This window comes from Pleurodeles waltl, chromosome 2_2 (assembly GCF_031143425.1).
Source record: "Pleurodeles waltl isolate 20211129_DDA chromosome 2_2, aPleWal1.hap1.20221129, whole genome shotgun sequence".
NCBI lineage: Eukaryota > Metazoa > Chordata > Amphibia > Caudata > Salamandridae > Pleurodeles > Pleurodeles waltl.
In genome coordinates, this window is record NC_090439.1 from 844,479,391 (window position 1) to 844,623,569 (window position 144,179).

Here is a 144,179-nt window from a genome sequence, read left to right on the forward strand (position 1 = left end):
GTTAATCGGACCACCATAGGAAGTGACCCACATCATCAGGGTAAAGAACAAAGGACTACAATTGTGCACCAATCACAAAATAGGCCAGCAAATAGCGACACCAATGCACTGGAAGCAGTCGGAGCACTATTGTCAATAAAAAATAAATAAAATAAAGATTGAAAAAAACTGAACGAAGGCAACAAAAGCAGAAGATCACATCTTCTGCATTGGGTAAAGCCAGTTCACAAAAGCCCAAGGGAACAATTGGGCTACCCAGCCTCAACGCCAATTAGGACCCTGAGCCAATTTGAAAAGAAGCCTCTAGGGAGGGTGAGAAAGTCACAGAAAATACATATTACCTCAGGAAACCACAATAGAATAAGAATGGTTCCAACACAAATCGACCCACCAGTCCTCTCAGAACATGCAATCCACATGATTGACAATAGATTGTTAGCCCCAAATAAGCCCACTGTTGGGGCTCAAGCAACGTCAAAACCCCCAGGAGCTGCAGGAGCAGTCGAAACACCTAGTCAGCACAGGGCACAAGGGAGAACAGCACAAGTAAATTGCAACCCCAATAGGAGACATAGGCCAAATGCTATGCAATGGGCAGATCTCTAAGACTGAAACAGACTACAAAATTGTCCTCTGCCAGGAATACGCCTCCTGAGAAAGTGGGATATACTCAACAGAGGAAACATCGTGAATCTATGTGCCAACTTATTAGGCTTGGATGAAATCAGCTCTGCCGACATTGATGGCGTGGTCTTCCTCCCTCCAGAAAGTGGAGAGATAAATGAACGCATCAAAATTACTTCACCAGCTCCACGCCAGTTAATGACCTAAGGAACAATAAGGCATAGTTTGAAAAATGGGGAATAAAGGTGACTAAGGGGGTCATTACGACCCTGGCGGTCATGGACCGCCAGGGCCGGGGACCGCGGATGCACCGCCAACAGGCTGGTGGTGCATCCAGGCCAATTCTGACCGCAGCGGTAAAGCCACGGTCAGAAAAGGGAAACCGGCAGTTTCCCGCCGGTTTTCCCCTGGCCTGAGGAATCCTCCATGGCGGCGCTGCAGGCAGCGCCGCCATGGGGATTCCGACCCCCTTACCGCCAGCCTGGTTCTGGCAGCTTTGACCGCCAGAACCTGGTTGGCGGTAACGGGTGTCGTGGGGCCCCTGGGGGCCCCTGCAGTGCCCATGCCAATGGCATGGGCACTGCAGGGGCCCCCTAACAGGGCCCCACCAAGATTTTCAGTGTCTGCATAGCAGACACTGAAAATCGCGACGGGTGCAACTGCACCCGTCGCACCCTTTCCACTCCGCCGGCTCCATTCGGAGCCGGCATCCTCGTGGAAGGGGGTTTCCCGCTGGGCTGGCAGGCGGCCTTCTGGCGGTCGCCCGCCAGCCCAGCGGGAAACTCAGAATTACGGCGGAGGTCTTTTGACCGCGCAGCGGTATTCTGACGGCGGTACTTTGGTGGGCGGCCTCCGCCGCCCGCCAAGGTCAGAATGAGGCCCTAAATACCCTATTTTCTTTATACAGACAGATGCAAATATCAACAATGTACCAGGTCACAAAAAGGAAGGACAAAGTAGGCAAAAGAACACAAATGACTCAGTAATAAGAGGGAACCACAAGGGGAAGTGGACTTCCGGAATTTTCAGAATGGGAGCTAACAATAACGGCAAGCAGAGTAAGGGGCGGCCGTTGCTGCACAACATGGCAAGTGAACACTAGTGATTGGCCATGGTTTCAAACAGTACTAAGCACCCAGTTTTAGCACTCAGAATTCAGACACTGCAACCAGACAACACAGACCACCTTCAAAATCAGCTTGTGAAACATTAGAGGTCTAACTGATTCTATTATATAAAATGCCACAATTGCAGAGTTGAGAAGACATGACATCATAGTGCTTCAAAAAACATGGGCACTTCACTCATTTCCCTGGCATGACTTCACAGCATATGAAGCTCCAGCTTCACAGCCAGGCGGCATACCTCGGGGGGATGAGAGGGGTATGTCAATCTATGTGAAAAATGAGCTAATGAAAAAAACAGTTGTGCCTAATACAGGGAATGGTTATTGTATTGTCCTTATGGTATGCCTGGACAACAGTGAAAGTGTGAGGCCCAGGCTTTCCCTCATCAAAGGGTGTATCTTTCACCTCACAAAGACAAGAAGGGAGTCTACCATGACAACTTTGCTCCCACTACTCAGAAATTTAACAACATTGCACCCAGATCCAATGTGGGTCATCATGGGAGACTTTAATGCCAACTTAATATGTATAGAACCAAATAATACTCTGAAGAAATATGGGCCATACCGCCAATCAAAATGCAATACCAATGGTCTGACAATCAAGGCAAACCACTAACTGCCACCCTAAACCAGCTAGGTCTCCATATTCTAAACAGTAGATTTGTGTTGGATTCCCAGCTGCCTATGCACACTCCTCATGTTTCAGGATGGCAACCCTAGGCTACATGTGGGTGTCCCTAGCCTACATTTAGCATATAAGTAAATTTGAAGATGTTCCAACTTTGGTGAGCGACTATGCCATCCTCAAATGTGAAACATCAAAATCACACACGGAACTAAACAACTTCCTTAATACAAAAACTGAACAAAGCTCTGAAAAGCCTGAGCCATGAAAAGGGGCAGAATAACTGGCTGTGGAACCAGGTTGCCACTATAAGGCAAAAATACAAGAAACGTCTATCTGCCCAAAAAAGGGAGGAGGAAGCCAAAAGCTTGGCTGAATCACATGTGATAATAAAATATAAAGACCAATGGAAGATCAGGCGATTGCAGTTAATATTGCACCAGCTGAATGGGAATCTGTAGGAAAGTGCCCTCTTTCTTTGGCATGCTCACCCCCATTTTCTGCCTGTTTTCCGTGTGTATGACTGTGTTCACTGGGATCCTGCTAACCAGGACCCCAGTGATTATGCTCTCTCCCCTCCAACTTGGTTGCCAGAACCTTTATCACTCCACTTTTGGGATACTGGTACCATCATGTAAGTCCCTAGTATATGGTACCTAGGTACCCAGGGCATTGGGGTACAAGGGGATCCCTATGGACTGTAGCATGTATTATGCCACCCATAGGGAGCCCATGAAAAGTGTTCTGCATGCCTGCCATTGCAGCCTTCGTGAAAGGGTGCATGCACCCTTTCACTACAGGTCACTGCACGGTTACCTATGGTAGGCCCTCCTAGCCCAGAGGGCAGGGTGCAAGTACCTGTGTGTGAGGGCATCCATGCACTGTCAGAGGTGCCCCACAAACTCCAGCTCCATTTTTCTGGACTTCATGAGTGTGAGGTTGCTATTTTATGCGTGTACTGGACATAGGTCACTAACTATGTCCAGCTACATAATAGTATCTGCGAACCTAGACATGTTTAGTATCAAACATGTCAGAATCATACCCCAATACTTTTGCAAATATTGGTTGTATGATTACATGCACTCTGGGGGGCTCCTTAGAGGACCCCCAGCATTCCTACCATCAGTCTTCCGGGATTTTCAGGGCAGCCCCAGCTTCTGCCACCCCCAGACAGGTTTATGCCCTCCTGCTGTTTCATCTGCTCAAGCCTAGGAAGGCAGAACAAAGGATTTCCTTTGGGAGAGTGGTGGTACACCCTCTCCCTTTGAAAATAGGTGTGACTGGCTTGGAAGAGGTAGCCTCCCCAAACCACTGGTTTTGATTTGAAGGGAACATTTGGTGCCCTTCATGCATAGACCAGTCCACACCAGTTTAGGGCCCCAAGGCCCTGCCCTTGTGTGAAACTGGACAATGGAAGTGGAGTGACCACTTCCCTGTCCATCACCAACCCAGGGGTGGTGCTCAGAGCTCCTCCAGAGCGTCCCTGGGTTCTGCCATCTTGTTTCTAAGGTTGGTAGGGAACTGGGAGCATCTGAGTGGCCAGGCCAGGCAGGTGACATCAGAGCCCCCTCCTGTTAGGTACTTACCTTATTAGGTGGCCGGTCCCCCTTCAAGGCTATTTAGGCTCTCTCTTGGGTGGGTCCTCAGATTTCACTTGCAAAATTCCAGCAGAGCTCTTCCTCAACCTTCACTTCGACTTCTGGTGACCGGAACCACATCTGGACCCTCCAGGAACCGGCAAACCCACAAAGAAGACTCTTCTGCAACAGTTCCCCCACTGTGCATCCTCAGAAGACTGCAACTCCTTAGCCTGCATAAGAAGAAGAAGGAATCTCCCTTGGAGTGAAGGAGTCACTCTCCTGTAACCGCAGGCACCTACAACAAGCGATGACCTCTCCTGCTGAGATGCATGGATCCTGCATCACAGGTGGTGGTCTTGAGTGGTCCTGCTGGTCCTCTCTACCAGCTGTCCAACTTGGGTGGAAGTAAGCCCTTGCCTTCTCACGCAGGACAGTACTCCCTTGCACTGCATCCCTTGCAGCTGCCAAGGCTTGTTTACATCCCCTCCAAGGGATCTTCTGGCGATGTGCAGCTCCAGTCGCCAGCACTCCTTCCTGAAAATCCCAGCCTCCTGCGTGGTTCTCCCGCGGCGTGGGATCCTCTTTGGTAGTGCTGCATGGGCTCCTACTTGCACCTTCTGTGTCCTCCTCCTGTGGGACTCCTGTGGGTGCTGCCTCTGCTCCTGTGGACTCTCTGCGACACTGAGGGTCACCTGTGACTCCCCCTCCTGGGTTGAGTCCTCCTGGGCCTTTCTGGTCCCTGGCAGCGCCTCTTTTCCTCCAACTGCAAATTTGCCTTTGCCAAGGTTTGTTTGTGGAATTCCTGCACTGACACCCATCTGCAATCTTCCTTCCAGCATGGGGCTTCATCTGCATCCATCATAAACTCTTCTCCAGCTCCAGGGCTGCAGTGTTGACCTGTTCTTCCTCCTCGTCGACCAACTCCTGCAAATATGGCTTGGTGGGTATTAACTCCTACTCCTCCTGGACTTCGGTGTGACTCTTGCACTTGGTCCCCTCTCTCCACAGGTCTTAATTTTTGAGGAATCCACCACCTGTCTTCTTGCAGTCTTCTCTGGGTGTCTTCTTTCTTCATTTTCCTCCTTTGGGTGGTTTGGGGAAAATCCAGTGATTTACTCCTTCTTCCTGGTCGCGGGGGGGCTGTTGTGGTACTTACCTCTATGGTTTCCTAGTACTCCCAGCTCCCCTCTACACATCTTGCTTACCGAGGTGGGCGTACCTTGTTCGCATTCCATTTATTTAGCATATGGTTTGTGCTCCCCCTAGGGTCACTATTGTTTTTTGCTATTTGCACTGTTCTCCAACCTTTTCTATGCCTATTTCTGATTACTAGTGTATATATTTAGGCTGTCATTCTGACCCTGGGCGTCATGGACCGCCAGGGCCGGGGACAGCGGGAGCACCGCCAACAGGCTGGCGGTGCTCCAAAGGGCATTCTGACCGCGGCGGTATGGCCGCGGTCAGAAACGGGAAACCGGCGGTCTCCCGCCTGTTTTCCGCTGCCCTGAGGAATCCTCCATGGCGGCGCAGCTTGCTGCGCCGCCATGGGGATTCTGACCCCCTCACCGCCATCCTGTTCTGGCGGTGAGGGGTGTCGTGGGGCCCCTGGAGTGCCCATGCCAATGGCATGGGCACTGCAGGGGCCCCCGTAAGAGGGCCCGTAAAAGATTTTTACGTCGCACCCTTCCCACTCCGCCGGCTCCATTCGGAGCCGGCTTCCTCGTGGGAAGGGGTTTCCCGCTGGGCTGGAGGGCGGCCTTCTGGCGGTCGCCCGCCAGCCCAGCGGGAAACACAGAATAACTGCGGCGGTCTTCTGACCGCGCAGCGGTATTCTGGCGGCTCCCGCCGGCACCGCGGTTAATGCGGCCGGCGGGAGTCAGAATGACCCCCTTAGTGTATTGCTTACCTCCTATTGGAGGGTTGAACTACTAGTAATTTTTGGTGTTGTGTTCCAAAAATAAAGTATCTTTATTTTTGTAAAACTGAGGGGGTCATTCTGACCCCGGCGGTCTCAGACCGCCGGGGCCAGGGTCGGCGGGAGCACCGCCGACAGACCGGCGGTGCCCCGCAGGGCATTCTGACCGCGGCGGTTCGGTCGCGGTCAGACAAGGAAAACCGGCGGTCTCCCGCCGGTTTTCCGCTGCCCTACAGAATCCTCCATGGCTGCGGAGCACGCTCCGCAGCCATGGGGATTCTGACACCCCCTACCGCCATCCTGTTCCTGGCGGGTCTCCCGCCAGGAACAGGATGGCGGTAGGGGGTGCCGCGGGGCCCCTGGGGGCCCCTGCAGTGCCCATGCCCATGGCATGGGCACTGCAGGGGCCCCCGTAAGAGGGCCCCACAAAGTATTTCAGTGTCTGCTATGCAGACACTGAAATACGCGACGGGTGCCACTGCACCCGTCGCACCTTTCCACTACGCCGGCTCAATTCTGAGCCGGCGTCCTCGTGGGAAGGTTGATTTGCCCTGGGCTGGCGGGCGGCCTTTTGGCGGCCGCCCGCCAGCCCAGGGCAAATCCCAAAATACCCTCAGCGGTCTTTAGACCGCGGAGCGGTATTTTGGTGGGGGAACTTCGGCGGGCGGCCTCCGCCGCCCGCCGAAGTTAGAATCAGGGCCTGAGTGTCTTCTTTCATGTGTATAAGTGCTGTGTGAATATAGTGGTATTGCATGAGTTTTGCATGTCTCCTAGATAAGTCTTGGCTGCTCATCCACAGCTTCCTCCAGAGAATCTGGATTCTAGACACTGCCTAGACTATACAAATAGGGGATACCTGGACCTGGTATAAGGTTCTTCAGGTACCCACCACACATCAGGCCAGCTTGCTACATTGGTGGTGCAGTGGTGGGATAAGCACTTGCAATTGCCTTACCACTCTGTCACTTGTTGCTTTCCAGAGGAAAGACCACTTACTAGCTAAGGGACATACACCTAGTGTCAAGACATTGGCCTTCATTATGAACTTGTCGGCAATCACCGCCGACCACCGTGCTGACGGTGAACAAAAGACCGTCAGTGGCGCCGAACTGCACACCGCCATGTAATGATGCCAAAAAGACAAACTTCCAAAAATCTTGCAACCTCTACCCACCGCCAGGGCCAACGACGGCAGAAATGCAGTACACCTTACCCCGCCACGACCATGCAGACAAATCCCCCCCCACCAAATAATGATGCACAAATCAGCTTGGCGGACATTGAATGTCAAACGACCATTGGCAGTACGGACTGCTACGGCCAGCAATGGGACCCGCCAATAACATATGCACACATTCGCAAGTTCAAAAAGCACACACCTGACACTCATCCACAACACTTTAAAACACACACACATACACACCCCACAATCCTTTGCAATGCCAATATCATGACAGATATTGATACCACAACATGCATACACTTGACTAACCATCACGCAAGTCACACACACAAAAACACCACCAAACCTCATACAACACACCTACAACCCACCACCCACAACACACACCATGGCACACCCTAAGCACCCCCGCTTCACCGTCAGGGAGTTAAGGACCATGGTGGAAGAAATACTCAGGGTCAAGCCGCACCTATTCAGGGCACAGGTGCAGCAGACACCCTTGGCCAGGAAGATGGAGCTATGGCAGAGGATAGTCAACAAGGTGAACGCAGTGGGAACCCATCCACGCACAAGGGATGACATTAGGAAGAGATGGAACGGCATGCGGAGGAAGGTGTGTTCCATGGCCTCCAGGCACAACATCTCTGTACAGAAGACGGAGGGTGGTTCCTCCCCCTCCCTCCCTCACCCCTCGAATACACCGACTGGGAGGAGAAGGTCTTGGCTATCCTGCACCCAGAGGGCCTCACTGGACTCACTGGAGAACTGGACTCAGGTAAGTCAACTATAATACTCTAACAGTCACCACACCTGTAATGCATGTATCACCCATCCCTCTCACTACCACCAGGACCCCATCCCCTACCCAATCCACAAGACCCACACACTCATATCCATGTCACCTGCATGCCTTCAATCCCCCATACAAATCACCATCCAGCCCCCTGTGCACAGTCACCAACCCATGCATGTAATCTCAGGAGCACCACAACACCCACAATGCACCACCACCCGTCAATAAATGCATCAAAAAGAACACAAAGGGACCCTACATGCCACTACATGGGAATCCAACCACAAATTACTGCTGACCAGTGCTGCAATTGACAAGAATGTGCAGGACACCCACATCTCAATTCCCTCACACACAGGAACCACCACCCATGCCACCCAGACGGAAATGTTAAGGAGGGCCAGTCCTCCACCTGAAGACGAATGCCCCACTCAGGAGAGTGCAGACGGATGTCTGGACACAGAGGACATCCCTGGCCCATCCCACACCCCTGGACAGTCATCCTCTAGAAGCCCCACCCAGGACACTACTGACACCCCTACCACTCAGCCACCACCATCAGCTCTGGCCCAACGCCCCCACACCAGTGCCCCCAGGCCACGGACTGGCTGCCCACATGTACAGTGGCCCGAGTCCCCACCCACCACCACGCAGGATGATAAAGCGCCCAGTGCAAGTGGGACTGCCAGACCTGTGCAGGGGACACAGGCACAGGGGGCTAGGGCCAGTGTTAGGGTATCAGTGGCCCAGGGGGTGGCCCAAGGAAAGATGCTGCTGCCCAAGAGACCATTTCTGAGGTACTGGGAGCATACCACAATTCCCAGGACAGGATGGGCCAGATCCTGGCCACCTTGGAGGTGAATCAGAGGCTGCAGGTAAAACACCATCAGGAGGCCATGGAGCAATGGAAACAGCTCAATGCTACCATGGCCACCATTGCAGGGGTGCTGCAGCGCCAGACAAACATCCAGCCTGAGTCCTTCACCCACCTGCAGGCCCCTTCCACTAGCCATGACACTATCCTGCCATCTACATCTGCAGCAGCTACTGGACTGGTGGCACTGCCAGAGGACTCACAGGACACCAGCACCCCTTCCCCCGCAGCCCAGCTTCAGCCTCGCAAACATGGCCTCAGACCCAGACAACTCACTGCAACACCAGCCAAGATCAAGACCACCGCCAGGGAGTGACTCTGCCCTGAACTGTCTCCCTTGGTTGCCACTGAGCTACCTTGTTGACTACCACTTCACTATCTTCCAATGGCCCTATGGACTGTGCTCCTGTGCTACTAACAGCTGTGGAAATGTACTTGAGAATGTTGTTCACCATGTGCCCACTCCCTTCCACTGTCCCAACACTCATGGATGTTTTGTCTTGGAATAAATACACCTCTGCATCCTAAATCTCTGTCCTAATTCTTTATGAGCAATCAAATGTGATTGTGTGTGCAATAGCCGGTTACCATCATGATGCCGCTTGCATTGCAGGAGGGGTTCTAACAGACTGTAGTGCATGAAGTATGTCATACTGTACATACCATTGCGTTAACTCACATCTGCACTTCAGTAATGAAGTTGCTTCATCACTGGTAAGGGACACCACGGCACTTACTACATGAGTCACCCTGAAACAATGATGTGAAGCCATCAGAATCATAGGAAATGTACCTGAGATTCACTGGGAGTATAGCCGCAGTAGCTGGGTCCTGGAGTTGATGTCTTCCCCCTCTTCTTCACCATCACTCTCATCCCTCCTCTGAGGTGGCAGGGCTGGTTGGACAGCATCCTCCTCTTCCAGAAGTGGGATAGCTTTCCTCACAGCCAAATTGTGCAGCATGCAGCAGGCCACCACTATCTGACACCCCTTGTCAGGGACATAGCACAGGGATCCTCCAGAGAGATGGAGGCAACAAAATCTTGTCTTCAGGAGTCCTATGGTCCGATCAATCACCTCCTAGTTCAACCATGTGCCTCATTATAATGCCTTTCTGCATTTGTCCTGGGATTTCTCACAGGTGTCAGGAGCCATTGCATGTTTGGGTAGCCAGAATCCCTGCAAAAGTGGGCGAAAGAGGTTTGAAACAAACACTATCTACTTTCATGCAGCCTGCCTGTCAGCTATATAACTGATCCAGTGTCTACACACTAGCCTATGAGCCAAGCTGTGTCCCCCTCTAGTTGTCCCATCATGTGTGGCACACTGCTGTTTCTCAGGACAAATGAATCATGGACTGATCCTGGGAACCTTGCATTGACATGTGAAATGTATTGATCAGCAGTACACACCAATAGGACATTCATGGAGTGATAGTTTTTGCGATTCTGAAACACCTTTTCATTTACTCTTGGGGGTATGAGGGCTATGAGGGTACCATCAATGTTACCTATCACATGGGGGATATTTGCAAAAGCATAGAATCCAGATTTGATGGCGGCGAGATCAGACCTTTGGGGAAACTGGACATAACTTTGCAGGTGTTGCACGAATGCGTTCAGAAAATTAGACAGGATGTGGCTGAACATTGGTTGAGATACCCCGGCAGCCATGCCCACTGTCACTTGGAATATGCCTTTGGCCAAAAAATGTAGCACAGATAGTACCCGCACAGTTGTAGGTATGGCATGGGGATTCCTATTAGCTGGCATCAGAACCGGCTCCATTTCTGCATGGAGTTCCAGGATTGTAGCTTGATTCAGACGGTAATTTATGATGATTTGACATTCCTCCGTAGTGGCCAGATCTACCTGGGGTCTGCAAACAGATGAGGCTCTCCTTCGCCACATGGGTGTGTACCTATGGGGGAGGAAGGAAGACACATTGAGTTGGGACATACAATTGTGTCAAATGGTGACAGAATTCATGTTTTACATGCCACACAAATGTACCTCACACAGACACAAAGAAGGAAGTAATCTTGTCAGGCTAATGTGTGGTGAGGTGTCTCAGTCATAATGGCATCACAGCGTAGACACTTCCCACCATGATTCAATGTGGAGGCCCAGTACTCATGTCAGTACTCAACCAATCATTCCGCTGGCGTTACTCGTCCTGGCAGTAGGCGGTGTTCACTGTTGTGCACTAATCAGTGGATAACATGGTTGTGAATGGGGAATCAGGAACAATCATGATCCCCGCTGGCCCGCTGGTGGTATCTACCGCCATTTTGGCTGCTGTGTCCTGACTCTGGTATCTGAGATGGCACGTGTTACAGGGGAACGGGCCCCGGCCTTCACCGTAGAGGAGCTGGATAAGCTGGTTGGCGGGGTCCTATCCCTGTATGCCAAGCTGTATGGGCGACCAGAGGATCAGGTGAGTTGCTATTTGTCCTCCTTAGATGTGTATGATTGTGGTGGATGCCTACATGTGTTTTTGTTGGCTGTGTGAATGCTCACCCACAGTGTATCTCGCAGTTTTTGGCTTGGAAATCATCCATATGTATGTCTCCATGCGCCATGTCAGATTGAACGGGCATGGCATTTGTGTATGGGACACTCATACTGACGTCTGTTTCTTTACTCTGTGTGTCCCATGCAGGTCAGCGCCCATCAGAAGAGGGGACTGTGGCAAGCCATCACCAAGGAAGAGCGGACCCTGGGAGTCTACAACCGGCAGAGCACCCACTACAGGAAGCAGTGGGAGGACCTGAGGCGCTGGGCCACGAAGCCTTGCGAGTCCCAGCTGGGGAAGGCCTCCCAATGAGGGAGCTGTGCCCGTCGGACCCTGACTCCCCTAATGGCCCGCATTCTGGTGGTTGCCTATCTGGATTTGGATGGGCGCTTGAAGGCAGCACAGCACCACAAGGGGGTGATTACCAACACTGTTGTCATGTCACTATGATGAGTGTAGTTAGGTGTTAAGGGGTGCATGCATAGTAGTGCCAGGCACATAGACAGGTGTGTCCCTTCAGTCCTGCCCCCCTCCACGTCAGTGGAATAGTGTCCTAGATAGTTTTGGCTGGGTCTATAAGCCTGTGAGGGGTCACCTGTTTGGGCCATTGTATTCAAAGTGTTGGCTTGGCATCGTCCCTCATCGGTTCACTTTGCAAAGTGTATCAGAGTAGTGAGGCAGGATGGGAATGTAGTGTACTATGGGGTCATGCCTAACAGTCAGGGGCACATTCATAACAAATGTTGTGACTGCTGAGGATTAGTGCCTGAGCTGGTTGGGAGTGTAGGTGTCCCAACATGTACATAGTTCCTGGAATTGACATACTTCTTTCTTGTTCCCCCACCCCATGTGCTCCTGTGTCCTTGTGTACTTTAACATCATCTGGCGAGGGAGCTGAGGTACCAGCCAGTGGGGATACTGCAGCCCACGGGGTCCATGTGGCAGAGTCCACCGACGCCAAGGGGACCACTGGGTTGGAGGGCAAGGGGAGTACCATGGGGAGGCAACTACCACTGGAGGTAGTGACTCCGATACCTCCTCCGATGGCAGCTCCCTGGTGGTGGCAGACCCTCCTAGGCACACCCATTCTTTGCCATCTTCCACCACCCCCATACCATCACTGCCCTCCCAGTAGCTCCCCACCGAGTTGGCCATGCCCGCTCAACCAGGAGGGTAACTGTCTCTTTTGCCCCAGGCACTTCATCTCCTGCTCCAGTCATCCCTGCTGCCCTCACGGAGGAGGCTATTGACCTCCTGAGAACCATCTCTGTAGGGCAGTTCTTTTTCTTTTTAAGTGTCCAGTGGGTGGAGAGAAGTGACCGGTTGGAAGTCCTGAGGGTTCCGGTGTATGCAGGAGCTGAGGGGATCACGATCGTTTGCGTCATTGGCCACTCTTATGTGTGTCAAGCTGGTAAGCTGTATACAAGAAGTGTGTTTGCATCACACAAATTTCAGGCGTGGTACAGCCTTGGCTTTTACAGTCGTGGAGAGCTCCAGCTTGCCCAGTTGAGGCAGGCGCTGGACACAATGCTGCCACGAGCATACATGCGTCTGGGCACCATCAATCTGTACCTAGGTGATAATGACTTGGTGTCTCTTGGGCGGCTGCAGCTGTTTCAACTGGTGGTTTTGAAAGTCGGTTGGTTGGCAAAGAGATTTCCGCATGCGGTGCTCACTTGGTCAGGTATCATCCCCCGGTTCCAGTGGAGCGGTGGCAAATCGGTTAGCGCTCTGAATGAATCAGTGAGACAGATAAATAATAAGATTACCAACCTTTTCAAGCCACCCAGGTTGACTCTCATTCCATAAGGTTACATAAAAGGGGAATGCTTCTTCTTGCGGGATGGGGTGCACCTGTTATGGGCTGGCAATGACATGCTTTTGGCGAGCTTCTTGGCTTGGTTGGTGCACCACCCAGAGTAGGGGAGCGACTGTGGAGGGCGTTCAAATAGTAGGTCTACTATGCTGGCTGTGGCAGGGTGAGACCATGATTGGTGGGGCAATTTGGCTTACCTTTCTTACTTCAGCAGGACACCAATGTCACAAGACCCTCCAAGTGGGGATGGCAGGGAATCAAAGGGAACATCGACAGGTACGGGGGTTGCGAGCAATCGCTGGTATCTGGTACCTAGAGCCAACCACCTGCACATGTACAGTGGGCACAAAGCTAGTAATAGCCCTTGGAGGGGGTCTGAGGTATGGAGTGGACGTCCAAGGTAAGTATCCAGGCAGGAAGGTGGGCCCCATTCACAATGTTTGCACCCAGAAGGGTTGCTGGGGTGGGGGTCTGCCATATGGAGGGGTCTACCCCTGGTTCACTTAGCCAGAGGGTTGAATCTGGTATTGGGAGTCACCATCAGGACGATTCATGATGTTTCCATCAGCAGTCACTGAAGTTGGTACACAGCAACAGAATTTATGGTCAGATGTATCAAAGTAGTCTGCATTCGCAAACAGTGAGAATTGCAAAATTCCACCCTTTGCAAATGCAAAATGGAACTTTGATACATCTGGCCTAGATGTATCAAAGTTCCATTTTGCATTTCCTAAATAGCAAATTTTAGCTAATTGCTATTTAGGAAATGAACAATGGAATGTAACAAAATAGCGATTCTCTAATAGCGATTCCTACAGAGTTGCAATCACTATTAGAGAATCGCTAATAAGAAATGCGACTCCATTCATTCCTGTGGACCTTCAATGGTTTTACATTTCTTAATTTGCGATTTCTTCTTAGGGAATTGCAAATTAGGAAATGCAAAACCGAGGGTGCCGAGGGCCAAAGGTCCCTTTGATGCACCCCAAAAATGAATTGTTCGCATGTGAAGTGCACACATGCCGTAGGGTCATGTGTGCGCTACATGGCACTTTTAAAAATGCATTTTTAAAAATTGCAGATGGTTACCATCAACTTGTAGTTGATGGTAATAGCATTTCCTAAATGCCGATTTCTCGTTTAGGAAATGCTTGATACATGTGCTTATGAAATCGCAACTAAGTAATCTCTATTTGTGGTTTCACATTCAGGGTATAGCTAATTGCGATTCCCTATTTGGAGTCGAATTTTAGGGAATCCCGAAAAATGTTGATTTCCTAAAATGGGACTGGCAATGCCTTTCATACTTTTAGAAAAGATATTTTGTATTCGCAAACGGTTGGATTTTGCGATTCGCACCATTTGAGAATGCAAAATACTTTGGTACATCTTGTCTCAGATATATTAGCATCTCTGTTAAAGCTAGACATCTACACTTGTAAATTAAGCTCTAAATATGATGGGAGTTAATGCGTATAACTGTTTTAAGTGACGATATATTTTAAATTGCTATTTGTTTGTAAAAATAAAATAAGGCCAGGGGTTTACAACCCCTAACCCAAGAACTGTGTTTTATTGACTAAACTTTGTGATGGGACCTGGGAGAGGGAAACTCCGGGGTTGGCGGGAGTTTTACCTGGCCATAACAGTAATCGAACACATCAAAATCAAGTTAAGGGAGTTATAAAGCGCTTTCATTATGGTCCGCATTTTAATATCATGTTGCGGAATTAATTGAATGAATCACATACAAGGGTATATTTGCAGTGCAGACTTGATTTGACATGCTGCCCATGATAAGGCAACTGACTTTTAGGAACCTCAGCTGATAACAGGAAACTAGTTAACATCTTATCCGCACCCGTGCATATCAACAATGCAATTAAGAAAAAGTTTCTTGAGAATTAGATTCAACTGATAATTAAGGAATTTTATCATGAATTTTAATTTGGAATTACGGAAGTAAATTATTCTGAAAGGCTTTGTTGTCACAGTTTGGGCAGATTGCATTATACATAACTTAGGGAGGCACTTGAATCAACAGCTAAGAGTCTTAGCTGAAAATGCGTGTATGCGTATGGAAATAAAATCCCCAGAAAACTCAGCAGGACTTTATAGCAAAAGCACTTACAAAGGGAAAATCCAATCATCCCTTTCCCACTGAATATTTAGTATCCGTTAATCTGAATCTGAATGTGGTTCATAATAAAAATGGCTTGGCATTTTTATGATGATGCAAAAAATAATGAAACAATTATGTCTTTCCACAGGGAAATTTGGATCAGCTCTCGCTTAAATGAAAGATACTAAGGATAGAAAATTAGAATGTGTGACCTGCAACTACACACTGTGTGTTTCATATACAAAATACTTCCCTTTCTACGTCAGACTATAGAAAAAATAGAGAAAAAGGAAATATACAGGGTTGGTCATTCGGTCAGGCCTTTTGCAGATCAGACTTTTTACAGCAATTCTGCACTTGCCTGGCTAGCAGATTTGTTACTGTAGCTAAGCTTATATTGCAGTGCATGAATGTACTAGTGTCCAAGCAATATTCAATCAATGCAACGTAGGTGTATCATTTTCATGCTTTCTACCCCTTGCCCCAATGTAAACTCTCCCGTGTTGCTGCACGCTGATCGTCCCACGTGCTCCATGCTGTCAAACTACATGAATAACAACAGTGTTTCAGACAAGCTGACTCCACTGTATAAGCCATTTCCTTCACTGCCTTTTACTGCAAGAGGTGCACTGCTAACTTGTCTGTGCTCAGCAGACCTTGGGTCTTTAGTATGCGGTGACATGTTTGGAAAATCTGTCAGAATTATAGTCTTATAGATAGCATCACCTGTAGTTTGTTTCCATAGGTCTGTTCTGCCTGTGAAAGGCTCTCTTCCTCGTCCAAATACTGATCTCTCCGGTGACATCTCTCCTCTCACCATCCTACCCTTGTCCTCTTTTCTATACAATGAATGCCATTATCTAATGATGCACCTCTGCCTCCATTGCCTGCCTTTGACCCAAATCTGGTTTGTCCTCTCAACTAGTACCAGCGGCGGCTCTTTCACAGTGGCAAAGGAGCATCGCCCCACTGGCTCAGAGCCAACAGCTGAAAAATAACATTATATTTCACTTTATTTTTCAGCTGCTGGCTCTGAGCCAGCATGTTCAGGGATGGGCGGGGATGGGCCATGGGAGGCGGGAGGAGGAGTGAGTGCACTTAAGTGCCCATGTCTGTTTGGCCAGCCGTTCTAGGTCAGCCAAACAGACATACGCACTAAGGTTTTTTTAGAGGAGCACAAGGAGCTGGCAGCACCAGGTAAGTTTATTTTTTTTTAATGTTAAAACCCTCCCGCGCCTCCCGCATGTCCTCCTCCCCTGCACACCCCATATGCTCCCTCATGCCCCCTCCACCCGCCCCACCATTTTTAATGTTATTGGCTGCCCCTGCCTTCCACCCTCCTCCACTTAGCCTGCCTGCCACACTCAGAGCACCATGTACCAGTGCCTTCTAGAGGGGAGAGGCATGCCCGAGCCTCCATTACCTACCTTTCACTCAAGCTACTGGCAGGGTGGTTTGTTCCCACTCGTCCTGTGATGTTGTCAGCTGGCTGGCATGCCCAGTGCCATTTGTATGTAGTGAATTATAGGGCAAAACCATCATAAATTGTAATTTGATTCATGCTATTACCTTTGTTTTTGTTTCACATATGTTTGAATGTTTCCTTTTCAAATTCACTTCTCTGCCCACCAGTCATAACCTGTGCTTGGTCCTCAGTTTTTTCACCTTCCTACCATCTTCGAGTGCCTTAGTAAGAGAAGAGACATATCTGTGCCACCATTCACTGCCTATTACGTACGCTACTAGCAAAGCAGTCAACTCCCAGCTTGTGTGGTCAGCAAGCCATTGGGCCTTGGTGTGTGGTGACTCATTTGGAATATCCACCAGTAGTTTCATTTGATAGTATTGCCTGTATTTTGCATATATAGGTATTTGTGTGGTTCTGTGATGAAGGCCTCCCGTCTACTTTATGTGGCCTAAGCTTTGCTCTCTGGCATCTCTCTTCTCGCCCTGCTATCTAACCTGTTAAGGACAAATAGGGCCTATGGCTAGGATGCCTCCTTATTCAGCGTTCTCACACACATCCTACTCTATTCTGTCTCCCTGTTTCACTTATTATCACTAAATAATTATATTTTGTGCACATCATTACCCTCCTAAGAATGCCTTTTATGCAGGGTGCCCTCGGACCAACACTCTTTCTCCAGGGGGTTCCAGGTACCTCCTGTGTAGGCGTTACTCTTTCCTTCATTGGTGGACTCTAGAGAGCATACTCTATAGGGCCTATGGGCCAGATGTACAAAACTTTTTGCACGTCGCAAACAGCAAATTTTGCAGTTTGCGATGTGCAAAAAGCACATCGCGATGCCCAATCCCCGTTTTGCGAATCGGTAACCTGGTTAACGATTCCCAAAACGAGACTGCGTGTCACAATTAGGAAGGGGTGTTCCCCTTCCAAATTGCGAGTCACAGCGCGATGTTGTATTGTTTTGTGACCGCGCAGGCAGTCGCAAAACAATCGCAGTTGCCACCAGTGTCACACTGGTGGTAACCCATTCGCAAAAGGGAATAGAAGGTCCTATAGACCACTGCCTGCTCTGAAAAAATGAAACGGAAATGTTTCATTTTTTAGTTTTGTAATGCATCTCATTTTACTTTAAGGAAAACGGGCTGCATTACAACAACAAAAATTGCTTTATTTAAAAGCAGTCACAGACATGGTGGTCTGCTGTCTCCAGCAGGCCACCATCCCTGTGGGTGCAGCGAGTCTCAAGGGGGTCGCGAATTGCGACCCACCTCATTAATATTAATGAGGTGGGCCTTTGCGACCCCTTTGCGATTCGCAGATGGTGTCAGGGACACCATCCTACATTCTGAATTGCGAGTCGGTCTGACTCACAATTTGCGAGTCGCAATTCAGAATTTTACTACATCTGGCCCTATATCTTTACTGCCTGTAAGCAGTGCACTCTTGTTGGTAGCTCCGTGGTCGCTCATTGAGGAGCTCTATCAACCATGTATTCTGGCTGCCTGTAACAGTGTGTCATTGTAGGTCTGTCCACTGTCACTCATGGGTGGAGTCCATAGAGGATATTTCTTAGCTACCTTCAAGCAGCGCATTCTCTGGGTTGATCCTGTGTCATTCCTGGATGAACTCCAGACAGTTTTCACTTTGGCTGCTTGAGGCTCTTCTTTCACTAGTGCATGGACTCCAGACAGCATATACCTTGGCTGCATGAAACTAGTCCATTTCTGTTCATCGCTCTTGGGAAGACTACATAGTGCATGTACCTTGGGTGCATGTAACCAATACATTCTTGCCAGGCTTTGTCACTCTTTGGTTGGCTCAATAAAGCATTTACCTTGGCTGTCTGTTACTGGTGCATTCCTGTGGATTGCCCATCTGTCCCTTTTAGTTACATCCCGGTCAGTTATGGATGACTCTATGGAGTGTTTACACTGGCTGCCTCAGCAGCCATCACTTTGAAACCTTTCAAAGTGGTGGAACATAATCCTTGGCTCGAGTTCTTGGAGGGTTCACTCACACTCACTTGCATTCAGTCTTGCTCTCTGACTTATTCTCTCTCAGCCTTATTCTCATTCACTTACTCTCATTTGCATTCACTTGTTGTCAGGAACTGTTGGGGGGTGTTGGCTAGACTGGTGGCAGAGAAGATAAAGGAGACAAAATACTGGTAGAGAGCTGCCCAAGATCACCTAGAAAGTCAGAGGAGGGAGTGGATCCAAAACAGAAGCTCTAATCAAGGGAATAAGAGAGATAAGGGTCAGAAAGAACAGGCGTTCAAGAGGCAAGGTGGCACCCAGACTACCTAACACCTCAGGACGAATGTGAAAGACAAATACATATAACAGCATCAACAATAAAGAGAATGGGGGGTACACCACTCAGGAGTTCCACACGGTAGACTGAAGCCCAGTAAGTTCCTCACCCACAATTGCTGTTACAGGTTCTGACTGCAAATACACATACATTGGATATACATTGAAAAGGCAGGGTATGTGGAGCTAGCCCCTATGTCGATGTTATAAAAGTAACTGAAAGACAAAGCTCACAGTGGACAAGAAACACCACCTAGGTTGTAAGCTGAGCCCGTGGATCCTTGTGATCAAACAGGAACATACATGGTGGTAACAGCAAGGGTGTAAAACTAAATACAACCATAACAGACAAGGAGCTAGCAAGGAGGAGTGCTTAACGGGAAAGAAGGGAAAACAAAGGGCACACTTACAGAAATCAATGAACAGCATATAAGGAAACCAGCAGCAAGACAGCAGGAAAACAGCAAACTAGGAACTGGAACAAGAAATACATGAAAGGTAAAGACGGGAAAAAGTGTTGGTGCAAGAATCAAGGAAACCAGGAAACACTGCAAACAGAAACAGTACAAGAAACAAGGAATAGTTGAGGCTCAGGAGTCAAGTTGCACTGTAGGGAGTGCTAGTTCAGGAACAAGGATGTGCTACAGCTAAGGAATAATGAACAATGATAGCTGCAGTCCAGGAACAAGGAAAAACTATGGCCCAGGAACCAGCAGCTAAGAATAACAAAAGCTCAGGAAACAAGGGAGGAATAACTAAGGCACAGGAACAGAAACAGAAACAAGGAATAACTATGGCTCAGAGACTTCAGGAAACAAAGGTCAGTCTCACCAGAAAACAGCCACAATGACCAATACTAGGCTGAAGGGAGCTGAGTCTTAAAAGGGCTCGCAGTAGTCACATGCATCAGGTGTGAGCAGAATAGCAGCAGCCAGCCACAGTTTTGCTGAATTCCTTGATCCATCCTTGGCCTTCACTGGAGCTGAAGCAGTGAGCAAGGAATCCTAGGTACTGCAGTTCCAAGCATGAGCTGACTGGCTTCCACAAAGCTCAGAATGGATGTTAATTGGCAAGTAGAGTCCAAATGGTTGGAAGACAGGATATGCATACAGGGAAGATCTGGAAGCTTATCAGAGCATTGGAAAGTCCCACACTTTGGCCCTCTGCTGATGGACATAAGAATGCGGGGAGTGAAACTTGACACTTGTTCTGACTCACTCACTTTCCCCAACTCACGCAGCCTCACTCCTTCTTTCTTTGTCCCACTCGGTTTCACATATTCTCACTTAGTTTCACTGAGTCCCACCCATTCTCACTCATTCAGAGTCACTCAATCCCACTCAGTCTCACTCAGTCCCACTCAGTCTTGCTCATTCTGACTCACTCAGTCTCACTGTGACTCACTCATTTGCACTCAAACTCATTCATACTCACTATACCTCTGACACACTCGTTCTCACAGATTCACTCAGTCTAGTCATTCTTATTCATTCAATCTGACCTTAATTCTCGCATTCTCACTCAGTCCTACTCATTCTCACTCATTTTGACTGACTTAATCTCACTCAGTCTCATGCAATCTTACCCACTCTCACTCACTCAATCTCAATCTTACTCACTATATCTCACTCAGTCTCTCACATTGTCACTCACTTTGACTCAATCAGTCTCACTAATTCCCACTATGACTCATTCTATCTCACTCATTCTCAGGCTCACTAACACTTATGCAGACTGTGACTCACTCAGTAATATTAAGACTCACTCAGTTTCACACACAGTGTCACTCAGTTATACTCACTGTACTTTTACCTCACTCTCATTTATTCTCATTCATGCATACTCACTCTTTCAATTACTCATTCTCACTCGTCTGACTCACTCCTTCTCTGATTATATCTCGCTTTTACCCACTCGCACACACAAACACCCACAGACATATAGACACTCTCTCTCATGGGCTCACAATGTCACCCAGACACACTTGAGGCCATATACATAAAGGTAAACTTACACTTTTGATGTAAGTTTACTATTTTTTTCTATTAAAAAATTACCTGTAGTTTACATGTAGTATTTTTACAACTGCAGAGACTGTCCTATCTTTTTCAATGCAGAGTTTTCTGCAGTCGTAAATATACTACATGCAAAATTACATTTGTCATTTGTGAATAGCAAAAAATAGTAAACTTACACCAAAAGTGTAACTTTATCTTTGTGAATAAGGCCCACAACATTTAAAAGCTTGTTTTACTTACCTTGCTGACTGAGCAGGTCCAATTTGGACCCCTGCTGATTCTTTCTGCTTCCAGCACTGGAGCATGAAGCTGAAACCTCACATCAGTGCAACCATAGATTCAAGGTGTTGGTCTCTGCAGTCTCTGCAGTTCCCTTTCACCCTTTCCCAACTCTGTAATGAGCTGGGTAAAGGTGGAGTGGCTGGCTCATTAACATATTGCCACAGACACTGATGAGCTTGTGCCTGCTGCACATTTGGCTACCTATAGCTGTGAAGCTTTAACAAGTCATAGACTGGAGAGACACTGATGCATGCCAGGGCCCTGATGCCTGGGTTGGGATTTCACCAGCCCTTGGCAATCTCTCTGAAGACTGGTGCAGTTGTCTTGGTGTGCCTGTGCCAGCCATGAGACAGTGTCCCTAGCTGCCTCAGGCTGTTGCTGGATGGCATTTTATGATTATTCCAAAAGTGAATTGGTATAATAAAAACACACCAAACAAAATGAGGGCATAGCCCTGGAGCCTAGAAGGAAGTGCTACTACTGAACTGCTTGCCACCAGTGCATTTCTGTGGGTTGCTTACCTTTTAATAAAGGTGATACAAGGTCATAGTCCTTTTACATTTATTCGAACTGTATATGATTCTGTAAAGTGTTGCTTTGCCTTCCTATGAACAGAGTATTCCTGTGGGCTGCTCATCTGTTTCTCCTGTTGACCCCGGCATGTATTCTATAAGATATATCCCTGGCAGAATGCAACACATTAATTTCTGTATGTTGGATTTCTGTCGCTCCTTGTGGAATCTACAGAGGGCCACGGCTGCATGTATCCAGTGCATTCCAGTCAGTTCATCTGTTGCTTCTGGGGGACCTCTGCTGCTCCTTGTAGAGTCTATAGGGATTTTATCTCAGCAGCCTGTGACCAGAGTACTTGTGTAGGTTGGTTTGTTGCCTCTACTTGGTGGACTAGCCAGAGCATATGCTCAGCCGCTCTTTCACCAGTGTATTACTATTTTAGTTCTTCTTTCACTTCTGAGTGGACTTCGAGGAGAGTATGCCATGGAAGCCAGTACATTTCTATTGGTTGTTTTTCTCTCACTCAAGAGTAGGCTGTATTTAACATTTATATTTTTTTCTTTGTACAAGTTCATTAATGTGAGTTGTTAGTGGTTGAAATTCTGTCACTTTTGGGTGCACTCTATAGATCATTTACCCATTTACCACTGCATTTCTTTGGGTTGCTATACGGTTGTTACTTGGTAGACCCCATAGGTCATTTACCCTGGGTGGCTGTAAACAATGCTTTTCTGTGGGTTCCTATCTGTCACTTCTGCGTGGACCTTAATATATTATTTACCTTGGCTGTTTGAAACCTATGGATTCTTGTGGGTTGCACTAGAGCTCAACAACAAAAAGCTTCCTACAAAGGCATTCATAACCTACACTAATACAAACAAACACAACAATTAATTAATCTAAAGTTCATTCATGCTATCCCATGCTAATTGTGACTATAGTAAAAATTTAAGCATAGTGATTGATGTCTTCATATAAACCCCCTTCTGGTCAAGAAATAAAACACTAAAATACTTCCTACAAAGGCCACACTGCACTTCAACACTGATCCAACTAAGTATTATTTATGGTATGGCAAGTTACTCACCCACTAATGGGTTCTAGCACCACCTAGGGGGTAAAAGGCACTATGCAAATACAACTACAAAACAGTAAAATGAGACAAGTGCTGACAATAGCAGGTCCTCTGGGATGTGGCGTGGTATTCCATTGATTTACTTTTCCCATGTTGGCCTCTGAGTTTGTCTCCAAAAGGCCTTGCTAAGTATGGCCCTGTCCTCTCAGTTTGAGTTGCTACTGCCAGAGCAGTGTGCATGAGTCAAGCCTTCGGCAGGCACTTCATAGGAAGCAACCTTAGGACTTGCACAGTTCCAAACTACTGCCATTTTATGGAGCTGGAGGCCATAAGGTGAAGACGAATTGTCATATCCACAGATTGCAGTGAGAAGTAAATGACTCTGTAAGACATTCCATGTGATGTAGGAATATGGCCTGAGTGAAGATGTTTATGTGCCAAAGCCTGTGGCTGCCCAGTCAGTGAAGACAGTGAGTGGCAGAGATCACAAGTTGGCCTTCGCATTAAGAATGGGGCTGTTGTTCAGGGAGAAGAGATGAAGCCCAATACAAGAGATGGGCAATGGCTAGGACAGGGCACTGTGGGATTCAAAAAGCCATAAAGGGGGAAGTATGTCTTGTAACTGGGTGCAGACTGCTGGAACACTGGCAGTCCTGCATAAACGTCTGTTAAATGCTTACTCTTTGATTGTTAGGATAATAGAGAAACAGTTTAATGAGATTTTAGAGCTGGACTACCAAGCAGCTTGGGATAGACTGGAAGCCGTTGAGAGTCTACTTGAGAAGAACTTCAAATTCATCATGACTAAAAACCTACATTAGGCAGCAATAGCAAAAACAAATTAATTTATTTTAACAATGAGTGTGAGTTAAAAAAGCAGGAACTTACAAAAATGTTAAGGCCTCAGAATATAAGCCCTGATGGGGAGCAAGCCGTCAACATCCATTGAAAGAATATAAGGATTTTATGAACTTTAAGAATCAGGCGTGCACTGAGAGGCCATGAGGAAAACATTTCATGATAAAGACAGCAGGAGAAATTAGTAACTGGTCTCATAGGCATGCAAGGGCAGAACTTCAGCAATTGTAACTTTGTGTCATGATCTTCCACACATGCTTACCTCTTCAGATTAGTCTTGTACAGAAACACAATACTCAAAATTCCCCAAATGGAAACATGCCTGGAAAGATGTCTTGCATCTCTGATGGACGTTCTATGTGAGATAAATGAATGAAATCAAGGAGGGCTAGATGTCCTCTGGATCCGCAGAACTCTCATGAGACTTGCAAATGGTGATGGACATCGGGAACTCTTAGAGCATAACCTACTCGTGAGCTACAGAGTTGCTGTAACCTAGAACGGATCATGATTTTGAAAATTTGCAGACTGTTGTTATCTTTGGCAGTCTACAAAAGACTGACAATACTCATGTTTAAGGATTTAGAATTTGCATTTGACCTCTGTTTTTCAGGTGTCAGTTTCTAAGGGTTATGATTACTTATATTTGCATGTTGTTGTTTCTATAACAGGAGAGAAAAAGTTCCTCACATTTGCAGAGATGTCAATAACATTTCTTTTGAGACACACATGGTATTAAGGTGTCAACATAAATAGGAAGTGATGGCATGTTGATAGAGGAACTCTATAATACTTAAGTAAATTTAATATGTTGCTGTTTTTGAAACTGTCACATTGAAATCAATTCAAACTGTAGAACATGTTCATGTAACAATGAAGTTAACTGTTTGTAGCAAGAAACACGTAATAGTGTAACGTTCCAGAGCACTCCATTGTCTCCAATCGAGCTCCCAACATTCCAATGTTCTGATAACTCTTACAGACCTTTGTTCATCAGCCCCCAAACTTCCAAATCCCTTCAAATAAAAAGAGAGAGTATTCCTTTCCACTTATATCAACTGCATATGAATATTGCATGAATATTTCCATTTAGACCCATTTTGAGGTTTTGGGGCCAATTCACCAATATATGTAATAGTATGTAAAAGAGTACTAAAGTATTACTAATTTATGTAATTCAAAATGCTCTTGTATGTAAACCCAACAGATTTTAGTTTGAGATGATATTAACATATTGTATGAAAATAAGCACAAATCTGCTTCATGTGAATGTTTTTCAGGTTTGGCCACCACAAGCCTTTGAATTTTCTGGATAGGAATCAGAAGTGAAAGGCATTGCTTTTGCACAGTTTCTTACAGAATTGTTATTGTATTTATGTCAATTTTACTACATCTAGTCACTTTGTGTTCAAAATATTTTATTCAATGTTATAGATATGGAAAACAAGAACACATATAAATAATACCTAATATGAAAAATATATTCAAATAGTGCATTGGTGTTTAAATTATAACTTAATTGAATGAACTATTAATCTGTAAGATAATACCTAAAACAAGCAAGAACATCTTAAGTGGCTTAATATAATGATGACAATAGGTAACCATGAATTCCAATTTATAACATGAAAATATATGAACATAAACTGGTAAAAAAACTGATGTTACGTAACCATATTTTTCTCCATTGCTCTGAGAATGGCTGAATTGAAATTTTAGAATTCCAGGCTTTTCTAATAGTTTTTAATTATTAGGTTTGATTAAAGCTATGTTTGTTATATGCTTTTATAGCTACATGGCTAGTCTATTCACAAATATTAATATTTAATTCCAAATCAGAGATCTTGGCAGATCGGAGAGCATTATTGCATGCATTCAGGATAGAGTTACACAGCAATGCATATTTATGATGTTCTTTTTTAGGAAGATATGTTGTATTTCTAAACAAAAATAAGAACATATTGCCTTGACAAACATCAGGACTACGAAAAATACCAGCATCAAATCATAACCTCAATAAAGATATGTGTTTACTCATTCTGAACAATGCATTGTACCAAAAATAATCTTTTTAGGCATTTTCACATTGGCATGACTTTTAGTATCAAACTGTATTAAGACAAGTGGCACCAATAACCAGTGATACTTTCCTAAATTTGCTATAAGGAATGGTTAGGAAAGCTGGAAAACTGAAAGATTCTACAAAACTCTGTTCTATTAAAGCCCGTTTAGGAAGAGAAAATGGGTTGTCATTTCGAAACCATAATAAATTCTGCAATTAGAAAAGAAGTGTGATATTTCTTAAAATCTCATAGTCCAAGATCTCAAACTTTTTTAGCCATTTGTAGAAAGTTATACTGTATATGAAACAGTTTATTGTTTTAAATGCATTTAGTAATCAATTTATTTAAATTATTCTAAAAGCTAGCTTGGAACATACTGGTAACTCAGATATTATGCATTGTGTTGGTGAGGTGATAACCATTTTAATTGCTTGAAACCAGACCAATTCAGATGAAGTGGTGACCATTTTTCAAATTATTTTTTTGTCTTTGCAATTAAATGTGTACAATATAAATATTTTTCTAATAAATTTAAAGAATGTTATTCAATGATATTTAGGCCTAGACAGATTCCAAACAATACACATATTCAGTTGCATATCTGAAATATAAAAGAAATTTAAGGGAAAACAGTTTTTTAAATATTTAGGGGGTCATTATGACACTGGCGGTAAGTGCCGCTTACCACCATGCTGACTGCTGCCAACATACCGCGACCGCGGAGGTATACTGCTACCTGTATTATGACCCACACATAGAATTCCGTCACTATACAGACACACACACACACGTCCACCAGCCCAAAGGTCAGTGATAAACTGACGGCACCAAAACCCACACCATTACGCCAACAGAACTACGCCCACAACCCTTTACAACTTAAAATTTGTTTACTACTGAGAGAGAGACACCAAGAGCACCCACAGAACCAGAGCCACAGAACACCATCACCCATACACCATCCACGCACCTCACAGCACACACCCCAACACATCACCCCACACACTCTCACACAAATCACTCACACTACGTCCATGGCACCACAAAGACACCCCAGGTTCTCAGAGGAGGAGCTAAGGGTCATGGTGGAGGAAATCATCAGAGTAGAGCCACAGATATTCAGATCACAGGTGCAGCAGACATTCATTGCTATGAAGATGGAGCTATGGTGAAGAATCGTGGACAGAGTCAACGCCGTGAGACAGCACCCAGATCAAGGGATGACATCAGGAAGAGGTGGAATGACCTATGGAGGAAGGTGCGTTCCTTGGCAGCAAGACACCAAATAGCTTTACAGAGGACTGGGGATGGACCCCCCACAACTAACAACATGGGAGGAGCAAATCTTGGCAATACTGCATCCTGAGGGCCTGGCAAGAGTAGCAGGAGGACTGGACTCTGGTATGTCAAATCTCTATCACTGTCACCCCCCTACCTGCATGCCATCACAAACCCCCACCCCTACCCTCACTGCATAACTCCACCACCTCATATATACCCCACCATCACAGCCCACTCATTCCAATGCCAAGCCCTGCATGCACAACCAATGCATGGACACCAATCACAGACCTGCAGGGACAACCATCACCACTGCATGCACACTAGAGACAATCACCTAGCCTGCAAAATAACTACTCACACTAAGGCTAATCTGCCATGGCAATATCAACTATAGAGGGCAACATACCCATGCACAAGATGACACACGCAGAAACTAGAACACTGCATTTACATCCCCACAGGTCCCTCACACAGCGTCACCGGAGAGGAGGTGCCAGCAACATCCAGTCCCCCCCCAGAAGAGGCCCACAGTGATGACAGTAGCTCTGCACGCCTGGATCAGGATAACCAACCTGGCCCATCAGGGTCCTCTGGACAGTCGGTTACCCAGGCACAGTCCCATACCACCACCGACCCAACCCCTTCAGGAAACACCACCACATCATCCACCCAGCTGGCCCATACCACTGTCCCCAGGATACGTCACTCAGCAGTGTGTCTACCACTACAGGGACCCCAGGACACCCCTCAAACACTGAACGAGCAGGGACATGGGGTCAGTGGCAGTTGGCACATGGTTCAGGGGACAGAGGCACAGGACAACAGGGAAGCTGGAAGGACTGCTGTGCGACAGGGGGAGGACAGGCCCATGAAACCGACTCTCCATGAGGCACTTGCAGGGATTCTGGGAGCATACCACCATTCCCAGGAGTTGATGGGCCAGATACTGGCCAAGTTGCAGGAGACCCAGCGGCTGAAAGAGGGACAATACCTGGGGATCAGGGAGGACTTGAAGGACATAGACACCACCCTGGTCACCATTGCAGGGGTGCTGGCTGACATGGCCAACACCATGAGGGAGGCAGTGGCACACCAACGGGCCCCTGACACTAGCCACACCGATAAACAGCCCTCCACCTCTGCCAACGCTAGTGGGCAGAAAGCCCCACCACAGGAACAACAGGCCACCAGCACCTCACCCCCTGCAGAAGAAGAGCCACCACTCAAACGGGCCCTGTGATCCAGGCAGAAGCCAGAGAGTATTGCCAAGACCCCAGCCAGGAAATAAGACTTTCCTGATTGTCTCCTTTGTGTCCCACTCTGTTACCTGTCCACCTCGAACCTCCATTGCTCCCCTTCCTATGGCCCATAGGACAATGCACCTGTGATACCAATAGACTGGACTCTATCCTGGACTTTCCTCCACCATCACCCCATCCCATTGCACATCCCCATTTCCTTCTCAGCACCTAAATAAACACCCTTTGAAAAAAATACAAGTATGGAGTATGTCAAATGATTTAAGGATGTATTAGTTTAACAATATGTAGACATTGCAATTAGACTGTACAGTCATGTATACATAGGTGTGACCTGTAATGTGCTGCAGTCAATACTCCAGGGCCCAGAGTAGGGAACAAATATCTGTGAATAGACATGTCAAAGGGTATAGTAAGTGGCCATAGTAGTGGGAACAGCAGCCTGCCAGAGAAAATTCACTACACAAAACAGCAATGGAAGGTGAAGTTAGTGTCTTACCTGTGTGTCACTGGAAGTACTGGCTAATGATAGTTGTTCTGTTGTCCACATCCTCATCCCCTGCCTCCTCTTGTTCACTATCCATAGGCTGCACCGCTGCCACACGCACATCACCAGCCCCATCCTCCTGTAGAAAAGGCACCTGGCTTCTCAAGGCAAGGTTGTGCAACATGCAACATGCCACGATGATCTGGCACACCTTCTTTGGTGAGTAGCACTGGGATCCACCTGTCAGATGGAGGCACCTGAACCTGGCCTTCAGGAGGCCAAAGGTGCGCTCAATAATTCTTCTTGTTTGCCCATGTGCCCCACTGTAATGTTCCTCTGCCCGTGTCCTGGGGTCAGTAGCCATGAGAGGTTGGGGTAACCAGAGTCACCTGCAAATATCAAGGGATACCTGTTATCCACACACTCACCCTTAGGGCCAAGCCTACACCCACATACCAACATACACTGGGTGGGGACCATGGGCTCACCTAGTAGCCACACCCGGTGCCTCTGGAGTTGAGCCATCACATATGGGATGCTGCTATTCCTCAGGATAAAGGCATCATGCACTGACCCTGGATACTTTGCATTGACATGGGAGATTTACTGGTACGCCAGGCACACTATCTGCACATTCATGGAGTGAAAGCTCTTTCGATTTCTGTACACCTGTTCATTTCTCATGGGGGGACAAAGGCAATATGTGTACCATCAATTGCTCCAATGATGTTGGGGATATGTCCCATTGCATAGAAGTCAGCTTTCACTGTGGCCAAATCCTCCCCTTGGGGGAAAACGATGTAGCTGCACATGTGCTTAATCAGGGCAAACAACACTCTGGTCAGCACATTGAGAACATTGGCTGTGACATCCCTGCCGCCAGGGCCACTGTCATTTGGAAGGAGCCAGATGCCAAGAAATGTCGCACTGATAGCACTTGCACAAGAGGGGGGATCCCAGTGGGCTGACGGATAGCTGAGATCAGGTCTGGCTCCAACTGGGCACACAGCTCTTGGATTGTGGCCCTATCAAGTCTGTAGGTGAGGATAATGTGCCTGTCCTCCATTGTTGCCAAGTCCACCAGGGGCCTGCACATGGGGGATGTCTCCATCTTCTAATCATCCTCAGCGGTTGTAATCTAGAGGGCAAAACGGTGAGCAGCTGGTCATTTTCATAAATATCCTCAGAGTAAAATGCATTGCATGTTGTGACATAAACAGTATGTTTACGTGTAGTCCCTAAATGTGGTTATGTCTGCAGTTATGTGCCATAGCCTGCCCCCCCCTGAAATGGCAGACGCCTATCCTGTGTGGAGGGACAGGTGGAAATTAGGTAATTCCGTTGACGTTGTGCGACTGTAATGTTCCTCTGCCCTTGTCCTGGGGTCAGTAGCCATGAGAGGTTGGGGTAACCAGAGTCACCTGCAAATATCAAGGGATACCTGTTATCCACACACTCACCCTTAGGGCCAAGCCTACACCCATATACCAACATACACTAGGTGGGGACCATGGGCTCACCTAGTAGCCACACCCGGTGCCTCTGGAGTTGAGCCATCACATATGGGATGCTGCTATTCCTCAGGATAAAGGCATCATGCACTGACCCTGGATACTTTGCATTGACATGGGAGATTTACTGGTCCGCCAGGCACACTATCTGCACATTCATGGAGTAAAAGCTCTTTCGATTTCTGTACACCTGTTCATTTCTCCTGTGGGGACAAAGGCAATATGTGTACCATCAATTGCTCCAATGATGTTGGGGATATGTCCCATTGCATAGAAGTCAGCTTTCACTGTGGCCAAATCCTCTCCTTGGGGGAAAACGATGTAGCTGCACATGTGCTTAATCAGGGCAAACAACACTCTGGTCAGCACATTGAGAACATTGGCTGTGACATCCCTGCCGCCAGGGCCACTGTCATTTGGAAGGAGCCAGATGCCAAGAAATGTCGCACTGATAGCACTTGCACAAGAGGGGGGATCCCAGTGGGCTGACGGATAGCTGAGATCAGGTCTGGCTCCAACTGGGCACACAGCTCTTGGATTGTGGCCCTATCAAGTCTGTAGGTGAGGATAATGTGCCTGTCCTCCATTGTTGCCAAGTCCACCAGGGGCCTGTACATGGGGGATGTCTCCATCTTCTAATCATCCTCAGCGGTTGTAATCTAGAGGGCAAAATGGTGAGCAGCTGGTCATTTTCATAAATATCCTCAGAGTAAAATGCATTGCATGTTGTGACATAAACAGTATGTTTACGTGTAGTCCCTAAATGTGGTTATGTCTGCAGTTATGTGCCATAGCCTGCCCCCCCCCTGAAATGGCAGACGCCTATCCTGTGTGGAAGGACAGGTGGAAATTAGGTAATTCCGTTGACGTTGTGCGCCGTTGCGGGAGGCGGTCGAGGACCGCCATACAACTCCTCATTGGTTATCATTGGGCCCTATGGGATACAGTAGCCAATGGTGATGTACGCCAGCGGTGACGGTACGCACCGCCGCAGACGTGACTGCCATTTTCTATCTGTTCACTCACTTGCTACCTGACCTTCAACAGGAGAGGACCTACTTACACTGCAGGTGCTGCTGTGACCTGTGTCTGGAACCGACCATGGCTCGAGTCACTGGGGAAAGGGCCCCTGCCTTCACCGCTGCGGAGTTGGAGAGACTGGTGGATGGGGTCCTACCCCAGTACAGATTGCTTTATAGGCCTCCAGACCAACAGGTGTGTACACTGTGTGCACGATGCATGGGGCATGAATGCATAGAGTGCTGTGTGTGAAGGCCTCATGTAAGGCAGGGTGGTTGAGGGGTCCTAGGCAGAGTGCTGCATGCATGGTGGTCAATGTATGTGCGTAAGGGAATGAGAGGGATATGGTGGGCCATGGGTGTAACAGGCCGGACAGTATGACTGATCCCTTCTTATATGTTCTTTTTTCTGCAGGTCAGAGCCCATCAGAAAAAGGGTATATGGCGTGCCAAGAACGTGCGGACCCTGGGGGTCTACATAAATCAGAGCACCTACTGACGTAAACTGTGGGAGGACCTGAGACGCTGGGCAAGGAAGGTGGCAGAGGCCCCCTGATGTTCCGCATACTGGCGGTGGCCTATCCAGAGTCGGATGGGTGCTCAAGGGCATCACAGCAGCCATAAGGGGGTGAGTACAGTTTCCAATTGTGCTAATTGCGCGTGGTGGGGTGTTCTCTGGGTGGCGGATGTGGTCCTGTGGGTGCACCGAGGCCAGGTCAGACATTGCAGGGTGGGTTCAATTAGGCAGGGTCTGTTGCACTCCACCCCCAAACATGCTAGTAGGCATCTGCTACTGGGCAGGGATCTGTGGGTCTCAGGTATGAAGCTATTGGTGTTAGGCATTATTCTCCATGGCCTGGTGACTAGCATGGTGACTGGTAGTGCATTGCCTAGTGCATAGGGCTGTTCCCTGTGTGCTGTGTACGCCTATGGTGCTGTTGTTGCTGGCATTGACTAAGTGTATCATCAGTCTCTCCCCCCCTTTTTGTTTTGTCACCCTGTCCGTATGTGCATTAGCATCATCTGGTGGAGGAGCAGAGGCACCGGCGACGGAGGGAGCTGCATCCCACATGGCCCATGAGGCCGAATCCTCAGAAGGTGACCTTGGTGGAGACTAGAGGGGACAGTTCTGACAGTGATCCCTCCTCGGATGGAAGCTCCCTGGTGGTGGCAGACACCTCTGTGCCCACCCCAACTACAGGTACAGCCACCACCCCCATACCAGCACGCCCTCTCAGCAGCCCCTCAGCATGTTTCCCGTGCCTGCTTACTCAGGAGGGTGGGCATCTCCTTCCCCCCAGGCACTTCAGGCCCTGCCCCAGTCAACCCTGCTGCCCTGAGTGAGGAGTCTCTTGACCTCCTGAGATCCATCTCTGTTGGGAAGTCAACCATGGTGAATGCCATCCAGGGGCTAGCAGGGCATTTGCAACAAACAAATGCATTCCTGGAGGGCACTCAATCTGGCGCTGCAGCCCAACAGAGATCATTCCATGCTCTGGCCTCCTCCCTGATGGCAGCCAGTGTTCCTGTCTCTAGCCTCCCCCCTCCAACTTCCTCTACCCAGTCCCATTCCCCTCAACCCCAACCTTTTCCTAGCACACCATCAGACCAGCATGCACCCAAGACAATGCACAGGAGTTACTCAGGCAAACACAAGCACCACACATCATTACATAGGTACTTACACAAACACCATCCAGATGCAGACATGCCAACATCCACTGCCTCCACTGTGTCCCCCTCCTCTTCGTCGTCCACCTCCCTCCCAGTAGCATCTTCACTCACACCTGCATGTACTACATCCTCATTCACTACCTCCATCACCAGCACACCTATCAGTCCACACCCCTCACTGGGAGTCACCACCTCCATGCATACGTCCCCTGTGTCCTCTGCCACTGTGTCGGTGCCCTCTCCTCCCAAGGTACCCAAACACAAGCATTCAGACACCCAACAGCCATCCACCTCACAACAGCATCCAGCCCATGCACCTGCACCCAAACACAGCAGACAGACACCAGCAACCACCACTCCCTCTTCATCCACTCCCAAACCTTCACCCTCTTCCCTCCACACTGTCCCTAAGAAGCTTGTCCTCTCCACCCTTGACCTCTTCCCTGCCCCTCCCCCTCATCGTTCACTTCGGGCCAGGGTTGCCAGAACCCAGGCCAGCACATCAGCCACCCAGTCCATGGCCACTGTAGTTTCAGCAGCTACCGCAGGTGTGGGAGGCTCCAAGGAGGCACCCATCAGCACTGCCAGTGTGCCTGCACCAGCTGCCAAGGGCAAGAAGGGACCCCCAGCTGCCAAAGGCAAGGAGGCACCAGCAGCTGCCAAGGGCGAGAAGGGACCACCAGCTGCCAAGGAGGCACCAGCAGCTGCCAAGGGTAAGAAGGGACCACCAGCTGCTAAGGACAAGGACAAAGGGCCGGCCACTGCAAGCAGGAAGGATAGTAGGCCTGATGCTGGAGCAGAATCTGAGCCCACAACACCAACCATGGCACTTCAGCTGTCTGACACTGCAGGGGAAGGGCTGGAGCCCCTACCACTGATAGCACTGCCACCAGAACCGCCACCAGCATCATTGGCAGCAGCAGCCCCAGTGGGCAGCCGTTCAAGGCTGCAGGGGAAGGGCTGGAGCCTCCCCCCACCACTGACAGCACCGCCACCAGCACCGGCACTGCCACCACTGTGCAGCCGTTGCTGCCGGTGGATGGACTGTAGTCCTGCCTCCAAGGAGTGTCATGCATCTTGCCCTCTGCAAATCCTGTGGGTCTGACGCCCAGGTGAGAGATTGTGACCTTGCACTCCCCAAGATCTGCATCACTGGGCACAGATCCCCCTCCAGAACTAGTGGAAGAAGCCATCCACTCACCCCCTCCTTGCCAGGATGAAGCACACTGGGCACGGATCCCCCTCTAGAACCAGTGGAAGAAGCAATCCACTCACCCCTTCCTTGCCAGGATGAACCACACTGGGCACAAAGCCCCCTCCAGAACCAGTGGAAGAAGCCATCCACTCATCTCCCCCTTGCTAGGATGAAGCACACTAGGCACAGATCCAGAACCAGTGGAAGAAGCCATCCACTCACCCTATCCTTGCCAGGATGAAGCACACTGGGCACAAAGCCCCCCCAGAACCAGTGGGCAAACCACCCACTAGAGAGACTGTGGCTTTGCACTCCCCAGGACCAAGCAGTGGGCAAACCACCACTAGAGAGACTGTGGCTTTGCACTCCCCAGGACCAGGCAGTGGGCAAAACACCCACTAGAGAGACTGTGGCTCTGCACTCCCCAGGAACTAGCATTGGGCAAACCACCCACTACAGATACTGTGGCCTTGCACTCCCCAAGACAGAGTAATTGGCCTGTAGCCCCCTCCAGGAGCAGTGGCGTAGTACCATCTTCCAGCTGAGGTGCCCCCCCTTTCCCCTGAGATGCCTGTGTATTTACGAGCTGATGCCCCTGCAGTGTTCTCTCCGTATTGAGGCAGGAGTCAAGTGGGGCCTTGGCCTGTGTGATATGGCCCTGTGGCCCACGGACATTATGAACTGGGCAGTGTCCCTCCATTTGCATATCTGTAAATACTGTTGATAATTTGATGACATTTTTCAGGATTTTGACCTTATGACACTCAATTCAATCACTTCCTTTTATCCTTGCATTATTCCTGTGGGGTACGGGGTGGATATGTAATGTTACTGCATCTGTTTGTGTGCATGCTGTTGGGGGTGGGGGTGTTGGGTGTGTGTGTCACTCTCTTTTCCTCCCCCCTCCCCTGTGTGCTAGGGGCGGTATTCACCGTGGTCGTCTTCATCGGAGTTGGTATTTTTGGTGTAGGAGGAGGTAAACCAGCATGGGTAACACCTGTAGTTCGGGCTCCATGGCATCGTGGTTGTTCCCTGGGTGTCCAGATGTGAGTCGTTTCCCCTCTGTGTACTGTTTCCGCTGTGCTTTTGATGGTGTCGGTACCGCCCGGAAAAAGTGGCAGATTGGTGTCTCGTAATACAGTGGGTGGAACCTTGTCTTCCGCCTGGCTGTTGGCGGTTACCGCCATGGTGCTTGTTGCTACCGCCGTGGCGGTCGGTGTGTTAAAGTGGCTGTCTGTGTTGGCCGTTTTCACCATGGTCATGATTACATTTTTTTTACCGCTGGACTGTTGGCGGTATTACCACCGCTTTGTCACCGATCACCAGGGTTGTAATGAGGGCTTTAATGTATTACTAGAGACAGAACCACATTGATCAATAATGCTTAACAGCATACAAGCATATGTTTATACGTTTACGATCACATCTTGTATTACATTACTTTCATTTTCGTTTGTATTTCAAATGAGCTGTGTTAAATACTCTGTAGCATGCAAAAATCAGAGGGGGGAATGGAGAAAAAAGTCCATTATCATACATTTTAATTGTTCGGCTGATTTAGAATGATTTGAGTATATTCCAAAAATAAGAACAAAATGTGATGATTGTATTGTTTTAAATAATAATTGGTAATTATCTTTAAGAAAAGCCTTCTCAGCATCAAGTGCTAGTAATACAGTACAGGTTGTAATTATGACAACAGAGGACGGAATATCACAAATAAGTCTTGCATTGTGAGGAGAATGGCTGCTTTTCCTAAACCCTGTTTGGTCCAATTTTATGATGGGGTGTAAAATTGGTGACAGTCTACATGTCAAAATTTATCATAAATCTCACAGTTCTGTTTTATGATATTGATTGACAATTGGATACTATGAAAGTATGATTTTTATCCGACTTTGATAAGAAAATAATTATAATTTCTTTGAAGGATCCTCCCCAGGCATGATATGCTGAAATCAGATCTAAAGTAAAATAGAAGATATCTGTGTTTGAGATAAAATTCAGCTGCGACTCCTTGTGTGCTAGGATTTTCTTAGAATTTAGAGATACATTAGCTATTAGAATTCCCTCTTTATCTAAAAAACATTTAAAAATGCCTTACTCTCCTGAGAAATTTAAGGCATAATAAACTACATGACTAAAGTCAGTAATGCCCTCTTGAACAAGTGAAGGACTTTCATAAAGTTTTAGAATAAAATGATAGACATTATTATTGCAGCTAAGACTAATTTACCATCCCCTATTCTAATTGTGTGCACCTTGTATTCGTCCTTTTAATACGTGAGTAGTTGGCCAAAAGATGCCCGGATTTAAAAATCTACTCTAATGTTTAGAAGTGAATTGTATTCATATCTTAGTTTTTGAAGATGGAATTTATATGTATTTTTCCTAGAAGATGTGAATAACCTTTCTACTTTAGCAGTTTATTTCTCTAACGTTGACAATCTAGAGCTAAAATATTTATTTTCATGAGCCATTCAGAAGATAGAAGCACTTCTAAAAATGACATCTTAATGGTAAATCTTGGAAGTCTCTTCAGTTTAGTTATTATCAAAACAGTCATTAACAATAATAATTGAAGAGCTTAGTGTTATTATTTTTGTGTAAAGCCACAACAGCATTTATTCTCCAACTAGATGTAGGGACAAGGATATCACCCAAGGACTAGAAGAAAGAGATCGAGCATGATCAGAAATCACAACTTGTCCCATCTTAGGTCTGTAATCATACGTCACAATTTATACAAAAAAGTAAATAATAAATTCTAGAATATGTTGAATATGTACTTGAGAAAAAAAACAATTTTTTTAGCCCTAAAGTTGGTGAGTCTCTAATGATCGATATTTTAGTGCTTTATAAAATGATGATTTAAAAAAAGAAAAGGATTTAGTAGGTAAAAATGTAAAAGTAGACAATCAATCTAATAAAAAATTATGAATTAAAGTCAACTACAATAAGCAGTGAATTATCATTTTCATAATTTCTTTAGCAACATCTCTCCAAACAATAAGATTTCAGCAATAGGAGAGCAGCAATTCTCTTCATAACATATTTGTCTTCAAAAGTACTTAATGAGTTAAAAAACTACAGCCAACACATGTTTCACAGTACGTGTTATGATAACCTCTCCTTTAGGACCTACATAGGCATAATAGTCCAGTAAATTTTGCACAATCATTAAGAGAATTTCTGCTCTTTGACTGAAACTTAATTTGAAACTTGTGGCACTATATGGTATAAAGAAACTTTATTTATTTGTGTAAACACCAGGAACTTCAATAAGCAATTATATGCTACTGTTTGAGTATAATTTCTGTATAAATGAGATGATACACTTTTTCTTTTAAACATAATATTGTTATTGGTATTTATACCAGCCCAACCCCCAAATTACAGAATTCAGTTTGTGGATCCTGTTATATAAAGATTTCTTGGATTGCGAAAGATAGTAGTGGTCTATCCATCTATGTGGGATTACTTATGGGCAGGGCCAGTGACACACATGTGTTTTAGTGCTTGTCTTTATAAAGTAAAACCACATTTTAGATTTTTTCATAACATATTGTATCAGTATTCAAATATATGGCCTGGATCTCCTAAAGAATCTTCCTTAATGACATATCTTGCAAGCCTGCAGCTTTGGATTTCAAAAGTTGTTCATTTAATTTTGATTGGAGGGGGCTAAGCAGATTTTATATAATATTCAATAATGCAGTATTATCATGGTAATATCAAATGGAATGGACACTAGTAATAATATTAGATATTTAACTGTGGTAAATTTCTGTGAAATGGTAGTTTCACAAATAATATTGCAGTGATAAAAAATACCTTTTATTGACAGATCAAACATTGTTGTTCAACAACAAGTTAATTTTAAAATTGCATCTCTAAATCTAGGTTAAAAACACAATTGATGGCTACACAATTCGTATAACATAACATTGGTAAAGATTTTACCAGTAAATAGAAACTGTTAAAAACCCACGCAATACAACAAAAATAGAATTATATAAAGCTAAAACACAGAAGGCAATGTCCTAAATGGACTTGGTGGTGCTGCCATAGATACATTTATCTAATTTAGCGAACCAATGTGGCTTGCTCCTACATAAAACACGAAAAAAAGAAAACAATGGAGTGACAGCACTCAAGAATGATAAAAACTATGGGGGTTAATCTGTCCCAAAAGTGACGGTAAAGTGACGGATATACCACCAGCCGTATTATGAGTCCATTATATCCTAAGGAACTCGTAATACGGCTGGTGGTATATCCGTCACTTTGCCGTCACTTTTGGGACGGATTAACTCCTCCTCCAAAGTTGTAATAACCCCCTATGTCACAAGATAAAAATTGACCTGTAGATAAAAGTACGCAGGAAAGAAATATTACCAATACTGGGATAAGGAGTTCAGACCATGTTGCCGGCAGGGGGAATCATATAGGGACCATTACTGTCTACCTAATCAACTAGGCTGCATACAGGAATTTGAAGACTACAGCAACCATCACACTCATTGCAGCACTGTAGCGCATTTATGGGCTCCATAACAGCCAGTGTGCTGCACCCACCTGAATCGTGGTTTGGAATAGGTTGTGCAAAGGAATAAAAAATGTTGTTCTGACTCATCCACATGCCAACAACCAGGCCCAGGTTTGATTTGACCATCAATGGCAGCCATTCAGAAGCAAATGTTGACACTGGAAAGATTACATACCTAAATCTCAGAAAAAAGAGATCTAGTGCATGGGAAGGTGATGCAATCTAAGAGTTCTTTCCCCCCGAATAAATTTTTGTGCAAAAGAAATGCCCCAACACAAATACCGTCAGAGTTTAGGAGCTCTCAGTGGTCAACAAATTGAGCCCAAAGCCTGTGTTTAACATCAGTTGATGTGGATGATGAGATGGAAGAAGGGTTAATCCAAAGGTTACCTAGCTCCTAATTATTGAGCAACTTCTTGACATGGGCCAGTCAAGGGATCTTTTGGGTAGTACTAAAGTTTAGGATACCGCTGAGAGCTTCCCCATACGGTTGTAGTTCCTCTGTAGACCAAAAGCAAAGCCAGTGAAAATATTGGTCTTGACCTGAACAACTCTTTAATGGGCTTGTGGGCAAGGTCTACTCTAATTTGGAGTAAGAGGTGTGCCTTATCCCATGCATATTAGTGATCTTAAAAAGTTATTCCCACCTACCCCTAAGGAGGTAGCAGAACAGTGACCCCATAGCTTTGCTCCATAAAAAGCAGCACTTCTGGCTTGGGCGTTATATATGTATGTTGCTGTTGCAAGTGGGTGCTCTCTTAGCAAATCTAAAAGTTGCAGATTCACAATGCTTAATCAAGGAGGCTGTTTTCAGAAATCCGAGGTGCCCATGATTCTGAATCTGACAATAGGATCCCCAGATAGTATGAATTATTTAATTCTCTCTAGTGACTGGCTACCCAAAAGGATTGTTACCATAACATTTCTCAGCTTGTGGTAGACCCTCAGCTTCAGTTTTTGCTCATTGGTCTCACCCGTGCAACTTGCAAAACAGCTGGAACCCACTAACAAGGGGTTGTAGGCTAGTATGTGTTTTAGAAAGGAGGAGTGTATCATGAGTGAAAAGCAACGCAGGGACTCTCTGGCTAGCCAGGGTCATAGAGCCACTGACACAGTTAAAAAACTCTGCACAGTTATTGATAAATAAAAGAAAAAGAGTCGGGCCAAGATGCAATTCTGGCATACTCCTTTGTCAATGGATATTTCCTTGGTAACTTCACCATTAAGGCCTTACCGGATCCTAGTGTAATTTCCCTTGTGAAGTCGTATAATAATGTCGAACAGGTTATTTGGGATACCCAAGGCAAAAAGAACCTTCCATAGTTTGCCTCTTGGGGCCAAATCAAAAGCTGCTTGGAGGTCATTAAAGCCTACGAACAGTGACTGTCTCCACATATCAACCATCTTCCATTTAGCCACCAGGAAGAAGAAGACCTGTTCTTTGGTTCCAATGAATATATAAAACAGAAAGATTGGACTGTTTAGTATTAGGCAAGCCGGGAGGCTGATAGTATGTAATGATTCTGCATGATCATTTAAAATTTACCTCAGAATATGTGTGATAAACACACCAGCAGAGATATTGTCTTTCAGGCAGCTATGGAAGAAACACTTCAGAAAAAAAACCTTTAAGAAAAAGAGGGGAGAAAATGCAGCCTCCAACAAACTTTCTTCCACACAGATCCAAATAGTTGTGTCAGCAGAGCTCCACAGTTATCAAGAGTGTGACACCTTTTGCATGAAGAATTGACCCAGAGAAAACAGAAGCAGACATTGAACAGGACCAATAACTGGTCCACACCTCTAGAAACTGCTGACAACACACTTTCTAATTCCCTAAATCTTTATTTTAACAGCAGGAAACTGGGGAGCTGCGAATGTAGTGACCAACGTGGCGTGCCCTATACCTCTCCCACACCATATCCGGTCTCTTTAAGAAACTTAAAAAGTATGTGCGATTTTCAGCTTATGCAGAAAGAAATGAAATCTTTGAGAGAACTTTGGATCTACCTCATTTACCTTTTGGAAAATTTTTAGACATTGAGAAAATAGGCCTTAGTGGGAATATCTAAGATATTGGGCCACAGATTTTGGAACCCTAGCAGAACTATAGTTATCAAGAGAGCAAGAGATACAGTGACATTGGGACCCAGGATCTGTGGGGATATTGCACCCAAGTATAGCCGTTATTTGCTACCAAACCATTGTAGAAATGACCATGACAGCTTGACTAGGCCACTGGGCCTTGGATTTTTCAGGACACGTATAGGCAGTCAGAAATGCATCCTTCACAAAATTCTGCTTCAAAACTTTAATGTTTGGGTTGATCTTAGCCCAGTGAGCCACAATACGCCTCCACAAAAAGCACATACTAAGAAGCAGTGAGGGCTCCAATAGCTCTGTGAATTTCAAAGTAAATTGAGGGAGTGAGAAATAAGCCTTGTGAGAGGTTTCTGGCCAAATGGTGAATGGTTGAAAGGATTTTGGCACATTTAGCGCCATTAAAAGTGCTAATTTAAAATACAAAACTTTTTATAGGAGGGTCGACCAAAAGCCACTGAAATTTCAGGCTGATGTTATTAGGTTGTGGGAAACACAGCTGCAAATATTATTTGGAGGCAAATCATGCAACATTATGCACCCTAAACAAATGCTCAGTGAGGAATATTTGCACAGGAGACCAGTGCTTTTGAAGGTAAAGGATAGCTAGACGTAGAAAGAAAACAATCATGTTCTCATTTTCTGTGCACATGCTTCTTGTGACATCTGAAACAACATTAATTACTTTAGGAAGGAGTTAAAAGCAGCTTGGGCAACTGAAAACCACGTTATGTTTAGACCGGTTAATTATGAATGGAACTTATTTGAGTTTGCATTTGAAGAATTTTTTTTAACGCTTGGACGCATAGTGATTTATTTTAAAAAAACAATATGCGGTCCAGTCCTGAGCATGGAAGCCAACTGGAATAAATTCTGGTCTATTACAAATGCTGAAAAAGTTAAAATAACTCCTGAGGCCCTCATTACAACTAACTGGTTAAAATCCTAATGATATTTACATCCTAAAATTTGCTTTTTTTTTTAAAGTTCTCATATATGACAAAAGGTGGGAGGTGTGATCCGGGAGCCACATAAGAACAAAATGAGACCGCTAAGGGTTGAACCTCCTTAATTTAGCATCCTTCAAGCAGGTGATTGCGGGGTTTTGCAATAACCACTGCTATGCTTCTCCACTGCTGAAGTTTTTCTTAATCCTCGGACTGCCAGGGTAAGCCAATACTTGTTGTATACTGTTTCCCCATTCCCATTGAAAAGACTGGTTATCCTAAGCAAGAAAAAAGAGGTTCCAACATTTTCCTTCCCTTAACTGATTCATTTAAAAAATCCAACCTGCAAATATGTTTCGCAGAGACCAGCCAATCGGAGTAAGAGGGTAATGTGTTGGAGACCCATTTTAGATGTATTTCTTTGTGTGCTATAATTATTAATTTAAAAACCAACTAAGCTTGTGCCCTCCCCAGTTTTTGAGTAGGTCCCCCACCTTCTGAAATCCCCAAAATAACTAAGTATGAGTTGTATCTCTATTTCTTGCTCCAGGATTCCTGTTAGCACCTGACCCACTTTTTGCCAGAAGAGCCTGATGCCTGGACACTGCCCCAAAAGGTGTACGGACAGCACATTTTCTTCCATCCTCCCAGCTTTGAAAGCTTCATTGGCATTACCCTGAACATGGTGAATAAATGGTTTCTCCTTAGACGTGCAGATCTCACCGTGACCCATAATGTAGCGATAGATACTTGCCATAAATGTAACATTTCTGGCGTCGGCAGGCCCACCTTCCATATCTCCTGCAGAAAAGTGAAAGCGCCATCTTTGCCTTAGACCAAAGACCAATACCACTTGGACACTTCCTTTCTAAATATCCAACCAATCTGTAGATCTTCCTCCCATTTTTTTCTACTCCCTAAATTAAGTTTGAATTTTTTGAGACCATCTTGCAAGTTGACAGTATTGAATCTAGAGAGCTGATTATTCAAATCTTCTGACACAGAATCCCATGAAATCAGAGATTCTTCTTCAAATAACTGACCCCATCTTACTATGGCTGCAGACTGTAACGGAATAGCTAGAGCATCTTGTAAGCATTGAGGGATCCCTGGAAATTACCATATCAGAGCCAAACAGCTGTAAAATGAGATTCCCAATATAATTCAATCTTAAACCCAAACTTTAAATGCTGTGGTTGAGATGCTAAATTTGATCTTCTTGAAGTATTTGGAATGTCCGAACATAAACAAAAAGTTACTACCTTCATCAGGAAGATTTTTTGTTAGCGCTATATATATCAAAGATAACTGTTGATAACTTAGTTAATAGGAGGCTTGTATTCTTCAGAAAAAAGGACCAGTAATATAACTGAAAATGTGGGAATGTTGTACCTCCATCTATCTTCTTTTCACAAAGTTTTTTCCAAGCTATCCTTACACTTTTAGAAATCCATATAAAACTACTTAATTCTCCATGCAATTTTTAAAACAATTCTTTTTTTTAAAAAAGTAAAGGAAGTGCAATGAAAATAAGGCACATTTTGGAAGGATCATCATCTTAACTAAATTTGTTCTCCCTAGAATAGAGAGGGGAAGATATGCCCATAATCGCAACAGCTTCTTGGCTTCCAGGATGAGCCTGCTGAAATTTACATGCGCCATTCTACTCTATCTCTTTTTCCACACATATGCCTAGATATCTAATTTGTGACTTTTCTAATGGGCTATCCATTGACCCATTCCAAGTCATGACCTCTGTTTTTTCCTTACAAATCAAGTAGCTTTAAACTCTCCTAAAATCGATAGATCAATTATGAGGGAAGGAGGATTTAAAATCTTGCAAATTATTAGGTCATCTGCATATAAAGCTTCTTTTTTAACCCAGTCGAGGTTTTGAAAAGGAAGGATCTTCTGTTCTGACCTAATTTTTGTAGACAGTGATTCCATATAGAGGTTGAATAGTAACAGAGACAATGGACATCCTTGCCGAGTACGCTTTCCTGTTTGAAATTGTGAAGTGAGAGAACCGTTGACCAATAACCTGGCGATCAGAGTATTATAAAAAGATATTATTGCTTTGAGAAGCATCTTCCCATTTGCAATGCAATGTTTCTTGAATTTGTTCGAGTTAGAGCTATTAGCGTTGAAAACTAATAACGTGACTTTTCTTTCCACGTAAACTGAAAATTTAAAGTAAAACAGTTTCACATAAGCGAGCCAATTCACAGCGGTACGGCCACCATGAGCATCAGCCTGAAGAGACACACAAAAGAAAAAAGAAGTCAAACATATCTCCAAAAGTGCAATTAGCCATGTAACAGGGGCGATGGCCAAGGCAGGAACAAAACCTCCCCAAAGAGTGACAAACATAAACCATTTACCTATGTAATCAAAGGATTGTTGAAGGGCAAGCCTATGAACGAGTGGTAGTGATGGCGGAAGGTGGGCGTTGTTAAAAGCCCAGATACAAACCAACACGTCAGAAAAGCAGCACTTGCGCACTGCTATGCTCAACCTAAAAAGGGCCAGCTGGCTCTATCAAAGGCCTTGATAGCATCTACCTAATGACAGACCAGGGAGCTCTAGTTACCATGGCTACATCAATTGCATGTACCAAATCATGAGTCAGCTCATAAAGCTGCCTGTGTTTCATAAAGACCTGTTGGTTTTCATGCACAATGTCTCCTAACATCTTGTCTAATCTATTAGCTAGTATTCAGGCATATATCTTGTAATCATTATTGAGCAAGGATATTGGTCTATACGATTCACATTTCTATGAGTTTATTAGGTTTTAAGATCAATGTTATTATTGCTTCGTTCCATGACATTGGAAGAGGTGGATGTTTCAAGTAGATGGTGTTCATTAGGCTGGATAACACAAGGGTAAGTTCCTCCCTAAGGATCTTGTATAGCTCATTCTGAACACCATCAGGCCCTGGTGCTTTTCCCTTACCTAACCCTCTTAATACTCTGTCTACTTCAAGTGTAGTGATTTCTTGGTTGAGCAAAAGTTGTTTGTCCTGACCTATCTTAGGCAGCCTATCATTTTTTAACTAATACTCAATCTCTACATTATTTGCCTTCAGATCATCAGTGTATCAGTTATGGAAGAAACCCATGAAGGCCCTCCTTCTAATGTGATCCTCCATGCAACGTTCTTTAGTAATATCAATCTCTATTTCCTTGACCACATTCCAAACACTATCTTACCTTGTTTTCCAAGCCAGAAGTTTTTGTGTCAGCTTGCCGGACTTCCACTGATTCTGCACCCTTCCTTCCAAGTATTCTGCTAGGTGTCCCTTAGCCTCCTTTAGTTTGCCTTGGAGCTCTGACTCTACGGAGAGATTATTGTTATTACTTTCTTTTTTTGTGTGCTGTGTAATTTATCAATCTACCTTGAATAAAAGCTTTAAATGCATCCCACGTAATACGCCTGACAGCGGAGTCCTTCTTTAAATAAAAAAACTCTACTGTATCCTTCTTCAATGCGCTTATGATTTCTTCCTCCACTAATAGGCTTCTGTCCAAGGTCCATCTAGTAGGGGTTTGGGAACACTTTAGAGAGAGCTCCAAACACACCACAGCATGATCTGAAAGGTGCTCTGGTTTATGTGCTATCCTTTTTATATTGTTCCCTAGTTTTATGTCTGTTAAGAAAAGATCTATTCTAGAAGGGTGGGTAAATTGTTTGTTATAAGTGTATTCTTTCCTCAGGCCAGCCATTTGCCTCCTCAAAACTATCAAACACTGATTTTTCATCAGCCGGTGTATACCCTCCCTCATTTTTTGGGTCTTTACCATTGTCCTGGTTGAGGATTTGTCTAATGCTGGGTCTAGTAATGAATTGAAACCTCTGCCCATAATTATATAATTCCTTGTGTCGACCAAATGTGTATGTAATTCCCTAAGTGGAGATGGGTCATCTACGTTGGGGCCATAAAATCCTACAAATGAAAAGCCAATGTTAAGAATCTTGACTTTAACAATTAGCCACTTGCCACCCGGATCTGCCTCAGAGCTTTCTAACCTCACTTGTGTGGAGTTTTAAAAAAGAATAGCCACCTCTTTCACATTACAAGGTTGGTTGGTACAAGCAAATTGACTGATCCATTTATGCTTCTTTAAAACCTCTCCCCATTCTTCTTGCCAAAGATGCCTTTCCTGCAGTGTTATAATATCATTTTCGGACCGTTTCATCAAATACAAGATCTTCTCTCTTCTTATATTTACCCTCAGGCCATTTATATTTCTGGTTACCATCCTTATATTACGAGTCTTCTTTACTTCCTTCTCCATCTTTTTGCTACATCGGACTAACCAGCCCCTGCTTAAGCTAAATTTTCCGTTGGGAAAGAGGATTTTTTTTTTTTGTTTTCTCCCACATGCTCCACACCCTGTACTCAATAAAACTATAAACTACAGTGATCAAAATGACCCCAAGCCACTGTCCCCTCCCTCACCCCCGCGGATTCCTCCCCGTATCCAAATGGGGTAGTGCATCATGCCCCTTGAGCTCCCGTTTTCCAGTCAATCTCTTATAAACTTTTCCGTGCTTTTATCCGATTGATCAAACCCTCAATCTCAGTTGCTTCTTTCATGTTGTACATTGTTTTGTTGCACATAACTTGTAAATGTCACTGGGAATTTTGGTTGGGCAGTGGCTCCCAATGATTTCAGTTCTTGAATATGTCTGCCCAGCTCCCGCCTGTTGAATGCTGGTCCTTCAAAACTTTCACTGCTTTCTGCAAATGTGGTGCCACTAACTGAGCATTCCCGAGTGTATATCTATTTGTAGCTGAAGATCCTGTGAGTTCTGACTCAGGTGGATTACTAGTGGCTTGCCGTTCTCTCCACTTGTTGGCCATCATTCTTGCAGCACTAGAGGGCTTCAACATATTCTGTTTCTTCGAATTGTGCAGGACCTGGCCCAGGTGCTTTTCATTGGACTCACAGTTTGCCAAGGCCGTTCCCCGAGCCATTTCCACAACACAACTTGGTCTGGACTTGCATATGCCGACTCTGCCGGGTGTGACCGCAAAGCCCCCGAAGCTGAACTGGGCTGCCGCATACGGCCCCCGCATAGCTGCAGCACTGACCAAGGACCACGGGGTACCTTAAGCCAATCCCGAAGCTATTACTGTGCAGTCACATCCGGACAGAGGTAAGATGGGGGTGGATAGGATGCCCATGCAGTTCCCACACACCGAGGTTGGAGAAACTACAGAAAAAGAACCAGATTAGTACTGCGTATTGGGATTTGATCACCAGAGATACAGGAGCTCCCAGCACGTTAGATGGCCTCCATGCTCCCTACAGTTGTTTATGGGTTTTTTCCCAAATTACCATTATGTAGGGTGCTGGTTATTCTGGTGATGGAGAATAATGGGAAATGTGGGGAAAACATGTGGGAAACAGTGCTTCTACACCAATTTGTGTGTATTTTGCCTTTAAGTTTCACACAGAGATGTTGGATACTTTCAGACGCTGAAAGCCCTGTGTGAAAAACAAATCAAATGTGGATGGTCTTAGTAACTTTCATTACTAGGCCCATCAGAATTTACAAGCTATTCATAATGAGATCTTAGCTGTCTTTACAGGTGTTTCTTCCAAGACCAGGGTCAAAAGCTAGGATGGGCTGGATAAAGCCAACCTGGTGGTTCGCCGAAGGCATGTTTGAGGCAATTAAGCTCACAGGTTTTACTCATGCTCAGGTATCCCCAGTAGTAATTGTCTATGAGCTGAGTGCAATAAAGTCTGAACCACTATTTGAGATGAATGACCTCATGTTCAGGATATGTATAAAACGAGAGGAGGGCCTCCATAACAGTGAAAACTTGATACATTTCTTCTGGATACTTTGGGCATCTTCACTCTTCCGATTGTTTGTTGCTCACTTTGTGCAAGTCAGGGTTTTGCAAATTTGGAATCCTCAAATGCAAAAATTAGATAATATGCGTTTCCGCCCTTTTATCCAAACTGGTTACCTCCTGGTGACATCGATTTCCTCAGTTCACCTGTGCCACCTAGGAACAGGGGATTAATAATACACCTCTTTGATTCAATCCCTGTACGAGCTTCGGGATTTTTTTTGTTCCTCTTAGTCATCGATCACAGAGCTCATGCATACAGGGTTTTTATCTTCAACTGCAACGCAGAGAAGGTACCAGACGTATGCAATTTAAATTACTGTGCCCTTTGGCAATCAAAAAATAGCACGGAGTTCCTGAGGCACTAGGGTGAAATCTAAAAATATTTTGTTCCTGTCATTTTTAACTCTTTAGACACTAATGGGTAGATGCCCTTTCTGAGAGTACAAACAAAATACCTCTGGTTATAGGTAAGACGACCTTTAGAGTCATTGTCATTTTACTGAGGTGACAAGAGTATCATCGATTCCAGTAAAAGTACACAAGGAAAAAGACAGGAAGCGTGGTTCTCAATGAAGTTAAAATAAGGGTACATTCAAGCAAAAGTCTAAAGTTTCTCAGTCCGTAGTTAAAGCATGCAAATAAAACAAGAAAAGTAATTAGGCTGAATTCGGGTGCAGCTTATATAAGTGAGGGTATATCCAGACTCATTAAACAACATTAAAGGCCTCATTATGAGATGCCTGTAACTTGACGGGAGATATCTGGGCTGAAGTTAATGATTCCGATTTATGCCGAATCCCCAGAAAAAGGTAATTCCATGCCATTCCCAGGAATACTAGGGGGCATATTAATACTCTGTTTGTGCTGAAATAGCGCCATTTTCTTTTACGCTATTTCAGGGCAAACTTAACTCCATATTTATATTTTGACACTAGACCCGTCTAACGTCAAAATATTTGAGTTAAAGATATTTTTTGCCCGCGGAAAACTAACTTGCGTCAATGATATGCAAGGTGGGCATTCCCAGATAAAAAATTACTCTAAGGCCCAGGCGCCTTGCTTATCCTCCTGTGAAAAAATGGTGCACTAGATGGAGGCGGGCCTAAATAATGGAGCTAAGCTTGCTTTGCGCCATTATATAATGTCTGGGTCAGGGCAGGCATTAGGAGACCTGTGGGTCTTTTTCCATGGTCAGAGACCCGGTGCCCTTCCCTAGCCCCAGGGACACCCCAGCCACACCAGAGGGAGAGCTGAGGATTGGGGACCACATCCCAGGTAAGTAGAGGTAAGAAGAGGTCAGTAAATTCTTTTTATTTCTGAAGTGCCAATGGGGGGGCCTAACTTGGCCTCCCCTACATGCCACTGGGCCCAGTGGGCATGGCCACTGGGACTGTGGGAATGACTCCTGTCTTAACTTAGACAGTAGTCATTTCCATGGGGTTTATCCTCAGAAAATGACGATAGTCTGGTTAGAGGTATTATTTATGCCTCTGCCCATAATAACATCATCCTTTGTCGCTAAACCCCTTGTTCCCCCTACGCCTCCCCCACGAGGCTAACGTCCTTTTGTATGACGCTAGACGGGTCTTACCATCGGCCACTGTCATCCCATGAATATGACGCCAGGCCAGCGTCTTGGGATGGCACTAGCCAGCGGTATACTTTTTAATGCTAAACTGCTATAGTGCAGTTTAGCATCAAAAAGTATAAATCAGGGCCTCGGGACTGATTTCTGAAAAGTTTGTGCTGCCTTTGTGTAATTTGTTTGGCGCAAAAGTGGAGCAAACATACACAATACAATTATATTTTGGTAATTTGCGCTGCTTTTATGTTAAAAAAAACCCACTAAGGTGGCACAAACTTTTCATAAATCAGGCCCTAGGGCCTTTATCGTACGCAGCCGAACTGGTAATGAAAATATCCCAGGCAAAAAAAATTCAAACCATCTCCACGATACAGGAGGCTGCAACTGGAATATTACCCTGGGGGCATGGGATCATGGCAGCACATCCTGGTTTGAAAACAGCCCGCTAGGCTCAACAGTGGAGATTCCAAAATAGTAAAATGGCCATTCTGGCAGTAAGGATTTCTTGTCCTTTTCTGCGGCATTTTCCACTTGAGCAGGCAGCGTGGTATCTATCATCTTAGGGCTTTTCACTCCATTCACCTTGTCATGAGGGGCTAAGTGTCCTGAAAAATTTGGAAACTGTGTGAATGATGTGACAGCTATAACGAAGGGGTGAGAAATGACCTATGAAACATTTCCTGACAATTTAGTGGCATATTAACAGCATTAAGCACCCTAAAATAGTACTTCATATAAATATTATGTGGGATGGGCAACTGAAAGACTTGCAATGTCATGGTATGTCTAAGTCCTGCAATGTTAATGTGTTAAAAGTATCTAGGCAGATGTAGGGCGTGTGTGCCCATTTTAGTACAATAAGAAACATCAAACATTATAAAGAGCGTTTACAGTGAATTATCACCATAAGACATGGACTTCATAGGACAGCTGTAAACCATACATTTATTGTATGCACAGTTCTGAAGCAGTCGATTTATGTTTGGGAATCATAATCTAAATTTTTGCTAATTGAGAACTGTAAATGTGTTGGATTTTGAAAAACATTTTTTATCAGAAATAATTTGCAGACTGAACTCCAAAACACCTTATTTGACAGTTTTTGCAAATTCGACATTTGTCCTGTGCATTATTTAATAGCCAACGAGGTTTCTTTTTCAAACCTTTCCCTTAATGTTGAAAGTATTGTCGAACATGAGGGGGTAGGCTTACTCAAACAAAGCCCAATGCAGTGCAGCGATCATAGGAGTTGTGCCGCATTGCGCTGGAGAAGAGAACGCAGCAGAACCATATCTGCTAAAGTAAGGCACTGCTGCTCTCTTGCACAGCATGATGTGGGTCTGGATCATCGTGGAGGGAATACCGAGAGATCACAATATCATGACTAGAATATCGAGAACAAACATATTGGCAGGTACGCATGTACAGATTTTCTATGCGTCACTTCATATCTAACTAACTTATTGTTATATGTATTACCAGAATATGTAAGTGTGGATTTGTGAATAGTGAATCCATACCTCACTCTGTGCACTTACCTCCTAAATATTTTAGTTTTTAATATTTTGGTCACAAAATTGAGCCCACTTTATATTCCATCCGCAATATTCCAGATTACAATTCCCAGCCAATATGAAGCGGAACTTGTGGAGGCCCCTTGCAAAGTACATTGAGTGCCCCCCTCCAGACGCACTCGAACTCTTAGACCAAGGTACTGTGCTGAGGGGACCACCTGCAGTTTGGGGGCTGCCGCAGCCTTTCTTACGCCCCTGTTTCCAGCACTGGAACACAAACATGTTGCGCAGGGCCATCCGCAAACCCTTTACAACACAGTGCAAAGAGTTATGCATGTTGACCATTGCAAGTTTTGTCCTGGAAAGGTATCTAAGCTTGAGAAACTTTTTTACTTTTCTCACATTGGATATTTGCTGTAAAGGGCAGTAGACATGCAATGTGTGAAAGTTAGAAGACACTCAGGCCCATATTTATACTCCCTTTGCGCCGGATTAGCATAATTTTTTTTACACTAATCCGGCGCAAACTTAAACCCATATTTATAATTTGACGCTAGACCCATCTAGCCTCAAAATTTCAGTTTCCATCATTTTCTAGATGCGTGAAACTGCCTTGTGTCAATGAGATGCAAGGTAGGCGTTCCCATCCAAAAAATGACTCAAACACCCGTGTGCCATATTTATCCAACCGGGCAAAATTGATGCATGGCTGGGAAGCGGACCCGAAAAATGACGCAAAGTCCTATTTGTGTCAAATTTTAACGCCTGGGTCAGGGCAGGCGTTAAAATGGGGCAAACACACCACTACTTAAGGGAAACTCACACAAGTAACATCATTGCTCAAGAAGGACGACAGGGAGGTGCTACTCATGCAGCATGCCTGACGGCGCAGAGCACAGGCCCAACAGCAGCAGCTACCACCACACCAACGTGAACCCCAAAGGCAACGCAGAAGAGGCTATTCAGGACCAGGACAACCCTCCTGGGCCTCAAGGAACAGGATATCATCCAGAGGTACAGACTCAACTGGCAAGCCATACAGCAGTTGTTGCACCAAATTGAGCCACAGTTAATAGCCAGCCTGCAGACACCCCACATTATTCCACGGAGACCAAGCTTCTAGCTGTCCTGCACAGGTTGGCAAGTGGCTCATTTCAAACTATGGGTGCCCTGGTTGCTGGGGTCTCACAGCACTCATTCTCTGCCTTCCTTCCCAAGGTTCTTGATGCCATCATCTCCCTCACACCCTGCCACATTAGCTTCCCTAACACACAGCAGAAGCAGCAGGAGACCAAACAGGGTTTTACCAAATAAATGGCTTCCCGCATGTGCTTGGTGCCATTGACTGCACAAATGCACGGATTGTACCACCTGCTGCAACCGAGCACCTATACCGCAACAGAAAGCACACCCACTCCATCAATGTGCAGGCCATTGTTGATCACCAGGGATAGTTCACCAACATCATGGCAAAGTTTCCTGGGAGTGTATATGATTCCTTCATCTTCCGTCACAGCACCATCAATCAGCACTTCCAGGATGGACGATATGGCAATGGCCTTCTTGTCGGTAAGTCCAGAAACCTAGCAATATACACACAGCACAGCAACCCTGTAGGACACACAAGGCATTCACCACTACAGTAACATGTGGCCAGGAAGACACTGAGGTGTGATACTGGTAGTTATGTTTGATATCCTGACCCAATGGGATTCACACCTATGGACAAATTACGGCTGCCAATAACAATAGTTGCCACTTTAGAGCCATAAAGGAACCAATTTAAAACCACACAGTGACAATGACATGGCCTGATCTCACAAAAATGTCCACATAGTCAATCCCATACCCTTCCAAGCAATATGTACTGTGTAAGGGGTGTGCAATGTGTGTTGCTGCAGGGCAAACACCATGAGACACATAGCATGATGACGCTGACTCAAATGAAGGTGACATGCAATTACTGAGGCAGTACCAACATTGCACATCACTCCTGGGGTGACATTGCCAGCTAGCAATAAGGAAGTGGACTGTGCTATGAAAACATGTTGATGTGGCACTAATGCAAAGTGCGCACTGCTGCACATACTGAAAGAGACAATTCACCATCTACATAACAGATGCACAGGGAGATGGACCTTCCTAGACAAATACATCCACCTCCACAACCAAGTTAGCCAACTCACCTCGAGCAAGTTCAGTAGTATAGGTGCACGGTTGCACATGAGCCAACTGGCAGAGGGAACAAAAAAGGTTTGCATAGAACTAGTCACACATAGGACAATTGTGCATTGTCAATACTGAACACCTCAGTGCTGGCAACTTATGAAGACGTGCATTGTCACCCAGCCTAATCAAAGGGCCTCACTGTTGCATTTCATCTGTAATGGCATATGTGTAATTGGATGGGATGTGCAGGCCATGAAGTGCAACCATGTTACCACCACAGTGGAATCTATTGTGTGTGTGGAAGTATCATGTCACCTCGTGTGAACGCACACTAAAATATCTTGCTCATTACATAACGCATGGGAGATACACACTGAACTGCATGTTTGAAAATATACCAGAGATATCAGGACAATTAGCCAAACACAAGTTTTTCAAGTCCAATAACCCAATGCAGAAAGAACCTCATAGATACCCAGGAACCCACACAATACCACAAACACATATGAGTCACAAACGACACAAGATAACAACTGCCATGCAAAATGATATTCCTGGTGCAAGCAACAACAAAATACTTTCCCCTATTTTCTCTTTCAGCTGATCAGGGTTACGGGATCCAGTCATGGATCATGACCCCATTTGCCAACCCAAGCACAGCAGCAGAGAGTGCCTATAATGAGGCACATTGGAGGACACGCACCATAATTGAACTTTTGCCATCCTAAATTCCAGATTCAGGTGCCTGGACATCACTGGAGACAGCCTCCTATATTCCCCTGAAATGGTCTGCAAGATCATTTTGACCTGTGCCATCCTGCACAACATTTGTGTTAGGAGGAACATCCCCCTATATGAACCTGAACAAGAACTGCCTGAAGAGGAGGAGGAGGTTGATGCTGTCCGGGAAAATGAGGGGGAACATCCTAACACAGCTGAAGGAATGTGTTGCAGATAACAGATAGTACAAAACCTTTTTCAACAATAGTCACTATCAACACTTTGTTACGATATGGAATTAAACACCTCACTTTATTACTCAATCATGCTCTGGGTAATTATTTATGCATCACATGTTCTCTAGGAATCAGAGTATTGCCTCAGGGAGCATTTCAGAAAGACAAATTTGACTACTTCTGATGCCACATCACATTTAATGGGTATGAATGTACAGCGAACCTCACACACAGTTTGTATGATAAACGTCTTGTCTATTTCACATTTTAAAGGCAAATTCATAGGACCACAGCTATGAGAGACATCCATGTTGCCAACATGGTCTATTGCAGTATATGACACCCAGCTATGACATCATCAATCATAAGGTAAATAAGTGCATCATACATGAGGCAGTGGATGTGAAACAGCATTGGCAACAGGAATGTATGACCAGACCCTTGACATCAGTAAGTGTGACATCAGCTATGTCTGTAAGGAGCGTGTGTGACAAGAAGTGCATCAATCCTGAAAATGGATAGTACGAGTGTCCCAGGTATGACAAGCAATGCTCACAAGACATGCCCTGCGCAGTCCATCCCAGGGAATAAGTCCTTCCACTGCCATGTTTTACGTCTCTGCCCTCCCTTCTCTAGGGGGCGTTGTAAATGGACTCTCTGTACCCTGGGAATCATCATCTATGCTCATGCAGACTCCCATTCTGAATCCAGTGTGCTTCCCTTATAAGTATGGCATACAATAGTTCAACTACATCAGCCTGCATGGACTTCAGGTCCCATGATGCACTGCCTGGTAGTCGGTAAGACTTGTAATCTTCTGTCCATTGCTACCCATGGCAAAAGTCCAGTTGGCCCCTTATACTGCATTCTCACCTCAAGGACTTGTGAGAGACTGAAGCTGCACACACCTATGAGGGAGCTTGGGTGACAAGTGGTGCATCAATACTGAAAATGGATAGCACGAGTGTCCCAAGTATGACAAGCAATGCTCACAAGACATGCCCTGCGCAGTCCATCCCAGGTAATAAGTCCTGTCACAGGCATGTTTTAAGTCTCTGACCTCCCTTCTCTAGGGGGCGCTGTAAATGGACTCTCTGTACCCTGGGAATCATCATCTACACTCACCCAGACTCCCATTCTGACTCCAGTGTGCTTCCCTTTTCAGTATGGCATGCCATAGTTCAACTACATCAGCCTGCATGGACTTCAGGTCCCATAATGCACAGCCTGGTTGTCGGTAAGACCTGTAATCGTCTGTCCATTGCTTCCCATGGTAAAAGTCTGGTTGGCCCCTTATACTGGGTTCTCTACTCTAGGACTTGTGAAAGACTGAAACTGCACACACCTGTGAGTTCTCTCATGAAGCTCAGCCATTTGACTCTGTCCTGGCCTTGCTGCTGCCTGGAACTGCTTAGAAGCTGTCATTCCCTGAAGCTCTTTGTTGTGCATTGGAGTACAACTCATTTGTATACCAGAGCCCTTGTTGAACTGTGTTACAGTGCTGAGTACCCCAGAAACTGCTCTTTGTTTCCACAGTGTTGTCCCTGCTTGTTCCAGTCAGACTCTGCTCCCTGTTTTTCTGCCTTGTTCATGTTTGTTCCTGACAGAGCCTGCTTCCTGTTAGCCAGACTAGTTCCAGTCCTTGTGTCAACCAGAGCCGTTCCTGGTGCCTACATTTGCATCATAGTTGGTTTCCATGACCTCCGTTTCCTCTTGGGGTATTGTGTCTGGTAAATCTACGATCAGTCTTCAACTGTATAGAATAGTTTACATTTTTGTTTTTTTTTGTACTGGCACATGTTTTCTTGTGGGTGAATCTAGCCTCCATCCTTTGTCTGGTTTTGCATGTATTCATTAGTTCCAAACAGTGACAGTGTGCTAATGCTGCATTCCTGGATTTGGTACTGTGCCTCCAGCCCAACAAACAAAGGCTGGTAATTTGTATTTAAGGACAAAACATGTTTGTGCCCTGACGGTAAAGACACAGAATCACTTCTGCCGCCACCTTTCGATGGGGCTTGCATAGTGACTAGCTGTGAGATTAATCTGCACAGAGGCACTGATATTCCCTGTTGCTGTGGGAAGTTCAGAGCCCTATCCTGTGTACAAATGTAGTGATGAAACCTGCATGTTTGTCTATTACTGATCCATCACATATTTGTCCACAACAAGGTTGCTCTGTCGTCACTCTTCTGTATTTTCTGCTGTACCTCAGCTGCCCTATCCCCTTGTATGCCTTAGCTGATCTTTGGCTTTAGGTCAAATCTGGTTTGAAAGATACTCTGTTAAATCAAGGGTTGGCTCCACAGACTCCTGACTAGACCTGCATGTAACCGTTACACCATGGAGGCCAATACTGACACAGGGTACACATGTCCACACACTTGAACTGGACACTTTTGTGCAATGAACCTCTGAAAATATGTGAATTCATGCAGCCTGGGCTGCTGGTCCACCACAGCAACAGGAGGAAAATAGGTAATATACATTAGTGAAACTGTGGTGTACATAACAATGTTATGATTGGATTAGAGGCTCTCTGTCGCAAACACTATACCTACCAAACATTTTCAAATGCCTGACTCCTGGGTAGTATACACACAAGTGACCATGAAGTGGTAGCCAACAATTCATGACATGTGAGGGGTAACATATCCGACATAGCCCTCATCAGCCATCCTCGATCTTTCCCGTGTATTGTTTGCTGTGGGAAATGTATTATCCCCAAAGTCAAGCAACTACATACAGCAAAAGTGTCTACACATATTACAAACACATCTCATGACTGTTGTACGTCATTGATTGGCATTTGATGGTGATACCCATTTGTAACACAATCATACATGAACATTACAGCAAATATATTGCATGTCGTTCCAACAGAAGCACACAAATAGTTTTAATAGTCAATTCACACACAACACACACAGGCCATGATTCATATTTTTGTAGCATAGCCTTTCTGTCCTCTATTGATGGAACACCTGAGCAAACTTAAAATTTCCATTTTAATTTCCAAAGTTTGCGCTGCTGTTGCGTCAGTTAAGAAAGCTAATCCTACACAATGATATGAGTAATGTGGGCCGCAGTAGCATGGTCTACCACATGTGGCCAAACACTAGAACACACACTGCAGGTCATACCATCTTATCTTTGTCTAGTTATAGGTTGCATGCATGTCAAGATATGAAAAATTATGCGAAGACACAGTTTGAGTCAGAAATATTGATGCAAACATGTCAAAAACTGACACACACGCTCAAATTACATCAATGTGCCCCTAACGTTAATTCCACCCCAGGCATGCGGATGTCCATTGAAAATGTATTGATCCATGAATGCGTGGGTTTTTGGATGCACATGCATCAAAAAATTTGACGCAAACTACGTAAGCTTTCAAAAATTACACGTAAGATAAAAAATGGGCCGCAAATGAGACAGGAAGTGATGTAGTAGGATATCCTGTCTACAGAAATGGTACAGTGGGTGTACTTTCACTTTCATTTTGCAGTTTGTGATTTTTCTAGACTTTGTGGCTGTGTGTTGGTTTGCTTCTCTGTGGATTTTGTAATTTTGTCTCCTGTATGGTCTATATTTTGTCTTTTGGTGTTTAGTAACTGTATTTTGTACCTGTATAAGTATTTTTGTGTAATTGTTGTTATATTTGTATTTGTACTCTTAGGGGTCTGTTTGTGGCTAGGATTAGTTGGGGTCATTTGGTGCTTTAATTGGGTTATATTAGTTTCCTTTTTTCTACCTCCTTTCCCTGTTTTTTCCCTATTTACTTTCACAAATTGTGTTTCGTATTATGTCGGGAAGGGCACGGCTGGGGCGCATGGGTGAGGAGGAGCTTGAGGCATTTGTGTGGCTGGTGTGCCACTTCCTCCCCATGATGTTGGAGGCTGGGGGACGTGCGATACAGGGGTATCACATGGAGGCAAGACGGCTGCGGTGGGCAAAGCTGCTGATCCATCTGAGGAGGATTTTTAAGTCCGCACGCAATGAGCACCAGCTGAAGGATCGCTGGGCTGACCTGGTGGCCCGAGAGCAGGACCTGCTGGACTACCTGGGTGTGGTTATTGATGGCCCTGTTGGTGAGTACCTAATTGACTAATGTGTGCAGTTCAATGGTCTGGAGTGACAGTAGCAGATGTCCTGACATGCTGCATGCAATGTTTGTGGGCATGTGGAATACAAGTTGAACAAACTGTAAGTGTACCAGTAATGTGATGTGTTACACATGGTAATACATGGTAACAATGCAGTCCACAGTTTTGTGGAGCCATGTACAAACAATATTCAGGGCCATATGTTTGAAGCTCTTCATAACCTTCCCTATTATCTTAGGCCCATATTTTACTTTTTTAGTGCCACATTTGTGTTGTTTCTTGACACAAAAGCTACACAAACTTGCAACATACAAATATATTTTGCAAATTTGCGCCCCTTTAGCGTCAAAAAATGATGCAAATGCAGCACTAAAAAAAATATACATCTGGGCCTAAGTTCACTGTATTCGTGTGTTTACGTCAGGACAAATGTTCATTCACATGGACAAACTCAAAAGGCCCATTATGCTACCAGATTGCACAATGACAAAACAGGGTCTTCTAGTGGCATTTAGGATTAGGCGTTGAAATCCTATCATTGAGTCGCAAGCCCCTACAACATTTTTTTCTTGGGCACAATCACCAGGACTGAGCTATTGCAGTTCCCATCTGTGTCACATTGGTGCCAACCCATTTTCAAAAGGGAAAGGGTCAGCATGGGATCCCTCCTCCTTGTGAATGCATGGCCACAAACTATCTCTGAGCATGAAGTTATGCAAGGGACCGCTGACTGCTTTCATAATTCTATTTTAGTGATGAAATAGGTTGTTAAATTACTTTCAGTACACCCCTGCTGAAATATTGCTGCATTTTAAACATGTCAACATTTCAATATGAAGGCAGTCACAGACATGGTGGTCTGCTGAGATCAGCAGGCCAGCATTCCTGTGAGTGTCACCATTCCCAAGGAGTTTTCAAATAGAGACCTACCTCATCATGATTGAAGAGGTAGGTCATTTACTATCCCATTTTTCATTTGCAAACAGTGTCATTTCAGTTGTTCTACCTCTCATCATCTAACTTGATAATTGCTAATTGCTGAATCTTGCAATGTGTGATTCACAATACCTGATATAGGTACACATGGCCCTGAGTGACACATTTCAGGTGCAATGACTATACCTGTGCCCATGAATTCTGTCAATGATGATCAACCAAGACACTGTCAGCATTTTGCAGTTTTGGAACAGAAAAGTGACCAATTCGTGTTTAGCGCTACAGTGTCATCATTTCACACACAGGATCCCTGCCATCATGTTGTCATAGGGGGCATATACAGCTCAATGGGGCATATGTAACCTACATACAACACTGGCTCACCTATTAAGGACCACTGAAAGTACAATAATTGCTGAAATCAAATCAACTTACATCACACAGTTACTCATTGTCCCTTGATGCACATGCCACAATACCTGAGTCACTGGTATTGCAGTGCACCAGGAATGTGGCATTGCATTTGTCACATAATAACAAATGATGAAATGGAGTACCATATGGAATGGATTAGCCACAAAAGTGTGTAGTCAGGCTTGGCTCCACATGATTGTTAGGGCCAGTCCATGTGTGCATATGTGTGTCTAACACTCACTGGAGTGACAGTGCCAATGCAAGTTTGTAGTGGTATGTCTGTTGGAGTGTCTACATGCCTGATGTGCAACTCTATCATATAAAATGTCACACACTGTGATTTGCTGTTCCCACGTTTCTACAGTGATCAGACATTGAGCATATATCTCCCTTTCATGTTTTACAGGTGGACCATCCCCCTACACCATTGATGATGTGGCTCGATTCGAGGACCAAGACGTATCCAGTAAGTGTGAAAATGTTTGTCCTGTGTTGTGATTGCAGCTGTTGTGTGATTGACTCTTGTGTGTTGGACTCATTGCAAGATATGATGAGCTGGCACGTGATCTGATATGTGACTTGACTGGAGGTTGTTATAGTGTTCCATGGAAGAGTTAGACATTCACTGGCAGAGAGTCATATATTAGGAGTCTAGTGCTGCGCAATAGGCATGGGCAGGTGAACAAGGTGATTTGTAGCCACATGTATGCCCACAATTGATGTGGAGGTGGCCAGTGTCATAATTTAGTCAGCAAGTCATACCCTAATTTGCACAAACCAGTGATGCATCAGTTTTACACGCAAACTTGAGCATCCCTGTAATGTAGGGAACATGTAGGACTGTATGGGTGACTGTCTCCCAACATCTAGCCCCACATGTTGTACTCCATTTACGTGACACTTAAGTGGTATGTTATAGGCTTCCTTGCAGGTCACGGCCAGATGTGTGCTTGCATCAATGTGGGTGATTTAGGAAATGTGTCAGTGAGATCTGATGTTGATGGTTGTCGACAAATGGAAACATGAATGTAGATGTGATTGACCAATGGTTGACTCACTCCTAGTTGTCAGGCCTCCTTACCTGTGTTCCACTGACTAAATCCAGGTACAGATGGACTAAGCTTCGTGGTTGTCCTTGACGTTAGAAAACATTTATTGCATTCCCATCCCCCCTGAGGCACAGGGTTAGGGGGGAAATATATGTAGCTAGGTGTGATGGTCACAGTGTAGATGACAGATGTGTATTTCAAGCATGCATGTGTGCCAAACTACACTGACCCCTTATGATTAGCAACTGCATACCATCCTGCCAGTTCCATATACAATCCACAGGTCTTGTGTGCCTTGAAGTTGATCCAGATGATAGGGATTAGTTGGGCTGGCACATGTTGAGTACTTCCTGCATGTGCATTGTGACACATTGTACTACATTAATGCACAGATCAGTTAATTTGGTACACACCTTGTTGTGCATTACTGTGCTGTTAGATAGTTGATGGGTAGGCTGCGTTGGCATGTCATTCCTGAGGGACATTCTATCATCTGAACTGTGTTTTTGACTGCAAGTGCTATTTGTGAGGAAGTATTAGATAATCATCTGTACATGCATCACACAATGATGACACTAATGTTTGCCTGTCTCTTTCTTACAGCTGCCCACATGAATTCCCAATAAATTTGTGAGTTGCAGAGTGTGGAGGCTGGGTATCGCATGATGGCTAGATGCTATAGTCGAGAAAGAACCACAGGAACATGGCGGGCTTCTAGGCAAGGGGGCCCAGCATTGGCCACAACAGGGGTCGCCACCACCCCGACTGCAGGCACAGTGGACACTGGTATCTCTGCCACACCAGCTGCACCCTCAACATCTGCAGCACAAGGCACAACTGCTGCACCATCTATGCTACCACCCCCAACCACGGCACCAGACCCTGCAAAATCCACTGTGACACTAACCACCACAGCAGGTGGTATGGAGATGGCCGCATTGCGCCAGCTACAACAGGACATGCGAAGGGTCATTAGGCTCATGGAAGAGATGACCCGCAACAGCAGAAGAATGAAGTCTATTAAAAAAACTCTGAGGAGGGCAAACCTCTGAGTCAAGTTTTGCCTCACTCCTAATTCTGTCCCCTCCCTCCTCTTTCCTTATACTGTTTTTTAGTGGGTTTAGGGGGTTTAGTGATGGGTTAGAGTAGGCTATTAGTTTAGGTAGGATAAAAGGGTTGGTGGTGGGGGAGTTATATTATTACATGTTAGGTTGTGGGTGAGTGGGTGGCAGTTGATGTTGGGGTTTATGTGTATTCCAGAAAAAAGAATATAAAAAAATATATTTGTTTGGTATTAGTTAGTATGTGTTTAGGTTAGTATATGTTGTCCTACACCTGTCCCATCATATAAGGGTGGTAGGGGTTTATGTTTAGAGTGTTTAGTTACATGTGGTAAGTAAGTTTAGCATAGGGTAGTTAGGGCCATTGGTGGGTAATGTATAGTTAGGATAGGTTAGGTTAGTATAGGTGTGTGACATAGTTTAAGTTTTCTTTCATACATATGTAATAACGTTTTAGGTACTCCTTTACGGTATGTGTCATATGCTTAGGGATCTGGGCCTTTGCATGAGTGTACAATGGCAAATTTGTGTTTGCCTGCATCCACATCCCATTCTTGACATGTTTATTCCCACTTCCAAATGAGCTGTCACATTGGCAGCTACAACAAAGCTACATGTCTATCCATCCATTGAACCCACCACTCAAGGTGACTATGGTTCCCATGTATTGGAGAGGTAGATGTGATTTTAAAGCTGTCACCGTTTGGGTCCTGTTTTGGAATCTTGGGCACTGTGGGACATCTGCTTGCAGCCTGATGTTCATGTGAACCCTGATAAACTGAGTGGTGTCATACTCTTATGAAGTTCAGTATACATAAATCACACCTACGGGTTTTCTCATTGCACTCCCAGGTGATGTTATTGTCCAAACACTCTTACACATCCATTCCTGCTGTATGAGGTGGTTGTGGGATTTAAGTTTGGAATCATATGTCACATTCACAATGATTGTCTTGTAGGGGATGTGGGCAGCATTGAGTTTCATCTTGTAGATACCTTGGGCCTGACATATACAATTTGTACACAGCATTATACTGTTTGTGATGCTTTAACATCAGAAATGAGACACAAGCAGCACAGCTGATTGTAAAATACAGACCCTTGTGCATAGATATCAGCCCAAATTCTTTCTATGCTATTGTATTGACATTCTGTGGCCATTGACATGTTACATGCATCACAAAACTCCTGCACAGTAGGTGTGTCACATTTTACAGAGACAAAGTGGTTGTGTAGGTGCTGTGTATTTGAAAGTGCTTTAGTGCAATATTTACATAGTCAATGTTTGTAAGTCCATTGGTGTGATGCATTCTATTGTGATGCAACACAAGTGCAGTGTTGAAGGTCATGTCATTAGACATGCTGCGATGGAGTGTCATTCAGTGCAGAGGAACATGAATTGCCAATTAGGTAGTTAGAGACAATTGCAGTCCATAGTGGTAAGGTAAACAGTGTGTTGGAGAACAGTGCATGTTACCAACAATAGCAAGACTGGCATGTTGTCAAGCACAGGACATAGGGAAATCACTGCCCATGTGGCATGGGCTGGTGCTACCGGATACTCCTATGGGTGAAGGTGATCTGTTCCACGTCTTCATCTTCTGATGTGTGTGTCGTCTCCTCTGCCCTTGGTGGTAATGGGTTTGAGGGGCAACACACACTTCAGTGTTTGGGGAAGTAGACTCTGAATTCCCGGTAGCTGCCAACTGTGGAACTATTAAGGACATAACTGCAGCAAGGAAGAGCTGCTGGTTATTGAGTATAGCAGCAATATCCCTGTGGTAGGCAGCCAGGTTGGCCCTGAGGGGGTCATGAATGTAGTCATGCATACAGTGAAAGGTTTGGGAGCCCAGGTGTTGTGGCAATTCTCTCACTGCAGTGGTGATCTCCCTCACACAATGTTGTAGTTCTTGCAGTAGTGATTGTTGGACTTGCATTGCTGCTGACTGTTCTGCAGATGTCATCATGCATATACGCATCTCCTCAAGCCTGGCTGCCATATTTTGCATCCCCACCTGCACCTCCTTGGCTGTACTCCCACAACTGTCCTCTTAAAGGTGGTCCCAGTGTCATCAGAGTCCTCAGCTGTGTTTGAGCTGGCAGGTCGTAGTATTGGGGTGGTGGGTGTTTCCTCTGGGATGGCTGCTACATCTGTACTCCTCCTAGCGACTGAAGGCGGGGTCTGGAGGGTTCCCAGGACATCTTGGAGGGTTTCCTGGCTAATGGTTGTCAGCTTGTCATCCATGTCATCAGGGTAGTCCAGGACAGGCATATCTACAGGAGAGCCATCGTCCTCTGCAATGAGATATTGTACAATTAGTGTGTCTGTGTTGTGGCAGTTGTAATGTGACATCACTGACTTCCTATTAGTGGAACATTGTAATCTGGGTTCCTGTTCATTGTTCCTGTCATTAATATTAGCATTCTCAAAGGCCAATGACCCACCTGCATGTCACATGTTGTATGGGAAGTTTGGGGAATTGTCTGCATCACATCCTCTAGGTGTAGGATCTGTCCAAATTGTGGCTTCCCACCTTCTTGTCCCAATCAACCTTCCCTCTGCTACCATTAGCATGGTGAGGCCTTCCAATGCCTGTTGGTGTTCTGATGCCACTTGCACCACACATAACAATATGGGCCTGACCCAGTCTATGATATTTCACATACAGCTACATGTTGCTGAGACCTAGCACATACCATGTATTGCACTGGCATGACACAATACAGGTGTCAGCATTGGTAGTGTGTCATGTTGATGTTTGTGAATGTGTGCTACATTGCATTGCACTGATGGGCCGGGCAGAGTTCCATTTCTTCTTATGACAGTGCAGGTGTGTTTCACTAGCTACACACATATGTCCTCCCCATCAATGTTGTTGTCTTAGCAGTATGACAGTTGAGATGTTTCAAGGTGGCATTGCAGCTATTGTAACACAGACACGGGGTAGACCCTGGAATGGGCAGTATGGGTATGACATTACTGCTGTGTACTTATAATGTAAGTGACAATACATGGTGTTTATTGCACCTGGAGACATCAACATTTGACAGGAGTTACACTTGGTTAGGAATTGAAAGGGATTGATCATGTAGTCATCATGAACCCTCATTTTGAGCGTGTTTGTTCCATGGGCACCTAACTGTCATTTCCTAATTGACCAGCACACACAGCACAGGTAGTAGTGGCAAATGTTGTCAATGGTAAATGCCACTTGAGGTAATGGCCTGAGACTGGGCATTGTCCCCTAGTTCACATTCTGACAATACTAGCTATCCTGTGAGAGCAGCCCAGTTTTGCATTCTAGACTACCCTCCTGGACTGACTTTGCCTTTCCAGCAGCCTTGGCATGCGGTGTACCCCCTTGCAAAGGTTGTTAGTGTTGTATTGTGCTGTGCTCCTAGATGCCCCTGCACAGCCCATGCACCTGTGCGGTGCCCCTTTCCCCTTTCCACTGCCTAATTTCCATGGCTGACATGCATTGTGTAGTATGTATGTCCCTCCCCCTGCTTGCAATCAACATTTCGTCATTTTTGCCCCCCATGCAACTTACTCTGCATATGCGTTGTTTCCTGTAGTCTGCGCTGTCCTCTCCTGCGATTCCTGTGATGATCTCCTCCAGGATGACGGCTGCAACCATCTCCTCCATCTTGTCCAGGGCCTCCTGCGGTGCTGGACTTCCACCTTCAGTCTGCAGTGCTGCCTTCCTTTTCCTTGCCATTTGTCCTGCGCTTGCAGTCATGCAAGCGTTTCTTGCACTCAGTGACAGTTCTCCTGACCTCTGCCACTCTGTTTATCTTGCCGACAATTTGTTGGCAATTTAGAGGTAATGAAAAGTTGATGCTGGTGCTCCGTCACCTCTCTGACCAGTATTTCATGCTCCTCTGCGTTGAAACGACACTTCCTTTTCTTCTTGTCTCTCCCCTGGGTCTTGTCTGTGTCCTCCTGGTTGGTTCCTGGTAGACTGAGGTCTCCCTGGGGTCTCTCCTGGCTTCTGGGATACATTTTGGGGCTCCTTAGCACTGTTTGCTGCGTTTGCGCTGCTTTTTGACACTATTGCGGTGGAAAATGGCGCACATCCGGTTTGCAAGGTTTTGTGCGTCGCCAACTGGATTAGAGTCATTTTCCCTGTGTTAACGTCATTTTGCTTTACTGTGCGGCGCAATGGTTAGCGTAAAAAAACAATTACTCTAACCGGTGCTTAGCGCCACCGTGCGTCAAAGTACTAATTTGACGCATGGGTGGTGCTAAGAAATGACGTTAGCCCATGTTACATTTTTTTACGCAAAACTGCGTTAACACAGTTTTGCATCAAAAAGTATAAATTTGCACCTCAAAGCTTTCTCCTACTTCAAGGGGACATATTTTTTGGCACAAAGCGATTTTTAAAAATAGGGCCTTCAGTTTACAACCATGTGTGGTAGCATGGAAATTCCAGTGTATCAACTGGAGACCCCACCTTGCTGCAAGGTAGGTTAAATCAGCATAAAACGCCTTGTGTCACCTTAGGGGCTACTTCCCAGCACAACAAAAGTTTTGCTGCTAACAGGCAAATACTTTGTCAACACATTAAATTGCTTTGCCTCACTTTGTGCTAGTGTAAAAGGTTGATAAATCTGCCCCTCAGTATCCTTTGTATTAAATGTTTTAGAATTGTACTTATTGTGAATAAAGATATTTCTAAAATGTCATTGTTTTCTGGTTGGGCTATTGGAAGTGACAAATATTTTCAGATATGGCAATTAGATGTGACCAAAATTTGAAAGCAATGGAGTTATGTTTATGTTTATTTTGACACAAATGTTTACCAGCATCTTGAAATGTTCTTAATAGAAAAGGAGAGTTGCAAACGTTTTTTGCAACTAATATCTGTTTGGACTCATGTGATACATTAAGCAACATGAGGCATCCTGAAAACAGAAACAGTTGCGGATGGGTGTGGCTTGTATGCCGGAAATCCACAGATTTTGCATTACAGGTTATATCCACTTTTCTCTGTCAATATATACAAGGCACTTTTTGTTTACATTTCAGCCACCTATGAAGTTGTATTTGCATTTTACACCATTGACAGGTAGATCCAATTTAATAATACCTGTTTCCAAAACTAGACAATTAGTACATGTTTTGCCTTAAGTTATCCTGCTTCCATTCACTGTGACTCCTATTACAGAGGAGCAATATATTCGAGTTATCATTCATTGCAGATGTCAATATCATCTCAAATCAATGGCATTACTAAAGCATCTTTAATCATCAGAGCTGCATCTGTGCTGAGATATGTGCCAGGATCTCTGCTGAGAGCAAATGTAAAGACTAGTCTCAAGAGCTTATATGTTCAGATGAGGAAGAAGTGCTTAATATACTGCCTGACAGTGCGATGTCGAACACTGTGTGAAACACTTGGCTCGGTATCCTTGCTGCATAAATTGTTCTTGTTTCTCCATGCACACAGTCACCCAGAGGAGTGTTCCATGAGCTACCTGGAGCATGGAGGGTGGTACTTAGAATGCAGAATTTAAGGCATATTTAAGAGCCACTAGTGCCACCTTAGCGCTGCCATAGCGTTATTTTGTTTATGCTAAGGTGGCGTTAAAGTGGCTTTTTCCACACGCCATATTTACAAAGTGGCACAATGCATGCAGTGTGACACTTTGTAAACCCTTGCACTGCATTATACCTGCGCCAGGCATAATGTAGGCAAGGGGGGCGTTCCGGCGCTAGGAGGCCCGCAAAAATGGCTCAGTGAAATTTAACTGATTTCATTACGCCATTTTTGGCGTAATTTTTAACACCTGCTCAAGAAGGTGTTGAAATAACGCTCCCACAGAAACCTATGGGCCTCCTTGCCCTTTGCCACACTAGCATCAACATTTTTTACACTAGTGTAGCAAAGCGCCACAATAACGTTGAAACTTTTTACACTATTGTGCTAACAACTGCCATGGTGCACCGTATTGTAAATACGGCCCAACCATGGTGTCGTTAAGTGCCAATAGGGAAGCGCAGAAAAAATGGCACATCAGTTCTGATGCGCCACTTCATCATAAATATGAGCCTTAGAGTTGTGCAAAGGATTACCAACTTAGGTTGCTCCTTCATTTCTCAAATAAGCGCTATGAATTCCAGTGAAGGAATGTGGACAAACTTTACAAACAGCCCTTTCTGAGATGGTGACCTGCATGGAGAATGTTGCATGAGGTTCCCAATCCAAGATGCAGTAGTGTATTTTCCTGTGATGTTAGTTTCTGTTCGAAACATATATAAGGACGCAGTCCAAAGAGGAAGATGCAATGCAAGTTCGTTCCCTGATTTTTCTTTGTGGTCTTTGCCCGTTGAGTACTATTTTATGTATAGGATTTTTCCTTCCAGCAGTTGGATCTCCTACTGAAATCTTCAGCGACTATTCACAAAGGAAAATTTGGTAGTGAGAATACATTTACCACTTAATATAACTCACTCACGCGTGCCGGAAATTCACAAAGAGATTCGTGGCAGGCGTAGGCCCTTTCATGCGTGCAAAGATCTCTGCTGCGAGTAAGGTCAGCTCTCCACACTCCTAAGTCCCACTGAAGTGGTGGCAATGTGGGCATTCCGAGGAGCAGTTAAACGTCTAAGTTAGAGAATGACCCTTATCCACTTACTTGGGGATTCATAAACTCCTATTATTGCACATTCCTGAGCTGCTCTAAGTTAAGCAAGATTTATAAGAAAATAAATTTTTTATGTTTGAATACATATTGGCCGACTAGTATATATTAAGCATTTTCAGTTACAAATTTATAAAATGTCTTGCGCACAATTTCTTAATTTGCCAAGTCACACTCGCTCTCTTTTCATAAGTGGCTCGCAGTCTGCCTCTAATAGCACTAAGTGCACACCTTTCCTTCTTATTTTAGCATTTCATAGTTGCTGCATTCATATTTATCGAATCACTCGGAAATACGAGTTTAAAGCGTGTTCTATGTGGTAGTAAACATTCCACTTGAGTTTCTATATTCAGTATATTGTTACCTTATCTGAACCATTACATCATGATGTTTATTTAAGATAAAAGGATTACAGTGAAGGTTGGAAATTATAAGTAAATGGGAAAAATTGATTCATTTTAAGTGAGCCTGTGCAAAACTACAAACTTCATCCTACAAATTTATTACCTCCGAAAAAAGTTCCATCTTTTCACTCCGTGAAGGTCATTCCACCCCCTGCGTTGCTTGACATTTCTCAGCCGTGCCGACGGGCATCTTGTACAAGGAGAAAGTGCGGTGAGAGGGGTCAGGGCTGGTTGACAGCCTTAATGTCTTAGATTTAGAACCTCCCCCTACTGTTTTCTTTCCTCCACATTAGAAACGCTTTAGAAATGAAACCTATAAACCAAAGGTGCATTATACAAACTGTGCAATAATCCAATTCACAATCCTATCACCATTTGATTTTTTTTTTTTCCATAGAATTGTTCCACAGGATTCTCCAAGAAGATCAGAGAGAAGATCAAGAGCTTTCCAGTCGAGATAAATTAACATCTTGCGGGATGTAGATAGCGATTGCATTTTTGTGTCCTGTCCAACAATGGGCTCGCTGTATTGCTGTCAAGCTCGAGATCTGGACTGTACTGCCCCAAGCCTCAATGACCTGAAGAAGCACTGACCCTGGAAGAAAAGGATGCCTGTATATAATACAATGTATCACATTCATCCATCGCAATGATTACTAATGATGGGAAAATGCAGTCTCTACAGTGAAGTGACCTCCACCCCTGCACTCACCAACCAATAGGACACGCTTAATAGATTTATCAAAGTGATGCAAGTATTCTCATTGAATAGTGAGGTATGTTTTTCTTTTGATTTGAAAGTCTAGTTATAATTAGTGGTGTTTCAGATTAGCTTTAATATTTATTTTAAGAGAGTGAAAAGTTGTATGAAATTGGAGGATTGAAAATGGAAGCAATACTGGTCTTGTTTACGGCCACGCTGGGCATAATTGAGGAACTTTAGCTTAGCTCTTTTACCGAATGTGTAACTTCCCCCATATAGCTCTGCAAAAGAGTAAACTTTCTATGTCCTTTATGAATACTTGCATTTAAATTCTGAATAAATATTGCTGCCTGCGCCTGTCCCTAAAAGGATGTTTTGGTAAATATCTCCCGCCCCTGCCTCCGTGGGCTACTGACCATTGTTCCTCTAGAACTGTCAAATATATTTTTACTCAGTTAATTATTTTATATGTAAGTTCCACACTAGGGATTGATATGGCAGAATGTTCCCCTTACAGCACACCGGAGGCTGACAAAGTAGACTTCCAAGAGGTTGTAATGATGCTAATGATAGGTGATTTCCCTGGGTTACTTATATTCTGTTAACCCATTACACCACCCATTTAATATGAATGTGTACATAGCTGTATGTGTGTAGCAAATCTTTTTATTTGTCTTGTGTATATGCTCTATACCAGTTGTTCCCAACCTTTTCTCTTCTGTGGACCCCCATTTTATCATTACCGGAACCCGGGGACGCCCACTGAATCCACTGAATCCTTATTGGAATCTGGCCCCCCCACTGAATCATTACTGAAAGCTGGGGACCAAATTGGTTCATTTTATTTCAATTACTAAGCAGACGCGGACCCACTGAGGAGGCTTTGGGGACTCGCAGGGGTTCACGGACCACAGCTCCATATCACATACCAAACTTCATTTGCCATGACATCATCTTTATGGTATCCATCCAAACTATAACCAGTACCACCATTGCAACTATGTACAGAACTGTTCAAAAGCTACCTGATCTCAGTAAGTGCAACTTTTTAAGGGTAACCCTGATAGTAACTAAATAAAAAAATAACAGTGTTCGGACCTTTTTGTAAATCAATCTGGATTTCGTATTTTTGTGTAACACAGGAATGCAACAAATGATCAAAAGCAAGGGGCAGATTTACTCACACTCGATGCAACACAACAACCAAATTTGCTGGCTGTGTTGCATCAAAGGGAGAGAGCAGAGCGATATTATTAAGATATGGTACTGATTCTCTCGCTCCCTGCACTGGCGTACCTTAGACAGCTTTGCACCACGCACACTCCCTTGTATCATAGTGCAAGGGTGTGTGCGAGATGTGAAGCATAGGATGTGTACTGGAAGGGTGCCCTACCAGGACGAAATCCTACACATAGACATAATTAAAACTTTTTCCAAGTTTGAATGTGTTCTGTGCAATAGAAAACACATGCAAAGATGATAAAGATACATTTTCTCCAACATACGCCTGCCTCGAAGAGGCCTACATTTTTGGTGCAAAGCCTTGTCTACCTATTTAGTAGATATGGCTTTGCATAAAAACCCTGGGGTGGTTTCATGGGCATGCCCATGTCCTACCAATGGTACACACCCCGGATTGAAAGGGGGCAAAGTAGTGCACAGTGCTACTTTGAGTTACTTTAGGGCTACTTTTCAGGTCAAACACTACCAGTGCAGCTGCTGAAGATGCGGAGGACTTCAGTTTCTTTTTTTGCTCTTTTTTCCAGTCTGAATCCACTCAAGTATCTTGGTGCTATTTATTAAATCATGTAAGTGTGAAAACGAACATCACAGCGCTTAGTGCAAGAGAGGCAAGTGTTTCTGCACTCTTGCTGTTTCATGGAAGCAACTTGATAAGCGAAACATAGTTTGCTTTTAAAAAAGTCACAAGTGTCTACCCTGTATGTCTTCTGAGATCATATTTGTATTTCTTAAGTGTAATATTTAAATAATGTTTACATCTTTTGTTGCATTTGATCTATTCATACCACTTCCCTGACAACGAAACGTCTCCTTTTCAGATGAATGTATTCCTATTTGACACAGCGCCTTCTACATGTAGATCAATGACTGACTGACTATGTTGAAGTAGACAGGAGGCAGAAAACCAGCCTTCAAGCCTCGTGAGGATGGTAAATTGTGTACCTATAAATTGGATGATGGCAGAGATGTTTGAAGTCATGGGCAAAGTGGGCTCTGGCCCAGGCAGGGGCAGATCGTCTGCAATGGTGGAGGAGTGTCGCCCCACTGGTTAAGAGCCAGAAGCTGTAAAATAAAATTATAACCGATTATCGTTTTATTTTAGAGCTGCTGGCTTAGCCAGCACGTGCAGGGTGAGGCAGGGCTGGGCCATGGGAGGTGGGAAAGGGGAGATGGAGTGCATTAAGTGCACCTGTCAGGCCAGCCGTCTTAGGCCGGCCAAATAGACATGCGCACTTAGGTTTCTCCAATCCGGCTGTGTTGCACAGCCAGGTTGGAGAAATTGCACAGATCCCAGTGCACTGCCTGAGCGGCAGACCAAGTCACGCAGACCAATCCTGGCATTGCTCTCATGCTAGACATAGCATGAGAGTAGCACCAGGATTGCATGGGGAGCCTGTGCTGGTGTCCCAGGGACTGCTGGGACACCAGGGGAGCAGAGGAGCGAGACAGCAGCGGAAAGGTAAGTTTTTTTAATCACTTATTTTCCCCATCCCTGTCATCATTGCCCCCACCCGCTCCTTGAGATTTGTGGCGGCTGCAGCTGGGCCCAGGGCCCCAGCCTTTTAGTGGTCCGCCTGATGAAGCCTGATCTGTTCTGCAGAGAATATTGCCCTAATGACCTTGAATAAGTCTTAAAAAGATTGTTTTAAATACCGATATCCTTAAATTTATTTTTAATGTGGATGATGTGTTGGAGTCTACTAAAAACATTTTCCAGGAAAATGCTGCTTTGTGTATTGCAACATCTGTAAAAAAAAGTTTCTTTTAGATCGAAACAGGATCTGCACATGACAAATGGAAGAGTATCACAGAGATTATTTGCAGCAATGCTGGTGAGCTGCTGCTTAGTTACAATATTGAAAACACAAGTCACTGTCCCTGAATATTAGATGTAAACAAATTTAAAATTTGGAGGAGTGTGCCTGTGCACTGTCAGTGGCCTGGCCAAAGAGGGCACGAAAGAGCTAAAATTCAAGCATAAATTCAAGGCTGTTACGAACCGGGGCCCCAAAAAACGTTTAACCCATGACCTCCAAAATCCTTAAAATGTCCCTGGATTATGGTACTTTGCTAAACTGATTACCATTAGTTTGGGAGATAGTGACACTTGTTATATTCAGCGTTTTGAAAAGGCAGAAAGAAGTGTGGTATAAAGTACTGTAGGAAAACAAAGTTGTGTTATTATTGGGGACATAGCTTTATTCAAGCACGTGAAGTGTGGCGCTCTCCTAATAAATGCATTTTTAGGTTTGTAGTCAGGTCCATTGACTCTGAGTCGGGTGTGTCAGTGTCCGTGCATGCAGGAACAGCTCTGGCATCATTACAACTGTGTCTCTTTGTAGTTTTGAAAGGATAAGGGAAACAACTAACTTCCACAAACCACAAACTGAGGGAACAAGCATTGAGACGTAATGGCTCTGTAACCAGCAGATGTACAGAAACCGTTCACATTTCTAAGGTATGCTTCTGAACCTTTCTCTACTGAGGGCGCGTTGGGGGAGGGAATGGTGTTGTTTTAAACTCTGTAGCATTTTTAATGCTAAAAAGCTAAAATAATAAAGATCCACTTTTCACCAGTTTTATTGTGTTATGGCAGGGGGGTGAATGGGGAGAGCAGGTCAAAAGTAGATACATACCTTTAGTATATTTATATCTTATAAAGGGAAGTAGGGGGCATGCTGAGAGCCCTATATATATATATGTCACAGCTGTCCCTCCTTTGCAAGACTTTCCTCACATAAGAAGGATATTTTGGAAATTTTTACATATTTTATTCACATTCTTAAAATACAATCTTCTGAATGCCAATGCTGGTAGGCACATTTTTTCTATTCTTTATTTAAGGGAGAGTTTCTGAGGCACAATATACATGCTGAAAAGGGTGTTGGTGCAATAAGCAAAAGTGATACACTGGTTAGAGGGAAGCCCCTCTATTGTAAAAAGCTAAGGGCCTGATTGTGAGTTTGGTGGTCTTGTTACTGCCATCACAGCGGCATCAGAAACCCTGGCCGCCGACTAGGAGGTCTGCCAGTCAAATTATGATGTTAGTGGTTTGCTGAACTAGAGCCCGCCGGATTCCCTCCGACACACCAGCCATTCGCCGACCACCTGGATGGAAGCTGGGGAAAAGCAGCTGTCAGAGGGTGGTATAGGCAAGGGTACTGCTATCCACATTACGATGTGCTTTTCCATTGAGCCGACTGTGGCAGGGAGACTGCCTGATTCAAGGTGGTGGAATCAAAGGAAATGGAGTGCTAGCTCCCCCATTTCGTCTTTTCCCTTAAGTCTCTGATATGGACCCCTTCGTCCAGGGCCCACCATCACAGCAGCAAGTTTACCCCCCAAAAAAACAAAAATACAGGTAAGTACCTTTCACATTTTTCTGCCTTTGACTAGACTGGGCATATATGGCCCAGTCTCCCGCAATGGAATGGTACATGTACAAACTATTTTTACACATGTGTCATGCACCTGTGTACATTTTGGTCAAAATATACACACCTGCATTGACACAAATGGAAAAATATACCTTGAATTCCTGACTGCATCCCCCACTGCCATCAGGAACACTGTCACTGGGCTGCATTGTAATCCGGCGGGCAGGAGGCCGTCGACTTGGCAGTCTATTTGGGACCACTGCCTTGGCGGTATGGCACTCCAACCGCCAAACTCATAATCAGTCCCTAAGTCTTCAGAAAGTTGCAAAATGTGAGAATATGTATCTCTGTAAATCTGCAATGTCATGGAATTCAATTCAATGCACCTGCACTTCAAAGGCTTGGCTGCCCCATCTCTGCAATCTAAAATTTTGAATATTTAACACGAGTTGTTCCATAAATCTTAATGCGCTCTGAAGAAAATACCTAGATTACCTTTTACAGTGCTAAATATTGCAGACTTTTTTGGCACTAAAAACCCAATTCATCAGACACGTCGCTTTGAAATGGATCCAGTAAGCTGGTGGAAAGCACCAGATACACAATATCATTTCTAAAATGTGAAAATGACTGTGACATTTTGGAAACGCAACAGCTTCCTGATGTTCAGCAAACCCACATAGAGGGAGTTTCCTTAGAGTCACGGTTGGCCAAAAACATTATTCTGCATGATTCTCTGAGAGAAGGGCAACAAAGGAAAGGCTTTCCATAGTTTCTGGTGCAGAAGTTGTGGTTGCCATATCATGAATTATTGAGGGATCAGAATTCATGATCATGGCTAAATTCCTGACATGATCATCTGGACAAGACTGGATCCTAATGAAGAGGCCGAAGTTTTGTGCCCCAATTTGAGATCTTTAGATATTAACACTGTTTCAGCTTTTGTTTGCTTTTGCCGAGTTTAATTTTAAGCAATTAAAGGGCATTCCTTTTTGCACTGCCTCTAAGTTTGAAAGAAGAAACTCTGCAGTCAATGTGGATTCTAGATCCTTTCCCTGAATTCTAGTGGAGGTCTGTTCACCATCTACATACATCTAGAAAGTGAGACTGAATTTCAATAATTGGTAAAAGAACAAAGATATAGCTTGAAAAGGACTCACGAACCAGCGAACTTATCTTGATGGAATTGAAACATGCGACCTGCAAGTTATTCACAGATCACTTCAGGCAAGAGCTTTCTCTTGGGACAGGAACAAACACTCTGCAGGTGAGACTGTATCTGATGTATTGGCAACTCTCTCACATCTTTTTCGTGCAGCACACGAGAGTTCAGTGCTTGTGTAGATTTGGAGGAGTGAAGAATCTTGTTTATGTGTCAGGATTTCATCAAGTCTCATGTGAGCAGGTGCAAAACCCTCTATAACGGTTCGAGAATCCCTGACTCCTCACACGTGCTCATTACCTATCATTTCACCACCTTGTTAGTTGCATATACCACTGGAATACTAGGGAACTGACATCCCTGCTTTGCTGTGACATCATCAAGGAGCAGTCACATAAGCTACACTGATGCAATAAACATGTTCTGCTAGATTGTCCCTTCCCTTTAAACGGTAGAGGAGCATGGAGCTAGTAAATGTCAGAAATTTTTAAATCCAGTATAACTTCAAGTATGATGTTTTCCTTCCCGGATTAAAGGCTTTTAAAAGAAAACTCTAATAATCAGCCCATGGTTGAGCTGGCTATCAGTTGTCTGCGATAACTATAAAATATGGGAAATTAGCTGCCATTAAAGCCTGGCTGCAGGCAGTTCATTTCTCAAGAGCCAAGCTGTGCCTGCCTCCTGCTGTGGACAGTGAACATTAGCTTTCTAAATTCTTTTGCTAATCAGAAACTGCATTGCTCAGTAATGTTCCCAAATTTGGGGAGAAAAGACAGCTCAAGATTTCTTTCTGGAATAAGAATAAAGCCCCCTATTGACTTCTAAATTTAAATACGTTAGAAATAACCACTTCGTGAAAAAGCTAGAACATATTTAAACCCGTTCTGCTTACATATTGAAATGTAGTGTCACGCAATCCAAAGTTCCATCATAAATAAAGTAGATGTTCTGCACTTGAAGCGCACAATAGTGTGCTGCACTCATTTTACCTATGCACTGAATTCCAGAGCAGCATATAGTGCTGTTGCATGGATCGATGTAATCTTCGCATTTTTCCAGTTTGTGTATCCCCGTTGCATGTCAAATATTCATGTGTGCACATTTTTCATTTATCATTGTATAGTTCATTTAGTATTGTTATCACGCAAATAATTGTAATGTTTATTTCAGTTCAATTTGATAGATTAGGAGTTGTCCGTATATGTAATTCAGACAGTCAACAATGCTTTCTATTGGCTGCGAAGCCTGTACCTGGTTGAATGTGAGCCCTTTTATTGACATTCAGGGCTCTCTGCGCTGAAGCCTTCAAAGCATTTTTTTTTCTTGGGGATTCTAAAGGTACCCAGGCTTTGTAGACTACCATAGAGGAGCCCGAGAAAATAACATGTAACTACATTTTGTTTTTGGGGGGCGGGGGATGCAGAAATAATTGCTTTGCACTTGAATCATCATTTTTCCAGCCTTCGAGAACATGCAGAGTTGAAGCAAAAAAATAAATAAAAATTACCACCATGTTTGTGTTTATATAGGAGAAAGTCTATTTTTCCTCATTTTTGTGGTATCAACCTAGTTGTAGTTTGTGGTGCAAACATGTGTGAAACCAATCAGTGATACCAGGAAGCTGTACTTTTTTTAAATGTAGACACACTTGTGAATTCAGCAGGGTTCATTTGTGTAGATTCCTCAAGGTTTTCCCAAAGAAAATAACTATTGACATAAAAAATCATGAAAATGACAAGGAAAAAAACAACTATTTGTGACAACATTTTCATCAGCAACTTCTTCTCACAGTGATCCATTTACATACGCGATACGTCCGATAGACCTTTCTGGTCAATGCCATCGCACAACAGCACCCTCGGAATGTGCACTGTCGGCATAGCAGACACTGTACATTCCGAGGCTGCTGGTGGGTGGGGGCAGTGGAGGGTCCCCTTGTGGCCCCTAGTCCTGGCTTTCCACCAGCTCCTCCATGGCAGTGCAACCGCCATGAAAAGGCTGGTGGAACGTGGAGTCATGATCAGCAGAGTGGTGCCGCCATGGACACCGCTGTGGCGGACCACAACTCCGACCACTGCCAACCCGTAGAGGTCCTGGTGGTGGCGCGATCTCCTGGGGGTCCGACCGCCCCAGCGAGATTCGCAGTCCTTGGGCTGGCAAACTCGTAATTGGGTCCTAAGTCTGGTCTGCCCGAGGGTCTAAAGATTGAAAAGTTTGTCCCTATTCTAAATATATTTCAGAAAATATATCATTTGGTGCTCATTACACAGGGCTGATCTCCAAGTAATCCTCAATGACATACACAAGATTCTAACAATCATTACTAATAACTTAGATTCTTTTCTCAGTTCAGACAGGTGCAGTTTTGAATCTCACCTTGACTCTCTTTTAAAATGTTACAGTATGTTCCAATAGGAGAAAATGTCAGGCCATCACTAAAATAACACCTCACAGTAAAGGTTTCCATAACATGGAGGGGGAGGTAACTTTTCTTGTAAATTCACATATATACCTGTTTCTAATATTTTACTCATGGTTGGGTTTGATCCTGTGGACCCAAACACTGAACAGTTTATTAATACATTTTCATTTTTGATCAGCCATCTGCACAGAAAGTGATAGCACTGGTTTCCAGCCAAAACCATCTTTAAAAGAAGAGGCCAAGAAAGAGAATTAATTTTCTATTATCCATCCACACAGGAAGTGACACTATTGCATTTCTCATCATCCATCTGCACAGGAAGTGACATCACTGGATTCCCCATCATCCTTCTACGCAGGAAGTGACATCATTGGTTTTCTGTTAAAATCATCTTTAAAAGAAGAAACTATAGAAGAAGACTTCATTTCCCATCATCTATCTGCACAGGAAGTAATATAACTGAATATCTCGTCATTTATCTTGATATGAAGTGTCATCACTTTCTGCCTTCTCTCTACTTCAATCCAACTCTTCAGGATGTGCTATTGCCTGGCTTTCTTCAGCAAAAGTCAGACATAGACAAAGGTTTCACTTGTTAGGGTCTGTTACGGGCCGGGAAGGTCCTTGGGCCACAATCCCTCTTTCATTCAAACTTACAAGGTAAGATATTACTCCTCACCCAGGACCCACACTGCTAGTCCCCACAAGCACACTCAAATATAGATGACCAAGACACTCACATAGCATTCACACATCACGCTCAACCCACCTTGTACACATCCTGCTAACTCCCACACACCCTCAAAACACAGAACACGCATTCCAACTCATACTCGTCTGCACTCTCTCTGCAGTACTCCACACACCAGACATCATAGACCTCATCACTTACTACTAACTTGACACCCTCTTCATCAGAGAGACCTGGTTCAAGGCTACAACTTCGCATATCCTAGACATCCTTCTCTCCATGGGCTACAGCATCCCTTTTGTGGTATCACTGTCATCCATAAGTCCTCCTGTTCTTGCACCACAGGCAAGCAAGTAACACTCAACTCCATGGAGCTACTGAAATGCCATTTCCTTCTCACTGCAACTCAGACCTTCAGGCCTCCAACTTTCATCTCATATACAGGCCTCTTGGGCAGAACAAGGGCCTCATTGATGAATTCTCAAATCTTCTCACCACCTCGTTCATCCAACATGCACACAACACTCTCTTGGATGACTTCAACCTCCCAGAAGCACAAGCTTAAACAAATAAAAGACACCTTCTTCAACCTCATTATGGTACAGCATGTCATTCACCCAACACACTCAAAAGGTCACATCTTTAACCTTGTCTTCTCAACATCACCGACAATCCAGTGCAACCTCCCTATACCGTTTGGCTACCAACAAACAAAGGTCAACCCAAAATAGAAAAAACAAACCTTCATAATCTTGAATGACTTCTCCACAGACAACATAATGCTTGACCTCAACTCTCACCCTATGACTTCCACACCCACCACTATTCTAAGCAACGTCAATAATTTTTTTAAAGCTACGTGAACATCCACATGTCAATTACAGCATGCAAGTGCATGCCAAAACCTTCAGCCTGCTCGTATTCTTAAGAGCTTTCTGACAATCAACAATCTATATGCAGACGGAAAAGAAAATGAAGAAATAACAGAACTCTCTTGTTACTGAAGTTTCTCTGCTCAATTCATAGCCAGCTCATTACACCAGCCAAAGTAATGTACTATGCAAATACATTAATGAAGCCACCAAAAGAAGAACACTGTTCAAGACAATTAAGGGCTGTGTCAACGTCTGCCTGGCCCACCTACTCCTCACTTCACAGAAAAGTGCAATGCCATCAACCAATAATTTTTTTTTAATAACATATTTTATTGATTTTTCAGAAAATTAATAATTCTCCAACTAGGAGGAAAAAACAGGTAGGACGCAATACATAATGCTATTGTTAATCATTCTTGTTTACACAGTATTAACAGTCGACCTCCCATCTTCCCTGCCTCCCAGCCCTCCCTCCCTCCCTCTGCATCCTCTGAGTGTAGATTTTAATATCATGGAAGGGCACTCCAATAGGACTAGTATAAAGTTTGTTCATAGTGTGTGGCTTCTTATTGATTTTTCTGGCCTAATATTTATCGTATGTGTCCTGGGCTGTACAGTGTAGTTTTCCGGGGTCCATATGAAGGATCATGGTTTTTTACCAGCTCATGACTTATGGAGGTGGGGGGTTGCAGAACAGATGTTCACTAGTGGGTGTGTGTGGGAGTACTCTTGTGGGATCTTTGGTCCACATCCCTTAGACCATCTCCTACCTCCTCCCATGCCCTAGAGTTGCCTATTTTACCAATGCCTTGGCGAGCCTCTCTTATCAGCAATGACCCCTCATAGAGCACCCATTTTTCCAATTCTTGTCTCTATGCTGTGTCTCTAAGCTGTGGGCCCCTCAGGACTTTTCAGTGAGGTGTAAGCTCCCATTTAACCAGTAGCAAGGCTAGTTCTTCGAATTTACTAGTGATTTTGTTTTTAGTTGTGTGCGGAAACCAGTGGAGTAGGTAATGGCCAGGTGTTGTGGGAACCGTCTTCTCTGTCAACCTCACCAGTGTTGTGGTGACCCCCTCCCAGTATGTTGTAAGAGAGGGATATGTCCAAAACGTGTAGAAAATTGGCATTCACCTCTCCACATCTTGCACAGGCAGCATCGGTGAGTCCAAAAAAGGTAATAATTTTCTCAGGGGTGAGAAAATGTAGTATATAGAACCCTATCAATTTAAAACAAGCGTTCCTAGATATTTTGGGTATGCACTCCAAGATAGTTTCCCAAGCCCTCTCTGTTATGGGTGTCTCCAAGTCCTCTTTGCAGTGAGCTCTCAACGTGTCCAGCGGTCCCATGGAGTTGGCTTGTATTCCTCTATACAGACGTGATGGCTTTGAATGTACCAGCAGATGTTGCAATGTAGCTACAACAATTGTCCCACACTGGTGAGGGCAGCTCGCTGCAGGCCACTCCCGAATTCCCCGCCATTCCCCACCACCCGTGTGGCAGATCTATCAGCATGTGAAGTGGTAGCTCTGGGTAGTACGGAGCCCTGGTATTGGACTTTCGCGGTGCTCTAGCCCAGCATCTTTCGATGACAACAAACTCCCTTGGGCCAGGCTGTAGAGCTCGGCCAATTCCCAACAGCGTTTTAGTGAGTGTAGCTAGCGTGGGGACAAATATTCCCATTTCCCTGCCCTGATATTGTCTGCCCGCCATTCACTGAGTATACCACTGGAGTTGAGTCGCTAAATAATAGGACTCAGAGCCTGGCAGTGCCAATTCTTCCCCCCTGGACAGTCGCAGCAGGGTAGCAAAGGCCACCCTGTGATGATTGCTAACCCATATAAAGGATTCCAGTATGGCGTTGAGCACCACAAAAAAGGACCACGGGATCCAGAGGGGAAGTGTTCCGAATAAGTATAGGAACTGGGGGAGAACCACCATCTTCAGCAGTGCTATGCACCCATGCACCATTAGCGACAGTGTTTTCCAAAACTCTATGTGGGTCTTTAGCTTTCTCACAGGTAGCTCCAGGTTTCTCTCATAGATGTTTGGTGTAGTGTGATAGATCCTAACCCCCAGGAACTTTAAGCATCTGGGGGCCAAATTTATAAAACGTTAGCGCCACCTATGTGTCATTTTTTGATGCAAAAGTGGAGTAAACTCACAAAATATATTCATATTTTGTAAGTTTGTGCTGCTTTTACGTCCAAAAATGATGCAAAAGCGGCACTAACTTTTCATAAATCAGGCCCTTGGTTCCCAATGCAATACATTTAACATCGCAGGAGGCTGTATTTTGGGCCTAAGAGGAAAGAGACATGACTTTTGCTAGTTGACTCTCAGTCTGGACACACCACCAAAATCCCACAAGATTTCTTTCGCTCCAATCAGGTCGTTGTTGGCATTGCTCAGGAGTAAGAGGAGATAGTCGGCATATAGCGCTGTCTTTAGCGACACCACCTCACCTGGTTTCCTCTGTAATGGTTACCTACTCAGGCCATGCTTGCCAGAGGTTCCATCGCTATTGCAAAGAGAAGGGGCCAGAGGGAACCACGCTCCCGAGTTCCCCTCTCCACTGCATAACTCTCCGAGATGGTGTGTCCCGTGCAGATCTGGGGCGTACCCCCATATAGATATTTCCATTCTAGGCTGTCAAAAGTTTTCTCTGTGTCTACTGCTGATACGACTGTTTCCTCCAACTCCTGAGCCTTAGCTTCCAGTAGAGTGAACATTCTCTGTACATTTTGGGCTGTATTATAACCTGGAATAAATCCTGCTTGGTCGGGGTGTATGATTTGTGACATAAGGGGGAGGAGCCTATTGGCAAGAACTTTACTTAATATCTTATAGTCCACATTTAGCGTAGAGAGAGGTCTATATGTCGTTACATCTGTTGTTCGCTTCCCTGGTTTCAAGAGCGATATTTCTATGGCTTCTTGATTGGTTTTTGAGAGGTTTCCCGACTGCCTAGCTGCCTTAAAGATGTCCACGAGCAAGGGGAACCAACTCTGTGGCATAGACAGCATGGACTTCAGATGATAACTCATCTGAACCTGGAGTCTTGTCTTTTGCAAATTCTTTAATTACTACTAGGATCTCCTACGTGGTAATATCCAAACCCAGAGTCCTAGTCTCGTCAGCTGTCACCCGGGGAAGAACAATCTGTGCCAAAAACTCCTGCACCGTGGCGCTGTCTAAGTTGAATTGGCTCGCGTGTAGCGTTGTATAAAATTGCAGGAAGCGTTTGTTAATGTCCACTTGAGAAGATAGTGATTCCCCTGCTATAGTATGTATTTTTAACTATGAGTATTCCCCGTTTTGTCGGGTTGGCCAGCCATGCCAGTAGGCAGCTGGCATGGTCACCTTCTGCATGGGTTTTTTCTATGTCGGTCCTATAATCAAATGAGAGTAACCTCTCAGTCTTTGTCGCTACTTTCTCTCTGGCCTCCAGCAGTTCTCCCTGTACCTCTGGATGTTCAGGGCATCTTTCTTCTATTCCTTAGTCTGGTTTCAGCTTCTCTAAGTTCATGCAGCAACGTTTTCCGAATACCCTGCCCTGCAGATAAGCAATATTCCTGGAGCCCCACCCTAAATGCATCCCATTCTACCTATGGGGTTGCGGCGGACTCTGTATTATCCGCAAAATAAGAGTAGATTTTCTCCTTAATGGCGGCCTGGAATGGCAGGTCTTCTAGTGCCTTAGGAGCTAGTCTCCAAGTGGGTATTCAAGCTAATGCTTGGTGCCAGCTGAGGTGTATTAATACTGGGTTATGATCCAATATGGTGCGTGTGAGATATTCAATATCAAGCACTTGTGCCTGTATGTTAGTAGTACATAAGAACATGTCAAGTCAAACGTGTAGTTCATGCATGTGAGAGAAATATGAGTAGTCTCAGGCCTGGGGATGTCTGTGTCGCCAGGAATCCACAAGGGACCTGTGCTGCCAGTTCTCGGGCTAAGTGATGCGTGGGGGAGTCGCGCAACACGGGTTGCGTTCTGTCCAGAAGAGGGTCAGCAATGCAATTAAAGTCTCCCCCGACAATTACGTCATGCATTAGGAAAGAACATAGTCAAGTTGACAATATTGCCAGGAATGAAAGATGATCTGTATTTGGCCCATATACATTTATGATGGCAATGTCTCTTCCATTATGTTTACACGCGATTGCCACATATCTGTCTTCTGAATCCACTAGGGAGTTGTAGTGTTGATAGGGGACCCTGCCCTCATCCAAATCAATACACCCCTAGCAAAGGCTGAGTATGTGGTGTAGTATTCTTGCCCCCTCCACCTCGACTGAAGTGCTGCCCCCTCTTTGGAATTTAGATGTGTTACCTAAAGTAGGGCTATGTGGGCACCCTGGCATTTTAGATATGAGAATATTTTTTAACTTTTTGCTAAGGAGTGTATCTCATGGACATTCAAGGAGATAATTTTATATTTTGCTTCAGAGGCCTTGTCGATGTGTTAGTCAGCATGTGGTCCTTCTCTGCCCTCATCACTAGTGTGTCCAATAATGATGCCCAACTCAGAGATGCTGTAATAACTATTGTTTTAAATCCCCAAGCAAACAATAACTCCCAACTCCCATTCCCCCGGATAAGAAGCACAACTCCTCCCATCCAAACTTAGAAGTAACAAAGTTATTCAAAACTTTCTTGTAGGGAGACTTGATGTAGTGGTAACCATGGCCAGGTGCACAGACACCCATCCGACTTTTGATGTAGTTGGAATGTGAAGTGTGGTGGTAGGGTAGAACCGGTTATGCCTTATCTTAAATATTATTCTTTGAAGAACGACATCTTGTGTCAAGTACCCTTTCCTCCCGCAAGCAGTCCCCCAATAACAGTGGATTTGCCTTACAATAATTTATATGCTGTCTTCGGAGTTACCACTGGCAGGATATCACTTGAATTTACTGAAATCAAGGATCCAGGGTCCGAGTCGGATTCTTCTGTTTCTTCTTCAGGCTGCTTGGATGGTGTAGATAGGACAGGACTGGAGCCACTCAGAGATGGCACTGCTTCGACTACTCTTCGCCTCTCACTTTGCTTTTCTGAAAGGGTTGGTGCCCCTGATGACCTCAGGGGCTTTCTCTGGCAGGATCGGGATTGACGCCACAGCGGGGGTACCCAGTCCTCTCCACTGGGACCAGCGCCTGGTTGCAATTCAATCCATGACCAAATTTCCTGTGGAATCATGAAAAACCAAGTGCCCTCCGAGGTAAGTACCCTTAGACGTGCCAGGAATTGCATGGGATATGATATTCCCATTTCCCATAGCCTCTTCTTTACTTCCAAAGCTGCTCTTTGCCGCTGGACCTCACAGGAGAAGTCAGGAAAAATCTGCTGTTCTCAAGGGTGATGGTGCCCAGCTGTCTGGCTTGTTTTAGGATGCGGTCTCGGTCTTTGTAAAACAGCAGCTGGCTACCACAGGCCTCGGTGGCATTCCAGGATGAGACATCCTTGCCAGGACTTGGTGTGCTCCTTCTAGTGCAAAAAAGACCAGCTGAAGTCACCTCCGTGCGGAACCATCTTTCTAAAAATGAGACCATGCCGCTCCCCTCCAAGCACTCAGCGAGCTTCACTATCCGGATATTGTTGCGCCGCAACCTATTTTCTGCGTCGTCAGCTTTGGACTCAATGCTTTCATGCGCACTTCCTTTGTGGCAAGCTGTGCATGGGCAGTGGCCAACTCTGGGGTGACCACCGCCAGTCCTCTCTCATTGGTGGTGACCCTTTCGGCAAGTCGTCTGTGGTCACCTCACAGTAAGCCTAGGTCTGAGCTCAGAGAGTCTATTTTAGTTTCTAGGGCTTTTTGCGAGGCCTTGATAACTTGTAGTAGGTCCTGCAGAGATGGGAGAGGTACAGAGCTCTCAGTTTCAGCAGATGCGGTTTCTAGTGGTGCCCCACCTGTTAATCCACTGCAGGACATTCCGCTAATTTCTATTGCGTGCTTGTGGGAATTCTAGTCTGAGTTATTTATTATGGAACAGACCTCTCAGATTGGGAGGTCTCTGGTCATCCCTCAGTGGTGCATCACCTTTGTGCACTAGCTTCCCAGTCTCACTCGTGGCTCCCAGGTATCAGGTTGCGGAATAGCTTTTCTCAATCTTGGCTTCTTCTCTTCTTCTTCTTCACCCACAAGACCAAGGCCATGATAGTATTATCGTGACCTTGCGCTTCTCTCACGGGCTTCCCATCCTCCCCTGTTGCACACCTCTCTCCTTCTGCATGAGGAAGCAGCAGGTCCGTTATAAGAATGGTCAAGTCAGCTGGGGGTCATGGTCTCACCTTGTCCTTGGTCTGCCAGGTTTGGGAGTCGACTGCTCACTACAGGGATCACTACGGCCACCTCAGTCTGCTCTCCAGAGCGCAGCACATCTCAGCACTGCAGTGCCTCACTCATCCTGGCCCCACTCATCTGCCATTTTGGGAGGATCATCTCCATTGCTGGGGTCTCTTTCGCCTTGTTTCCTCCCCTTGTCCTTTAATCGCCGCACCCCAGAGAGCTGCGTCAGCCATTGTGCCTCTCACAGCTCGGATATCTGCAGGGGCTCCCCTCTGGTTGACATGGTTCCTGGTCCAGGGGAAGGCCCAATCAGCCACCCAGCCGATCCTACTGCGGTAGGCCTCCCCTAGGCCTCCTTCTTTCTCAGCACTGTCTTCCTCGGCTGCAGCTCAATGTCTTTGCCCCTCGGGTCGGCGGGCAGCGGAGTTGGTCTATGCTGCACCTCTCGTCCTGGGGGGCACTGCAAGTCGTCAGTCGCACTGATTTGCACTGATTCCGTGCGTCCGCCATTTTAAGTTGATCGTCGCCTGATGACCTCACCAACTACTGTTCCATTACTCACCTGCTATTCATGAGCACCTTCATAGAAAAATCAGTCTATGTTCAACTCCAAGACCATATCAGTGCAAAGCATCTCTTGCACGACTACCAGTCTGGCGTCAGATCATCCTGCAGCACAGAAACTGCTACCTTACACATTGCAGACAATGCTCTTTTGACCACAGATATTGCTGTCCCTCTCAGCTTACTTTGACACAGTCGACCTATACCCTCATAGGCACCCTAGAGTCTTGAATATCAATGTCCTTTACTGGGTCTCCTCCTACCTCTCCAACCAATACTAGTTTGTTCACATGGGCACATCCAGGCACTAAGGGGGTCATTCCGACCCTGGCGGTCAAAGACCGCCAGGGCCGCGAATGACAGAAGCACCGCCAACAGGCTGGTGGTGCTTCCCTGCCCATTCTGACCGCGGCGGTAAAGCCGCGGTCAGAAAACCGGGTCCGGCGGTTTCCTGCCGGATTTCCCCCAGCTGGGCGAATCCGCCATGGCGGCGCTGCAAGCAGCGCCGCCATGGGGATTCTGACCCCCTTACCGCCAGCCTGTTTCTGGCGGTTTACACCGCCAGGAAGAGGCTGGTGGTAACGGGTGTCTAGGGGCCACTGGGGGCCCCTGCACTGCCCATGCCATTGGCATGGGCAGTGCAGGGGCCCCCTAACAGCAGACAGTGAAAAGCGCGACGGGTGCAACTGCACCCGTCGCACACCTGCAACACCACCGACTCCATTCGGAGCCGGCTTCAGTGTTGCAGGCCCCCTTCACGCTGGGCCGGCGGGCGCTAACAATGTTAGCGCCCGCCGGGCCAGCGGGAAGGTTGGAATGGCTGCAGCGGCCTTTTGACCGCAGAGCGGCCAAATGGCGGTTCCCGCCAGGCGGGCGGTGACCGCCGCCCGCCGGGGTCAGAATGACCCCCTAAATCTCCTACCACCTGTGGAGTACAGAATAAAGGAGGAGCATTGAGCTGCACCAGCTATTGCTCTAGGTATTGTATTACTAGGTAAATCTGAAACTGTATATTTAGTACTTTTTAGTACCATTCGAACAGAAGCAGACTTTGGCAGTGTGCCAGCATTTGGCTGCTGTCCCTATTCAAGATTCTGAGTGGAATTCTCAAACCAGACAAGCCTTTGAATATTGTGAGTCATACAGACCATTGTCTTTTATCAACATGGATGCCAAAATACTGGCCAAAATAATAGCTGCTTGTCCCCAACCACTTCTTAGTAACATGGAATTGCCAGAGCAGGCTGACTTAATCCCACATCGATCCACCTCCTGTTATGCACGCCCTATATTTATCTTATTTCACCAGTTGAACCCTTCCATGCATGCTGTGGTGGTATTGCTACATGCCACTAAGGCATTTGATTCCATAGAGTGGACGTACCTGTTTACAATAATATTGCACATGGAGATCCCCTAGACATCTCTAACATGGATAAAACAAGTATACACTAACCCAGTGGCGAGGGTGCAGGTCAATGGAAACACATCGGAACCAGTTCAGATATCTAGGGGCACGAGACAAGGCTGCCCATTCTCATCGCTATTATTTGTGTTGGCACTGGAGCCCCTGGTGTGTATAATAAGGCAACGGCATGCCGCAGTGGCCCTGCACTTTAGACAGCACCCCTTGGCCATATCGCTTTATGCAGAATATATGATGCTGTATCTGCGGGATCCATGGGTCCACTTGGCACCCATGATACATGAATACATTTGATATGAAAAATATTCTAGACTTGGCATTAATCGGTCTAAATCTACGATCCTCCCCCTTACTCAAGCCACATTGCCCTATCCACTAGACTTCCCATTAGAGTGGAGCGAGGAGCTGGTCAAATATTTAGGGATATGGATACAATTATGGTACAGCAATTTCGAAACCTGAAGATCAGTTGACAAGATGGGCACATCTTCCACTGTCATAGCTGAGATAGAATATCAATATAAAAATGGTAAACCTACACAATTTCTATATACTGTATGTTCACTAATATACCCATATATTAACCCAACAATACTTCAGAACACTCCGTATGCATCTCTTAACTTTTATTTGGGCAGGGAAACAACCATGAATACGATGGGACATACTCATGTTACCATATGACAAAGGCAGGTTCAATGCCCCTGACTTTTACCTGTATTATCTTTGTGCTCAAGCATATTTCGCCTACTGCTGGTTATAACCAACGCAGTATATGCCATACTTGGCCACTGAAGCAGATTACGCTCACCCCATCCCACTGACAGCTATTCTGGCACAAAGGATGCCTCTAAAAACTCAGGGAGAGATGAACACCATTGATTGCATGGCAATGGACTGGAAACTCCTGGGCGTCCAAGCGGACAAAATCCTACTCTATGCCCCAGCACTGCTGCTGCAATTCCACCCCAACCTATCGGTCACACCTGAAAAAGGCATGCTAACGTTCTTAGGGGACCAAGGGTTGAGGCTATTGGAAGACATATTAAGAGGGGAAATTTATAGAGCTGACTATGTTACCTTCATTACAAAGGCAGGACCCAATGTGGCCTTTTATTTGTTTCCGACTGAGATTAGCTATGAAAGCTTTGTACCCACAATTCCCAACAGAACCTCCTCATTACATGCATTACAGATGCTAATGACTAGTTCCACACCACAGAAACTTATAATTAGGCCTGGGCATAGTTCACAGATTTCTGCTACACGGAACTCCACAAAGTGCAGAAAAAACTCTGCTGCGCTACGTGTAGTTCTGCAAGCAGCGGAGTTTGGATAAGCCACGCTGTTCACACTAATTTTGAGCATGGGAGTTTCCTCCGCACTGTAAAATCAGTGCGAACGGCATCACACAGAGCGCCAGAGGGCACTGACTTCTTTCTGCCGCTCGAGTATATTTTCTACTCGAGCTGCAGTTTCTTCAATGTGAGCGGCAGCTTTCTCATTGTGAGTGGTCATGGCCTACCGTGACCGCTCGCGTTCAGAAATCTCGCTCGCACTCTCCAGCTTAGCAATTTGTCCGGCTCACACTTGCCAACTTAACATGGGCGAACAAGAGAAAAAAACTCTACTCAGCATCACTGGAGCACATTGGGGAAAACTCAGCAAACTCTGCCAGCGGAGGGGAATTCTTAACTCACCTCTACTTATAACCTAGTCATATACTGCGTCTCAAAGACTTACAAATGTAGAGGAACATCCAGCCTTAGTGAAATGGAATAAAGTGTTAGACGCGCCTTTGAGCTCTTAAGATTGGCAATTCTGTTGTGCATTTACAGGGATGCTCACACCTAATTGCAATCTATTAATTATCCATTTAAAATATTTGCAACAAACGTATTATACACCATCAAGATTATTCCGTTACGGCCTCAGGGAGAATGCTGAGTGTGTAAGATGTGAGGTGGGGGATGCAGATTTCCTGCTTATGACATGGGGTTGTGCAAAGGTGAACCTATTCTGGGAGCAAGGAACGCTGACTCTAACCAACATGATCTCCGAAGCAATAGAATGTACACCCAAATTGTGCCTGCTTGGCTTGGTCAAACATTTGCAACCAGATAATCGTAAATTGGTAGCGATAGCCCCCTTCTAGCGAAACAAAGAGTAGCAATGCATTGGGAAAGCCAAACTGCTCCTACGGTGACTCAATCGCTGAAGGACTTTACGTATTGCCAAAACCATCTGGAACTATATGCAGAGGAACTACCACAATAGTCCAGACCAAGGGACATATGGGGATCACTTAAAATGTACTTTTTGTCTAGAACTGTGAAACGATAGGGTTATGTCAACTTAGACAATTGTGATAAGCTATGGGCTTAGCAATATAATGATGACTTGTCTGGCATTAGATGACCTGTTTGGTAATACATTGCTACATTGTAATGATGTGAATTGACAGCAATCTAATGTAGGCGGTATTTGTTTTCTAATTGCAATAAAATAATTAATTAGTTAAAAAAAACGATTATGATTGGAAACTTCCTAACATTATTTTGAAAGTATACACCTTTGTGGATCAGGATATCTTAGATTCTTGAGCACAAAACTGCAACTGAAAACAAAAACACAAGTCTAAGTTTTCTAGTAAAGAAAAGACTGTGCCAGAGACATAGAAACCAGGACTGGATCTCACCTACTGCAGGAGTTCAATAGGGACAGATATAATTTGAGGACCAAGATGAAAACAAAAAGTCAGAATGGTGTCAGTATTCTGATAGCCGCTCTCCCCATTCTTTGCAGGATAAGGCAAGAGAGCAGAAAAGAGCAGAATGACTGACTATCACAGAAAGGATGAATACATGAGACAGAAAAGTGGAAGAGAACCAGCACATGATCTTGAGTTCGTGTGAAGAAAGAAGAGAAAGGTTTGGATGCAAAAACTCACTTTAAGAAAAATAAAGTAGCTGGTTTAGCCAATTGAAATGCATCAGAAACTGCAAACACATCTACTTAATGGGACTTGGGCTATATGGCTTCGGGACAGTGCAGCAGAAGTAAGTATAGTTTGCTAGACTCTTACAGGGCATCTGTTATTGATTCCAGTCGAAGAGCACATACAGGTTAAAACACCAGATGGAAATGTAAACTCTCTAGGTAGGGATTATTCTGGAGAAATACAAATTGAGGGAGATATATTATATAAAATTAAGGCCTCATTCTGATGCTCATTGGTTGGATGCCTATAATATAATCCTTTCAGAGGATGATTTGGCATACATCATTTATGAGCAATGCACCTCAAGGTGAGGAGGTAATGCAAATATATTCCTCCTTAGTACCTGAAGAACTCAGGGAACAAATATGCACACGAGTGGGCTTCAAAGCAGCACCAGCACTCAATAGAAACCAATCATTGTGGGAGAAATACTATGTGCTTCCTGTGATTACCTTAAGTCAGGGGTCTTCATACTGGAGGGGGGGGGCACTAGAGGGGCCTCAAGTGATCCCAAAGGGGGAAGGGCGACAGGCTCTGGTCAAAAGAAGCATTATGCTGATACCAGTGCTTAGTTTTAAGCTGAAAAAATGAGCAGCACTGAACTGCTCTGTAATGGGCCATCACTAACATATTTTGTCATTTAAATCCAAGGGGGGAGTATGTGTCAAAAGTAATGGGACTCCAGATACTCTTCAAAACCCCCACCCCACTTTTAATTACACTGTGGATACTTTTACACGCTTGATCAGAATAGTATGGGCCTGATTTAGATCTTGGCTGAGGGGTTACTCCGTCACAAACATGATGGATATCCCATCTGCCGTATTATAAGTTCCATAGGTTATAATGGAATTGTAATACAGCAAATGGGATATCCATTACATTTATGAGCTAAGATCTAATTCAGGCCCTCAGTGCCAGAACTTAACTGCAATGTTAAAATAAGTATTTGAACATTTGCAAGTTTATAGAATAATTTTGAAAATATTGTAGTGGGGACAGATACTTTTTTTTCACAGGAGGAGGGAGGCATGCCATTGAAAGGTTTGAAGACCACTACCTTAAGGAGTGAGGTCCTAGTTTAGGCTCAAACCTGTTAAAGCCAGAAACTAGGCGTGATATAAAGGCTATCCTAGATGAGTTACAAATTCAAGGGGTAATGGTGCCTTGTCATTCAACCATGAACTCTCCCCTTATTTGGTACTAAGACCCGACAGTTCTAAATTATAGAAATTTAAATGCACACACAAGAGCACATGTGGTGCAAATACAGTGCTGGACTGATGGCAAATGTAGTTATGAAGAAAACAAAACCACATTAGATATTTCAAATGAATTCTTTAGCCAAAATGGAGCACCTAAATCCCAGTCGCTAACTTTTTTCATTTGTTTGCTTTCAATAAGCATATGGAGATAGCCCATGGAATATAAGACAAGCTCAGGGCTCTTTGCGGCAACAATAATACAAGATCAAGAGATGTTATCATACATAGACGTCATCTACATTACAGCTGAAAATTTGACTGAACATCTAGAAACTGTTCTAAACGTTTTGAGGTAAGGTTTTTTATTCTTATCATGATCTGACCCATCTGTATGTTATTATTTGCAAGAACATGAGAAGCTGAAAATCATTTTGATTACTAATTACAGACTCACCTATTCCTCACAGTTTCTTGATTCGCTTTCAAAACATGGGTTATGCATATTGGCAGGAAAATATTAATGAGAAAAGTGTCTGTGTAACTAAATTGTGAGAAATTCAGGGGATTGATACCTTGTTCAAAGCATGCATGATTCCTAGAGAAAATTATATTTGAAATGAAACTGTTCAGCAAACCACTTCCATGAGCTTGGCATCTTTTAGTGATTTAGGAACACCATCAATTTTGAAAATTAGTTTGACACCCTATACAGATTGGAAATGAAAAGAAAAAAAACTGATAGTGATTTAAATTAAATGGTGTAGAAGGGAACAAACAATTTAACACTGGTTTGTATAAGGCCTGGGCAGAAGTTCGAATATGCTGGACTTATCTGAGCAGTTTTAGTAACTTTGTGTTACTCTTTGACATGGAATTACTGAGAATTATGCAATTACTCCTGCTTGCATAATTAAGGGTAATTTGGGGAAAAATAGCAAGCGTAAGCGGCTCCTCGTAGATCATGTTATGCTGCATTTAGTTCTTTTTCAGTGCACATTGCATTCCTACATCCATTTTAATTGCAAGGGTGCATTTTGTGCTAAGAAAATAGCACTAAATGTAAGTTGTAAATCAGGGGAAAATCCAACCTGGAAAGCATATTTAGCAAGCACAAGCAGCTGCTCACACTGGCTATTCATGGTCTGTGGCACTTAGCACTAATTCATAGTGCAAAATACATCCTTACGTCCATTTTGGATGTCGGGGGGTATTTTTTTGCTAAGAAATAGCTCTAAATGCAGAATTACTCTTCTCATGTAATTTAAGGGTAATCTTGAGGAATTCGTAGGTAATTCCACTTGAGTACTCTACCTGGAATTATGCGAGGCACATCTACTGCTAGTGCATATGGTATAGCTGTATGGCCAAAGGATACTGATATGTGCATGCATAAGTCTCTGTCTGAAGATACTGCTCCATTAGCAAGTAGACCAGACACTAGTGTTAACACATATTTGCCCCGGGACTATAACTACATGTGGTGTAGGGAAGTTGGCCCAGAGTTGGCTGTCCCAATCTAGATTGAGTGCTGTAAAGAAACACCTGTCAAACCTCAGTGAATATATGGACTTGATTAATATTCTTCCAGAGCTGCAACCAATAAAGACCAAAAAGTGAGAGTGTGCACTCACTTATGCTGTTATAAATAGAAGATGCATATTCTGAATGAGAAGCTGCAGAAATAATTAGGAAAGCTAAAAAAAATGCAAACCACTTTCAGAGTTATTGTCAATGGTTCTCAGGCTCTTTATAACACATTTACACAATTTCAACAATCATCTCCCCCACTTCCAAGCATTTAAAAGAAGAGTTTAATTCTTTATAAAAGGAGCAAGCTCAATTGCACACAATAAAACAGATAGGTTGGGCATTTCAAATGCTCAAGATGCATAAAGTGCCACAGCAGCTCAAAAACAACTCATAAACAATTCAGTATTCTTTATCCTTTATAACCTGACATTAAGGCAGCTAACAATCTCCAAGAAAGAAGCGTTGTACAATCTCCCCCTAATACGGCATACAGAGAGTACTGAGTTTCCGGTTGCTGAAGATACACACCTCTCGTGGCTTCTTCATGGAGCGATCTCCTTTCAAATCTATACTTTTCATTCCTGTGATTGTCAGAAACATGCATCTCTTGAATGGTTTAAAGTACGCATAACACTTTCCTACAACATGTCTGGAAATTCCATGCTGAGTATTTGCGCTGGAAAGAAGACATTCCTGCTTTCATTAGTACAATTGTATAGACTAATACATTAAGATACTCAAGGCCCAATTACGACCTTGGTGGATGGGATACTCCACCACAAATGTGATAGTTATCATGCCCACCATTTTACAAGTTCCATAGGATATAATGGAACTTGTAATGAGGCGAACAGGATATCTGTCACATTTGTGGCAGAGTAATCCCCTCAGCCAAGGTCGTAATCAGGCCCACACTCCTTTGTGATTCTATCACTGTTCACTGTGCTTGTACCCTGTTAATCCCTCATTAAAGCCCCTGTTTCTTTCAGTCCTTCTTATAAAAGGCGGCTCCGAAATGGTTCCTAAATAATTCAAACAAAAGATGCCCGTGGTGTTTTGACCTTGAGTTGTGTATGCTTTTTAAATTAAATTTTTTTTTTAAACTTTGTGGCACTACACTCTTTCCTCCCCAAACAAAGATGTTTGAAAGTGTGTAATGGATGAAGGTGAACATGATAAATACATGCTTTGATAAATTAAACAAGCCCATTTCAATTTTATCTCAGAAAGATGTGACTTTAACCTCTGCAGCAGGAAAAGTTGTCCTGCAGACATCCCAGTGTGCATCCGAGATTCAGCAACGTCTACAAACACCATGCCAGGTGCATTTTGCTGATTTACTGCGCACTGTATTCCATGCATCAAATACAACTTGCTTTATCCATGTTTTTACCACCATTGGATCTGGCTTGTTGAATGCCTTTTGAAACTATTTTTGGATTCATCCCTTCCTTCTTCACTGCTTTATGTTTTTATTCTGTTTAGTGGGACATCGACGTATAGCTTTTATTTTTTTCCTAGTGAAGAAATAAAGTCAACATGGATTGAAATATGCTCCCAACTGAATATCAATGCTTGAAGACTGTGGCATTTTAATATTGGATGCAATGTACTCAGCAAGTTAAGTGAGAACTGGGCTCCAGCTTTTCATAAGTTTCAAGCTCATTGAGTGAGACTTAAATTTAGGGACATGGCAGGCTATGAAATAATCATTCTGGCCATTCCATTGGAAGCACTAGTTATACTACCCAACATCTGAGATGTAATTTGGGTGATCTTAGTGTATCAGGCATTCTCCGGTACAATGCAGTTATCCTTCACGAAAACTGCTGTGTATGATTCTATATTTGTGCATTCATCTATGCCAACGCCTATACCAATGCAGACAGGAGCACCAACACTCTCATCATTTTCAGACACAATCAGTGTCACTTTCACTTCACCTTTGGTGCCGTTGTCACCTGCAGCCTCTTCATTATTCGAAGGTCACATACCTGCTTCTCCTCTGACAAGTACCAGTATCCTTACACTGGATTTTAACATCTGGTATTGTTGCCACGATTCGTTTTGTTTTTTTAGGTATAGTTATACACATTATATGCTCTAGAAAGGGATTTTGATTTTAATAAAAGTCTAAAGACCCACATTACAAGTGACCTGGTATTTTGATGTGATATTTAGTGCATGGACAAAATCTAACACCAGTGTGTTTGGCTTTTATCAGATTTGATAACTATTATATAATCTGAGCTTTTGGGGAATAACTTGCATATTTTGGTTCTTACAGAAAGAGCCGCATGTCCTGATTTTTGAAAAGTGGGCCTTTTCCACTTGTTAAATTCTAGCACGTCTCCCCTGCTGAAATTGAATGAATGGTGTCATTCTTCCCACACCTCGTAATTCAAGGATGCAATAAACATAGCACCACTTGCAATTGTGGTCCATGCTCAAAAAAGTGTTTGTGACTGCATCACATTTTAACAGACAACTCGCAATGAAGACCTATGAAGTATATTCTTAGTGTTTATTCTTGAAAGTGTCTACTCATGGTGAAAGGAGGTTTAGGGTCTACTAACATCAAGTACTCCTGTGAGTCTCACAGGACTGATTGTTGCCCAAAACACTCCATCCTCATGCAGTGCTCAGGTGATTTGTGACTTACAGTCCACTGGGTTCTTCACCTCATTTTGGTATGTTGACTGCCTCTGTACTTCTATATGTCTAACGATCCCAAAGCTTGGATTTTATCCTAAATAAGTTTCAGAAACTATATCAAGATAATGCAATGCACACTGCTCCACACAGACAGTAAATAAACCCAAATAATGCTCAAAAGTAGCAGTAAAAGCTGCACCAAGTTGGTTTGCACAGTGACCAATTATGGAATGAAAGTGTCTGGGGTAGGCATGAACTAGCTTGTAGGCACGCAAACTGGGATATGCCTTCATTGTACTTCTTTCTCCTTATTTTGGGAAATCAAGGCCAGTTACATTACAAGTATACACACCAGCAACCTAATTGCACAACTAACTCCCAAAGAACAGAAAAACAAAACAATAGTGCCCAGATGTTTAGTTGAACTTAATACTGAAATACAAGTTCTGCTCTTATATGAAAGTTTTTTTTGCACAACTATCATAAATAATATGTTTACAACTACTAGACAACGAGAAAACAATTAAAGACATCTTGGCCAAATCACCTTTCATTACATCTTTATTGACAAAGCCAGCACCCTGCTAAAAGTGCTATCCAGTATTATTAGGATCAGTCTGCAACATCACTCTCAAGGCCATCAACATTGCTAAACAACTGCCAAGTCAGGTAAACCACACAGTTAAATTGTTCCCTAGTAAACTACAAATCTGCAACTAGCAAAACCACTGTTTTTATCTATATTACATCACAGAGAAGTTGACCTTCTGGAGCTCACAGAAACTTGGTTTAGGCTAACATCCAGACCTATAATCAACAAACATTACTGAATCAGTACTTCACTCTGCAGAAGGACAGACCTACAAATGCATGAATGCCACACAAAACCTGACTGAATAAAGAGTGTTGACAGTTCGATTCCAGAAACCATACAATACATGGTTCATCCCATCATTCCATTATTATAAATGGTGAGGTACAAGAATATTATGGCCAGAATATCATCTGATATAAATATTGAATCCTAATATTCTTTTGAAAATCATCATCCTGTTAGAGTTAACAATCACAAATCTACACTCAAAGAGATAATGTTTTGTAAATTATATTCAGGAAAAATCATTTATGTCAGTAACATTATGACCATGATGGTCTGGCACCATACCATTAATATTGATATAAAGGGATGAACTACAATATTCTAACACATGAAGCAGACTATGGTCTCTACAAACTCGGCAAACTTAAGTAGTTGTTCATGATTGTGCCTATTCTCACACTCTCTGGAACTAATCATATGTATGCACTGCTATGCATACAGCACCGTGTTTGGGCAGTCTTTGACCCTCATGCACCACAGCATCTCCCACTTAGTACATACCACACCCAATACCGTTCCTATTACACACCTCAGAAAGAGTGCCCAGGAATCGGTGGGAATTGCAGCCTCGTCTGCCATATAAATCACTACACAGATGCTCCAGTGCAAAGCAATACAGTGCAGCTATGGTTTAGTGAAAGGTGGAGAGCTTTGAAAGTGTTGAGGTGTATAACTGCCTCATATTAGAATGAAAAGCTAAACACATTCTAAAGACACATACATTATTGCTTCTACTAAATTCCGTAGCGTTTACAAGATCGGAATGCTGACATGCTATATTAATCTAACATGCTCAGTCCTCAGACAGTATTAATATTATTATTGAGAGAGCGTAGCTTAAATATTATCTATATTAAATATGAAATGCTTATATAAATACCTAACAATGCTGCATATAAAAACGACCATAAATATTAATTGCTTAGTGTGTATTCTCATCATGATTATAAGTGTGAAGTTACTATTGTGCTCATAAACCAATGTCGATTATAAGAAATAATTGCTTGCACCATGATTAATTGAATATATTAACACTTACGAATATTGCATTTGTATTAAAACCCAAAGGCCTTAAGTTAGCGTGAGCCGAAGATTTTTAGCATATTTTCTGTTTTTCCAGTGTGCTGACTCGTAAAGGGCCATGACCCAGCATTTGTTCTTCGCTTCATGTAGCAATAATGATTTTCTTCCCATCCGCACATTAGCTGTTTTTGCAATGGACCTTATACAGTTTGCAACAAAAGTAAAACTATTCAAGGACACTTGACCATGGAAAAGAGAACTTTTGACCCGAGAAACGTGCCAAGGCGATGACATCCTCCGGATGTGCCACCTACAAAGACGTCAATTGTGAAGACCAATCAAAGTGTTATAAATTATCGTGGGGTGACAATTTGGATTACCTAATGTATAATTTGATAGGTTAAAGATAGTGGGGTATAGCAAATGTCCAATAGGATTTTGGGGGAAGGTATTACGAAAAGGGGATAAAAGCTCATGACACAGAAGAGACAAGAGAATTAGGTAGGGAATGCTATTGATTTTATCCAGAAACTCTGTCACTCTGCTTGGTGACCTGAGACTCATTAAAACTATCCTCACCTATATACTACTCTTTCCTCCTTATGAGGGAAGTGCCCATTTCTGCCCTTTAGTTAAGTCCTGACTGATGGTGATACGACTGATGTCCTGAAGACGAAGACTGATCCTGTGTTTCATGACTAAATCCTTGGAGGGTAATTATGACAATGCTATTGTAATTTGTCTATTTGCTTTTCCTTTCTAGGTACCAACTGCTGTTTTTTGATTAGAGACCATAGTTTAGATGTTTTCCAAATTGATGTTCTAAATTGTTTTGCATGAAGCCCAACATGCTGATGCTAATTAGTGGTTAAACTAAGCGATCACTTGACTGATGCAAATAGACAAGACTGACATTGTGCTATGCTGAACTGAGACTTACGTGATATTCAATGTGTTCTGGTCTATGTTCACCTTATGTTATGCCCTTATGTTTGTGATCTTTGCATTATTGAAGTCTTATAACTGCTGCCATATCGTAACTATATTCCTTTGCTTATTGGTTTTGAGATTGACACTTTTATTAGTAGATTGTAATCAATAGGGAATAAAATTCATAAAAATTCTAACAAAGGTCTGGTTATTCATGACTGAAAGGTCATGGTTGCGCCAACAGTTTGACCAATGTTTCTATACAAAGTGAAATGTATTGTGGTGATAAATATTGGTGACATTATTGACATATTACTCGATATATTGATCAGTTATCTCGTCCTACGGTGTCTCACCACTGAGTCAAAAGATTCATTGGCCTACAACGAGTCCTAATGTGTATAAAATTGACATAGAAGGACGCGTTAGCAGTTCCATAGAATAAGTTATCAAAATACATTATGAAATGTCTCCAAAACGTCATGAGATAACAGCATAGCAGTAAGTAGTACCTAGTGCCAATTAATCAGAAACTGCAATTGGTTACCTAACTCAGCTCAAATTATTCTTCAAATATAAGCTTTATATATGTTTCATAAATGCAGTCATTTTGTTTAAAACACCAGCTTGCCAATTGCCAAAAATGAAGACAATTCATCATGAGCAATATCGGTCGGCTAGGAACCTGGGGGTCTTAGTTGACATTTCTCTTTCTTTTTCGAAGCAGAATAACAATCTCAGTTCTCCTTGCCTTCATATGTTCCCATCTCTTACTATCTGAAAAATTTACATTAACGCCCAGGACAACAATTTCTGTACTTGACATCTCTGGGCCTGATTTATAGTAAAATATGGTGTACCCGCACTCCAAATTTAGAGATGCCTACCGACAAATTCCAATGGACCATTTCTAGTCATTGACAAGACCTGCCATCAAAGTGATTCCGTCAATGAGTAAACAGTTTGACCAACGGTACTATCAACATGACGGTACCGTCCGTCAAACGTTTAAGGGGTTTTGTTTTTTAATAAAGTAATAACTCCCACACCATGGGAAATGTATCCCATGGTGTGGAGGTCATTTAAGCATTATCATTGTCCCTTACTACCATGGTTTTCACAGCAGGAAAGGAGAGGAAAAAAAATGGCACTTCGACTGTCCACTGTAAAAAGGCAAAGCAGTTGAATTGCCAAACCCCTGATGGACTGAGGGCGATTAGAGGTTTGGCTAATCCAGTAGTAGGTTCACTACTTTAATTATCACAAAGATACTTTTCTACGTGGAAATAAAAAAAGGGCTTGTTGTTAAAAGGTGCCTTTAGATTATTTTATTTTTTAACAAAACCTGTTCATTTGATTTATTTGTTAGGTATGGATTCAGGAACAAAAATATAAGGATATTTTCAGAATTTATTGTGTAGGAGGCACTGATGTACGGTTATGAGTTGCTGGATTACAACTAAACTCCGTAGAATGTTATGTGCTTTGGGCACGATTTTTTGAAGTGCAAGCAATTACTTGTTTGAACTGTGCATAATTCTTTGACTATGTTTAGTTGGTTATTAACTAGCATGGAAAGGTATTCAATGAAGTGTTTTGGTAAAGGTAGAACATTTTCAGAGATTGCTGTATTGATTGTATGTTTTCTTATTTTAACTCTAATAGATAAGTTAGTATTGTTCCTTTAATATGTGTTTATTTGATAAACTGCAAGCCTCAGTATGAATTATTTAAGGGGATGTTTTATAAAGAAAAATATATTTTTGGAAAAAGATTTTGTTACTATTGACACAATTGTACAAACAATGGATGATGGAACTGGGTAGTATATTAGTGGTTTAAATGAGAAGGACTGTTTACCCTTTTTGTTTATTTGGTAGTGAATGATTTAAATACACTAGATTGCCCTGATTAAGCGATTAACACATATTGGCGGTCATTCTGACCCTGGCGGTCAAAGACCGCCAGGGCGGAGGACCGCGGGAGCACCGCCGACAGGCCGGCGGTGCTCCAATGGGGATTCCGACCGCGGCGGTAAAGCCGCGGTCGGACCGGCAACACTGGCGGTCTCCCGCCAGTGTACCGCCGCCCCATTGAATCCTCCAAGGCGGCGCAGCTTGCTGCGCCGCCGAGGGGATTCCGACCCCCCCTACCGCCATCCAGATCCCAGCGGTCCGACCGCCGGGAACCGGATGGCGGTAGGGGGGGTCGCGGGCCCCTGGGGGCCCCTGCAGTGCCCATGCCACTGGCATGGGCATTGCAGGGGCCCCCGTAAGAGGGCCCCTACAAGTATTTCACTGTCTGCTTGGCAGACAGTGAAATACGCGACGGGTGCAACTGCACCCGTCGCACAGCTTCCACTCCGCCGGCTCGATTCCGAGCCGGCTTCATCGTGGAAGCCTCTTTCCCGCTGGGCTGGCGGGCGGCCTGAAGGCGGCCGCCCGCCAGCCCAGCGGGAATGTCAGAATTACCGCCGCGGTCTTTCGACCGCGGAACGGTAACCTGACGGCGGGACTTTGGCGGGCGGCCTCCGCCGCCCGCCAAGGTCAGAATGAGGGCCATTGTCTTTTTTGTGATCAAGATTTTGGACCAAATAAATCTTATTCTACTGTGGATTGTAACCCTTGCCAGTTTGCTTACTAGTTTGATATAATTTCCAAGTGTGTCAAATTGGTATAATTTTCGAGGAAGGAGCATATGCTAGTCCAAGGTTTGAGTTTGCCCATTCACAAAAGAGTAAGCCCACTCCTATTCCCAAACTGTACTTCTAAATTTCTACTGCCAAAAGAGCTCAATTGAGTAGTAAATGTACTTCAGCTCAAAGCTGGAGTAAATCTAGCCCCTCTCATGACCAACCACCGGTATTTCAACACCCTTTCATGAAATCAACGGTGGTAGGGACTTGAAAGAAAATCCCACAGTAAATAATTTTAAATTAAATTAATTATTTAAAATAGTTAGAAAATAAAAATATGTAATTTAAATTTTAAACAAATGATCTTAAAATAAAATAAAATATTTATTATTAGCCACAAACTAGCCAGAAGCTAGTGGTTCCCTTAATGCACATAATTTCCTGTTGTCACTTTCTTAAGAGCAGGTCACTTGGCATAAAAAAAACTATGGGTAGGTTGGACTCCATCTCCTATTTTCCTGGGATGCACAGAGACACAGAGGGGTTGTGTAATACCTGCCCTACTTGCCAATTGAGTGGCAGGATTGGCGGTAAGATCGAAGCACTCTAAGTGACACTGACAATAATAAATGTTCCATTTCAGCACATAGGAATTGACAATGGTGTTCTATTTAATACCCCTCAACATAAGGCAACAAGTATACCTTGGTTGTGATGGATTATTCTGCCAGGTATCCGTGGATGGTACCTTTGAGCAGCAGAAGTGTTAGGGTAGTAACTTAGGCTCTCCTAGGGATCTTTTCAAGGTTTGGATTTCCTAAGATAGTGATTTCTAACCGGGAACAAGCTTTATGTCCTCATACATGGGACAGATGTGGGAACAAGTTAGTGTGATATACCACTTCTCCATAGCATATCACCCATAAACCAGGGTTTTTTAGAAATGTTTAACAAGACCTATAACAGACTGATAGTCAACCTGCCAAAGAAACTTCAGGAGGAGGAAGGATCTTATCTTATCATATCTCTTATTTGCTGCCTTCATAATGTGACCTCATGCATCTTACTCCGACAAGCATGGGAACAACTGTTAGAGTGACCACAAAATGATGTGGTGGACTACCTGATCAGCCCTAAGATTTTGAGGACACAGTACATGAGTCATACCAACAAATACAGGTGGGGTGATTTAACATTCTAATTCCAGGTCAATAATAACTAATTCAATATATAATGGTTATAATTTTGTTTTATTATATATTGATAATTGTGTCACTAAAACATATATATATGCCTATACAACATTGTTTCAATTCAATATAATTTTATTGTAATGTTCAATTATGTATATTATAATATAGGTTATATATTTTATAATTATATTTATATTTTATTGTATATTTTAATGTAATTTATTTTTTTAAATAGTTGCATCTATTAATTTATTTTAATTCTATTAATCATGGAATTGATTCCCTAAGTATAAATTCAATAATAATGTACTATTATTGTTAATATTTATTGTACTTTACAAATTGTTATTTAATTTTTTTGAAGTTTGAAACCTTTACACCTTCTTTGCAAAAAAAACATTTTTAAACTATTTATATAAATCTCCTAATTGAAAATAAATGAAAATAAAAAAAGATGCTTTTAAAAAAAACATTTTTTTTAAATTTAAATATAACTTTTAACATTTTTCCCACCAAACGCAAAACTCTATATTGTGCCATTGTAAATAAATTGAAAACATATTATTTTAAACAAAATAAATGCATGTTAATAAAATAATATTTGATAAAAAATACAGATTTTATATACAGCATATTTCCCTTACAGGCGAAGTAAACCATTTGACTTGAATTCAATTAATTTTAAATAAAATTACTTTAATTGAAGTTAATTAGTAACTTAGGGCCTGATTAGGACATTGGCAAAAACCATGCTACGGCCACCACACACACACATACAGAAGTCACAAACACACACAGGTACGCATGTAAACATTGCACAGGCCCACACTCACACAGTTCCACAGAACACCTCAAGATGTCACAACCATAACACAACCGCAACATGTCCAATCTCTTGGCAGGGACCCACAGGGGACATTACCCAGGGACACATCACACATTCATCATAACATAACACCAAGAGACAAAAATGCACACAAATACACAACCATACTACTTACCAATCAACTTACACAGAACATCGTTTCTAACATTCCATGCATAAAACATACACACGCACACAGTCAAAGCACACAATGCCACACACCACACCAACAAACACATCTCAACACAAACAGCACTCAATACCAACACAACACAAAATCTTGAACACATAGTTGTCCATTACACAACACACACCCTACTAGTTACAGACAAAAGCACTGCACACAACCTCGCATACTGGCTAAACAACTGAGGTAGCCCAAGCAGCACACACACATACAGACACACAACTAATGTCATCCTGGAACAACTCCATACTATGGAAATAAATGTATGACAAACATTTGAGCAGGAAACCAACAACAGGTTGGCTCAAATTATTATTAAATTTAAATTGGAAAAACAAAGACCATAGGCCAATCCATAGATTACAGGCTCAAAGCACACAGTGCACATACGTGTGCAACGAACTCGACTCCTGACTGCCATGTAACCCACATAGGTAGGGGCATCTAAGGGGCTAGGCAGGCACCTCAGGGGTTATCTGGGAGGGTTGGTGGAGGGCGGTGTTGGGTTTAGTTTCTGGAGGGGGACCTTTGCGATCTGGTTTGGGGGAGTCTTGGCACAACCTTAGGTTTAGGGGAGTTTTTTTTTTTTAAGATGGGTAGACTTCTTGGCAGGGGGAGGGGCATGGGTACTTGCAGGGTGCAGGGGAGGTTTGGAGGTGGTAGGGCTCGACTTGGGGAGGGACACGGAACATCTAGGGGTCTCATGGGTGGGAGAGGAGTAGGGAAAAGGGCAAGCTCCAAAAGGACAGCTTTTGTAGACACACAGGGATGGTCATAGCAAAAGGGTTTGGGTGTGGAGGGAGAAGAAGTGGTTGTTTGAGGTATTGTTGTGGATGTAATGGGTGCATGTTTGTAAAAGGTATGTTTGTGGGTGGTGGGTGTCTATTGGGTGGGTGAGTGCAGGAGTTCATGTGTCTTGCGATGAGGGGGTGGAGGTGCTAGGGGATGCCATGGTAGATGGGTGACTGTTGAGGTGGTGACTGCAGGTATGGTGGATGTGCTGCATGTAGGTGTGTCAGTGTTTGTGGTGTTGCGGGTGTGGTGACTGGGGTGATTGTCTGAGGGTCTGCGGTGGTGCTGTTTGTTGGTAGGATTGGTGTGGTGCCTGGATCTGTGAATGTGGTGTAGTGTCTGCAGGTGTGTCAAGTGTGCTGTCAGTGATGCTGGGGGTGGTGGGGGTGTCAGGGCAAGTTGTGACTGTTGCTGTGAGTGCCTCTGAATGTTGCTTGTGTGCATGCCAGTGGTGTGTCTTTTGGTGCTTGTGTTTGTCTGAGCTATCCTTGGATGCTGAGGTGTATGCATGCCTGTCTGTCTCTGTGCTTTGGCTGGGTCGATGAAGAGGACTTTGTGATTGGGAAGAGAAAGGTGGAGGGGGGATAGAAAAAACAGGGTGACTTGCATCAATATGGAGGCTTGAGCCTGAAAGGATCGCTGTAGGCCAGCCAGTGCACCATGAATGCTCTCCAGGAACGCATTACTCTGTTGGATCTGAAGTGCAAGTCCCTGGATGGCATTCACAATGGTCAACTGACCCACAGAGATAGAACTCAGGATGCCAACAGCCATCTCACTTAGGGCAGCAGGGCTGACAGGGCAGGGGCGGAGGTGCCTGTCGTAAAAGAAACGCTCACCCTCTTGGGTGAGCGGGCACAGCTAACTGGGGTGGGAAGCTAAAGAGATGGCAGTGTTAGTATGGGGTGGCTGACTGAGATGGTGCTGAGGTGGTCCCAAATGGGTCCGTCAACGCCAGGAAGTGTCCAGTGGAGAAGGATTCCGAAGAACTGGATCCTCTCTCCCTTGTGGCACTCCCCTCTCCCTCCGGGCTACTGTGTCCCTCGGTGTTGATGGTATCATGACTTCGGGCCCCGTGGCCAGCAGCTTCTCCACTCCGCTGTGCCCTGTCTCCTTCATCTGCCGATGCTTATACAGAGAGAGATGTAGTGGCATCACATTCTTTACATACCACTTTACACCATACACTACAGTTACATCATATCTATGTGTATAACACCCCCAGGTAGAAACCATTTTGAGCCAACATCATGTTCCAACTACAACATACTTTCTACAACCTCATATTACAACAATGTCACATCGAACATAAGCCTACTATCTGACAACTAAAACCCAAACTATTCCTGCACAAGATGATTTGTCAACATAAAAAGTGTATCCGTAAAGAGAGCATCACTGTGAAACAACAATCCATCAATGGAAATCAGTGTTCACTTTGATTTCAAATTCAAACCTACTCCGAATCTACACTTGCTCAGTCTATTGCCAGATGTCATGTTCTAAGAAAGTTACCTCATTACATTCCAATAACAACACAACATGTTGCTTAGCTATCACACCTCTAAAATGTAATTGTTTCTAAAACATTCACAATGGCAAATAACTCAGATGCATCTTCACCATTTGACAAATCCAGTTTTGAAGTATAATACACTCCCAAACCATTTTCCTAACACATGTATCAACTGTGTTTTTGCAAAGGATTACACAGACATTCTAGACCTACTCATCTTAGTCATTTTCACATAGAAAACAAAGTCATGTCCAGCAATAGGGGGTCTACTAAGCACACAAGATACACCCACAGACAGCCACAGGGAGCAACATCTTCAATACAATGGACATATGTTATGTGCATGAAGGCCACATACAATTCCACTATTCATGCTGAGTAGCAACCTCAAGATGACCAGATCAAGTGACCAACATCACTATCAACACTTCAGACATGAGTCACCTTATATCTTTAGAGTATAGTTACACTGACATAAACCACTTCTAAAGTAACCATGATTGACACATACACATATACTCCAGCAATTTGACTGACAACATATACCATTCCAGCAGCATGTAAATGTCAACTGCAACTGCACTATGAAGTCATGGTTACATGAGCTTATCCTTACTGGAATGCTTCAAAACAGATTCAGAATAGCAAAAGTAAGTATGACAGACCTAAATAATACATCGTAAAAATGGCAGGAACTACCAATGTACACATGATGTTGGCAAAAAACAGTGGCTATTGTAGCTATATAGGAGTTGTCGTGCCCTATGTAGCATAGGCAAAATAAATTGGCTAAGTGAATAGCGGGCTAGCCACTTACCTTCTCAATAACACATACATAGTACAGATAGTCTGAACTCACATGTCTATGATATGTCTTGCACTAGCAATGTCTATTTACCACCATGCTTTTCATCATGTAGGATGTTTACCCTGATCAAACATCACATTTGCCAATGTACAGTTCACACTTAACAATGGGGACACTTCCTCACACCTCGGAGTGAGTGTAGCAAGTATGCCATGTGAAATATCTGAATGAGATAGCACCCTCACATAAAGCTCACATCTATTTCACAACTCAATAATATTTGGCCTGTTTCTCACCTGTGAGACCCTATGTTGCACATAAAGCTAGATCCAGTGGAATATGAACGGACTGTGACCAAAGAGGTGGACAACTTACAAACAGGATATCTGGACTATGGATCAATAGGTGGGAAGGATGACACAGCAGGTTACACATATATATTGCACTGTAGAGGCTTAACATAAGTAAGTTATATTTCCCTATACACAATACCATGGTCACACCTGTGTATCAATGGTACCAACTGCACTTCTATGTGTTCCTAGGAGACCCTTTAGCACTTACCATACCACATTGTTACAGTTTTAATACTTACACATCAGACACTGAACTGGCAAAGAGATGTAAATGTATGTAGTCAGTACTGACCCCCTTGTGGCTGCTGTGCTGCCCTAATACACCCATCCTCTTCAGGGTAGACCACTGCCAAAATGCAGCCATTTTGGGGGTCAAGGTCCGATGGGCACCCCTCCCTATTTGGTAGGACATCCCCAGCTGGGCCTCTGCGGTCTTCCAGCATCTCAGGTCCTCCCACCGCTTCGTACAGTGGGTGCTCTGCCGGCAGTGGACCCAAGGGTCTGCACTTGCTTGACGATGTCACACCAGATTCTCTTTTTTTGATTGGCGCTGACCTGCATGGATGACACAAACAAAAGGAGAAAGTCATGTACACATGCACCATACCAACAGAAGTGGTCAGAACACTTCAGTCACAGCAAGAAGGTAAACATTCCCATTCTCTAAGTTCAAACTCCTTTACAATTAGGCATCTGCAGACAGTCCATGTGTGAAGTGGAGTGTCCCATACAACATGCATGATCAGCACCTGGTATTGACTACACACCTATGACCAGGCCACATGATTGTCCATAACATGGAGTGTCTACAAAAACATTTCTCACACCATCATTGTTGTACATGCTGCAATCTATGCCATGTATGAAGCATGTTACATGACACACTATCTACCATGTGACACTACTGTATGTCTGACTATGCTCATGTACACATTTCCATACACCCAGACATAAGGGGCGGAACCTTCACTACTTCACATATCATGTACACCTTCATACACTCCACCCTTCACACATTGGTATACCATTGGACTCACCTTCTCCTCTGGTGCACCATATAGCTGTTCATACAAGGGTAGGACCTCCTCCACAAGCTTGTCCAGCTCTTCTGGGGTGAAGGCTGAGTCCCTATCACTTGCAAGACATGGCATGATATCTCCCGGAGGCAGTACACAGCAGCTCAGGTAGTGAAGTTCTTGCTGGCAGCAGTGTCAAGAGTCAAGTGAGCAATACTGCAGAAGATGGCGGTCATGTCCGCCTCGTAGAGGACTGCCACTGCCGGTGGAGATCACCATTGGCCAAGTCCGCCAAAGGCAGCAATGTGTTCCAATGACAATGTCTACTGTGGTTGTAACTGCCTGCCGCCATGACGACATCCGCCGGCGGAGTGAGGTCACTTCTTCATATCCAGTACAGTAGGTCAGGCAGCTGCTATTTTGATGCAATTATAGATATTGAGAAGTATTGAAATCTTCAATCATTAATGATTCCCTAAATTGTGTGAAATATCAGTGAGGGCTGCCTTTCTGTTTAGTAGTCTAATTGTGCATGTGAGTGGTAAAAGCTGTGTGACAGAGGGAATGGTGTAAATGGACATGCACACCTTTTCTCAACATCGTATGTGCGTCAGTAATGTAGCATAGGTGCAACAAAAATGCTTCACATGTATGCCAATTTGGACTATCAGACACTGACAGTCACAGATAAGTATGCATGTATGGTACATTAGAGTATTCAGGCAATGTGAACCAAGGGGACTGTCAGAGGATGCTTAGCAGGATGGTGTACTTCAGATGTCATATGTTGTATCTGACATCAGCAGCAGATATGTCTCACTTGTATATGAACATATTCATTATGTGCACATTGTAAAAGTCACCTACAATCAATTTGTTTTTGCACATAGTTACCCTGGCATGAGGAGATGAAGACAACCTCCAATGTACTGCCCACTAGTAGGCCTGCACACCACGGAGGACAGGCATATAATACAAATCTATCACCTGAATAGGCAGAAAATCATGGATCTTTGTGATCAGTTGGACCCAGATCTAATGCCTGCCTTTCGCAATCCCAAAAGCATACCTCCCATTGTTCAAGTCATGTCAGTGCTACACTTCCTGGCCACTGGGCCGTTTCAGAATACAGTGGTCCTAACTGCAGGGATGCCTCAACCAATGTTCAGTCTAGTTTTGAAAAATGTACTGTGTGCATTGTTGAAACACCTGGACAGCTACATCAGGTTTCCACAATGTGTGGATTTTCCCTAGGTGAAGGCAGAGTTTTATGCAATGGGACACATTCCACATGTGGTTGGAGTCATAGATGGCAACCACATTGCCTTTTTCCCCCCAGTGCCAATGAACAGGCATACAGGAACAGGAAACACTATCACTCCATTAACGTCCAAGTGGTGTGTTTGGCAGACCAGTACATTTCACAAGTCTGCACGAAATATCCAGGATTAGTCCATCATTCCTTCATTATGTGCAACAGCAATATCCCATTACTGATGACACGAACTACACAGAGAGGGCCTGGCTGGCTGGTAAGTCACATTTGACATGTGGGTTTGCTAAGTTTATCTCTTACCATCACAAAGGTGCATGTCCTAGATATATGCTTGTGTCGTTATACCTATCCCTTACAGGGGACTCAGGCTATCCAAACCGTCCTTGGTTGTTGAAACCAGTGAGGTACCCAGCCACGCCATGGGAAGTCCTCTACAATGAGGCTCACGGAAGGACAAGGCATGTCGTTGAGCGGACTTTTGGGCTCCTGAAAGTAAGATTTCGCTGCCTGAACATATCTGAAAGAGCCCTCCTCTACTCACCCAACGATAAATGTCAATTCATTGTTGCATGCTGGATGTTCCACAACCTTGCCCTGAGATATCAGATACCATTCATACCAGATGAGGGGGAGGCTGCAGAATCTGTGGGTGGAAATGAAGATTTGCAAGTGATGATGAGCCAGATGAAGACGAAGCTGGAGACTTCAGGGCAGATCTCATCAATCAGTACTTCAACTGACTAAAGATATGTAATGTCTTCAAAATGATGAGATTTCATTTTGTAACCTAGATTTGATAGCTGGCATGTCACCTCCTATTTACCATCATCCATGAAGTCTTAGGTAGCCCCAATGCCAATGAGTCAGTTGTGCCTGCAGTTTGTAATTTCGTATTGTGCACAGAACACAGTGAGATACAGTGTCCTAATTTTTTAATGCACATGCCACGTCACAGTTGTGAAAATGACTTGTCAGAATTGATGTATGTTTACAGCTATGTCCTATACATTATCTCGGTCAATCACAGATTTGCTGAATTTCTGTTTGGCTCTTCACATTTGAGAGTCACTGATAGCGTCAGAGGCAGATGGGAATTGCAGGCAGACATTAGAAGTGGACATGGATGACACCAGGTACTGATTGGCATGAGTAAGTAATATGGCCAGACTTTCAGGACACTGGGGTGAAAGTATGTTTCCCACCAAGAAGACCCGTTTGGTACTGGAGGTGGTCAAATGGTGTCATGTGCGTGTTCTTATGTGTCTGACACATGAACATGTGTCGTAACAAAGAAGAAAGACTATTGAGGGTCCTGGTATAATAAGTAGCCGATCCAGGGAAAATACTTGAGTACAAGGGAAAAGAAATGAGCTACAACTAATATTCACTGTTGTCCACAGTAATGTACAGAACAACCATGAAATAACATTAACAAAGATACAGAAAAAAGATATTTATTACATATGTATGTACAACAAACACAAAACACCATAGTCAAAATTATATAAATATATACATATTCGCAAGGAAAAGACAAACACTTATTTCTTAAAATATACCTACACATATATACAATTGATAGACAAAGATAAAGTGTCACACAAGACGAGACAGTGAAGATAGTAGAAACACAACACTAAACAAAAATAAAGTTTCAAATTTACAAAAATACGATGAAATACAAGCTAAGTATACACTTTCTCTTTCTGGAGCTTTAATAATATTCACAATAGAACCATGTTGTAATTCAAATCTTGACTGCGTCTCCGTCTTACTAATTCATAAGAGAAAAAAAGATTTATACTTTAACACTATAAATTCATAGTCCATCCAAACAACTGTAGGAACCAAGCCTACGCGCGTTTCGGCGGTAACCATCCAGTTTATAAGGCCGCCTTCATCAGGGCAGTTCCTTTTCAATATTTAATAAACAATATCGCCGGTCTTATAAGTTCTCGTCCTTCCCATGCGTATATATCCTGATAAACATAAAAAACAACTAAATAATACATTTAATCCAATTCCTCAAGATCCAAATAACCACCAGAAATGTATACCGAGATAATACCACAACCAAGATCAGATCTAGAGAGTCGAAGGTAAAATAAAACAAAAGAAAAAATGTAAAGTGATAAAATAACAAAATAAAAATGATTAAACACCTAAAGCCAGTGCAAAAGAATTAAAGCAATAAATGCATGCAACAGAACCCCACCATATGTGTGGATACCCCCATAGCAGAATTCACAGGAAACATATTAATAATAATAAATACCAAACAACGATGTTGATGAGTTTCCTCAAACACAAGGCAGAAAAAGGTTAATTCTCTAACTTCAACTTCTGATAGCAAGTGGCTTCTTGTGTAAATACACAACCAAATATGCACACCTATCTCAAGATAGTCTTCAAGATAGAAAAATTTCTAGGGGGATCTTTTCACATAGCTTTCATAAATCCTCCATCTGTATATAAAGAAGAAGGGGAGATCAATGTTATAATAGAAGTAAAGTTCGTCCGTCGAAGCTGGTCACTCTTATTCTTTTATCTGACTATCTAGGTTCCCACATTCATTATAATTAAGAAATCGACTCAAATAAGTTCAAAACATTTTCACCCGAAGCTTCAATGCCCCATTTCTTTCCCCAGAGCAAGGTAATATACCTTCCCGATACGCAGAAAACGGGTCAAAGTATACATTTAAAGACGGCTTAATTCATGTTAACCGGCATCTCAAAATCCTCTCCTTTAGTAAGAAACGGTTGTTTTAAAGCAAAAAATGGGGGGAAGAGCCTACCTTATAGCTGTCCGATTTCTTTAAACAAATGCAAATCACGGGCGTCCGATAGAAAATTGCTGAATGGAATGACCTCCATTTTAAAGTCAGGCATCTCGATTACATTTGCGGTAAAACACCGCGAGGCTACTGACGTGATCACGAGATCACCTGTCAAGGACAGAACAGAAGACGGGGTCGGCCATCTTAGAATGGTCATAAGTCCAGCATCATACTAAAGAAATAAACTAAAATAGGACCAGAGTATATTTTTGGGAGAAATGACAACACACTTGATGTTTATTTAATAACCACACAACTATAAAAACAAAAATAAACTCACCTACGATGGTTTATTTCAGAAAGGCCAGGGGGCCATAAAAAATATACATCGCTCTTCATTGTAGGGGCCAGGCATCCTAATCAAAATTCTGAACAATGGACTGAGATCTCTCTTGTTACGTCACAATAACCCAGATCTTAGGGAAAACAGTACATACTGCCAACCATCTGAGATGGTCGCTCACTTCTAGAGAGAATTGCGGTAAATACCAAAAAATATTCAAATTAAGGCATTTTCCCAAGGTATGTGCTCGTTCAGACCACTACTGTGTGTGTCCAGAGTAAAAATCCAAAAAACTTCCTGCTTTTTCCTTATGTTTTCCCTTTCTTTACCTGGAACTTTCTCGATTTTTTCTAAAATCGTCCAAGTCAAATCATCCAACTCGTGTTTTTCTTTCAGCCAATGTTGCACTAGAGGAACTCCCTCCCTCTTATTCCGAATGTTAGATAGGTGTTCTGAAATTCGAACTCTAATTTCACGTCCAGTTTCTCCCACGTACCCTGCCGGGCAGGGACAGATGATCAAATATATACAATTAGAGGTTCTACAATTGGTCATATCGCACAGTTTATACTTCTTTTGTTTCCACACCAATAAGTTACTTACCATAGCTTTGGGACATGCTTTGCAAGTCCCACATTGATGGTTTCCCATAGCTGGAACTGCTCCAGTAATGGACTTCTGACAAAATTCCTTCTCTCTTGGTAGGGCTGCCTTAACCAGTTTGTTCCGGATGTTCTGATTTTTCTTAAACGCCAAAAGAGGTCTCTCTAAAGATATAATGGTTTGGTCGCTATTCAGGATTTGCCAATTGCTGTTAATTGTTTTCCTGATTTTATCATTCATGTTCGAATGTTAAATGACACAAACCAATTGTTGGTTGAGTTCTTTTGTACATTGTTGAAACATACTCTCTCTATTGTAGTATTTTGCCCGTTTGTACGATTCCCTAATCAATCTCTTAGGGTATCCCCTCAAGAGGAGTTTTTCTTGGAGCACGTCTGCATGTATGTTATATTCACTCAGTTCCGTACAGTTTCTACGAATACGAAGAAACTGACTAAAAGGAACACCTTGTTTTTGGCTTCTTGGGTGGTAGCTGTCAAAATGCAAAATGGTGTTCTTAGCCATGGATTTGGTATAAAGTGACACTTGTAACTGAGAGTTATGACTTTTTATCCAAATGTCTAGAAACTCAATTTTGTCTCTACTCCTATGGATGGAAAATTTGAGATTTGTATCACATAAATTAATCCATTCACAGAACAGGTACGTGACCAATGTAGGTGAAAGGAACCTGAACTGGGGACAGTACTGATCTCTGTCTGTATCATGGGTATGTTTAATAGGAAGCTAAGGTATGGGTATGTGATAAGGCTTTACATGGTGTTACCTAGAACCAATATGTATGCCTTCTGGCTTGTAGGAAGACTGACATGTCCCTAACTTCTCTATCCTCTGGGTTAGTAGTGTATGACACCTAGGCTGACAATCATAAGTCACTAGCAGTACTATTCTATCTGCTGTTTGCAAATCTAGATATAAATGTGTGGAGATGTAGAATACAGCTGTATTGGCTTCTGTCTATGTTACAATCCCAATGTAATGAGTCTCCTGGTGATAGACTACATGTGTGATGCCCAAAACAAATTACAATACAGAGGGACAAATTGATACTATAGTAGGCATTCATGACAGTTGTACATGGTTGATACATGACATTTACACAGGACCTGTGTTGAAGTGTTATTTATTGGGGAGTGCAAAACAATATGTGTGAATAATAACTAAAAAAACACAAAGTAAACAGTAAAGGGTTCAGTCATGGTGGACGAAATCATCAGGGTAGCTGCTACACCATTACGAAACACATGTCCAGTGTCCTTGCACCACAGGAAAATGGAATTAGGTTTCAGAACAGTCAACAGGGTTTCTCTGTGGCACACAAGAGGAACCATTCAGGAGAGGTTTACTTCTTGGCAGTGGGTTTGATCTTGGCACCTGCTCCTCCTGGATGTCTGGGTCGATGTCCATGTTTATGGGGGGATTCCTCTTCTACAGAGGGTGGGTTGTCTGAGACATGTCCTTCCCCTGGCAGGGCCTCCATTCCACTAGCAGCCACAGATGTTAAAGGGCCTAAAGAGTCATTACTAGTGGAAGAGGCCTGATGGTGTGGGGAAGACCTACTCAGGGTAGTATTAATGTCCCTCAGTACCCCAGCAATGGAAGCCAGGATGGCATTTTGTGCTTGCCACTGCTGCATAAAGTCCTGGTGGTTGTCCCTCTGCAGCTGTTGGATTTCCCCCACCATTGTGACTACCTGGCCCATCAAGCCTTAGGAATTTTGGTAGGCTCCAAAGACTTGGGAGTTGGTATCCCGGTCAGTATTATCCCTTGGAGCCCAATCTTCTGCCCCACACCATGTACCCTACCCCCACGTGCATGTGCCCCTGCCACAGTGTGTCCCATCCCAGTGGTGTCAGGCCCATTATTGTCAGGAGTGACAAGGTGAGACTCAGATACCTGTACTGGGGGGCACACAATGAATGAAAAAGTCCATTGGATACAGGCTTGGGGGCAAACGGTTGCTTGTGATGTTGATGCAAAAGGGCTGGGATGAGTCGCTGTGGGCAGGGTGAGCCTGACAGTTGTTGACTAACCAGATGTCCCTGATGGGCCAGCTTTGTCCTCAGTGTCCACACATCCAGGGGTGTTGTCCTCACTGGGGCCTTCATCCAGAGGGGTAGTGGCAGTCTCTGGTATCCTCTCCGTGGTGGCAATGGCAAGGTTACATGTGATATAACAAGTGACATTTAATTTAGAGTATTAGTGATGTTGAGTGAGATGAACAAGGTGCCTTAACATGATCCCCAGAAATGACAATTACAACTGCTGGAAAATCTGACTTAGTACACCATGAGAATCTGTAATTTCAATACCATACACCATACTTACAGATGTTGAACTATGTTTGTAGTCATTAGACTGCTGATACCATCTTATGTTGTCTGACTATTGACATGGGTGTTCACCTTTGTTGCCTAGTGAAGTGTCTGGCATGATATATGGCACACATAAAAGCAGGACAATGAACAATAGTGTAATCGTGGGGACACAGTATGGGAGTAAGCAATAGATATTGACCTCTATCTGGATGTACAGCATGAGCATCCACTTTGCCATCTAGATTTCCAGCCCAGGTACATAGATTTCAATCTTAGGAATCTTTTTTCTAAGGGCAGTTTCATGGGACACTCAGCTGTAGCTGTGTTTTGCTTGTAATGATAGTGGGATTGAGCCTTTGCATTGCTGTCATTGCCATAAACTGTTTCACAGTTGGACATTCAAGATGGGTTAGACTCGTAGTTAGTTTTACATGCATGGCATCTCAATTTTGGTGCACTGTTCCGGTTTTCTTAATGGTGGGATATTGCCTCCTGGGAGTTGTAGTGCTATCAGTTCCCAGTACTTCACACACCATTCCCAAGGTCTGTGGTGCCAGATGAGTTTAATGGACATGTGGCATGCCAATAAGGGGTATTAGGTCATTTGGACAGACGGGTAGTTTGTTAACTGAGGTGGGGTAAGGTGGTGAGGGTGCCTGCAGGAGAAAACAATTGGGGCACATGAATGTTGTGGGGACTCACCACACTCCACTCCCCCAGGTATTCCTGTCAGGCCCTCAGGATGCAGTATGTCTAAGACCTTCTCCTACAAAGATGTGAAAGTAAGGGGAGGAGGTGAAGGACCACTGCCTGTCTTCAGTACCACCAGCTGGTGCCTGGATGCCATAGAACGCACCTTCCCCCGAAGGTCGTTCCACCGCTTCCTGATGTCTTCCCTTGTGGCTGGATAGGTGCCTATAGCATTGACTCTATTGACTATTCTTTGCCACAACTCCATTTTCCTGGCTATTGATGTTTGCTGGACCTGTGCTCCGAACAGGTGTGGCTCTACCCTGAAAATGTCATCCACCATGATCCTCAACTCATCATCAGTGAAACATGGGTGTTTTTGTGTGTCTTCCCAAAAGACCACCAAACTCATAATAAAGTCCTTTATGTATTGCTTCAGTTATGCTGTCCCATTTTACTAAGCTCAATACATATTCTAAATCCTCTGACTAGCTAACTAGTTTATTTACAGATTCTGGTATTTTCAAATTAATACTTAGGCCCTCATAACGTGGACCGCTGCAGTGGAGGTGGTGGTCTCACTGCCATGGGCCCAGCAGTGCAAACCGCTGTAACAGGAGCAAGGCCGTGTGGCCGACGGCAAACAGCCACATCGCCCCCAGCCCTGCCAGTGCAGGCAGGCCACTGCAGCCAGCAGGGGCCTCACACTGCCAACCGTATTACGAGGGTGCTTACCACCAGGGTTTTCACAGCAGTCACCCGCCATGAAAACCCTGGCGGTAACGCACCCAGCGACAGGAATAATCATTCGTGTTGCACCTACACGCATCCCCACACCTCCACACACCCATACAGACACACACATGTACGCACGCATGCACCCCACACACATGCACATCAGACACACACCTACCCCCCCCATTGCAGTCGACCCACCTATCTGACAGGGCCGCACTGCAGCCCACGGCAAGGAGGTCGTCTGGGAGGGGGGAGATGTCAGCAGTGACAGCCGCCACATACCTGACCGTCACCACCGGCGATGATTGTCATTGGCCCCAGTCCCCCATTGACAGCAACGTGTTCCCAATGGATGGTGCATGGTGGTGCAAACCGCCAAGGGTTCACCGGCGTGCAGTGATCCCCATGTGGAAATGTGGCTCGTAATATGGCATGCAGAGTCTTCACGTTGTGGTGGTGCAGGTGGTAAGACTGCCTCTCTCTTGCCGTCAGTTGGGCTAGCAGTGGCTGTAATGTGGCTGCATTTTGGCGGTCTCCTGTGTGTGCCTCGTAAGACGGCGGTCAGGAGACCGCCATCACTGGTGGTATTTCGGTGGCCGCCAGCGCAGCGGTCTTGCTGAAATGCCACCAATGTCATAATAAGGGCCTCAATTTATATACCTTTCCTATGTAGCCTTTGTTCTGGGCACACCAGAATATCTAATCAAATATGTCATATTTGCAAATTTTAAAAAAATCCAAATTCCTCCAGAATCTCTATGAATGACATAACACCTTCAGCTGTCAGAATCTGATCTAATTCTTTAATTTCTTTTTCATTCCATGGCTTGTTAGCAGAAGTCAACTCAGGCTCATAAACAACCTGTCTCAATGTTAAAATAAAAATATTTCTTTCAAGTTCCATACCTTGCCTGCTACGTTTTACACCATACTTTCTTGAAGAATTGAGGACTGCTTAATTTGGTGGTGAAACCCTTTTATCATATTCTTTAGTCATTTGCAGAATTATTTCTATAATACATCTTTCCTGGGTCTACAGAGATTATTATTTTAAATACCTTTTGATCCACATCAGTTAAGAAGTTTGAAACAAAATCTGAAGGTGCACAATGTCCTATGTTTAGTCTAATTCTTGAAATTCTGTGTGCTTTCTTTGACCATATAAAAAATACTGTCACTAGGGCTTATTAAATGAGATAGTTTGCACTTTTGAGTAATTTCCACTTCTGAGTAAGAGCCTCATTATGAGTTTGGCAGTCCGAGGACAGCCAAACCCATGGTGGTGGAGGGACCTCCGCACAACAGGCAGTTCGACCACCATATTACTACCTTGCCGGTCCACCCATTCGGGGACCACCACCACCGCCAGGATCAGCGGCCAAAGTCGTGCTCAGCCATTGTAGTTCTTAAAGCAGAACCATCATGCTAATCACTACTCCATTTTCTGCCAGTGAAGACCCTGCCAAGGAAAGACTGGCGGAAAGCCAGTGCGGGGGGGCCAAAGGGAGGCACCTGCACTGCCCACGACCATGTCGCTGTAGCAAACAGTGTGCATTCCGAGGGTTCTGCGAGCACCCTCTGTGCAATGGCATAGGCTCTAGGACGAGCCATGGCCAATGGCGCGGCACGGTTTCCAACTCGGAGGTTTTCACTGGTCAGCTGAGTGGAAACATTGTAATGGGGCCAGGGAGGAGTCCACCAGGCTTGTGACGGTCCCCTCCACACAGGTCTGGCAGTCCAGGTTTCAGACCACCAGACTCATAGGGCCATATGTACCAACAAATTTTCTCATAGACACAGAATGGGTAAAACCCTTTGCTACATCTGGTCCATAGTGAGGCCCTAAGTTTACTACTTATTGCTCACTCACAAAATCAGAGTGTAAGTTACTCTTAAAAAAATCAGTAGAAACACACATAGCCAACCACTTGTACTGCAATGCCCTCTCATAGAAAACAATGCCACAATGGATATAAAATAAAATCCCCTAGACAATATTGTTGTATTTTATGAAATAATTTAAAATAATTTGACATGTAACTAAATATAAGTTAATGTTAAAAAATGTATAAAAAATTGTTTATTTACTATTTGGTTATAAAATATTTTAATACCCTATTTTAAATTTCAAAACAAATGTAACAATATATTGTTATTTAAATATAACTGAATTCATTTTAAGTAATTTCATACATCACTTTTAATAATTATTAATGCACGTTATTTTTACTTCTATAGGGTAATGTTTTTATCTTTTATATTAACTTCAGAAACATAATTTAAGATTTGATTTATTATGTTTCTATTCATTAAATATTTATTTCAAAATAAATGTAATAGTGCTGTTGCATTTTTGTATTTTTTCTACATTAAAAATCAATATATAAAATCATTTACAATAATATTGGCCATAAAATGTGCTTAATATTTATTTTTCAGATACTTAGGGGCTCATTATGAGTTTGGCAGTCAGACGAACCGACCGCCAAACTGGCAGGGATGAGGTGGCCGTCATTCCGGCTACCTCACCCCTGCCGTATTATGATGTTCCCACTAGGACGGCCAGCGGGAACATCATAACATTTTCAGTCCGGCGGGAACAGTGCTACAGCATTGGTCCTGGCCCCCTTAAGGGAGCCGAGGCCAATACCTTAGCACACCAGCACACATGGAATGCGCACTGTCTGCTCTGCTCTGCAGACAGTGCGCCTTCTGAGGGAGCTGGACTGGGGGGCCTGCTGGCATGGGCAGTACAGGGGCCCCCCTTGTGGCCCCCTGCACTGTGTTTCTGCTAGCCTTTTCATGGCTGGATCCCGCCATGAAAAGGCTGCCAGAAAGTGGACTCATGATAAGCGTTGAGGCACTGAACTCAGCGCAACCATGACTAAGCATGCCTCCGATCGCTGTCAGCCCATCAGGAATCATGTTCCTAGTGTCCATGGCGGTCCCCTAGTGGTCTGACCACCAGGGTCGTATTGTGGCATTCAGACTGCCTGGAGTGCGGCGGTATGACCACCACCATGGCATTGGCGGTCCTTAAACCACCAATGTCATAATTAGTCCCTTAACCATTATTTTTATTATACTTTACCATGACTACGGAGACTACATATGGTAAAAAAGAGGAAAAATATTTAGCTTGAAAATAAATATTACAAATATTTTTATGTTAAATATTAATGTAGATTCATTTTTTTATATTTATTTTAAACTTAGAATAAAATAAAAAAGGAAAAGCTTTAATTTTCCCAGGTGATAATTTACTAATTTTATTGTCTTCCTCAAATGATGTCTGATACATTATGTGTTTATTTATAATTTGGTTTTAGTCAAAATGTTTAACAACTTAGTTTGGAAAATAGTTAATTCAGTTTTAATTTAAGCTGGTGATTAAATAATAAATAGCCGATCCTGAATTGTTCCTCCAATTGGACCTTTTGCTTTTATACTTCTTTTTATGCCAATTACATTCTCAGATTAATATGTCACATATACTGGCCGTAAAGCGTTCCCACATGGTAACAGCAGTAGCTGTAAAATTGTTTAATGCAAAGATTGCTTTTATAAAACCTCCTATTTTTTTAGTTTTAGAATTCACAATTCTAGAAAGGTCCACTCTCTAATATAATTTATTGACAGTGAAACCAGATCCAGGTCCCCACTAAATTCTTACAGTTATAGGAACTAGATTTGACAAGATTGGTGTGAGAGTATCTGCTTCAGAACACTTTATTGAGGAGGACATAAAAATGCAATCCAGCTTTACCTAGTTCTTATGCTTGTTCCTTTTGATGCAAGTGCATTGCCCTCCATCTGTCAACTAATCTGTAATGTTTACCAAATTCCTCGGAGTTTTACTCATTCCTGGACTTTGAAATAACTACTATGAGACAATCTCATTCAGAAATTGTTTACATCTTCATTATGTTGAAATCTCCACCTATCACAATGGGATAGAATATGTTTCCAAATATGACATTCCTAGAAGGTTAAAGATCCTTTGCTACTGGGTTGCAATAAGAATACGAACCAACAGTTACCTATCTAATGTCCTTTGTGATCTTGATTAATATCCAACTCCCCCTTATTCCTCTCACCCCTTCTCCTGTTTATCATTATTGTTACCCCGCTTACTGCAGTGTTTGCTGTTGAATATCTAACCTCTGCCACCATATGAATCTGTTTCTTAGGTTTTCAGATGATCCTCTTGATTTAATATCAGCTCTGCTTTTACATGATGCAAACATTGCAGCAACACATCTCTTTTTAGAGGCATTTAATCATTAACGTTAATAGAAACAATTTTTAAGTGATTAATTTTCATGTTTCATGCTGTGTTTCCTCTTTTGCTATAAGGAAAAGGCGCGATCTGAGAGATCAGAGGTGTGTATACAGAATGGAAACCTTGTGGCTATATAACAGTTGTAGGAACTAAGCATAGCAGAGGAAACTGTATACTTTCTGCTAGAGAAGGAAGGTGATGCTCTTGTACTAAAGTACCTTGAAAATATGCTAGGGACAATACATGAAAAGAACCCAGGTGATACAGTTGTAGTTACTGGATAAGTTAACTCAAAATGGGTTATTTGTAAGGCTAAATGAAGATGTAGATTTTGAGCCTGATTCTGACCTTAGCAGACACACTGCCAGCCCATGGCGGGGGTGGTCGGGAACAGGCCACCAGCCGACAGCATCGCGACTGCCGAATTCTGACTTCCAGGCGGGGCTGGTGGTGTGTTGGCACCGTAATCATGACAACGGCATGCTTTGTCTGTAGTGAAAGCCTGAAACTAATGCCAGCCATGTTACGAGGCCGCCAGCCAGTCGGGCACACTGTGTCCCTAGCAAGTGACTCAGTGTGTGCACCCGTCTGGCTGGCATTGGGGGGCTGGGATTGAGTGTTAGCTCGCATTCTGGAAGGGCATAATCACCCTTGGCCTATTATTGTGGCCATTCCCCTGCCTTTCTGCCAACCTTCACCCAGAGCCACCAGACGAAGGTCGGCGGAAGCAACATAACAAAATGATGGGCCGAGTGCTGAAACATTTCAGACACTCACCACGTCACAGATCTGGGTTAAATCCATTGTTCTTTTGCTCACTATGCCACCCCAGTTTGGACCCAGCCATTTGCAAATCAGTCTTGACCCTGCTCCTCATGGCATCAGTCCAGCCCAAACTGCCAGAACAGGTCCTCCTTGGAATGGAAACAAGCACATCGGGACCGGTTTCGAGGTATCACCCTTCGTCAGGCAGGCTAGCTTGAATCCAGTGGCGCAGTGAGCAAGGGACCTACGTCTGGGTATACGCTGGCCACTTAGGTCAAACATGGCAACACAACAAGATGATGGACGGAGTGCTGAAATATTTTAAACACCACTAGTCACAGCTCGATTGAATCCATTGTTCCTTTGCTCACCATGCCCCCCGCAGTTTGGTCCGAGCCATATGCAAATCAGACTTTAAAAAAAATATATATGTGTATTTCAATTTTAACAGAAATACATAACCCATCTAAGGTCACATGGTCACTCTCTTTTGCAATGACATCAAAGGAAATTCACCATTAAGATCTAATGTTACAACTGGTGATGTGTTACATTCTTTAGGACACCCAAGCACATTGAACATAGAGGATATCATGTCAAAAACAGTGGGGAACAACCCTGTAACAGTTATCTCTGGCTGGGGGGTGGCCATATCCAAATCAGTCTTGACCCTGCTCCCCATTGGAACAGTCCAGCCCAAACTGCCAGACCAGGTCCTTCCTGGACCAGAAACAAGCATCCTGGGACCAGTTTTGGGGTATCACCCCCTCATCAGCCATGCTAGCTTGACTCCAGTGGCACAGTGAGCAAAGGACACATGTCTGGGCATACCCTGGTCACTTATGGTGAACATAGCAATACAACAAGATGGTGGACGGAGTGCTGAAGGTCAGCGGAAAGGCAGGTCCTAATCAGCCTGGCATCTGATGTTGCGGGCTTGCCCCCATATATTGCCTTCACTGCCACCTCTGAGGCAGCAGCAATGTTGGCAATCTGGGGGCAATGTCACTGCCATAGTTATGATCGGGCAGTCGGACTGCTGAGGAGGCGGCGGTCTGACCACCAAAAAAACGATGGCTGGACTCTTCCCATCGTGTTCGTAATCGGACCCTCAGTTTGAGGTGCCCTGGAGCAAGAATATAGGCAACAACAGAAGAGATAAGCTGTTGCCAGAGAAGATGCTTTATGCCTTTGTTTTAGAGCAGGTTAAAAACACACCAGGAACAATGCATGAAAGGTAGCAAGCTTATATAGTTGCAGCATTGTATGTATATTATGCAGATTGGAATTCAAAATGTGCAATTTAGTAAAGGTTGGTGGAAATATAGTTATGGTTCGGGTGCCCAAAAACCCTATGGCCTAAATTAGAGTTTGGCTGGTAGGCCACAGTCCCACCCAAGTGGTTCAGGTCATGATCTCCCCCAAACTAGAAGATGACCACCCGCCTTATTCGGAGATCTCACCCTGTCTCCAGGGGACCTGTTGCCATGGTGGCTCTTCTGAAGCCAGTGCAGCTTTGGTGAATGGCCTCCATGTTTAATGTGACAGCTCAGCAAAATTAACCAAAGTGGTTATTTGGGTTTGAAAACAAAAACTATTGGACCTGACATGCAGGGTGTTTTCTCCCAGCATTTAATGGTCATTTTATTTCTTGTTCAGGTCACCAGGATTTATCTGGCTGTTACAAACAGGAAGGAATGATGTTGGAGCATGCAGCCTCAACAGGGCAAATGATCTGACATCCATGGACCAATAGCCCAATAGCCTGTGAATGGTCGGTTAGTGGTTTCCACTTAGCAGTGCAAGTGGAAACTGCGCCAGTGGAAACGATGGATTACCTGACCCTAAATAAAGCAGACCAACCATGAGTTTGGCAGACCGTGGTCCCTGCCACATTTCAGTCAAAATGGGCAGTGAGATCCAACAGGATTACTGCCACATTTTCCTTGCCATCCTGAATAGACTGAATTTCATTCAAGGTTAGCAGTAATGTAATTTCAGTCCCAGGGCCAGGTGAAAAATCCAGTTGCCAAAGATCAAGAGCACTGGAAACTTCAAGGAAGAATTAAAGTTGTCTAGCCTCAAGTTTTCCTGCACCTTACTCAAAGCTGGCAAGATTGTAATTGAATGACAGTCTACTTGGTGTGCAGGATGAAGATTATCCTTTTTCAAGAGGGTGATACCACCCAGGTTTCCCAAGTGTCAGACCCTATTCATGAACAAAGTTGACATTAATTAGCTTAGAGTTGAGACTGCCCATGGTGCCAGTTGGAGCAGAACAGCCACAAGATGGAGATTTAACAAGGATCGGATCTGGATCTAACATTGCCATGAGATATAAGGTTTCCTCCTTTTGCTGCTATCAGTATTATTTTTGACTCTACTGATGAAATAAACAGGCAAAGTTTAAAAAAAAAAGTCTTAAGGCCTCATTACGAGGCTGGCAGTCACAAGACCGGCAGCCTTGCTGGGGCAGTCGGACCTCCGTGACTGTGGTGGTCCATCTGCCACATTACGAGTTTGGCAGACGGACAGCCAACCGACCGCCGTCTCCATCAGGATCGATGATCCCGACGGGGTGGCGGTGGTCTTGGTTGTTATCAGCCAGGGCGGCTCTGAACTCAGCACCACCATGCTGATTACAACCTTGGCGATTTTCCCACCATGAAAAGGCTGAAGGAGAACAGTGTGGGGGGCTACATGCTATAGCATGATCAGTGCAGGGGCCCTCACCCAGCACCCTCGGAATGCTCAGACAGTGCGCATTCCGAGGGTGATGGCCGGCCCCCTCTGTGCTACGAGATAGTACTTGCCTCCATAAGTGGCAGGAACACTCTATTTCAAGGTTTCCCCTGGTCAGCCATGTCAGGCCGGTGGAAACCTTTAAATAGGGTGGGGGGTCTCCACCGCCATGGTGGTGGTGTTTTCCCCGCAAGTTTGGCAGTCCTGTGTTAGGACTGCCCCTTACCATTGAGGTATAGTGTTAGAGAGGCATTTAGGTTTCAGAAAAAATGATATGATGCAAAAGTCACTGAGCTGAATTCTGTGCATCAAAGATATTATTAACAAGAAAGGTGGCTTTGTTCAGCATAATGAATATGGCCCTACACATGAGATCTAAGGTTTCCTCCTTTTGGTGCTATCATAATTATTTTAGACTTTACTGATGAAATAAAGAGGCAAATGTTTCACAGAAGTCCCAGGCTTGAGAACTAGCACTAGAGAGATAGTTGGGGTTTAAGGAAAAGGAATATTGTGGGAAAAGTCACTGAGCTGAATTCTGTATGTCAAAGATTTATAATATTTGTTGGATTAGATGGGCTGCCATCTTGGAATCAGGGTGCATTTTTTTTCACATGGCATTATCCCTTTATAAAATGAAATCTAGTCTATTGGGGAATCACAGCGGAAAAAAAAGTTTTGGAGCCCAATCACTTATTTAGAAAGTGTATTGTTCAGACACAAGGTCCATAAAAAACTCATTCATAAACAGAGGTGGCCTCTATATTTAATGAGCCATACCACTAAATATGACCAGTGAGTATTTTTTGTTCATATCCTATACAAGGAGATTCACTTCAAATTGAATAAAGTATTGATCCAATCAGGATGTAGGAGAATTATTCTTGATCACCATAGTACAATTTAAGGAGAACCAAATGAAGTCATAGTATGGCCATTATACTATGTATCATCAGTTTCCAACTGGCTTAACCCAAAGGATTTTAGGGATTGCTTAAAATCAACAGCATTATTATCCAGTGGATCAGTCACATGTAGATTAAAAACTTCCACAATCATTAGGTTGTTGGGTCTCAAAGCCCTTTTGCCACACACAGACTTATGAGCACTGGGATAATAACACCCCCATCCCATTTGTGTTCCCTGTTGTCAATGAGACTTCCTAACAAAGACATCAACAACTTCAACCAATGGATCTCTAACTGTGAAGATGCTCTTGCACCCATCAAAACTCACAAACATCGCAGAACCCACAACTGGACCTCTAGGTACACGGAAGAACTCCAGGACTCCAAAAGATTCTTCAGAGAGCTGGAAGGGGAGTGGAGAACCAACCATAATGATGATACCAGATCGACCTACAAGGACGCTCAGAACACCACCTCCTGAACATTACCAAGAGAAGCGACCTCATGGATAACATCAGGGCCAGTTCCAACAGCAGCAATGACATATGAATAGGATCAAAGCCAGTTCCAACAGCAGCAAAGAGATATTAGCCATCATCAATGAATTCACCACCTCAGACACCTCAACCAACTCCATCACCCCCTGCCAAGCACTCTGCAACAACCTTTTCAAATTACTTGTAACAAAATTGAGAAGATTTACAATAACTTCAAAAACAATCAAACCCAGATGACATAATCTGCAAACTGCACATCCACCACTCAGGCAGACATCTAACCAACTGGAGAACACTAAGGGGGTCATTATGAACATGGCGGTACACACCGTTCCCCGCCGTGGCGACGATGAACAGAAACCCGCCATTGGCGGTGAACAGAAACCCACCATATAAAGGTGCAAAAATCTGAATCCGTCAAAAATTTCCCAGCCACCAGTCACCGCCAGGACCTTGTCGGAGAAAATGCAGAACATCCCACCCCGCCTATGCCGAGCAGACAAACTCCCCGCCCTCCAAATAATGATGCACAAATCACCGCGGCGGTCAGTGGAAGTCGAACGACCATTGGCGATACAGACGGCCACGGCCAGCAATGGAACCCAACAGTAAGAATTGCACACATTGGCAAGTTTGAAACCCACACACCTGACACACATCCACAACTCTATAAAACACTCACAGACACACCCCACAATCCTTTGCATCACCAATAGGACAACTGAGATTGAGAACTCCACAAGCAGACACTGAACCCCACAACAATCAAATCACACACCCAACCACACAACAGCACCTTCACCTAGATCCACACAACATACCACTCACGACACACACCATGGCACCCCCAAGCACCCACGCTTCACAGAAAGGGAGCTAAGGACCCTGGTGGAAGAGATACTGAAGGTCAAACCATAGTTATTCGGGGCACAGGTCCAGCACACACCCATGGCCAGGAAGATGGAGTTATGGCTGACCATTGTCAACAAGGTCAATGCAGTGGGACACCATCCACGCACGAGGAATGACATCTGCAAGAGATGGAACAACCTGCGTGGGAAGTTGAGGTCCATGGCATCCCGGCCCAACATTGCAGTCCAGAAGACTGGGGGAGGACCTCCAACAGCACCGCCCGACTACACTGACTGGGAGGAAAAGGTACTCGCCATCCTGCACCCTGAGGGCCTCACTGGACCCACTGGAGGAATGGACTTGGGTAAGTCGTCTACAATTACCCCATATCCATCACACCTGTTATGCATGCACCACCCCACCCATCCAACATCCACCAGGACCACTACCCCACCCAGGCCACATTCACAAAATCCAGCCACCCTGCATGCCCACAATTCCACCAACAGGCCCACATACCTCCCCCTGTGCACAGCCACCTATCCCTGCAAGTAATCACAAAGACACTACACCACCCACAATGCACCTCCACATCCTAAGCAAAATGCAATGGCAACCTCACTAAGGCACCATGCATGGCCCAAAAGTGGAAAACCTGCACAAAACAGCCCAGCCCTGTGCACCCCATCCGATTATGCAATTGTAATAGACATGTTCATTCCCCCCAACAGGCACCACCACCCATGCCACCCTGACGGACAGGACAAGGAGTGGCAGTGCCCCACATGGAGACAGAGGCACCACCCAGGACACTAAAGAGGGAACCCTGGACAGTGAGGAATACCCAGGCCCCTCACACAGTCCTGGACTGTCACCATCCAGCAGCCCCACACAGGACACTGACACCCCTATCACACATCAGGCCAGGGAAACTGGACCCACACCTGTTTATCCAGGCCACAGACTGGTGGAACACAAGGACAGAGGCCACAGTCACCACCTCCCATCAGGCAGGAAGGTGATGGCTCCAGAACAAGACCTGTGCAGGGGACACAGGCACAGGGGCTAGGCCCAGTGGGAGGATATCAGTGGCCCAGGGGGGAGGCCACAGAATGGATGCTGCAGCCCAGGACGTGATCTCTGAGGTCCTGGAAGCATACCACCATACCCAGGACAGATTGGCCCAGATTGTGGCCACCCTGGAGCAGAGTCAAAGGCTGCAGAGAGCCCAACACCAAGAGACCATGGAGCAGTGGAAACTGCACAATACCACCATGGCCACCATAGCAGGTGTGCTGCTGCACCTTGTCCCAACCCAACCTGAGACCCCCACAGACCAGGAAGCCCCTAGTACAGGCCAAGATACAGCCCAGCCAACAACAGCAGCAGCAGCAACTGGACTTGTGCCACCATCTGAGGACACACAGGAGACCTGCACCTCAACCCGTACAGGCCAACACCAGGCACCCAAACGGTCTCTCAGGCCCAGATATGGCACTAGAACACCTGCCAAGACCAAGGCCCCCTCTAAGAAGTGACCCTGGCAAGAACTGTCCTCCAAGTGTGCCACTGAACCACTGTCCACACCGTGCAATAACAACCCCAAAAACTGTAAATACCAGATGGACATATTACCACTGCCAACATTTGCTGAGACCATGTAGCCAATATGGACATCCTCCAATAGCCCACTCCCATCACTGTAAGGAGCACCATGGCATCCCTGACGCCAAATAAAACACCTGTTCACCAATGTAAATGTCCCCTGTCATTATGTTGAATCAAATGGAAGTGTGCATGCAATTGTCATTGAAATCATTTATTCATTTCTTAATTGCAGGAATGGCACCCACGCATAACATGGGGTTGTGCCAACAGAAATGTCAAACAAGTTGTCCATAATGTCACATGTCCCATGCAAACCTGGTCACAGTGACAATGTCTATAGACCCAACACCCCCATTGAGGATAAGGCATACCGACAGTATGCTGCACAGTCAGCAACAGCAACAAATAGTACCATTTAGTTACTGGAAGTACAGTTGGATCATTTGGTTCCTGGGGTGTACATCTTCTCCCTCCTCATCATCACCATCACTCTCATCCCCTCTCTGAGGAAGCTGCTCTGGATATACAGCCCCCTCCTCCTCCAAGAGGGGAATAGATTTCTTCACAGCCACGTTGTGCAGCATGCAGCAGACCACCACTATTTTACACACCTTTTCAGGCTCATAGGCCAGGGATTCCCCAGAGATATGGAGGCAACGGAATCTAGCCTTCAGGAGACCTAATGTGTGTTCTATCACCCTCCTGGTACATCAATGGGAATCATTGTAATTCCTCTCTGCATCTGTCTTAGGATTCCTCACTGGTATCAGGAGCCAAAGCATGTTGGGGTAGCCAGAATCACCTGCAAAAGGGGGCAAAACAGAACTGTCACTGGCTGTCTGCTATGTGCCAAAAAGTGTCAGACACACTTACCTATGATCCATCCTCTGTCCCCTTGTAGTTGTTCCATCATGTGTGGCACACTGCTGTTCCTCAGCACAAAGGAAACATGGACTGATCCAGGAAACATGGCATTCACATGTGAGATGTACTGTTCTGCAGTACACACCAATTGAATGTTCATGGAGTGAAAGTTCTTCCTGTTGCTGTACACCTGTTCACTTACTCTTGGTAGGATGAAAGCCATGTGGGTTCCATTGATGGCACATATCACATGGGGAATGTTGGCAAAAGCATAGAAGTCTGACTTGATGGCAGGGAGGTAAGCACTTTGAGGAAACCTCACATAGGACTGCAGGTGTCGTACAAATGCATTCAGGAATCTGGTCAGTAAGAAGACAACCAGAGATCTAGCACACAGTGACAGCAAGTCATATTAACCACCAAATATACAACATTCAACACATACACAACAATGATCACCTGGTACAATCCAAGTTGAGATATCGAAAGTGTATCTCAAAGTGAACCCTAACACGATGTTTTTAGAGCTAATCAGTAAACTCAGCTTTGCTATCCATATTCAGCAAAAAACTAAGACCTTTATTTAGACCTCCGCAGACGGGTTACTCCATCACAACAGTGACAGATATCCCATCCGCCAAAATCCCATTATATTTTATGGGATTTAGATTTCAGCAGATGGGATATCTGTCACCATTGTGACAAAGTAACTTGTCCACCAAGTTCTAAATCAGACCATAAGACTTTTTGTTGTAAATTCAGAGTGAAGCCCTTCTAAGCCAAATCAGAATTTGCAACCCTTATCCAGACTCAAGCACTTTCTCATCTCAACGGGGGGCAATACTCTAATGGTTAACATCCCTAATATCCACCTAACTTCACTGACGGGCATCATTGATGCAGAGGCCCATCTCATCAAATGCTTTTGCAAGTATTATGGTCACACTACTACTTTCCACTGCTTCCCTGCCTCACATTTAGGGCCTGCTGCTCTGGCCAAGAGCCAATAAACTCACAGCAGCACTTGATTAGCAAGATGAAAAACTCTTTTGAAACATGCATTTCATTCAGTTTTGACATTGCTAGATTGGAAATGAATAAGTGCAGACAGGTGGAGATGAAATAACAGGCGTTCTGCTGTGCTCTAAGGATCTGGAGCACCAAATGGGTGAAATGTTATATGTAGTAAGCATAGCACACAACTCATCCAAGAGGTTATTCTTGTGCTGTATAGGCCAAGCCAGTGTCTTGACTAGATGAATAGCTAGGTCTTCAGTTTCTTCAGAAATTCAAGAACTGAGAACAAGGCTCTGATGTGCAGGGGTGGCTGTTCCAATCTTTAGTAGCTACGTAGGTGGAAGCAAAACCACAGGATCCGGTTCTGTGCATGAGTGGATGTGTGAATGTAGACGTCCAGCTGAATGGTGGTGTCTGGTAGGTTTGTGAAAGCTTATATGGCCCAGATTGTATGTGGCTGTGGTCAATGTTGTTTAAGGTTTTTTATGTGTACGAGGGGTTTGAAGAGTTCTTGTTTTTGGATGGGGAGCCAGTGGAACACTTTGAGGTGTGGGGTTATGTGAGGGAAGGGTGGGACATTGAGGGTGAACCTGGCCACAGAGTTGTGTATGATCTGAAGTCTTCTGGTTAGTTTAGAGTTCATTCCAGCATACAGTGCATTGCTGTAGTTCAGCTTGCTGATGATGAGGGCTTCCCAGACTTTGGGCCTCATTATGAGTTTGGTAGTCCTATGACCGCCATGTTGGTAGTGGCGGTCTGACTGCTAACAGGCTGGCGGAGCAGACTGCCAATTATGACCACCAGCAGTCCGTCAGCTCTACCAGCCAGCACAGACCACAGGGGTCGTCTGGAGGCACAAACATTCTGGAGGAGACCATGTTTCCACCAGACCTATTAGGAGGTTGCACACCACCAATGTGACCACTGCAGTCGAACCACCATGGAGCACCAGGCAGAAATAACAGTATAAAAGGAGACACTCACCTCCAGGAAGCCATACACATCCGGAGCCGCCCTGGAACCACAACTAAATGTCATCCTGCTGCTCCTGCTCACCAAAGAAAACAGAATCATCACCGACGAGGACAACAACAACTGTAAGTACACAGACTCACCTGTTATATATGTGAAATGTATACATTTGTACACTTACATCACATAACATAGGGAGGGGCGGTGTGAAGGGCTGCACACACACATAATAGCATAGTGACACACACACTCACATACTGCATCAAGGACACCTACACATCATGCACACTTCAGCCAGCAGACACACACACCACACATCAATACCACACATTTACGCACGGCAACATAGCACAGGCCCAGGCACACAAATTTCCATACAACATACAAATTCATAACAACAAATGCCCAACCACAAAAACATTTCACATGTTCACACCTAACACTGGCCAGGAACTGATCACACACACAACACACATGTACATCCTTGTGGAATGGAACACATACAGAAACGCCATCATACAACCCAGCAATCGATACACACATACACAGCACATATAACCTATCATGCCAGACAAAACACAAAGCAACACATCACAACAAGAAGGTCACAGCAGCGTGGGGAGCAGCAAAACCATAATGGAAGGAGGCCATATTGGGACACATCTCATTTTGAACAAGGCCCAAAATAACATGGCCACATGAATATGCCCCACTAAATTTTCATGGGCAAGAATTACCAACAACAAATGTAATGCACAGTCACACATATGGGTGAAGTGCAAGGCTACAATGCATACACTACTCCAAACACTATGCAAGACACCAGCCAGCTCTGATGGACACACACCTAAATAGTGATATACATTCAAAAGCAAAGCACACTTGCCCAACTCAACATACTCCATATCTGCTATGACCAAACTCCACAACACATAGCACATGTAAACAATAGCCACATCAGGGGACCAGGCATACACCATTCAGGATCATATTGTACATCACTACAACAAACACATATCACTACAAACACAACACAATACCATGACACCAACATTTCAGCTACATTCACATACCTATCACTCAACACGCACCCTACCTTTGGGGGACAACAGCCCTGCATACAACCTCACATACTGCTAAAACAATACATGAAGCAGCAAGCATAGGCCAGGAAGGCAAAAAATGGTGCCACAACTTGACTTCTGACTGCCATGTAACCTCCACAGGTAGGGGCATCAAGGGGCCAGGCAGGCACCTCAGGGAGTATTGGGTGTGGGTGGGGGCAGTTTGGGTTTGGACCTGGGTGAGATGGGTTTGAGCTTAGATTTGGGGGAAACCTTTTTGGGAAGCGTGGACCTCCTCTTGGCAGGGGGAGGGGCATGGATGCTGCCAGGGGGGCAGTGGAGTCCATAGAGTTAGAAGGGATGGCCTTTGGGAGGGATCTTTTGAGGATGTCATGGGGACGGGACAGTAGGGAAAAGGTCAAGGTTAGAAAGGAACACCTTTTTAGACACACAGAGACGGTCATCAGAAGGGGGTTTGGGTGTGGAGGGTGAAGGAATAGTTGTCTGACATTTAAGGGTGGATGTCTTGGGTGCTTGCTTGTGGGAGGTGTGCTTGTGTGTGGTGGATATCTGTTAGGTGGGTGAGTGAGAGGGTTTATATGTCTTGGGCTGAGGGGGGTGGAGGTGCTGGGGGATGCCGTGGTGGGTGGGAGGGTAGCTGTTCGGGTGGTGACTGCAAGCATAGTGGATGTGCTGCATGTAAATGTGTCAGTGGTTGTGGTGTCTGCGGGTGTGGTGACTGGAGTAGATGTCCGAGGGTCTGCAGGGGAGCAATCTGCAGGCAGAATTGGTGTGGTGGCTGGATCAGTGAATGTTGGTGTGGGGTCTGCAGGTGTGCCAGGTGTTGTGTCTGTGATGCTGGGGCCAGTGGGAGAGTCAGGGCAAGTCGTGACTGTTGCTGTGTCTGCAGGTGGGTGTTGTTTGTGTGCATGCCGGTGTTGTGTCTTGTGGTGCTTATGTTTGACTGTGCTTCCCTTGGATGTTGAGGTGGATGCATGCCTGTCTGTTTGTGTGCTTTGGCTGGGTAGGGGAAGGGAGGGATTTGGACTGGGAAGAGGACAGTGGACGTGGACGGTAGACAAGGGGTGACTGGCTGCATTCAGTGTGGAGGTCAGAGTTTGAAATGATCTCTGTAGGGCAGGCATTGCACCGTGACTGCCCTTCAGGAATGCATTGCTCTGTTGGATCTGGCTTGCCAGTCCCTGGATGGCATTCATGATGGCCGTCTGACCCACAGAGATAGATCTTAGGAGGTCAATGGCCTCCTCACTGAGTGCAACAGGGCTAACAGGGGCGGGGGAGCGGTGCCTGCCGCAAAGGAGACGCCCACCCTCTTGGGGCACCTCCAACTGGGTGGGAAGCAACAGGGAGGGCAGTTATAGAATGGGGGATGGTGGACAAAGGTGGTACAGGGTTGGTCCCCAATGGGGTCGCCACCACTAGGGAGTGGCCACTAGAGGAAAAATCCATGGATGAAGATGTTGATCCGGTCTCCCCGTGGCACTCCGCTCACCCTCAGGGCCACTGGGTCCCATGCTGTCAGTGGACGGTGACCTGAGGTCCTGTGGCCAGATGCTTCCCCTCTTGGCTCAGCCCAGTCTCCTCCACCTACCGGTGCTGATGCTGTTAGAAAAAGTGAAAAGTAAGGTTATGACCTCAACATGAAGACGGTGCTATTACAAATCAGAGAGGCAAAAACAACCATCATGTCAACTGACCACCCACATGAAGTGATAGCAAAGTGACACCATCATGCCCCAATACTAAAACTTGCATGCCATATAGAATTGCAAAATAAGCACAATATCAATTTCTGCTGTCACATAACTACAATAATATGGATGTAGTCTACCTAATAAACCAATCGCTCCACAACTAGGTGACCACTCCACAGTAAACATGTGCAACTTCCAGCGCACCACATGGAACCAGTAGCCAAACTAAGGATTACTCTGTAAGGTACCCTAATATTTACACCGACACATGCTTATACACACATCTAAATTGCACTGAAATTATGTCTCATGGACAACTGATGGTGCTAAGGAAAGGCAATCAACAATGCTTAAATCATGCCATGCTTGGAGAAGGTGACATGGAAGCATTAATTTCACTAGGGACACAACACAACAACTTACAGCTCCACAAGCCACACCTTACCAAACAAGTCAAGGTTGGTATTTTCAAGGCCCACAAAGATGTGGCACACATCTGAAGTTTCAACAAACTACATGGACCTCAGGTCCCATTGCTCATGCAGCGATGTCTTCTAAATACACACAAGAATGGCCTAGTATGGCCCAGGACAGGTCCCTCAAATTTTTCCCACCAATGTTCAACTGTACTACTGAGTGTATTTGTGGCATATAACTGTACCATGCTGGAAGGGGACACACAGACCTTCCAATCACTACCAGGAGGACACCATATCATTTTACAAAGATAAACAACATCAACTACTCAATTCATGGATGCAGTCTACCTACTACACCAATCACACCACAACTCACAGACATGATAAGCATGGCATCTGTCTGTGGGGAATCCCTGACCCAATACACGTCATGCAGACATCACAACAAGTCGATCCATTATGCATCAGGGCATAATTCCCAAACAACACACAAGTTCTGAGTACCAGCAAACATCATACCACATCAAGGGTACTAATCAACTTCAAGTGGATAAACACCCTGGCCCTACCTGTCATGTCCCTCATGCCTACTGCTGTTACACATGACTAACAATATACTATGAGGCATGAATGTTTCTGTCTGATGACATATGGTGGTGACACAGTTCTGTCTGGGACATCACAGTAAATGGACAACCATGGAAGTAGTAGCCTGACTACAACAGGACTCCATGGACATATATGTGATGGATCTGGGATATCATGCCATTTCCATGTCTATCACATGCCTAAATCTCATACATAGATATGTACCATCTTGGAAATGGTCCAGATGCCGACACGTAGGTACAAGGCTTGTTGGTTACAATGATGACACATCAACCATGACAATGCACTCTCCCCACTTACCAATGGGAAGTCACTTGCTACAGTTGCCAATACATTTGCCATGTAAGTAATGTCACATGTATGATGGACACCCATGCATCACAGACTGCTGTGATGTACAAACACACAACATACAATGGAGAAGACTTAACCCCGGCTTGCAGATGTCAACCTACACATATCCCCAGATGTATGACAGAGGGCAGAGGCCTACATCCTACTCACCATTGGACTGTAACATTTGCCTGGAGTGGTTCCTGTGTACAAAGTCACATCCAGGAGGCTTTTTAGCAACACTTAGCTGGACACCTCAGACTGACATATGTGCTCACTGCTGCTCAAGCATACTGAGGGTACACCATAGTATAGTACTAGGTCCCAAGTCCTAAAAGATGAGCACCCAATCTGGGTACACGTGGCCTTTCTCAAAAAATTGGATGCTAGAAAGTATGTGACACATGCCACATGCCACATGTAACATCGTCAGAGGGAGCAGTCTGTCCCTCACTCAATCACTTGGCAAAGGGGCTAGCATGTCATACATATATGTACTTACCCCTTTGTGGCTGCTGTGCTGTCTTCAAATCCCGTCCAAGGCCGGAGAGGACACTGCCACAATGCAGTCCATTAGAGGGGTCATTGTTCAACAGGTACCCCGTCCCCGTTGGGAGGACATCTGCAGCTGGGCCTCTACGGTCTTCTGGGCCCAGCGTCTCAGGTCCTCCCACCTATTCCAACAGTGGGCACTCTGCCGGCTGTAGACCCCCAGAGTCCGCACCTTATTGGCTTTCCATATCTCCTACTTCTGATAGGCATTGACCTGCATTGAGGCATAAAAAAGAAGAGAAGAAATCATTTCCACAAGTCAGTCGACAAAATGGCAGATTTACATACATGTCAGTTTACCAGCCTAGAACATCCTGTCTAAACCTTCCTGACCCCCTGTGGCACATAGCAGTCATTGTACACAGGGACATGACTGCAAACACTCATCATTTGGGTACACTAGTCACCCCACAGCTCAGGCCCTCCACTGACCAGTTGTCAATACTGTAAGTTTTGTAAATAATTACATGTTCACATCACATTGATTCGGAGTAAGATGGAACACATCCCACAAAGTGGCAAGTGTTGTTTACAGCTCACTGCAAACAATGCACAAACATATACACAACCTCCAAATGACACATGCTGCTAAAAGTCATTTGATGTAACATCAAGCCTACTGACATTGTATGTAACTTTTTTCCTCCCAGGTCTCATCCCCATGCCATCCTCAAGTGGTCATTTCTGAGTTGTGTCATTGGCAGGTCGAAGTGGCAAGTCTGTCATGTGAATGGCCCATGAAATTGGTTCAGGTACTGTTGAGTACAAATTTGTTTTTGTAGGTACCATGCCCAAACTGCCTGGACAGTGGGAGGGGAGTTTCCTGAGCTTGAGAATAGACCTATTTGGCCTGGTAAGTTTATCAAATGGTCTCACATGTGTGGTGATGTGCCCTTGTGACATGACCTTGTGGTCAATCCTTGCATTTTCCCTTCACATTATGTTGACAATGTTAGCATATGCCATGCATGTAGCTGTCGATGTGTTTCCTCATTGCAAGCCACAGTGGCTGTGTCATTACATTGACATAGATGTGTGACATGGCAGTGGATCCCTGAACATTGTAATAGGAGGGGCCTCAGACTAGGGACCGATGTACTGTCCTCTGTCTGTGTCATAGGGTATGTCAATTTGGATAGACATGGTTTTGGTATGGGATAAGGGTCAAGCTGGGGTCAATATCTACCTATCTGTTTGCATATCCGATGGTACTGGGTCTGACATGGCCCTTTTTCCCATGTTCATGTGGACTGTACTTTTGGATATCTATACAAGTAAATCAATGTTCAGTCATTCTTGGCTATTACAGTCCAGACATAGTTGATGCCCATAGGCTGTACATTGCAAATAAATCATTTTTGGGTGACAGCCCATTTGTGTCTTGGTATTGGTGGTGATACTCAGCCTGACCCAGCCAGTGATCTGTCCCTCCTTACATTGACATTCTCACTACCATCCTGAGAAATGGAAAGTGAAAGTAGAACAGTCAACAGAGTGTTTCTGTGTCACACAAAGGAGTTCCATGAGAAAGAGGTTACTTCCTGGCAGTGTTTGAGGTCTTGGCATCTGCACCTCCTGGATGCTTTGGTGGATGTCCTCACTTGCCGAGGGCTCTTCAGCTACAGAGGCAGGGTTGTCTGTGTTAGGTTTTCACCCTGGCAGGGCCTCCCTGCCACTGGCTGCCCCAGATGTTGAAGGGGCTGAGGTTAGGGGGCCAGTGAAAGGGGTGTGTTGCTGTCCCCTATCCCTGCTCAGGGTGGTGTTGATGTTCCTCAGCACCCCTGTTAGGGAGACCAAGGTGGCATTGTGGGCCTCCCACTCTTGTAAGGATTCATGATGGTAATCCCTCTGCAGCTGCTTGATCTCCCTGAGTTCGACAATTACCTGTCCCATCACGTCTTTGAATTGTTTGTATGGTCCCAAGACTTGGGTGATGGTGTCCTGGCCAGACCCATCCCCAGCAGCCTCATGCCTCTGGCCCACACCATCCCTCCCATGCCCCATACCCCCATGTGCCCATGCCCTTGGCACAGTTTGCACCCTACCATTGGGTCCAGGTCCATCATTGTCCGAGGTGTCCAGGGGAGTCTCAGGTACCTGGACTGGGGGGGCAAACAATGATGGCCTCTGTCCTCTGGACATAGGCTTGGGGGTGAATGGTTGCCTGAGATGTTGATTTAACAGGGCTAGGAGGAGTTGTTGTGGTCAGGGTGAGGCTGACCGGTGTCCTCTGACCAGGTTCCCCAGATGGGCCAGGTCCATCCTCAATGTCCACTCGACCAGGAGTTGTATCCTCACTGAGGGCTTCATAAAGGGTGGGGGGGAGTGCCAGTCCCTGGAGGGATCTCCATGTTCCCAATTGCAGATAGACCTGTTGAAGTGATGGACAGTATGTTACAGGTTGTATTCTGACACGTACCACCAACAGTTTACAGTGGCATTTGTTACATGGCAAATACACATTGGCTTTGCTTTTCTCCCTTTATGTGAGAGGCACACCTGCTGTCAACTGTATAGACCTGACATTTGAGGTGATGATAAAGTCTATTTCAAGTCACCTTGCTACAGGTTGTGTGAGTATCTTGGTACTTGGGTAAAGTAAATGTCCATGGACTCCTACTATTCCAGCAGTGTAGTGAAATCAGTGGCTGGGTGTGATATGGCTTAGCTCATCTTGGGACTTAGTAGACTGTCGTGCTAGCAGATCCAGGACTATGTTGTTGAACATATTACTTGTGAGCAAGTGGTCAGTACATTTTATTTTTGTATACTGCCACGTGCATTTCGAAGAGGCATCTTGGTACCTTTGGTTGCCTGTCAGTAATTGTGCACACAGGTTGGGCTGTCTTTATTGTCCACGCTAATCTCATCTTGGATTATCTATTCAAGATGGATCTACTTTATTTGCCACATCACAGAGCGCACCATGCTCTGTAGGTTGATCCCTCCCAGGTAGGTAAACATCATTAATTAATTGACAGACAGCAGCACAATGTCATTGTGGACACTGGCATGGTGTATGGTACTGGCCCTCCTGGGCTTTCAATTGATGTTACACCAACTACTACAAACAGCATACATAATAATTGATCCTCTCAGGTGCGTTAATTTTTATTGTGGGTGGATGTTGGAGGATGTTTGTACAGAAATACATTGGGCTGTTATTTTACTTTGGAAAGACAGTGCCTTCAGGCCTTAGCATTGCTGTCTTTGCCTGTCCTCCCCACACAGTATGCAGATGGGATCCCCCTCATGTGAGTACAATTCAGTAGCTGAGTAGAGGGAGGAGGGTCATAGCAGGTGAATACACAGTTGTGGGTGAGTGGAGTGACATTCCCAGAGCCTTCTGGCCTTAGAATTGCTATCATGGTCTGTCCTTCCCACACAGTATCCTTTTGGATGCCCCTCAGGTTGGTACACTCCAATGTGGAGTAGCTAAATGTGTGATTTTTTTTTCGAAGGGTACTGTGTTCTGGTATTAGTGATAGTAGTACAGTGCCTCCTGGGATTTGTGGTGTTGTCAATCCCTGAGGTACACCCAGTTTACTGATATGTTATTCTGCTAAGTAGGTCTCATTAAAATGTTGAAGGCCAGAGAGGGGCCTATGGACATGTAGACACTGGGTAAAGTTGAGCAGTGGGCATGCATGACAGTACATTTGGGGACACATTCTGCAGTTGTGACTTACCGACTCGACTCCCCCAGGTATTCCTGTTAAGCCATCAGGATGCAGAATGGCCAAGTCCTTCTCCTCTCATGAGGTGAACTGTGGGGCAGGAGGTGGGGTCCACTGCCAGTCTTGTGTACTGCCAGCTGATGCCTGGCAGCCGTGGAATGCACCTTCTCCCTGATGTCGTCCATTGTGTGTGGGCAGCTGCCTACAGAATTCACTCTGTCGACTATTCTTTGCCACATTTCCATATTCCTAGCGATTGTGGTCTGATGGACTTGGGCTCCAAATATATGTGGCTCTATTTTAATTATTTAATCCACCATGACGCTTAACTCCTCATTGGTGAATCGTGGGTGTTTTTGTGATGACATGGTGGTTTATATAAAGTGAGAGAATGGGTAGAAATACATTTGTAAGTGTTGTGTGATGAGTGGGTGGGGTGCAGCTAAGTGTGTGATAGTTTACAGATATGTGTTGGGGGAATGCAGTGCAGATGTGGGATGTGTGGTTTAGGTGAGGTGGAGTGTTGCCTATCCTATTGCTTGCACTACTGTTGTGTTCTGCGTTGTGGAGGCAAAGGATTGTGGTGTGTGAAGGGATCTTTATAGAGTGGTTAGTGGGTGTGTCGAGTGTGTGTATGTGTGTCAGCTGTGTTGTTTTCAAATCTATCCAATGTGGTGTTTTGTATTACTGTGGGGACCGCTGACTGCCGCGGTTCTCATCTGCTATTGGAAGACCACCATGGCAAGACTGCCATAGGCCGTTTTTTGAGTTGTAATTGGTTCAATCGTTGGTTGTCAGACTGGTGGGCCCAGGGTTCGGACTGCCTCTGTCCCTCCGTCCAGGGTCTTGGCGGAGTCAGGATTTTGGTTGTCATTTGGCGGGCTTTGGTGTATAACTTGTAATACAGCGGTTTGTATGACCGCCAACATGGTGGTCTTTTGGTGGCCGCCAGGGCGGCGGTGTTGCAGTCAGATCGCCTAACTTGAAATGAGGCCCTTTGTCCTTTCTCTATGTATGCAAGTTTTTGCAGGGATCCAAACACACACATATTCAAACAAAATCTCATCACATTCTAATCACCCAGGTGTGAGATCACCCCAAGTGCATACTTCCACTGCTTTACCACTTGCGGCCCCACCACTCTTCTTGTTACCCAGTATCCCTGCTCCTCTTGCCCTTTCTTCCTTCTTTGTGCTACCAACGGTGAAATCCCTATTTGTATAATGCATTATGTTGCTTCGAAGCTAGGCTTACACAATTTGAGTTCCATACATTCATGCATTCATGCATACATAGAATCTAAGACTATGCTGGCCTTGAAAAATGTGTCTTACCATTAAGAATGTGATCAACTAACATACAAAAACTTAATTTAGATGTTGTAGTCTTTGTCCCATATTTAATTAATCCTGTTCTACAAAACACATGGTCTGTGGAAGTATATAATATTGAGCTTGTCCAGGTGGGTTTCTCTCCATCAAATGTAGAGTATTGCAAGGCTCTTCTCTATTGCTGCTCCTTATCAACATTTATGGCCTGAGTCACAAGCTTAGTTTTGGGGTATCTAAAGTGGTACTCCAGAAGCACTACATTTCAATTAGAATTCTACATCTCTTATGTTCAGGACTTTCCTTTTTTCTGATGTGATGGTAGTCTGAATACAATATGGAAATATAACCATTTGACTTTACAGTGTTTATTATGTTTAATGTACTCCCATCAGCCTTGAAATAGCAGAGGTTCCACAAAGCACATGTTGGCTGAGAATACTGCAAAACCTATAACCAAAATGGATTTTTCTGTGGATATCATGGTGTAAAGATCACAATTTTGATATTGTCAAAAGTTATGATACTGTCAAGTATTTGATGCCTGAAATATTGATTATCCTATAGAAATGTGGATGACCTATTATTCTATAACTTTACTGTCAATGATACAGCTTGTAGTTAAATACTTTGGTGGTCATTCTGACCCTGGCGGTCTTTGACCGCCAGGGCGGAGGACCGCGGGAGCACCGCCGACAGGCCGGCGGTGCTCCAATGGGGATTCCGACCGCGGCGGTAAAGCCGCGGTCGGACCGGCACCACTGGCGGGGTCCCGCCAGTGTACCGCGGCCCCATTGAATCCTCCGCGGCGGCGCAGCTTCCTGCACCGCCGCGGGGATTCCGACCCCCCCTACCGCCATCCAGATCCCGGCGGTCGGACCGCCGAGATCCGGATGGCGGTAGGGGGGGTCGCGGGGCCCCTGGGGGCCCCTGCAGTGCCCATGCCACTGGCATGGGCATTGCAGGGGCCCCCATAAGAGGGCCCCTACATGTATTTCACTGTCTGCTGTGCAGACAGTGAAATACGCGACGGGTGCAACTGCACCCGTCGCACAGCTTCCACTCCGCCGGCTCGATTCCGAGCCGGCTTCATCGTGGAAGCCTCTTTCCCGCGGGGCTGGCTGGCGGTCTGAAGGCGACCGCCCGCCAGCCCAGCGGGAAAGTCAGAATTACCGCCGCGGTCTTTCGACCGCGGAACGGTAACCTGACGGCGGGACTTTGGCGGCCGGCCTCCGCCGCCCGCCAAGGTCAGAATGAGGGCCTTTGTGTTATTCACTCAGTTTTGAGATGTTATTGTGAACATATATATATATAATTGTGATAACAATCAAGAATAATTATTTTATTGATTGAATGTCATTTTTAAATACATTTAATAATATACTTTATAAAAAAACAAGCTTTTCAACTGAGTATATTTATAAAGAAATGATAAACAACACTTATAAATGAAATAAAAACTTTTTTTGCAGCTGGGGATTTTTTTAGATTATTGTTTAAATATTTTTTATAAATTAAAATAATATATAAAATTTTAAAAATGTAATGCAAATTAAATTTTTGGGGGTAACGTCGTCTAACTTTTTTTTACTAGATCTAGGTTAAGAATTATTATGTTAATTTTTTTTGCATTTAGATTTAATATTAAAATAATTTAATATGATTTTTCCTGTAAAAGTAATACATTTTAATAAAGGTTCCTATATTTCCTTATACGGAGAGCCCAGTGCTCATGGCAGAGACCTCTAGAATCATCTGAAAAGGTAATAATAATAATAACTTTACATTTGTGAAAGGGGGTATAGGAGGCTCCACTACCTCTTCTGTGATTCAAAGGTCCCCTAAATGTTGTACAGCTGTGTTCCCTGCACAAAGTTCCCAACTGTGACTATTTGGTACCTAGTAGATTCTTGGCCCCAGATTCACACTTATCTAGAGTGTGCGCAAAGTTCTAGGCCCTGTCCATTGATGTCAGCGTGGCTCTGGATTTTTGGACCTGGAGGGGTGTCCCAATCCTGCTCTCTTTAGTTACTGCAAAATACCATTCCTGTAATGAGTAGCCTATCATTTAGAGCAGTACCAGGCCTTTTTTATGTGTCACAGCGCGGTCGGATTGGTAAAGTGGGCAATCGGCCACGGGCCGATGGGCCAGTGCCTAAGTGCCAGAAGAGGGCTGCTTTTTTAGGGGGGCTCTGTTAACTGCCTGCAGTGTTTCCTATTGTCCTCCCTGGCCGCCGCCATTCCCACATGCCCAGGTCATTGTTTTTTGGGGCCCGCATGCAGGCTAGTCAAACATAGCGCTTTGTTTTGAGATTGGGGCAAGGATGTGGGTGGGGGCTTGCAGAGTGCACAAAGGCTGAAAGTCCTCCCTGGAAGGCCAGGTTGGGTGTTGTGCCCATTTTCACCTTGATCTCACAGGTCCAAATTTCATTAAGTAATTTACCCAGCACATGCCTGTTTATTTTGTTTGCATACATGCTTGCGAGAACACTGTTTTGGCAAGTCAGTTTTAACTCTGCATAAGTTAGCAGAGACGGTTTATGTTCCTGCTGCAAATCACAATGTGTAGTTTGCAGATCAGATTTGTATTTTATGTAGAAAGGTCAGTGGGTTACTACTTCAAAGTCCTTTTGTTATTTGCAGCTCTTTGATTATAAACAGGACCACTGGAATTATGCAGCTTGGGAGGACCAAATAATGCGGTGGGTTTGACTAAATTTTGGGGCAAGAAAAGTACAATTATTCAACGTTTGTCATGGTATTACTTTATTAATTTGTTACTTTAAAACATTTCAACCCAGTCTGGACAAATGTTTCACCTCATTAGTATCAGTTTAACAATCAAACACAGGAATTAACGAAAGGATGATGACCAGTCGCATTTAAGAAGGGCCTTCCAGTACACGGGAACAAGTGTCAACAAGTTTTTGGTAACTTTTAAACCTGAGCTACAAACAATTTGTTCCTCAAAGTCTGCATATTATGCAGTAGATGGTGGATTAAGTGACAAACGTGGCAAATCCGTAATTACATGGAAAATGCTGTGGCAGCTGAATCACTTAGTTCCAGTAGCCCTAGTTATTTATAATCTTTCTACTGCAGCATAGTGAGCTATGAACCAGCATCAAGGAGCTGCATGCAAACTGCAAAGCATAGAAACTTATCACATTTTTAATCAATCTTTATTTTGATATTGCTAAAAGGGGTTCTTTGGGTGGTAATAGAAGGCCTAATTTAGATCTTGGTGGATGGAATTTTCCGTCACAAACGTGATGGATATCCTGTCCACCGTATTACGATCTCCATAGAATATAATGGGATCGTAATACAGTGGATGGGACATCGAAGGCCCA